The sequence below is a fragment of the Anarhichas minor genome, unplaced genomic scaffold (genome assembly GCF_050575085.1).
Source record: "Anarhichas minor isolate MPS153535 unplaced genomic scaffold, ASM5057508v1 ptg000049l, whole genome shotgun sequence".
Classification (NCBI taxonomy): Eukaryota; Metazoa; Chordata; class Actinopteri; order Perciformes; family Anarhichadidae; genus Anarhichas; species Anarhichas minor.
The window spans coordinates 832848-974056 of record NW_027466495.1 but is presented as its reverse complement, the minus strand read 5'-3'; the positions used below and the strand labels follow the sequence as shown (position 1 = coordinate 974056).

The 141209-nt window shown below is 43.6% G+C and overlaps 9 protein-coding genes and 2 non-coding genes across 14 annotated transcripts; 8 read left to right on the top strand and 3 right to left on the bottom strand.

Annotated features, from left to right (window-relative positions):
- Positions 1-37518: 37518 nt before the first annotated feature.
- On the top strand, positions 37519-40837 carry LOC142971745 (claudin domain-containing protein 1-like). Its single transcript, XM_076112394.1, has 4 exons — positions 37519-38290; positions 38601-38708; positions 38958-39095; positions 39673-40837. The coding sequence occupies exons 1-4, from the start codon at positions 37999-38001 to the stop codon at positions 39891-39893; spliced, it is 759 nt and encodes a 252-aa protein (XP_075968509.1). The 5' UTR covers positions 37519-37998; the 3' UTR covers positions 39894-40837.
- Positions 40838-41323: 486 nt separating this feature from the next.
- On the bottom strand, positions 41324-44080 carry LOC142971682 (N-acyl-aromatic-L-amino acid amidohydrolase (carboxylate-forming) B-like). The gene is made up of 6 exons (XM_076112301.1): positions 43812-44080; positions 43540-43735; positions 43292-43385; positions 43100-43207; positions 42874-42986; positions 41324-41569 (listed from the first exon to the last, which is right to left on the bottom strand). Exons 1-6 carry the CDS (start codon positions 44075-44077, stop codon positions 41324-41326), a joined length of 1023 nt encoding a protein of 340 aa, XP_075968416.1. The 5' UTR covers positions 44078-44080.
- A 1299-nt stretch (positions 44081-45379) lies between these two features.
- On the bottom strand, positions 45380-55662 carry LOC142971710 (oxysterol-binding protein 1-like). Of its 2 annotated transcripts, none has more exons than XM_076112337.1 (17): positions 55316-55662; positions 54237-54409; positions 53756-53964; positions 53475-53643; positions 52930-53041; positions 52615-52798; positions 52402-52519; positions 52038-52095; positions 51671-51835; positions 50230-50475; positions 49444-49564; positions 49077-49180; positions 48657-48752; positions 47883-48067; positions 47344-47579; positions 47197-47235; positions 45380-47081 (listed from the first exon to the last, which is right to left on the bottom strand). In XM_076112337.1, exons 2-17 carry the CDS (start codon positions 54371-54373, stop codon positions 46939-46941), a joined length of 2322 nt encoding a protein of 773 aa, XP_075968452.1. In that variant the 5' UTR covers positions 54374-54409; positions 55316-55662; the 3' UTR covers positions 45380-46938. The 2 variants fall into 2 exon arrangements, with proteins under 2 accessions (XP_075968452.1, XP_075968453.1); XM_076112338.1 differs by having other exon boundaries at positions 52038-52092.
- Positions 55663-56308: 646 nt separating this feature from the next.
- On the bottom strand, positions 56309-56396 carry trnar-ucu (transfer RNA arginine (anticodon UCU)). Its single transcript is given in 2 exon segments — positions 56309-56344; positions 56360-56396. It is a non-coding gene; the product is annotated as a tRNA-Arg (tRNA).
- Positions 56397-58301: 1905 nt separating this feature from the next.
- coro1b (coronin, actin binding protein, 1B) lies at positions 58302-65102 on the top strand. 2 transcript variants are annotated; one of them, XM_076112287.1, is made up of 12 exons: positions 58302-58579; positions 58698-58838; positions 59991-60196; positions 60423-60545; positions 60814-60943; positions 61568-61749; positions 61855-61974; positions 62143-62247; positions 62360-62505; positions 62934-62991; positions 63094-63432; positions 63516-65102. In XM_076112287.1, the coding sequence occupies exons 3-12, from the start codon at positions 59993-59995 to the stop codon at positions 63636-63638; spliced, it is 1530 nt and encodes a 509-aa protein (XP_075968402.1). In that variant the 5' UTR covers positions 58302-58579; positions 58698-58838; positions 59991-59992; the 3' UTR covers positions 63639-65102. The 2 variants fall into 2 exon arrangements, with proteins under 2 accessions (XP_075968402.1, XP_075968403.1); XM_076112288.1 differs by lacking the exons at positions 58302-58579; positions 58698-58838 and adding an exon at positions 58892-59511.
- Positions 65103-66891: 1789 nt separating this feature from the next.
- On the top strand, positions 66892-69462 carry LOC142971673 (uncharacterized). The gene is made up of 4 exons (XM_076112289.1): positions 66892-67049; positions 67475-67582; positions 67883-68023; positions 68334-69462. Exon 4 carries the CDS (start codon positions 68336-68338, stop codon positions 68951-68953), a length of 618 nt encoding a protein of 205 aa, XP_075968404.1. The 5' UTR covers positions 66892-67049; positions 67475-67582; positions 67883-68023; positions 68334-68335; the 3' UTR covers positions 68954-69462.
- Positions 69463-70141: 679 nt separating this feature from the next.
- On the top strand, positions 70142-70213 carry trnaa-cgc (transfer RNA alanine (anticodon CGC)). The gene has a single exon. It is a non-coding gene; the product is annotated as a tRNA-Ala (tRNA).
- Positions 70214-70511: 298 nt separating this feature from the next.
- On the top strand, positions 70512-82834 carry dtx4a (deltex 4, E3 ubiquitin ligase a). 2 transcript variants are annotated; one of them, XM_076112426.1, is made up of 9 exons: positions 70512-70738; positions 71347-71561; positions 73186-74365; positions 79594-79655; positions 79970-80131; positions 80243-80304; positions 80432-80752; positions 80863-80952; positions 81061-82834. In XM_076112426.1, the coding sequence occupies exons 2-9, from the start codon at positions 71354-71356 to the stop codon at positions 81289-81291; spliced, it is 2316 nt and encodes a 771-aa protein (XP_075968541.1). In that variant the 5' UTR covers positions 70512-70738; positions 71347-71353; the 3' UTR covers positions 81292-82834. The 2 variants fall into 2 exon arrangements, with proteins under 2 accessions (XP_075968541.1, XP_075968540.1); XM_076112425.1 differs by having other exon boundaries at positions 70512-71096.
- Positions 82835-85602: 2768 nt separating this feature from the next.
- Positions 85603-88800, top strand: msantd1 (Myb/SANT-like DNA-binding domain containing 1). The gene is made up of 3 exons (XM_076112449.1): positions 85603-86688; positions 86789-87085; positions 88509-88800. Exons 1-3 carry the CDS (start codon positions 86435-86437, stop codon positions 88798-88800), a joined length of 843 nt encoding a protein of 280 aa, XP_075968564.1. The 5' UTR covers positions 85603-86434.
- Positions 88801-90943: 2143 nt separating this feature from the next.
- Positions 90944-121713, top strand: rgs12a (regulator of G protein signaling 12a). The gene is made up of 17 exons (XM_076112469.1): positions 90944-93513; positions 95094-95186; positions 107146-107167; positions 108982-109151; positions 110190-110282; positions 110697-110840; positions 111481-111663; positions 111766-111916; positions 112737-112834; positions 113076-113261; positions 113496-113569; positions 113687-113813; positions 114284-114380; positions 114608-114666; positions 115124-115235; positions 115423-115986; positions 121433-121713. Exons 1-17 carry the CDS (start codon positions 91711-91713, stop codon positions 121711-121713), a joined length of 4257 nt encoding a protein of 1418 aa, XP_075968584.1. The 5' UTR covers positions 90944-91710.
- A 1882-nt stretch (positions 121714-123595) lies between these two features.
- Positions 123596-132997, top strand: hgfac (HGF activator). Its single transcript, XM_076112359.1, has 14 exons — positions 123596-123940; positions 124044-124107; positions 124629-124722; positions 125822-125895; positions 125975-126115; positions 126795-126926; positions 127582-127692; positions 128000-128174; positions 128699-128796; positions 129728-129992; positions 130959-131098; positions 131388-131528; positions 131779-131921; positions 132824-132997. Exons 1-14 carry the CDS (start codon positions 123875-123877, stop codon positions 132995-132997), a joined length of 1818 nt encoding a protein of 605 aa, XP_075968474.1. The 5' UTR covers positions 123596-123874.
- Positions 132998-141209: the final 8212 nt, after the last annotated feature.

The following is a 141209-nucleotide window of genomic DNA, read 5'->3' as shown; positions in this document are numbered from 1 at the left end:
GATAGATCCCCGCAAACCTACACACTGGTCGTTTAAATACAACTTTATTTCTGTTTCTGCAGCTTGATCGTGTGTACAAAAGAAGATTCCCTTCCTCCTTCCGCTCCTCAAGAGTGTTGAGATTCAGGTATTATGTTGAGAGATACAGTTTTACAATTGTTACAATTCAATAATAGTGGCTTAAATCTAACACATCAAACTACATTTTTTGTTTCTCCTTCTGCAGAAGTGGATCAGTCATCAACGAAGTGGAACTTACCTTTAACACGACACTTGCTCCTGATGCAACTGTGATTAGAGAAGCATTGATGGAAGCTTCAGACGTCCCCGACTTGAAACTTGACCCCAACTCAATCACTGTGAATGCCCCATGTAAGCAATAATGAGTGCTACTTGATCAAAAATGTCAAAAGTTGCACAAATGTTTGTCAAACTAATGGTTTGTTTCACTGCCGCACCTTCAACAGCAGCAACAACAACTGCAGCCCCAACAACAACTGCAGCCCCAACAACAACTGCAGCCCCAACAACAACTGCAGCCCCAACAACAACTGCGGCCCCAACAACAACTGCTGCCCCAACAACAGTGGCACCTACAACAGAAGCACCTACGACTGCAGCAACTACAACAGCCGCAGCTACGACTGTAGCAACTACAACAACAGTTGCACCTACAACAGCAGCACCAACAACAGCCGCAGTTACGACTGCAGCCCCGACTGCAGCCCCGACCACAGCAGCCTTGACTTTCAGATCTTTGAATATCACATTTACACCTGATTTGAACGATCCATCATCTGATGCTTTCAAAACTCGATCCAAAATGGTAACGACACAGGTAAGTCTCACACTTCGAATAAAACCTGCTGGTTCAACTACTGAATTATTTTATCATAGAGCTTAAGCACCCAATCAAAGGACTGAAAACTTCCTGGAGAGTATATATACTAGATATAAAAAATCACATATTCAAATTTCCAGAAGGAATTAATGAAGGAGACATTAAGGGGAACAACAAACTGAATGGCCCTCCGCTCACTCCTCCCGGAAAGCGTAAGCCGGCAATTGCAAAACCGCGGCTCATATTACTGCAGACTCACTAGCGTGTCGGAAAACTACATGACCTCAACCAAACATAAAAACGGTCTCTGTAGAGCCAGTATTTGATTTGTGAGCTACTGTATAAACACTGTGTTGCAACACGGCAAACTCCGTGGGGAGGATCTATTCCCTCTATAGGCATGAAGGGCTCATTCTAAGCCAACAAAAACAAATTCTTAGTTAGATTCTTAGTAACAGCTGATTTCAGACAAAACTCATTAAATATAGTTATGCATGTTTTATTTAATTTCTACTGATAGATCCCCGCAAACCTACACACTGGTCGTTTAAATACAACTTTATTTCTGTTTCTGCAGCTTGATCGTGTGTACAAAAGAAGATTCCCTTCCTCCTTCCGCTCCTCAAGAGTGTTGAGATTCAGGTATTGTGTTGAGAGATACAGTTTTACAATTGTTACAATTCAATAATAGTGGCTTAAATCTAACACATCAAACTACATTTTTTGTTTCTCCTTCTGCAGAAGTGGATCAGTCATCAACGAAGTGGAACTTACCTTTAACACGACACTTGCTCCTGATGCAACTGTGATTAGAGAAGTATTGATGGAAGCTTCAGACGTCCCCGACTTGAAACTTGACCCCAACTCAATCACTGTGAATGCCCCATGTAAGCAATAATGAGTGCTACTTGATCAAAAATGTCAAAAGTTGCACAAATGTTTGTCAAACTAATGGTTTGTTTCACTGCCGCACCTTCAACAGCAGCAACAACAACTGCAGCCCCAACAACTGCAGCCCCAACAACAACTGCAGCCCCAACAACAACTGCGGCCCCAACAACAACTGCGGCCCCAACAACAACTGCTGCCCCAACAACAGTGGCACCTACAACAGAAGCACCTACGACTGCAGCAACTACAACAGCCGCAGCTACGACTGTAGCAACTACAACAACAGTTGCACCTACAACAGCAGCACCAACAACAGCCGCAGTTACGACTGCAGCCCCGACTGCAGCCCCGACCACAGCAGCCTTGACTTTCAGATCTTTGAATATCACATTTACACCTGATTTGAACGATCCATCATCTGATGCTTTCAAAACTCGATCCAAAATGGTAACGACACAGGTAAGTCTCACACTTCGAATAAAACCTGCTGGTTCAACTACTGAATTATTTTATCATAGAGCTTAAGCACCCAATCAAAGGACTGAAAACTTCCTGGAGAGTATATATACTAGATATAAAAAATCACATATTCAAATTTCCAGAAGGAATTAATGAAGGAGACATTAAGGGGAACAACAAACTGAATGGCCCTCCGCTCACTCCTCCCGGAAAGCGTAAGCCGGCAATTGCAAAACCGCGGCTCATATTACTGCAGACTCACTAGCGTGTCGGAAAACTACATGACCTCAACCAAACATAAAAACGGTCTCTGTAGAGCCAGTATTTGATTTGTGAGCTACTGTATAAACACTGTGTTGCAACACGGCAAACTCCGTGGGGAGGATCTATTCCCTCTATAGGCATGAAGGGCTCATTCTAAGCCAACAAAAACAAATTCTTAGTTAGATTCTTAGTAACAGCTGATTTCAGACAAAACTCATTAAATATAGTTATGCATGTTTTATTTAATTTCTACTGATAGATCCCCGCAAACCTACACACTGGTCGTTTAAATACAACTTTATTTCTGTTTCTGCAGCTTGATCGTGTGTACAAAAGAAGATTCCCTTCCTCCTTCCGCTCCTCAAGAGTGTTGAGATTCAGGTATTATGTTGAGAGATACAGTTTTACAATTGTTACAATTCAATAATAGTGGCTTAAATCTAACACATCAAACTACATTTTTTGTTTCTCCTTCTGCAGAAGTGGATCAGTCATCAACGAAGTGGAACTTACCTTTAACACGACACTTGCTCCTGATGCAACTGTGATTAGAGAAGCATTGATGGAAGCTTCAGACGTCCCCGACTTGAAACTTGACCCCAACTCAATCACTGTGAATGCCCCATGTAAGCAATAATGAGTGCTACTTGATCAAAAATGTCAAAAGTTGCACAAATGTTTGTCAAACTAATGGTTTGTTTCACTGCCGCACCTTCAACAGCAGCAACTACAACAGCAGCAACTACAACAGCAGCACCTACAGCACCTACAACAGCAGCACCTACAACAGCAGCAACTACAACAGCAGCACCTACAGCACCTACAACAGCAGCACCTACAACAGCAGCACCTACGATTGCAACGACAGCTTCAAGTGGAAGTCATAAGATGAGTCTCATCACCGCATCCTGCCTTGTAGTATTGTCATGGCTACTGTCAAGCCAACAATAGCATTAGTGCTGATTTCCATTTGACTTTACATCAATACATGAATGCCATCACTGGTATGAAAAATGACTTTGTTGTCAGTAAAAATCTAAGATTCTTGTAGGAGAAGTCTTTTACATCTTCGGATAAACTTACTATCAAATTAATCATTTGCAATAAGTGGACACATTAATGAAAGAGGATTAGGTATGTCTGTCTAACTAAACATGTATCTGTGTGGGAATGTCCAGGATCATGGACCGGATGAAATGACATAGCCAACTTTAAGCACCAGGTCTATTTGAGACATCACTAGAATAATAAGACAAACAACATAATCGGAAACCCTGGGATGTCGTAAAATGATTGCACAATTAATAATAAAATTACTTTTGCTTCCGTGAGCACTGAGCTTTAGCAATATTTAACATAATGACAGTTACTAATGCTGTCTTGTTTAGGCTTGTTTGCCAAAAAAGTAAAACTAGCCACACTGGAAATCACTTTCACCCTTGTTTGAAGGAAGTTATATCAAAGGTAATGGTGTACATATATGTCAAAATAATGCACTGTCAATTTTCATATTTATAGAAAGTGTATTTATGTAATCATGCTGTATTCTGGGATATTTATTTTAGTTTGTACAATTTCTGTCAAAACATTTACAATGATCACAATACACAATCTTTGAGGAATTGAAATCGTCTCTTGTGTGATGTTTTGCAATTTTGGTGGGTAAATACAAAATATATCAAGCTATGTTTAATGTAAAAGAACATTGAAGGCAGGATTGGTAATCTTGAGCAACTAGCAAGAGTACGCTAGATTTAAAAAATCATCCAGCCGATAAACTCAGCACAATGTTGCCATCCCTTTTCCAATGAAAGTAGCAAGCAACACTAGCTCTAAAAGTTGCTACATCTCGCAAGATAGTTGCCACCACTGACAGCCTATCCCTTCAGGCCTTCCTCAAAAGTCACCACCAAAATTAACATTATGAACGCGAACATATAATGAACGTAAACAACAAACATGATGATTGTTAGTACTCTCAGCTGTCAAGCTAGCAGCTTGTGGAAGACTCGGTGACGAGCCATTTATGTAATGGCTCTCACCAAAAAGAAGCATTTTAAAATACAGTTATGTTGAAAAAGACGTAAGGCTACCACAGTAAGCATAATCTTTACCATAAATGTTCGAAACTTACCATTTACTCATTAAATGCAATATTCTCCTTTTTAAGTTTACAAAGAACGTGGTCGATAATAAGTAACAGACATATATATATTCATCCATATTATTTACATCCAGCAAAAACATCACTCAATATTCAATATTTAATTAGATGAAAATAAGTTTCTGAAAGTATAGTTTTAATAAGGTACTCTGAGAAAATTCACAAATAAATATATCAGAAACATAGGGAGACATTTTTGGGCATTGTGAAGGCCTAAATGAACTGGCATAATAAACTAACAGTGTGTTTTCTTTAAGAATTTTGCAACAAATACATATCAAGTAAACATGTGTTAGAGAGGTTTATACTGTATATCGAATAATCTTGTGACTTCCAAGGAATTACACAAAGGCATTTGTCATCTGTTCTTCTATTGCATTTATACAAAAGTATTTTGGATGGATACTAAAGATTTTAGAAGGAAAAAAACAATCCTACTACATGAATACATTTACTTAGCTTTAAATGCAACAGGATGGACAACGAGCTTGGTTTTATTGGTGGAGAAATCCCACAAACATAAAAATAAATCAACTCTAAACCTCAAGCTTTTGTAATATGGCACCATAATTACATATGCTTTTTGTCATACCCTCTGGTCATATCCCTGCTACACTGTTCTGATAATAAAGAGGGGAAGAAATTGTACCCTAGTGTAGCCATATTCATCAACAGAGGGAGTCATCACACCAAATGAGTTTCTCCATAATCTCAATCACCCATGTGTTTTAATGACTATCTTGTCAAGAATCAAAGTTGTCGTGGTTTTTGACATAATGTGAAATGGACTACTCCTTTTCATCGTTCATGTTAACCTTTTCAAATAAGTCTTCAAAAATATCTGTCACTAACATTTATTTTTGTCTGAGATCCTGTCTCTTTCGGCCCTTTAAATCTATTTGTTAGGAGGACTATTCGGTTAATATGCTCCTTGTATATAAATATTTTCTTGCATTTATTCCTATTGAAATGTCACTCGAAATCTTTATATTTGTTGTTTGTAATAACATATAGTGTCACACTTGTGGAACTTCAAGTAGATGAAATGCTTTTTCACACGACAAAAGAAGGGAGTGGGCCATGATACTGTAACTGGAGAGGCAGGTACCGAAGCACCTCCATTCATTACTCGAGCCATAGCTGGACCCTCTGCTGTTTGCATACCAGCGCCGTCTTGGAGAGGAAGACCCAATCATCTTTCTGCTACTCTGAGCTTATACTCATATGGAAGAGGCATGCAAAAGAAAGAAAGCAGCTGGTGGTGGATTTTAGGAGGCAAAGGACCTGTCCGAACCCCATCACCATCAGGGGAACAGAGGTGGACCTCGTCAAGGATTACAAGCCAACTGTATATTGACAGGAGACCATGCTCCTTTTGAAAGATAATACTGCATATGATGTTGCACATGATATGCATATTGTTGTCTAACTGTCTAAAGTTTCAACTGACCTTCCTGCAGAAGAGGAAGTATTCATACACTTTGATGGCTACTGGTAGAAAAGACCCCTACAGCATTCTGTGGTGCCCCTTGGTGGTCCCAGTCTACAGCTGAAGGTGCTCTGATATGACTCCAGCGTGGCGTGCATGGGATGAGAGGCATTGTCCATAATATTGAGTAGTTTCCTCAGCATCTTCCTCTCTGACACCTCCTTTAGAAAACCTCTCATTGTACTGCAGCAGGTCTGAAAGTCTGCCCGGGCTCACTCCTGGTTGTCCCGTGCTTCCCTTCCCTTCAGCGGGCCGAGAAATTCGGCTAAGGCCTCGAGTGGTGTTGTATAGGTTTTGGCTCCCAACGGGGACCGGCGGAGCAGCGAGGCGAAGCCCTGCTCCTGACTGCAGAAAGAGCCAGTGCTGCCAGGCAAGGAGCTCTCCACCTTCCGCAGGAGCTCCAACTGCAGGTCGAAGGTGGCAGCAGAGCTGACTGGTCACTGCCGGAGGCCCAGCAAGAGTCTGAGTTGAAGGAGTTTCTGGTGGACCTGCCAATCTTCTTGCTGAGTACTGGGCTAGGCTACTTTGATACTGTTTCAAAAACAGTTAAATGTTCCTCATAGTAATTTTAAGTCTTATGTTTTATGGGTCTGTGAGCCGAAAATAACTAAAGCATCCCGGTTTGCAGACCGCATTCAGTTGCAAAATGTCAAAAATATCACAACATCCTATACGTACTGCATTTGACATACTAATTATTGGGACATACTGAATCTTTTTCTGGCATACTGAATAGTATGGTAGAATGGGTACTGGAACGCACAGTGAGACATTGGAATTGCAATGTCTGTCATCAAAAGCAACATATTATATTTTTGTGTGTATGAAGACTGACATCTAAGACTACTGTCTAATTTATATATATATATATATATATATACATATATATATATATATATATATATGTATATTAAATAATCAATTAATCAACAAAAGCTAATAAGATAATAAATAATAATAATTCATAATAATTGGTAGATGCAGCCCTATCGATCAATATTCTGAATATGTAACATAACCATCTTTATGAACCTCAAAGAAATGTCAACATCTTATAAATGAGCCACTGTTAGATCTTACCTGAGACTCCACGGCTCCAACTGCTCTTCCTTCAGCCTGCTGTCCTGATAAACTCTTTGATGATGTTTCCTGCAGGTAATACAAAGATAGGTTGATGTATGATAGAGACACAGTAAACCTATTGACACTTTCATGGCATCTTAATAGCTGTACAAATTACAGTATACATTACTGCAGCTATTACTAACTTAACCATGAAAGTGCTCAGCAACATTATTTATTTTTCAACAAATTTCTGAAGTTTAAACATTTCACTGTGACATCAGAGCTCAGCTGAGACCCTTCAGCTTCACCTGGCTGTGTTGGCGTCAACAGCTGCTGCTGTGACCAGGAAATTGAGATTTTGTTACACTTTGGTTCCTCTTTAAAATGTCTACAATATCAACTAAAGATGGTAGATGTTAAAATGTCACGTTTGAGCAACGAAAACAAACTAGCTAGCACATTAGCCTACACCTGAAATTCAAACATAATATCAAATGAGTGATGCTAGTTATGTCCAGCAAACATATATTTGTAGGCTCATGAATTAAAAAATACCAACTGGTTCTTCTAATTTCATCTGACAGATGCTAAGGTTACCTTGATTTGGTGTTTCAGCTCATCGAAAATGTGTAGTATAGGCTACCAGCCACAGCTTGGGGTTGCCAGATCCTCGGGTCTGATATCCCCCACATGTCTCTCCTTCACTCTTTATCAAAATAGCCCACTTTTGCACGAAACACTCAAAGCTGGCAACTTGGCATAACGCTATTTTACTGCTTAATGAAAAAATTACAAGATATCAGAAGGTAAGAGAAAAAGTGAGAAAAAAAACAGTGATTTAACACATTATATTTAACAATAGGCCAAAGTATTATTTTAAAAAAATACAGTAGGTCTACATAGGGCTGCACGATTATGGCCAAAATCATAATCACGATTATTTTGATCAATATTGAGATCACGATTATTTATCACGATTATTCATTCATTTTAGGGACACTTTTTATTGCACGTTCACGTTTAACAGAACACTGCTTCCACTTCCATTGTTGTGCTACATTCTGGCTAATGTACAAATCTTTGCATCAGACTGGTCCTGATCACAGTGCATCTCGTAGAAGGAAAATATAAATAAAATAGTATCAACACTTTTTACCCAAAATTAAATCAACAGAGCACTGCTTTCACTTCCATGTTGTGCTACATTCCAGCTAATGTACACGTCTTTGCATCAAAATAAAACTTATACGGTTCTTATTCACCTGAAGCAAAATATAAATGACCGTCTGCTCTCTGTCTCTCTCCTCTTCTACTAATACCGGAGTCGACTGCAGACAAAACTTTTTTTGAGGCTGCCGCTGCAGGGTGCGCGCATGACACCTCCCATCTCGTTCGCCCCCTGGTGGTTGGTTGACTGTTAGTATAAGAAATTAATTTAACATTTACAGCATGTCAAGCTCAATATCACCAGACATCTTAAGCTAGTTTGGTTTTTCTAGATTTCTCTAACTGGCTCGGCTCCACTCTTAAAGCACTGGGACAAAATCTGTTTTCATGGCAACATATGTCAACTTAAAATGACGTTGCATTTAGGCAGATACAATGATCTCTAGTGATTGGTGAGCGAAAATTGAACCTGAACCCACAACCCAAATTAGTGTGGAGTGGAGGCAATATCAGACTGAAGATGGAAACAGAGAGCAACGAGTTGACAATTCTGTTTGATATCAGGCGAGGAAGAACGAGCAACATTTTATCGTTTCATGATGATTCTCAAGAGAATTAATAGTTGACAAAATACACTTTGTAGACTTAGTCGGAGCCAAGCAGTAGCCTCCGGTGCAGAGAAATGAAGCCAACAAGGAAGAGCCAAAAACTGCAGTTCCTCAAATGACCATTTGAGGATGGCCCCAAAAAAGGGAGTCAATCTCCATAGACCCCCATGTTAAAATGCCAAACTTTACGGCAGTGTTACGGCCTATATAGTGTGCCTAGGGACACAGGAAGTAACATAAAAGGTGATGGAAAACCTTGGCAAAAGTTTAACAAAAACCAGGAGGATAAGGCAGCAGCAATTAGACACATTTATTAACAGTATAGATGAACAGGAATAAATCAGCTAAATAAGGAAGCGTAGCCGTCAGGGTCTCTAAGTCCAACATAATAAACAAAACCCCCATGCTAACTGGAAAAGAAGAGGTCAGCTGAACTACGAACAAACAAAACACAATACTGAACTCCCTAACTAGTCACAAAAACAGGAGAAAACTTTACAAAATAAAAGGCAGAGAACCCCTACAAAGCTTCCATTAAGTTTGAACCCCAGGTATGGCAGCACAAATGCTCTTGGTAGCAACAACAGCAAACCCACAGCGCCACAGGCCCAGAGCGAACAAACGAGGGCCGGGAACACTGGATTCGAGGGTTGATATGCAGCTCCACTGACGAGATGAGGACTCTCAGGTGTGGGTGTTTCAATGATCGTCAAGGGGCGTGGCAGACCTGCAAAGACAAACAGAGCTCTCTTCTAGAAAAGAGGCATCGTTAAGTCAGGGGGCGTAACAGGCAGAAATAAACATGTTCACAGCCTGGTACAAAAAAACATTTTGTTTTCCAGAACTAATTTCCCTGTTCATGACAACTGTACATGATGTTAATTTATGTTAACTCACCTGTTTTAAATATATTAAAGCTTGAAGTTAGACATAATTGAGGCCATGGTTGCTTTGAGTGACAGGTGGGTACAGTCTCAGGTCGCTCACCACCAGCTGTCTGCTCTGCTGCGTCACCCGGGCCAAACACGACAATCCCCCTCTTTACCCATTTTTTACCAAGCCAATAGCCGTAGCCTCCCACTTTGGGCTATTAAAAAAACTATGGGTGATGTCACAAAGACTTTATTAATGTTCAGAATGTTAAATACAGCTCCTTTAAAAGAAAATAATACAGAAATTACTATGAAGAAAGAATAGACCCACACAATGTTACTATTTTCTATCCTTTATTTATGCAGGGGGACCTCATGATTTATGATTACCTCATTTAAAATGTGTGTCCTCCTATGTGTAAGATATTTAATTGTAATAAATATAATATATTAATATAATCAACTTCAGTTTACTTGTTTTTACCAAAAACATATGCTGCAATAGTTCATTTCTATTGCTATTTAAGGTGGAAAAAAGTACAAGTACATATTTATAATTCGTTAAAAATAGTGATTTAAGATTGGAATATATAAAAATGACACTGCAGCACCGACAACAGCCACACCTACGACTGCAGTAACTACAACAGCAGACTTGACTTTTACATCTTTGGATTTGGCATTTACACCTGATTTCAACGATCCATCATCTGAAGGTTACAAAACTCGATCCAAAATGGTAACGAAAGACGTAAGTCTCACACTTCGAATAAAACCTGCTGGTTCAACTACTGAATTATTTTATCACAGAGCATAAGCACCCAATCAAAGGACTGAAAACTTACTAGAGAGTATACATACTACATATAAAAAATCACATATTCAAATTTTCAGAAGGAACAACAAACTGAATGGCCCTCCGCTCACTCCTCCCTTCCATTAACCCTCTGCTGTTTGCATACCAGCCCCGTCTTGGAGAGGAAGACCCAATCATCTTTCTGCTACTCTGAGCTTATACTCACATGGAAGAGGCATGCAAAAGAACAAAAGCAGCTGGTGGTGGATTTTAGGAGGCAAAGGACCTGTCCGAACCCCATCACCATCAGGGGAACAGAGGTGGACCTCGTCAAGGATTACAAGCCAACTGTATATTGACAGGAGACCACGCTCCTTTTGAAATATAATACTGCATATGATGTTGCACATGATATGCATATTGTTGTTCTAACTGTCTAAAGTTTCAACTGACCTTCCTGCAGAAGAGGAAGTATTCACACACTTTGATGGCTACTGGTAGAAAAGACCCCTACAGCATTCTGTGGTGCCCCTTGGTGGTCCCAGTCTACAGCTGAAGGTGCTCTGATATGACTCCAGCGTGGCGTGCATGGGATGAGAGGCATTGTCCATAATATTGAGTAGTTTCCTCAGCATCTTCCTCTCTGACACCTCCTTTAGAAAACCTCTCATTGTACTGCAGCAGGTCTGAAAGTCTGCCCGGGCTCACTCCTGGTTGTCCCGTGCTTCCCTTCCCTTCAGCGGGCCGAGAAATTCGGCTAAGGCCTCGAGTGGTGTTGTATAGGTTTTGGCTCCCAACGGGGACCGGCGGAGCAGCGAGGCGAAGCCCTGCTCCTGACTGCAGAAAGAGCCAGTGCTGCCAGGCAAGGAGCTCTCCACCTTCCGCAGGAGCTCCAACTGCAGGTCGAAGGTGGCAGCAGAGCTGACTGGTCACTGCCGGAGGCCCAGCAAGAGTCTGAGTTGAAGGAGTTTCTGGTGGACCTGCCAATCTCCTTGCTGAGTACTGGGCTAGGCTACTTTGATACTGTTTCAAAAACAGTTAAATGTTCCTCACAGTAATTTTAAGTCTTATGTTTTATGGGTCTGTGAGCCGAAAATAACTAAAGCATCCCGGTTTGCAGACTGCATTCAGTTGCAAAATGTCAAAAATATCACAACATCCTATACGTACTGCATTTGACATACTAATTATTGGGACATACTGAATCTTTTTCTGGCATACTGAATAGTATGGTAGAATGGGTACTGGAACGCACAGTGAGACATTGGAATTGCAATGTCTGTCATCAAAAGCAACATATTATATTTTTGTGTGTATGAAGACTGACATCTAAGACTACTGTCTAATTTATATATATATATATATATATATATATATATATATATATATATATATATATATATATATACATATATATATATATATATATATACATATATATATATATATATATATATATATATATATATACATATATATATATATATATATATATATATATATATACATATATATATATATATATATATATATATATATATATATATATATATATATATATATATATATGTATATTAAATAATCAATTAATCAACAAAAGCTAATAAGATAATAAATAATAATTCATAATAATTGGTAGATGCAGCCCTATCGATCAATATTCTGAATATGTAACATAACCATCTTTATGAACCTCAAAGAAATGTCAACATCTTATAAATGAGCCACTGTTAGATCTTACCTGAGACTCCACGGCTCCAACTGCTCTTCCTTCAGCCTGCTGTCCTGATAAACTCTTTGATGATGTTTCCTGCAGGTAATACAAAGATAGGTTGATGTATGATAGAGACACAGTAAACCTATTGACACTTTCATGGCATCTTAATAGCTGTACAAATTACAGTATACATTACTGCAGCTATTACTAACTTAACCATGAAAGTGCTCAGCAACATTATTTATTTTTCAACAAATTTCTGAAGTTTAAACATTTCACTGTGACATCAGAGCTCAGCTGAGACCCTTCAGCTTCACCTGGCTGTGTTGGCGTCAACAGCTGCTGCTGTGACCAGGAAATTGAGATTTTGTTACACTTTGGTTCCTCTTTAAAATGTCTACAATATCAACTAAAGATGGTAGATGTTAAAATGTCACGTTTGAGCAACGAAAACAAACTAGCTAGCACATTAGCCTACACCTGAAATTCAAACATAATATCAAATGAGTGATGCTAGTTATGTCCAGCAAACATATATTTGTAGGCTCATGAATTAAAAAATACCAACTGGTTCTTCTAATTTCATCTGACAGATGCTAAGGTTACCTTGATTTGGTGTTTCAGCTCATCGAAAATGTGTAGTATAGGCTACCAGCCACAGCTTGGGGTTGCCAGATCCTCGGGTCTGATATCCCCCACATGTCTCTCCTTCACTCTTTATCAAAATAGCCCACTTTTGCACGAAACACTCAAAGCTGGCAACTTGGCATAACGCTATTTTACTGCTTAATGAAAAAATTACAAGATATCAGAAGGTAAGAGAAAAAGTGAGAAAAAAAACAGTGATTTAACACATTATATTTAACAATAGGCCAAAGTATTATTTTAAAAAAATACAGTAGGTCTACATAGGGCTGCACGATTATGGCCAAAATCATAATCACGATTATTTTGATCAATATTGAGATCACGATTATTTATCACGATTATTCATTCATTTTAGGGACACTTTTTATTGCACGTTCACGTTTAACAGAACACTGCTTCCACTTCCATTGTTGTGCTACATTCTGGCTAATGTACAAATCTTTGCATCAGACTGGTCCTGATCACAGTGCATCTCGTAGAAGGAAAATATAAATAAAATAGTATCAACACTTTTTACCCAAAATTAAATCAACAGAGCACTGCTTTCACTTCCATGTTGTGCTACATTCCAGCTAATGTACACGTCTTTGCATCAAAATAAAACTTATACGGTTCTTATTCACCTGAAGCAAAATATAAATGACCGTCTGCTCTCTGTCTCTCTCCTCTTCTACTAATACCGGAGTCGACTGCAGACAAAACTTTTTTTGAGGCTGCCGCTGCAGGGTGCGCGCATGACACCTCCCATCTCGTTCGCCCCCTGGTGGTTGGTTGACTGTTAGTATAAGAAATTAATTTAACATTTACAGCATGTCAAGCTCAATATCACCAGACATCTTAAGCTAGTTTGGTTTTTCTAGATTTCTCTAACTGGCTCGGCTCCACTCTTAAAGCACTGGGACAAAATCTGTTTTCATGGCAACATATGTCAACTTAAAATGACGTTGCATTTAGGCAGATACAATGATCTCTAGTGATTGGTGAGCGAAAATTGAACCTGAACCCACAACCCAAATTAGTGTGGAGTGGAGGCAATATCAGACTGAAGATGGAAACAGAGAGCAACGAGTTGACAATTCTGTTTGATATCAGGCGAGGAAGAACGAGCAACATTTTATCGTTTCATGATGATTCTCAAGAGAATTAATAGTTGACAAAATACACTTTGTAGACTTAGTCGGAGCCAAGCAGTAGCCTCCGGTGCAGAGAAATGAAGCCAACAAGGAAGAGCCAAAAACTGCAGTTCCTCAAATGACCATTTGAGGATGGCCCCAAAAAAGGGAGTCAATCTCCATAGACCCCCATGTTAAAATGCCAAACTTTACGGCAGTGTTACGGCCTATATAGTGTGCCTAGGGACACAGGAAGTAACATAAAAGGTGATGGAAAACCTTGGCAAAAGTTTAACAAAAACCAGGAGGATAAGGCAGCAGCAATTAGACACATTTATTAACAGTATAGATGAACAGGAATAAATCAGCTAAATAAGGAAGCGTAGCCGTCAGGGTCTCTAAGTCCAACATAATAAACAAAACCCCCATGCTAACTGGAAAAGAAGAGGTCAGCTGAACTACGAACAAACAAAACACAATACTGAACTCCCTAACTAGTCACAAAAACAGGAGAAAACTTTACAAAATAAAAGGCAGAGAACCCCTACAAAGCTTCCATTAAGTTTGAACCCCAGGTATGGCAGCACAAATGCTCTTGGTAGCAACAACAGCAAACCCACAGCGCCACAGGCCCAGAGCGAACAAACGAGGGCCGGGAACACTGGATTCGAGGGTTGATATGCAGCTCCACTGACGAGATGAGGACTCTCAGGTGTGGGTGTTTCAATGATCGTCAAGGGGCGTGGCAGACCTGCAAAGACAAACAGAGCTCTCTTCTAGAAAAGAGGCATCGTTAAGTCAGGGGGCGTAACAGGCAGAAATAAACATGTTCACAGCCTGGTACAAAAAAACATTTTGTTTTCCAGAACTAATTTCCCTGTTCATGACAACTGTACATGATGTTAATTTATGTTAACTCACCTGTTTTAAATATATTAAAGCTTGAAGTTAGACATAATTGAGGCCATGGTTGCTTTGAGTGACAGGTGGGTACAGTCTCAGGTCGCTCACCACCAGCTGTCTGCTCTGCTGCGTCACCCGGGCCAAACACGACAATCCCCCTCTTTACCCATTTTTTACCAAGCCAATAGCCGTAGCCTCCCACTTTGGGCTATTAAAAAAACTATGGGTGATGTCACAAAGACTTTATTAATGTTCAGAATGTTAAATACAGCTCCTTTAAAAGAAAATAATACAGAAATTACTATGAAGAAAGAATAGACCCACACAATGTTACTATTTTCTATCCTTTATTTATGCAGGGGGACCTCATGATTTATGATTACCTCATTTAAAATGTGTGTCCTCCTATGTGTAAGATATTTAATTGTAATAAATATAATATATTAATATAATCAACTTCAGTTTACTTGTTTTTACCAAAAACATATGCTGCAATAGTTCATTTCTATTGCTATTTAAGGTGGAAAAAAGTACAAGTACATATTTATAATTCGTTAAAAATAGTGATTTAAGATTGGAATATATAAAAATGACACTGCAGCACCGACAACAGCCACACCTACGACTGCAGTAACTACAACAGCAGACTTGACTTTTACATCTTTGGATTTGGCATTTACACCTGATTTCAACGATCCATCATCTGAAGGTTACAAAACTCGATCCAAAATGGTAACGAAAGACGTAAGTCTCACACTTCGAATAAAACCTGCTGGTTCAACTACTGAATTATTTTATCACAGAGCATAAGCACCCAATCAAAGGACTGAAAACTTACTAGAGAGTATACATACTACATATAAAAAATCACATATTCAAATTTTCAGAAGGAACAACAAACTGAATGGCCCTCCGCTCACTCCTCCCTTCCATTAACCCTCTGCTGTTTGCATACCAGCCCCGTCTTGGAGAGGAAGACCCAATCATCTTTCTGCTACTCTGAGCTTATACTCACATGGAAGAGGCATGCAAAAGAACAAAAGCAGCTGGTGGTGGATTTTAGGAGGCAAAGGACCTGTCCGAACCCCATCACCATCAGGGGAACAGAGGTGGACCTCGTCAAGGATTACAAGCCAACTGTATATTGACAGGAGACCACGCTCCTTTTGAAATATAATACTGCATATGATGTTGCACATGATATGCATATTGTTGTTCTAACTGTCTAAAGTTTCAACTGACCTTCCTGCAGAAGAGGAAGTATTCACACACTTTGATGGCTACTGGTAGAAAAGACCCCTACAGCATTCTGTGGTGCCCCTTGGTGGTCCCAGTCTACAGCTGAAGGTGCTCTGATATGACTCCAGCGTGGCGTGCATGGGATGAGAGGCATTGTCCATAATATTGAGTAGTTTCCTCAGCATCTTCCTCTCTGACACCTCCTTTAGAAAACCTCTCATTTTACTGCAGCAGGTCTGAAAGTCTGCCCGGGCTCAGTCCTGGTTGTCCCGTGCTTCCCTTCCCTTCAGCGGGCCGAGAAATTCGGCTAAGGCCTCGAGTGGTGTTGTATAGGTTTTGGCTCCCAACGGGGACCGGCGGAGCAGCGAGGCGAAGCCCTGCTCCTGACTGCAGAAAGAGCCAGTGCTGCCAGGCAAGGAGCTCTCCACCTTCCGCAGGAGCTCCAACTGCAGGTCGAAGGTGGCAGCAGAGCTGACTGGTCACTGCCGGAGGCCCAGCAAGAGTCTGAGTTGAAGGAGTTTCTGGTGGACCTGCCAATCTTCTTGCTGAGTACTGGGCTAGGCTACTTTGATACTGTTTCAAAAACAGTTAAATGTTCCTCACAGTCATTTTAAGTCTTATGTTTTATGGGTCTGTGAGCCGAAAATAACTAAAGCATCCCGGTTTGCAGACTGCATTCAGTTGCAAAATGTCAAAAATATCACAACATCCTATACGTACTGCATTTGACATACTAATTATTGGGACATACTGAATCTTTTTCTGGCATACTGAATAGTATGGTAGAATGGGTACTGGAACGCACAGTGAGACATTGGAATTGCAATGTCTGTCATCAAAAGCAACATATTATATTTTTGTGTGTATGAAGACTGACATCTAAGACTACTGTCTAATTTATATATATATACATATATAGATATATGTATATTAAATAATCAATTAATCAACAAAAGCTAATAAGATAATAAATAATAATAATTCATAATAATTGGTAGATGCAGCCCTATCGATCAATATTCTGAATATGTAACATAACCATCTTTATGAACCTCAAAGAAATGTCAACATCTTATAAATGAGCCACTGTTAGATCTTACCTCAGACTCCACGGCTCCAACTGCTCTTCCTTCAGCCTGCTGTCCTGATAAACTCTTTGATGATGTTTCCTGCAGGTAATACAAAGATAGGTTGATGTATGATAGAGACACAGTAAACCTATTGACACTTTCATGGCATCTTAATAGCTGTACAAATTACAGTATACATTACTGCAGCTATTACTAACTTAACTTAACCATGTTGCTCAGCAACATTGTTTATTTTTCAACTAATTTCTGAAGTTAAAACATTTCACTCTGACATCAGAGCTCAACTGAGACCCTTCAGCTTCACCTGGCTGTGTTGGCGTCAACAGCTGCTGCTGCGACCAGGAAATTCAGATTTTATTAATAATAATAATGCATTTTATTTGTAACGCACTTTTCATTAAAAAAATCTCAGAGTGCCACAGAGCCAGTACATAGTAAAAAAAACATAGTAAAAAACATAGTTAAAACATAGTTAAAACAAAACATAATAGAAGAACTAGTAGGCATTAAAAAAATTTAAAAACACTGAATGAACAGAAACACAAAATAAATAACTGACAGTGATTTAGGTCAGAAACGCCTTCCTAAATAGAAAGGTGTTTAGGCCAGTTTTAAAAGAGACCAGTGTCTGTGTTGCCCTTTGGTGGTCAGGGAGACTGTTCCATAGGCGTGGAGCTGCCGAGCCAAAGGCCCGGTCGCCCATGGTGCGGAGCTTGGTGTTGGGGACCCGGAGGAGCTAGTTGTTTGATGATCTGAGGGTGCGGGTGGAGTTTTGGGGAGTGATGAGTTCTTGTAGGTAGGGAGGTGCGTGTCCATTTATGCATTATGTGCTCATACTTCCGAACTCTCATCAGGATCCTGGCAGCGCTGTTTTGAATGTGTTGGAGCTTTTGGATGTTCTTGCCAGTGATCCCAGTGAAGAGTGAGTTACAGTAGTCCAGTCTTGAGGAGATAAAGGCGTGGACGAGCTTCTCTGCATCTGACAGGGTTAAAATGGGGCGGAGTTTGGAGATGTTTTTGACATGATAAAACGAGGTTTTGCACAGATGTTTTATATGGTCATTAAAGGTCAGGTGTGGGTCAAACCTAACTCCCAGATTAGTGACTGTGGAGGAGAGGGGGATGACCTGACCGTTGATGGTGAGATGAGTTATGGCGGATGACTGAACCTGGTGTGGAGTGCCAACAAGGAGGGCTTCGGTTTTGTTATTTTGTTACACTTTGGTTCCTCTTTAAAATGTTACAATATTAACTAAAGATGGTTGATGTTAAAATGTCACGTTTGAGGAACGAACACAAACTATCTAGCACATTAGCCTACACCTGAATTTTAAACATAATATCAAATGAGTGATGCTAGTTATGTCCAGCAAACATATATTTGTAGGCTCATGAATTAAAAAATACCAACTGGTTCTTCTAATTTCATCTGACAGATGCTAAGGTTACCTTGATTTGGTGTTTCAGCTCATCGAAAATGTGTAGTATAGGCTACCAGCCACAGCTTGGGGTTGCCAGATCCTCGGGTCTGATATCCCCCACATGTCTCTCCTTCACTCTTTATCAAAATAGCCTACTTTTGCACAAAACACTCAAAGCTGGCAACTTGGCATAACGCTATTTTACTGCTTAATGAAAAAATGCTAAGATGTTTAAAATATTGGTTAAATATTTAGTCTCACAATTGACTTAAGGGACCTTATGGCCTGTACCCAAATCTACAGCACTGTTTTGAAGAGTTTTTCTCTATTTAAAGGGTATTGATCAAAGTACTGATCTTTTAAACTTAATGTTATTAAGTAAAATTGTTGATAAAAAATGAATTGGACATTTTCAATGGTGTCCTCAATAATTTATTCAATTCAATTAAATTTAAATGTAACTGAGGGGTGATCTGTGAAATCATCACATAAACAGCTGACGTAAACTCAAAAGACATTTTAAAAATCCACAGAATGCAACACATTTTCTTTTTCCACTGTTTGACTCTGCTCTTAGTGCCCTCTCTAACAAACTAAGTATTTTCACATTACTGATAGATCTTACCTCAGATATCAGAAGGTAAGAAAAAAAGTGAGAAAGAAAACAGTGATTTAACGCATTATATTTAATAATAGGCCAAAGTATTATTTTAAAAAATACAGTAGGTCTACATCTTATTAGCAGATTGAACTCCCAACACAACATACCTAATGCATCAGGTGTAACTTGTCTTGTGACTTTAACAAGTGATGTTTGCTGCATCATTGCTGTTGTTGAATATCTGCCTATTAGGCGTATGATTATTGTCTTTAGTCTGAATTAAGAATAACTTGACTCACAGTAAACTCTATGTGACTGAGGAGCAAACCTACATTATATAACAGTTAGATTGTTTTCTGAATTCTTATTGTGCGGTTTCGGAAATACGAGACAGAGTTCTGCCATAAATCAACAGGTAAGTCACAGGATTGTCAACACTGTTTGATTTGATCACGAGGAAGTGCAATTCAAAAATAACACAGGGATGGAGTATGTAGCCAAAGACGTAAGCTCCCTTTGAAAGAAAAATATAAAATTGAACAGAAAAAATATAATTGATATGGTTGTAGACGCTTGATAATAAACATAAACCAGACAAACCTGGACTTTAACCTAACATCAATGTTCAGCTTTAACCTCCACTCCACAATGGATTTGCATTAAAAAACAAATCAACAGGCAATCGAGTGTCACAGGCTACACAAGCAGTAGCTCTCCCATCACGTGTGAGGCCACTTTGCAAGATGAGCTAAATACCCTTTATGCTCACTTTGACCTCAACAAAAAGTCGTCTGTCAAGCCTGCCCCGCCTCCAGACGGCCTGCTATTGTCAGTATCCACGGCAGTTGTGAGAGAAACCCTGATGAGAGTAATTATGAACATCCCAACCAGCTAACTGATGTATTGACACATCACCGTCACAGGAGAGTGTTCCCAAATGACTATTACCTGTGTCACTAAACCTCATTGTGATGAAGTGCTTTGAGAAACCGGTTCTACCGCATATGAAAAACAATATCCTTGCCAGCCTGAACTGAAAGCACTCAAAGCAGCAGACTCACTAGATCTGCTTCAAGAGGTGATTGTGTAATTCCACATAGGTCAAGCTCGTTTAGTAAATCTACATTCTCGTCGAAGACAGCTCACTCGTGGAATGCTCTGCCACCACACATACGCACACAAAACACGTACAAAACATTCAAGCATAACTTCAAGGAATGGCTAGTTGCTAATTAGGTGTGCAAGCATTGATGTGCTGTCTGTCCTGCCTGCTTGTTTCGCCTATATGTGCATTTGTCTTGTTCAGTGTTGCTATTTTCCATTTTTTTAATGTGTATGTTATGTGCTTCAGTGTAATATATGTGCTATATATGTAATAATATAATTATATATAATTATATATGTAATATATTGTCCCGTAGGTGGGTCTGTTCTGCGTGACGCATGCTGAAACCTGTTATATCTGCTCGGCTTTAATCTCGTACACTTTTCTTTTGCTGTGTTTTGGTTTTGTCTATACGTTGCTGTCTGTTTGTCTATGAATTTTAATTCCGTTTCAATTTGAGATTTTGTTATTTTAGGCTGCCTTGAAACATCTGGCCGGGGACAGCAGATGGAAATTAGCCTCTCTGGCTAACTTACAGTGCAACTGTTGATTGGTGTGCATTGTCCCTGAAAAAAAAAAAATAATAATAATAATAATAAATAAACCCTTCCAAGTAATCTGAAACATTTACACAAATCCTCCCAGAATAGACGCCTGGTTCGTTAGGGGAGAATTATCCCAACATCTTTGATTGTTAATGCCTGTGATTAACAAATTAATTCAACATTTATGGCATGTCAAGCTCAATATCACCAGACATCTTAGGCTAGTTTGGTTTTTCTAGATTTCTTTAAAATGACGTTGCATTTAGGCAGATACATTGATCTCTAGTGATTGGTGAGCGAAAATTGAACCTCAACCCACAACCCAAATTAGTGTGGAGTGGAGGCAATATCAGACTGAAGATGGAAACAGAGTGCAACGAGTTGACAATTCTGTTTGATATCAGGCGAGGAAGAACGAACAACATTTTATCGTTTTATGATGATTCTCAAGAAAATTAATAGTTGATGAAATACACTTTGTAGACTTAGTCAGAGCCAAGCAGTAGCCTCCGGTGCAGAGAAATGAAGCCAACAAGGAAGAGCCAAAAACTGCAGTTCCTCGAATGACCATTTGAGGATGGCTCCAAAAAAGGAAGTCAATCTCCATAGACCCCATGTTAAAATGCCAAACTTTACGGCAGAAATAAACATGTTCACAGCCTGGTACAAAAAAACATTTTGTTTTCTAGAACTAATTTCCCTGTTCATGACAACTGTACATGATGTTACTTAATATGAACTCACCTGTTTTAAATATATTAAAGCGTGAAGTTAGACATAATTGAGGCCATGGCTGCTTTGAGTGACAGGTGGGTACAGTCTCAGGTCGCTCACCACCAGCTGTCTGCTCTGCTGCGTCACACGGGCCAAACACGACAATCCCCCTCTTTACCCATTTTTTACCAAGCCAATAGCCGTAGCCTCCCATTTTGGGCTATTAAAAAAAACTATGGGCGATGTCACAAAGACTTGCCGCTTTATTAATGTTCAGAATGTTAAATACAGCTCCTTTAAAAAATATAATACAGAAATTACTATGAAGAAAGAATAGACCCACACAATGCTACTATTTTCTATCCTTTATTTATGCTGGGGGACCTCATGATTTACGATTACATTTAAAATGTGTGTCCTATGTGTAAGATATTTAATTATAATAAATATAATATATAAATATAATCAACTTCAGTTTACTTGTTTTTACCAAAAACATATGCTGCAATAGTTCATTTCTATTGATATTTAAGGTGGAAAAAAGTACAAATACATATTTATAATTCGTTAAAAATAGTGATTTAAGACTGGAACATATAAAAATGACACTTTCTTGGAAGAATATGAGGAAATAAAGATGAGATGCTTTCCTTATATATACTGTCAATATATACAGTATATATATATTATTGCTTTGTACTTTAACTGTATTGTATCATGTATTCACATCTTTACTCTGACAATTTCAAACATAATGTACAATATTCATTAAGTATGTTTTAATGTGCTTTTTGTCCCTTGTATTTCTTCCTGCTCCATTACCGTGTCACCAGTATCTATATTTATATTTTTGTTTCACTCTCATGCTGGAAAAACTTCTTTCAACATTGTCATAGGTGGAATGCACCAGTAATTAAAGGACAAAAGAAGGGAGTGTACCATGATACTGAGCCAAAACACTGACAGATTGACAGCTATAATTGAGAATACGGTTTGTTTTGTCTTCATGGCAGGGTTTAATAAAAGACATCTATGACTTACGTCATTAGCCGTCATTCAGTTTCAATATATAGGCCTTAATAGATGTGGAGCGTCACATAAGGAGAAAGGTTTGCAATAGCACAGATGTGAACTGGACTGAATTATAAGACACTGAAATAGTTTAAAACATTGAAAGCAGAAAGAGAGGGGGAATTTATAACTTTTCATCTTATTTCTCATCCTTTTGGGTAAGTACATTCTTAAATCTGTTGATAATACTGTCCGGACATTGGTCCATACAAACTAAAAGAGCGTTTGTTGCTAGATTGGATTGTGCGATTAGGAGGCAATTTAATCTTTTTTTGTCAGCACCATGAGACCTTGAGCAAACACTGTACTAGTGTTACCTAAAGTAGGTAGGAAGCTGTTTGACCCATATTGGGCAAGTGCCAATTTAAGCAAAAGCTTCAATAAACTTAAATAAATACATTTTACTTTGGTTCATCCACCAATCCATTTTATGCCGCTTATCCAGGTCGTGTTAATTTAATTAATTATATCGCTAAGAATCAATTTTCTATAGTTCTGAGAAGTACAGAAAAATGTGATATCATAAATTATTTTACGTTGCACTCTCCCAACTGGTTTTCAACCATACTTCCATACTTCGGGCAGTAAATCAAGAAACAGGTATTAACAACAATATGCCACAATTAGTCATTTCAAAAACTCCGTTTCATTTATTGACATTGAGGTTGGAAGAAATATATATATATATATATATATATTCACAATATATTTCATACTTCATATTTCCTACTGGAGCATAATGATGTCACCAAGTGACACTGTTAGTGTCTGAAGTAAATATTAGAAAATAAAAATGAGATGCTTTTCTTTTTATGTGTAATAATAATATCATTGTTTTGTACTTTGATTGTACTATCATCCATTTATATATTTACTCAGATAACATATACAATATTTATTCAACATGTTTGTTTGTGCAAACACATTTTCTTGCATTTCTTCCCGCTCCACATCACTAGAAATGTATATTCAAGTGTTTGTCCTCACGTAAATTCACACTGGTGAATTCCTTTCAATGTTTAGGTGGAATGCTCAGAAATGGAATGGAGGATGCCATTATACTGAAATGATTTATCCTTAAATTAGGTTTTGTACCTTGCTGTGCTGCAAGATCTACGATTTACATTATTAGTTTTATTTTGTTTCAAAATAAAGACCTTAGGGAATATAGACTGTCACATATCATTTAAGGTTTGCGATATCACAGATACCAATATGTTAATTCCAATTTTAAGAAATGTGGTTGCTACTGATACATTATATAGGAAGCTCATAATCACTTTTGTTTCAATCTGAATGATGCATCATTTCACATATTAAAAGTTACAACATGTGATATTTTTAAACTAACATCACATTTTTGTAGTACTTTGTGATATCTTGCTTCAACGGTTTGTCTTTGGCTGATATCCTAGTTTTTTCCTCAATTAAAAGTGTTATTTCAAAGATGTTTCCTCCATCTCCATTATCATGGTTGGTGTAACCTTTCTTTTGGCAGCGTGGTAAAAATACACTGTTTTAGGTACAAACACATGAGCATCCTGCACTGTAAATCCGAAGAGTTAACTAACTCATAAGACTTATTGATACAGCTGATAAAAAATAAGTATAGATCTTTATCAAAAATGTGATACAGTATTGGTTCGTGTAGCAATCTCTTTTAGTACTTCTCAATCATGGAATCAGAGGTCAGGTTCAGATAGTAGCACACCTGCTCGAATAGAGCTTCAGTGCTTTGCTCTAAGACATTTCAGCCTGGTTGATGCTTGTTAACAGAAGCACAGATTGTTGCACCTGCCTGTTCAAGTACTCTGCTTTTTGAGGTACTGTAAGTAGACATGCATATTCCATTAGCTCTAACCTAGATAATATCTTTTGAAAAATAGATACAAGAAATTGAATATGGAACTTGAGAAGCAATTTGTCAGTGACGTGTGAAGAAACAGGTGGAATTGTTCAGGCAGGGTTGAGTTTTAGCAATAAATTCTGAAAACCTGACATGGTTTATTTTTTTCTTTGTATTGCTTTGACTTTGGGGGACTGAAATTAGGTCTTGAGAAGGGAACTTGGCCATTTGCCAAAACAAATTGTAAGCCACTATTCTGAGTGACTTACATTTGTAAAATGTTTGGAAATCTTGTTAAATATCATCTGTTCAAATATAAACACAAGGGGGAGGATATATACAGACATATTTGTATTGCTGCTGATATTGCTTTATCTATTTAAAAAGTAATAATTGTAATGTGTAATATTGTGATGAGTCATAGAGCAAAACCTTTTGACGTGCTGTGTCTCTGAAAAAACTGTATTGTTTGATTTTATAGATTCAGAGGAAAACGAAATGGATGTCGGACGGATAGTATCGATTTTCCTGATTCTGATAGGTAAGTTGTTTGACGTTAAATCGATCGCTTTTAAAAGTTAATGATCAATTAAAGTTAAAAATTTGTAGTAAACAACAAAAAAATAATTTATGACTACGACTGCAGCAACGACAACAACTGCAGCAACGACAACAACTGCGGCCCCAACAACAACTGCGGCCCCAACAACAACTGCGGCCCCAACAACAACTGCGGCCCCAACAACAACTGCGGCCCCAACAACAACTGCGGCCCCAACAACAACTGCGGCCCCAACAACAACTGCTGCCCCAACAACAACTGCGGCCCCAACAACAACTGCGGCCCCAACAACAACTGCGGCCCCAACAACAACTGCGGCCCCAACAACAACTGCGGCCCCAACAACAACTGCGGCCCCAACAACAACTGCGGCCCCAACAACAACTGCGGCCCCAACAACAACTGCGGCCCCAACAACAACTGCTGCCCCAACAACAACTGCAGCCCCAACAACAACTGCAGCCCCAACAACAACTGCAGCCCCAACAACAACTGCAGCCCCAACAACAACTGCAGCCCCAACAACAACTGCGGCCCCAACAACAACTGCGGCCCCAACAACAACTGCGGCCCCAACAACAACTGCGGCCCCAACAACAACTGCGGCCCCAACAACAACTGCGGCCCCAACAACAACTGCGGCCCCAACAACAACTGCGGCCCCAACAACAACTGCGGCCCCAACAACAACTGCGGCCCCAACAACAACTGCGGCCCCAACAACAACTGCGGCCCCAACAACAACTGCGGCCCCAACAACAACTGCGGCCCCAACAACAACTGCGGCCCCAACAACAACTGCGGCCCCAACAACAACTGCTGCCCCAACAACAACTGCTGCCCCAACAACAACTGCTGCCCCAACAACAACTGCGGCCCCAACAACAACTGCGGCCCCAACAACAACTGCGGCCCCAACAACAACTGCTCCCCCAACAACAACTGCTGCCCCAACAACAACTGCGGCCCCAACAACAACTGCGGCCCCAACAACAACTGCTCCCCCAACAACAACTGCGGCCCCAACAACAACTGCGGCCCCAACAACAACTGCGGCCCCAACAACAACTGCGGCCCCAACAACAACTGCGGCCCCAACAACAACTGCGGCCCCAACAACAACTGCGGCCCCAACAACAACTGCGGCCCCAACAACAACTGCGGCCCCAACAACAACTGCGGCCCCAACAACAACTGCGGCCCCAACAACAACTGCGGCCCCAACAACAACTGCGGCCCCAACAACAACTGCTGCCCCAACAACAACTGCGGCCCCAACAACAACTGCGGCCCCAACAACAACTGCGGCCCCAACAACAACTGCGGCCCCAACAACAACTGCTGCCCCAACAACAACTGCGGCCCCAACAACAACTGCGGCCCCAACAACAACTGCGGCCCCAACAACAACTGCGGCCCCAACAACAACTGCGGCCCCAACAACAACTGCGGCCCCAACAACAACTGCGGCCCCAACAACAACTGCGGCCCCAACAACAACTGCTGCCCCAACAACAACTGCAGCCCCAACAACTGCAGCCCCAACAACAACTGCAGCCCCAACAACAACTGCTCCCCCAACAACAACTGCGGCCCCAACAACAACTGCGGCCCCAACAACAACTGCGGCCCCAACAACAACTGCGGCCCCAACAACAACGGCGGCCCCAACAACAACGGCGGCCCCAACAACAACTGCGGCCCCAACAACAACTGCGGCCCCAACAACAACTGCTGCCCCAACAACAACTGCAGCCCCAACAACAACTGCAGCCCCAACAACTGCAGCCCCAACAACAACTGCAGCCCCAACAACAACTGCAGCCCCAACAACAACTGCGGCCCCAACAACAACTGCGGCCCCAACAACAACTGCTGCCCCAACAACAGTGGCACCTACAACAGAAGCACCTACGACTGCAGCAACTACAACAGCCGCAGCTACGACTGTAGCAACTACAACAACAGTTGCACCTACAACAGCAGCACCAACAACAGCCGCAGTTACGACTGCAGCCCCGACTGCAGCCCCGACAACAGCAGCCTTGACTTTCAGATCTTTGAATATCACATTTACACCTGATTTGAACGATCCATCATCTGATGCTTTCAAAACTCTATCCAAAATGGTAACGACACAGGTAAGTCTCACACTTCGAATAAAACCTGCTGGTTCAACTACTGAATTATTTTATCATAGAGCTTAAGCACCCAATCAAAGGACTGAAAACTTCCTGGAGAGTATATATACTAGATATAAAAAATCACATATTCAAATTTCCAGAAGGAATTAATGAAGGAGACATTAAGGGGAACAACAAACTGAATGGCCCTCCGCTCACTCCTCCCGGAAAGCGTAAGCCGGCAATTGCAAAACCGCGGCTCATATTACTGCAGACTCACTAGCGTGTCGGAAAACTACATGACCTCAACCAAACATAAAAACGGTCTCTGTAGAGCCAGTATTTGATTTGTGAGCTACTGTATAAACACTGTGTTGCAACACGGCAAACTCCGTGGGGAGGATCTATTCCCTCTATAGGCATGAAGGGCTCATTCTAAGCCAACAAAAACAAATTCTTAGTTAGATTCTTAGTAACAGCTGATTTCAGACAAAACTCATTAAATATAGTTATGCATGTTTTATTTAATTTCTACTGATAGATCCCCGCAAACCTACACACTGGTCGTTTAAATACAACTTTATTTCTGTTTCTGCAGCTTGATCGTGTGTACAAAAGAAGATTCCCTTCCTCCTTCCGCTCCTCAAGAGTGTTGAGATTCAGGTATTATGTTGAGAGATACAGTTTTACAATTGTTACAATTCAATAATAGTGGCTTAAATCTAACACATCAAACTACATTTTTTGTTTCTCCTTCTGCAGAAGTGGATCAGTCATCAACGAAGTGGAACTTACCTTTAACATGACACTTGCTCCTGATGCAACTGTGATTAGAGAAGCATTGATGGAAGCTTCAGACGTCCCCGACTTGAAACTTGACCCCAACTCAATCACTGTGAATGCCCCATGTAAGCAATAATGAGTGCTACTTGATCAAAAATGTCAAAAGTTGCACAAATGTTTGTCAAACTAATGGTTTGTTTCACTGCCGCACCTTCAACAGCAGCAACTACAACAGCAGCACCTACAACAGCAGCACCTACAACAGCAGCAACTACAACAGCAGCACCTACAGCACCTACAACAGCAGCACCTACAACAGCAGCAACTACAACATCTGCAGCCCCAACAACAACTGCAGCCCCAACAACAACTGCATCCCCAACAACTGCAGCCCCAACAACAACTGCAGCCCCAACAACAACTGCTCCCCCAACAACAACTGCAGCCCCAACAACAACTGCAGCCCCAACAACAACTGCAGCCCCAACAACAACTGCGGCCCCAACAACAACTGCGGCCCCAACAACAACTGCGGCCCCAACAACAACTGCAGCCCCAACAACAACTGCAGCCCCAACAACAACTGCTGCCCCAACAACAACTGCTGCCCCAACAACAACTGCGGCCCCAACAACAACTGCGGCCCCAACAACAACTGCGGCCCCAACAACAACTGCGGCCCCAACAACAACTGCGGCCCCAACAACAACTGCGGCCCCAACAACAACTGCGGCCCCAACAACAACTGCAGCCCCAACAACAACTGCTGCCCCAACAACAACTGCAGCCCCAACAACAACTGCGGCCCCAACAACAACTGCGGCCCCAACAACAACTGCTGCCCCAACAACAACTGCAGCCCCAACAACAACTGCAGCCCCAACAACAACTGCTGCCCCAACAACAACTGCAGCCCCAACAACAACTGCAGCCCCAACAACAACTGCGGCCCCAACAACAACTGCGGCCCCAACAACAACTGCGGCCCCAACAACAACTGCGGCCCCAACAACAACTGCGGCCCCAACAACAACTGCTGCCCCAACAACAACTGCAGCCCCAACAACAACTGCAGCCCCAACAACTGCAGCCCCAACAACAACTGCAGCCCCAACAACAACTGCAGCCCCAACAACAACTGCGGCCCCAACAACAACTGCGGCCCCAACAACAACTGCTGCCCCAACAACAGTGGCACCTACAACAGAAGCACCTACGACTGCAGCAACTACAACAGCCGCAGCTACGACTGTAGCAACTACAACAACAGTTGCACCTACAACAGCAGCACCAACAACAGCCGCAGTTACGACTGCAGCCCCGACTGCAGCCCCGACCACAGCAGCCTTGACTTTCAGATCTTTGAATATCACATTTACACCTGATTTGAACGATCCATCATCTGATGCTTTCAAAACTCGATCCAAAATGGTAACGACACAGGTAAGTCTCACACTTCGAATAAAACCTGCTGGTTCAACTACTGAATTATTTTATCATAGAGCTTAAGCACCCAATCAAAGGACTGAAAACTTCCTGGAGAGTATATATACTAGATATAAAAAATCACATATTCAAATTTCCAGAAGGAATTAATGAAGGAGACATTAAGGGGAACAACAAACTGAATGGCCCTCCGCTCACTCCTCCCGGAAAGCGTAAGCCGGCAATTGCAAAACCGCGGCTCATATTACTGCAGACTCACTAGCGTGTCGGAAAACTACATGACCTCAACCAAACATAAAAACGGTCTCTGTAGAGCCAGTATTTGATTTGTGGGCTACTGTATAAACACTGTGTTGCAACACGGCAAACTCCGTGGGGAGGATCCATTCCCTATATAGGCATGAAGGGCTCATTCTAAGCCAACAAAAACAAATTCTTAGTTAGATTCTTAGTAACAGCTGATTTCAGACGAAACTCATTAAATATAGTTAATATAGTAGATCCCCCGCAAACCTACACACTGGTCGTTTAAATACAACTTTATTTCTGTTTCTGCAGCTTGATCGTGTGTACAAAAGAAGATTCCCTTCCTCCTTTCGCTTCTCAAGACTGCTGAGATTCAGGTATTATGTTGAGAGATACAGTTTTACAATTGTTACAATTCAATAATAGTGGCTTAAATCTAACACATCAAACTACATTTTTTGTTTCTCCTTCTGCAGAAGTGGATCAGTCATCAACGAAGTGGAACTTACCTTTAACACGACATCTGCTCCTAATACAACTGTGATTAAAGAAGCATTGATGGAAGCTTCAGACGTCCCCGACTTGAACCTTGACCCCAACTCAATCACTGTGAATGCCCCATGTAAGCAATAATGAGTGCTACTTGATCAAAAATGTCAAAAGTTGCACAAATGTTTGTCAAACTAATGGTTTGTTTCACTGACGCACCTTCAACAGCAGCAACTACAACATCAGCACCTACAGCACCTACAACAGCAGCACCTACAACAGCAGCAACTACAACAGCAGCACCTACAGCACCTACAACAGCAGCACCTACAACAGCAGCAACTACAACAGCAGCACCTACAGCACCTACAACAGCAGCACCTACAACAGCAGCACCTACAACAGCAGCAACTACAACAGCAGCACCTACAGCACCTACAACAGCAGCACCTACAACAGCAGCAACTACAACAGCAGCACCTACAGCACCTACAACAGCAGCACCTACAACAGCAGCACCTACAACAGCAGCAACTACAACAGCAGCACCTACAGCACCTTCAACAGCAGCACCTACAACAGCAGCAACTACAACAGCAGCACCTACAGCACCTACAACAGCAGCACCTACAACAGCAGCAACTACAACAGCAGCACCTACAGCACCTACAACAGCAGCACCTACAACAGCAGCAACTACAACAGCAGCACCTACAGCACCTACAACAGCAGCACCTACAACAGCAGCAACTACAACAGCAGCACCTACAGCACCTACAACAGCAGCACCTACAACAGCAGCAACTACAACAGCAGCACCTACAGCACCTACAACAGCAGCACCTACAACAGCAGCAACTACAACAGCAGCACCTACAGCACCTACAACAGCAGCACCTACAACAGCAGCACCTACAACAGCAGCAACTACAACAGCAGCACCTACAGCACCTACAACAGCAGCACCTACAACAGCAGCAACTACAACAGCAGCACCTACAGCACCTACAACAGCAGCACCTACAACAGCAGCACCTACAACAGCAGCAACTACAACAGCAGCACCTACAGCACCTACAACAGCAGCACCTACAACAGCAGCAACTACAACAGCAGCACCTACAGCACCTACAACAGCAGCACCTACAACAGCAGCAACTACAACAGCAGCACCTACAACAGCAGCACCTACAACAGCAGCAACTACAACAGCAGCACCTACAACAGCAGCACCTACAACAGCAGCACCTACAACAGCAGCAACTACAACAGCAGCACCTACAGCACCTACAACAGCAGCACCTACAACAGCAGCAACTACAACAGCAGCACCTACAGCACCTACAACAGCAGCACCTACAACAGCAGCAACTACAACAGCAGCACCTACAGCACCTACAACAGCAGCACCTACAACAGCAGCAACTACAACAGCAGCACCTACAGCACCTACAACAGCAGCACCTACAACAGCAGCACCTACAACAGCAGCAACTACAACAGCAGCACCTACAGCACCTACAACAGCAGCACCTACAACAGCAGCAACTACAACAGCAGCACCTACAGCACCTACAACAGCAGCACCTACAACAGCAGCAACTACAACAGCAGCACCTACAACAGCAGCACCTACAACAGCAGCAACTACAACAGCAGCACCTACAACAGCAGCACCTACAACAGCAGCACCTACAACAGCAGCAACTACAACAGCAGCACCTACAGCACCTACAACAGCAGCACCTACAACAGCAGCAACTACAACAGCAGCACCTACAGCACCTACAACAGCAGCACCTACAACAGCAGCAACTACAACAGCAGCACCTACAGCACCTACAACAGCAGCACCTACAACAGCAGCACCTACGATTGCAACGACAGCTTCAAGTGGAAGTCATAAGATGAGTCTCATCACCGCATCCTGCCTTGTAGTGTTGTCATGGCTACTGTCAAGCCAACAATAGCATTAGTGCTGATTTTCATTTGACTTTACATCAATACATGAATGCCATCACTGGTATGAAAAATGACTTTGTTGTCAGTAAAAATCTAGGATTCTTGTAGTAGAAGTCTTTTACATCTTCGGATAAACTTACTATCAAATTAATCATTTGCAATAAGTGGACACATTAATGAAAGAGGATTAGGTATGTCTGTCTAACTAAACATGTATCTGTGTGGGAATGTCCAAGATCATGGATCGGATGAAATGACATAGCTAACTTTAAGCACCAGGTCTATTTGAGACATCACTAGAATAATAAGATAAACAACATAATCGGAAACCCTGGGATGTCGTAAAATGATTGCACAATTAATAATAAAATTACTTTTGCTTCCGTGAGCACTGAGCTTTAGCAATATTTAACATAATGACAGTTACTAATGCTGTCTTGTTTGGGCTTGTTTGCCAAAAAACTAAAACTAGCCACACTGGAAATCACTTTCACCCTTGTTTGAAGGAAGTTATATCAAAGGTAATGGTGTACATATATGTCAAAATAATGCACTGTCAATTTTCATATTTATAGAAAGTGTATTTATGCAATCATGCTGTATTCTGGGATATTTATTTTAGTTTGTACAATTTCTGTCAAAACATTTACAATGATCACAATACACAATCTTTGAGGAATTGAAATCGTCTCTTGTGTGATGTTTTGCAATTTTGGTGGGTAAATACAAAATGTATCAAGGCCTGTTTAATGTAAAAGCACATTGAAGGCAGGATTGGTAATCTTGAGCAACTAGCAAGAGTACGCTAGATTTAAAAATCATCCAGCCGATAAACTCAGCACAATGTTGCCATCCCTTTTCCAATGAAAGTAGCAAGCAACACTAGCTCTAAAAGTTGCTACATCTCGCAAGAAAGTCGCCAAGTCACCACCAGTGACAGCCCATCCCTTCGGGCCTTCCTCAAAAGTCACTTCACCAAAATTAGCATTATGAACGCGAACATATAATGAACGTAAACAACAAACATGGTGATTGTTAGTACTCTCAGTTGTCAAGCTAGCAGCTTGTGGAAGACTCGGTGACGAGCCATTTATGTTATGGCTCTCACCAAAAAGAAGCATTTTAAAATACAGTTATGTTGAAAAAGACGTAAGGCTACCACAGTAAGCATAATCTTTACCATAAATGTTCGAAACTTACCATTTACTCATTAAATGCAACATTCTCCTTTTGTTTAAGTTGACAAAGAAAGTGGTCAATAATAAGTAATATAAATAAAAATAAATAATAATGTTGCTGAGCACTTTCATGGTTAAGTTAGTAATAGCTGCAGTAATTTATACTGTAATTTGTACAGCTATTAAGATACTGTCAGAGCTCTGCCCCTTCTTTCCTGTCACTCTCTCTCACTCTGCTGCCCTAACACTGCCAGATCATTCTCCGCATTATGCCAGACTTTCCCCGCGTTTACCCTCCAACTGTTTTCCCGTTGCCGACCCGGCCTGTTTGGACTTTTCTCCCTCGCCTCAGCCCCGGGAAACGACTCAGCCTTCTGTCCCCGACCAAGAGATTCTGCCTTTGCTTCCTCTGGTTTTTGTCTGCCGTCTCCCCTGATGGCTTGACGTTCTACTGAGTGGATTTCTACATGTGTGCAGATCCAATACTGTTTGCCTGTTGTATGTTCTGCCTGGAATAAAGTCTCGTTCCAACTATTCCGTGTGTCCGTCGTACTGCATTTGGTTCCTTACCACACCAGTTACAGATACCATAAAAGTGTCAATAGGTTTACTGTGCCTCTATTATACACCAACTTATCATAAATCAAGCAATCTCCACACAGAAGGGATCAAAGCCGGGCCCCTCTTTCTTTCTGTTAGGTAACAGTACAGGCCACTATAACACAGTGCAGACCACAATTACAAACATGACAAATAATAATAATATATAATATTTCATTCATATAAGTGATATTATCCATCATAAGTTAACATTTGCTGGTTTTCTCTGTTTAATGATACTTAACTGAATATCATTGAGTTTGGACTCCTTTGTCAAACAAAACAAGCAACTTGGGGACTTGTGGTGGACATTTTGCACTGTTTACTATTTTATATATTTTTAAAATAAATCAACAAAAGCAGTCAGATAATTCATAATAATTGGTAGATGCAGCCCTATCGATCAATATTCTGAATATGTAACATAACCATCTTTATGAACCTCAAAGAAATGTCAACATCTTATAAATGAGCCACTGTTAGATCTTACCTGAGACTCCACGGCTCCAACTGCTCTTCCTTCAGCCTGCTGTCCTGATAAACTCTTTGATGATGTTTCCTGCAGGTAATACAAAGATAGGTTGATGTATGATAGAGACACAGTAAACCTATTGACACTTTCATGGCATCTTAATAGCTGTACAAATTACAGTATACATTACTGCAGCTATTACTAACTTAACCATGAAAGTGCTCAGCAACATTATTTATTTTTCAACTACTTTCTGAAGTTAAACCATTTCACTCTGACATCAGAGCTCAGCTGAGACCCTTCAGCTTCACCTGGCTGTGTTGGCATCAACAGCTGCTGCTGCGACCAGGAAATTCAGATTTTGTTACACTTTGGTTCCTCTTTAAAATGTCTACAATATCAACTAAAGATGGTTGATGTTAAAATGTTACGTTTGAGCAACGAAAACAAACTATCTAGCACATTAGCCTACACCTGAAATTTCAACATAATATCAAATGAGTGATGTAGTTGTATCCAGCAAACATATTTGTAGACTAATTCAGTGATTTTTGAGATGCTAAGGTTACCTTGATTTGGTGTTTCGGACAGTTAAAAATGTGTAGTAGGCCACCAGACACAGCTTGGAGTTGCCAGATCCTCGGGTCTGATATCCCCCACATGTCTCTCCTTCACCCCTTATCAAAATAGCCTACTTTTGCACAAAACACTCCAAGCTGGCAAATTGCCGTGTGGTTAATGATACATGTATTAGATGGTTAAAACATTGGTTGGTAATATTCAGTTCCACAATTGACTGAGGAACATAATCGCCTGTAGCCAAATCTACACCACTGTTTTTGTCACGTCCGAGGGGCAGATCTGAGACTCAAGCGCAGACACGAGGTTAAGTTGAAAAAATAAGGTTCTGTACTTAAAAAGTCAAACAAAAACTCAAAGCGACTCCAACAGGGAGCGGGCAAAAATCCAAACAGAATACAAAAAGGCAAAGTCACAAAAAAAAGGCAAAGGTACAAACCAGGAGCAAATGCTGGAGCACGGAGCAAACACAAGGGAGACACAATACGGGAACGAACAAGGACGATCTGACAACCGGGAAAGCAGGGGAGTATGTGTGGGATGATGAGAACATTGAAGGCAGCTGGGTGGACTGGGCAGGTGAGTAGGATGAGTGCAATCAAGGGAAACAGGAGGTCGCTGCATCACGGAGGTGGCAGCGGCAGAAACTGGAGGTTGCTGGCGTCCGGCAGGGACTGGGAGCGGGAGCGGCTCAGAGACGGCGGCGGCAGGGACTGGGAGCGGCTGCGGCTCGGAGACGGCCGGGTCCGGGAGCGGCTGCGGCTCGGAGATGGAGGCGGCCGGGTCCGGAGAGCGGCTGCAGCTCGGAGACGGCTGCAGCTCGGAGACGGCTGCAGCTCGGAGACGGCGGCGGCCGGGTCCGGAGAGCGGCTGCGGCTCTGAGAAGACGGCGGCTGGAGTCGGCCAGACCGCCGACAGGACACGGGGAGCTGGAGTCGGCCGGACCGCCGACAGGACACGGGGAGCTGGAGTCGGCCGGACCGCCGACAGGACACGGGGAGCTGGAGTCGGCCGGACCGCCGACAGGACACGGGGAGCTGGAGTCGGCCGGAACCCAGCGGGAGCGGGGAGTCGCTCCTTCCTCCTCCTCTGCCTCCTACGAGGGTTGACAGGGCAGTCCATCTGGTCATGGTTTGCCTTCTGGACACTCCGAGGCCCTCCCGAGGCCAGGTAGGTTCCCGTAAACTGTTCATACAATTCAGCAGAAAAGCGCTCAAAACGCTGGTCCGCTGAGTCCAACAAGTCCCGGTTCGCTGTCTGGACAAGGCGATATCCCATAAACTGTTCATACCAATTTTGGTGTGTTTTGCAATTTTGGTGGGAAAAGTGAAAGTGTATCAGGGATTGTTTAATGACTTACAATGAGCCTCAGCTTTTGTTGTGTCAGTGAATCAGGTTTGCAAAGAAAGAGAACTGGGAGGGGTGCAAAGTTTACTTTGCCTATGAGATTCTTCTATCTATTCAAACACCACCAGACAGCCTAAGTTTTGCCTGGTTTTAATTGCCTGATTTAAGTTGTTTTAAAATGGAATATAATTCATTTGACATTTTTGAAACAGCATCTAGAGCTTTGTGTTGGGAAATGCTATTTATATAAACAAAATGCATTATTTGAATCAAAATACTGCGTTTTAGAGTTATTTCTTTTGGTGTTGTGGTCTGGGTTTTCTGAGGTTGGATGGGAAGTAATTGGAGCTTGGCCTTTTAAAATTCTGGCTATATCCCTGCATAGTGTATTGAACAAGGGGGTACTTTATTGCTTATTAATTCAGCTTTTTATTTGCAGGATGAAGAAATGAACGTTTCTTTACAAAATATTGTCTTGCTTTCTGTAGTCACCTTCAAGGTTAGATTGTTTGACCAAGACTCTTGAATGAATGATGAAATTATAGTAAATATATTGATATTCAAATGATTTTAATTGCCACAAATAGCTCACACGCTACAAATTGTTTTAAAAACCGCCAATACAGCTGAACAGAAGCCAATTAATTAGAGAGTTGGTCGATTTGGATCATCTTTAAGTGATTTTTTTCACGGAAAGAGGCCCAAAATGTTCAGGTTCTGGGCTTGAATCAGAAAACATACTTCTTTACTTTGTCTTATAGTGCCAGCTATTCGTTTACTTTGTTTAAAACTTTTGTCGGGATAAATAAAGCATCGTCACCATGGGCTCTGGGAGCTTGTGATGGTGATGGGCCTTTTTAACCAAAGGATTAAGCGACCGAAATATTCATTACATCTAGTTGTTGCAGCCCTATGAATATTGAATTCATAATAATTTCTTTGAAGACTTTTATTTTCTATTATGATAATGCCACTGTGTTGCTCATCTCGCTCCCAAAACTCCTCTCAGTAACGTTTACGAAAAAAAGAAAGAAAAAAGATTCTGCTCATCAGCGGAACCGGAAGAGGAAAACGCATGGATTAGTGTATTAGAACTCTTATCATCTCGGGTGCACCCGACTTTACGCTGCCGTCCAAAATAGACCCGTGCAATTTGCATTTCCATGCTGGAATAACGCAGCCCATCCTTTAATACAGGCCCGTTTTTGTGTCTTTGGTGAAGAACGGGGGCTGTTGTCCCGGACTAACGTTAGTGTTTTACTCGCAGCGTCAAGCCACCCACCATCTGTGGAAGTGGGACATGGGAACAGATGGCGCATCCAAGCCGGCCTGCAGGGCTGCTGACGCGGACTATTAGGACAGCACTGGAAACGAGTATCGGTGAATAAAAGGAAAGGTTGCCATTAGCTGTTACACAGGGTATTGCGCTGACTTGACCACGATCAGTGACTTGGCTAAGAGTGTGTGTGTGTGTGTGTGACCGACAGCAATTACAGAATTGACCAAATTGATGAGTGACGACTCGACCCGACCACTGGCGTCAACTTAATCCCTTTTGGACGTGTATCTGGCTCGGTGAACAATGGTTGACAACCGCTACGCTACAGCTCTGGTCATCGCCTGTGTGCTGAGCGTGCTGGCCACCGTGTATCTGTCGGTGGCCATCGGGACGCAGCACTGGTACCAGTACAGCAGCCCCGCCGTGCGCGGAGAGGCCAACGTGTCCGAGCTGCGCTCACTGTACGAGGAGTTCATGGACGGGGAGTTCGATGAGAAAACCTACAGCGACACCTTATTTCGCCTCAACGGGACCGTGGGACTCTGGTGGCGGTGTGTGCTCGTTTCTACCAACGCTCACTGGCACAAAGAGCGAGGTACGTTAGCCGCCCTAACCTGCTAAAGGACAATTTTCATTTCACAGATGAGTCACGAGCTTACATGTCTGTTAGGTCACAGCAGAGCTTGCTCTCTCAACTATGAGCCCCACCTTGTCTCAGGTAGATGCCACCAGGTGTGGCGCATTCCCCGAATTCATTAGTGCCACTTCGTGCATCTTATGTATTATCAGTACATGACAAGTATCATTATCACACATGTATTAATGTATTCATATGACTCGTAGTCAATTGTAAATGCTCAGCCACTGGCTCTTTGTGTATACTGTAAATAAATAACCTCTTTCAGATGCCACGATGATGCTGGAGTGTCGAAGCTTCACTCTCTCTCAGCAGTTCACTCCCAAGTATAAAGAACCAGGCAACCACAACAGTGGAGAGGACATGCTGCGCACCTGTAAGTTCAGTCACAAACACCCTTATTAAAACCTCAGAAAACTTTATTACAATCATAATATACGTACAGGTGCACACATGACATTTGACCTCTTCATTTCACCTATAATAAGCGTTTAGGAACAGTGGGCTGAATGTTATAAATTGCATTAAGCTGTAAAAACTAGATTCAGCCTCTTCACTGCATAGTGCAATTAAGACCTTGGTGACACAGACTCATACATATTTGTGTCTGTGCACGTCTGCATAGATTTGTGGAGGAGCCAGTTTCTGCTGCCACTGGCGTCCTTGGGTCTGGTGGTGTTGGCAGGCCTGACTGGATTCTGTGCCTGCCTCTGCCGAAGCCTCACCCCCACACTTGGCATTGGAATACTTCACCTCCTGGCTGGTAAGACCTGTTCAGCGTCATGAAAACCTAGTAACTGGCAGTTTGCTTCGTATGAATCACCCAAATGGTTAATTAAGCTCGGGGTGTCGGTTTGCCCTGACCTACCTGCCACAGAAAACTGAGAGTTTTTAATCCTCCCTGGTATTTGCGCTTGAACTGATGTTTAAGAAGGTATTGGTCTTTAAGTTAGAGTCATAGGGGCTCCTGTTTGGATCCAAGTCTCCTAAAAGTAACGTTGGCTACAAAAATTCCCGAATTGAACACATGGCCAAAGTAATACATTCAGGCATTAACATACAGCAAATCAAAATGTTGTTATGATGAAATGTCTATAATACATTTTGACGACATAATGAAGATGATACAATGTTAGCACTTTTTAAACCTTTTATTAATGAAGCTTCATTGTGAGGCTGTGCTTTGACTTAAATGCTAATGCCTCACGCTAACATGCTCAAAATAGCAACTCATCTGTGGCAGATGCTTTGATAATCAGCTTTAAAGAGTGTCTGTGTCTTTCAGATCACAATTTTGGTTTTATTGCAATTCTTTTTATTTTTTATTTTGTGCCCTGCAGGCCTCTGCACCTTAGCCACAGTGTGCTGCTACCTGGCTGGGATGGACTTGCTCCACAGGGTGTCGATGCTGCCTGATAAGGTGGATGGCTCTCTGGGCTGGTCCCTCTACTTGGCCCTCATTTCCTCGCCGCTCCACATGATGGCCGCTGCGCTGCTAGTGTGGGCGGCACGCAGTCACAGTCAGAACTACTACCGCATGAGCGCCTACCGGGTGGCATAGGCTGAGATTCGGCTCTGGATCTCTGCCCCTGTTTTAGATGTATACCCTCCTCTGTCACCAAGACGCATTTCATAATGATCTCGAAATCAAGTTGTGGACTCTTGACAAAGAGTTTCAAGACACGACGCTTCAATCGGTACAACAATAATTGTGTCAGTGTTTACCCTGCTATGACATGTCAAAATGGTTGCTGTGAAAAGGGACTATTATGTACAGTATTACATAATATGTACTAGAACAACATTGGGCATGGAATTGGCAGACAGCATTTGTTCCTCAGTCTATTGCTATTACTCTGTCTACACCCAAGATTCACATTGATTGGGTGTGGTGATATTTCCCCTTTGTTGCACTTGATCCATGTTGTCTGACGGCAAGACAAAAACCTTTTACACTATCCACCAGATAGTTTATTATGACTGGTTTGATATTGTGTCTAGCGACGACTAGAGACTGTTGTGTATATTGTTTTGTTATTACAAAAAGAGTTGCGTCCCTTTTGTTTCGTTTATTTATTCATGGCCATTATTAAGGTCAGATTGTGTTTGTTTAGTTTACTCAATAAATTGTTTTCTGTTTGCAAGCATTTGTTTTTTACATTCTGACTGATTTTGTAGGCTTTTGCAGGAAAGCTCAAAAGATTTTTCAACATTTCATGTTTGGTTGTTTTGTTACATGCTCTTATACATTGGTTTCCTTTTGTGAATTCTGTTGTTTGTTGTTATGTATTTGATTTATATTTGTTTGTTTAATTTTAAAAATGTGTTGCCACCATTTCAATTCAACAGGATTTAAGGGAAACAGTGTTTCCTTGTTAGGCATTATGAATGTAAATTAAAGGCCATATTGCGATAAACTACAGTATTACTTTGCACTTAAATTATTTTTAACATATCCTGAATATTGCTGTAGTGCTCAGTTGTGAATTTCTATTTTTTGAAAATACAAGTGTTCCAAAAATAAACTAATTTAAGAAAAAACTATGATGTTTGCAGATATGTATATACATAATTTTAAAAAAACAACTAAAGGATGTCTGTGAAAAGAAATGTGTGGTCTGATGGGTGTCATGATAAGTCGGATTGTATTTTGCATATTTAACCCTTTAATTCAAGAAATTGTTCCATCCCTGAATCCTCTGTAGCGTAACAATAACATCCAATGTCGATGTATGACTGTGCTTTTGTGAATCTACAGTGAATGTGTTGTTCACGCTCCAGTTGTGAGCTGAAACGGTTAATAATTGTACACTTAAGTATCGTTGTGTGTGTGTGTGTGTGTGTGTGTGTGTGTGTGTGTGTGTGTGTGTGTGTGTGTGTGTGTGTGTGTGTGTGTGTGTGTGTGTTCCAATCAACTATTTCAATAAAAGCTTTTTTGTAAAAAATGTATTTCACAGTCACATCATATCGGGTGTGTTTTAAAGTCCATCCTCACTCCTCTTCCTCTGATGCAAATTCCTGTGCGTGAGCTTGTCGTTCCTGCTCTGTCTGCACCCGGATTGCGGGAATCATCACGCGCCTTTTTCTCGCCAGCGACAGAGCGATGCCCTTCTCGTAATAAGCACATTCATTGATGAAGAAAGGATAAAGGGGTTCATTTCCTTTGTACCTCAGAGTTTCCCCCGAGAAAGTCTGGAACAGCGGGTCTTCAGGGTGAAGCAGGCAGAAATCTCGGTCCTGTGTGGAGGGGACAGTCAATTAGGTTGATTGCTAACAAGCAACACCTGTGAGATTTAGCAATCTCCACTTCTATATGCGAGGCATTAAAGCGGCTGGGCAGCAAACTATAGGTCCCTACAAGCTGTTTACTGTAGTTGTTGGAGCAGTGGTCACAAAAGCGGTCTGTTTTAAAAGGTCAACATTTTAGGAAAGTAGCTAGATGAGAAGTCAGATATATATGGGAAGCCACTCTCATAGTATATGGATGCTAAATGGGACGCTAGAAGCTCAGAGTTTCCTGTTTGGTGTACAAGTAACCAACCTGTTTAAATCCACAGCTGGTTGGTAATGGCCTGAAGGTCGTTTGTGGTTGTTTGTCGTGATTGAAAGTCATTAACCTGTCACTGACTCACAGGACACCACATACTGAACAGCCCTAAACATTTGTTCCGTTTTCACCACAAACCACGAGGTGGAGTTCACAAAGCCGGTTATTGACATCAGTCCCCGACAATAACAAAGTACTATTCTACTTTAAACTTAACCCACCTGTTCCTATTCCTGTTTTGTGCTGATATTTTTGTTTTGTGCAGCACCAGCTGCAGTGTGATCAACACATCACATCACTGTCACATTTTTCCTGTTTCTTAACCCTTTCCGTCAGCACTGTGTTCACCGTGCCTTTAGCCTGTGAGATCTTTTAAGGTTTATAACCTTAACAATAATCCAAACTTTTAAAAGAAGAATTTCATTTAGTTTTCAACGCAGAAATGAATGGATATAGGCCAACTGTATATTTTTACAGTAAGCGGTCTCACACCTCTTAAAATCGGGGAGGCCTCGCGAACCCCAGGTTGGGAGCCAGTTGGGAGGATTATTAAGGTTATTCAAATAAAGTACAGACATATGAGTCATTTCTGACTCATTTACTGGCATCTTCAACTCATCATCTGATAATTACAGTTGCTGGTATGAAAGCCATGTTGACATGCAGTTTTCTGTTAAAGGCCCTACCCTGTGTTATGATTAATGTTTACAACACTGATGAAAATGCCACCACGCACGCACCCACATGGTGGCATTTTCATTGTTAAATAATTATATCACCTGCGACGAAGCACACAATTGATTTTGTTTTTCTCAAGTCAAAAGGCTGTTTGTTTTGTTTAGCTGTTGCTTAGTGTTAGGTTGTGTATGTTCCTATTGTTAGTCTTGTTATTTATTCCACTCCCTGGTCTATTCAAACCCATATAATTAAGCTGACATTCAAATCTGCCGAAGGACAATAAAGCTTGAAGGCACAATTAGGTTTCCGGCTGTACCTGGAGCTGAGGATGAATGGCTGCTGTGATGTTGTGAGTCTCACTGTCTCTTGGGTAGTCGATGTGTTTAATCATGGTGAACACATCCACGCACTCTCCTTCAAAAATAGTACCTGAAAATAAAAGAAGGGTTTAAAACGAGACCAAAAAGGGCTTAAAAGACGCACACAAGTTTGCATGACTTGTGGCATTTTGGAGTTGCGAAGCAAAAATGCTCAAATTGTACCTGAGTTGAAGAAACAAACCCAATCGAGCATGTGCTGCACGCCATCTTTCATTGCCGTATAGATGTTTGACCTCACCACACTGTGGGGCTGGGGGCCGATCTCCATGGCTTTTAGATGACAAATATCACAGATTATCAAGCATAGCGGTTGCTTTTGATAAACTAGCGTTATTGTAAATATGAAAAACTCACCAAAGCCATGCTTCCCCACTGAATCAAGGGAGTATGATTCTTTATTGGAGACTTCAAAATGAATGTACCTCATTGGTATATCTGGCATCTTCCTCTAAAAATGACAAGTCACTCTTTAACTTTAGATTTCATCGGCATTACCGATCTCAGTTCTTTGTTCCATTTAAGTGTACCCAAATCTGTAAGGTTCCTCAGACATGCAGGGTGAACCGATTTGACTTGAGTGAGTAGGAACAGTTTGCGCTTACCTGCAGGTGTCTGAATATGTGCAGGCAGATCCAGTCGCAGTCGGAGTACGCGATGAGGCACAGGCCCATGTTGGCCGTGGTGTTGTGGAGGTCGCAAACAAGATCCACTGCCGCGGAACTTCCTTTGGGGCCCAGCGTGGCGTTCAGCTCCCGGGATCTGATCAGCTCGTAGGGGACAGCGCCTGATGTGGGACCACTGGGAGACAGAGAAACAATCTGATCATCGTCGCCACAACAGTAGCCGCGAGCAGCGTCACCTCTCCTCGCCTTACTTGAGGGTGGCGTGAGTGAAGCAGCGGTTGAGGTCGGTGTCGACGTATCTGCGGCACTGCTGCACGGCCCGGGGGTTCGACAGCACCATCAACACCGACAGAGGCTCTTCCTCTTCCTCCTCATCCTCCTCCTCCTTCTTCTTCTCCATCACTTCCTTCTTCACCTTCAGCAGCTCTCTCACCAAGTACACCCCAGACAGCTCATTGCCATGGGTGCCGCCGCACACGGCGACCCGGGACAACCTTGGCAAACACACCACCTCCATCTGAGCGAGAGCAGGCAGAGATACAGTGGAAAAAGTGCAAGGATTTTTGCAGCAAGACGTTTATCTTGTAATCCTCCTCTATTACTGAATATTCGGCATCTAGTTTTGAGCGGCACTCGCACAGATTGCTGTTGTATTTTCTCTGCATGTACTTTTATTCCGCATGCATCAATATCAAATGACGTAAAATTACACATGCATTTTTGATTTCCCTGGTTTCACTCAGTGGGAGGTATACCTTACTCCAGTGTTGATGTCACTGGGCACATTGTATACGACAACAACAACTGCAACACAAAGCGGAGACATTGATTTTTGAAACCTTACCTCGCTGTTCTGGCTCGCTGGAAACTGTTAAGGGGCAGTTCCGGCTTTACTGTACTCTAAAGCAGCACTGAGATTAAAAGTCTATTTAAAGTCTCTTGACTCGAGGTAAAACAGGGATAACGGCCAGCTCCACATTCACAAACAAGAGGTGAAATGAATGAAGAGGATTCGTACTGTACATCTTACCCAGTCTACCCTCTCTCTTCCCTCTCCCTCTGCCGTTTACCCTCTCATGCAGTTTCACTGATTCAGCATTCCCATCCCTCCCTCTGTACAGGCCGTATAGCTGCCTGTTATGCAAACTCTCACCGTCTCTCTACCACCTCTTGTCCACTGCACTGCACTGCACTGTACTATACTCTATGGTAGGCAGGGTGTGTCCTGAGTGTGATGTGGTGCACCCCCCCCACCTCCCAATTCTCTCTGCCCCATGTATAGGATGGTAGGTTCTAGTCTACCTTTCAGAGATATATTGGCTAAAAATAAATCTGCTGGCATGACACAGCAGGAGAGGCGCCTGTGATGTTTCCAGTGAAAGAAACCGCTCCTCTCACAGGGAAAATAAACACGGATTCAATCTTAAACTGTCAATACAAGGAGTTTGGATGCTGAAGAAAAACTATGATTAGTAGGTTTAATCTTGTTTTAATACCCATTTTTCAGAATGGAAATACATTTTTCTTTTGTCAAGTGGCGTTTTAAATAGATCAATTTCTAAAATCTAATTTTGATACCTGTGAAAATTCAGTATATATTGATTTAAAATGAACTAATGCACATAAATTCAACTGGAACACAGACCTGTTTTCATTGGGTTTTATTGACAAGATTTGTCATCCCATCTTGAGCTCCTACTGAACACGAGGACAGAAACTCCCAAAATAATTGATCTGGCAAGTCGTTCATTTTGCCACCCAATTAATAATGAATGGAGGTGTTGGAGCAAATGAAATCAAAGAACAGTATGAAAAGCTATTTCTTTTGACATCACAGCATTTGTTTATTACATCATCTTTTTCCGTGTTAATACAAAATACTGAACAATGTCATATCTCCCCCCTCAGTATAGAAACTCCCTTTTTTATGAAAATGAAGACAGTAATTTTCCAATAACATGACTGGAACCAAAAATACAAGAAAAAATAAAACTACCTTACAGTTTTCAATACTAAATGAATTTATATACATTTATAAAATCATAGTTATTTGCAATGCTTTTTAAATTCTTTGTTTCATTAAGTTTTAAGTACACTTACAAACAAAATTGTGAAATTCTCTCACACACACACACTCCCATGTTTTTGGTGTCAAAATGTACTTGCATATGTATGAACTTATTCAGCAGATACAAAGGTCAATTTTCACCACTAGCATTTATTTTGAATTTTTTCCTTTGCCTATTTGTATGTGTTCCTCTCAACACACACAAAAAGAAATATCACACTAGGTACAAAATGGAAAGAATAGTATTCCAATATTGTGAAAAAGGGTAATTTCCATAATTATTATGAAAGAAAACTGCATTTATGTGAGATTTTCTCAGCACTGGAACAAGCACGTTGCCATATTGCAGCAGCTGTGTAGTCTTTTTCCCTACTTCTTCAAAGATTGAATTTTTATCCAAGAAACCTTAAATCCACTTTAAATGTACTTTAAACACAAACGAGAGAAGGCAAAGAGAAAGGGCCCCGTTAGCCAAATCAAACTTTCCACCATCAACATTTTCATCATCAGGCCTTTTGTGAAAAAAAAAAATATATGGGTATGGAGGTTCAATCTGTCTTTCAGACAATCGCTTCTTTTTAAACACTGTGTACTGCACAGTGGCAGTGTTGTAAAGTGATCGAAGAGCAGATATGCAGTCATACACACAAGCACACTAGAACCGTCACTTCATTACATTTAAGACACTAAATCAGAGAGATAAACAAGAAATCCTCGCTAACGTCTTGAAGGCCACCAGTTGACTTTTTAAATGAAATTATTTGAATCATATCTATACACAATTGTATATATATTAACCAGGTCTAACCCCTTATTTTTTTTTAACCAAAGCACACAATGCTGTGGATGACAACAGGAACACTATATTATCTCACAGGGTGTTCAGCACAAAACCTGCTCTGCTGCTGATCTGACAGACTTCAGCAGAGAGACTAGAAACAATGATCAACCCATGATTTGGAAGCACTGCGCATTTCATTTCCTCCCCCCTCAGCCTGACCCCGAGTCAATGCAGCACAACATTTGTTTGTTTTGTTCCAGTCCTTTCCGATGTGTGACGGCAACAAGGTGTTTAGGTGCTAAGATTCTAGGAGACAGGAACCGAAATGGGATGAAAAGGGGGGGGGGGGGGGGGGGGGGGGCGGAGGAGAAACCCTGCTCCCCCGCTGGATCAGACAGCAGCGACAGTCCTGGAGATCTCTTAGAACAGAGAGCCACTGGAGGGAGTCAACTGTCCAGGTGGGAGGTGTGGGGGTGTGGGACTTCGATGCATCAGTCTCTTTGTGGGCACTGTGCCGTCAATGCCGAGGTCAAAATATGTCCAGACAGCCCTCCCAGCTGCCACGGTCCTTGGCTTCCCAATAGCCTCCCTTATAGATATGGATTTGGTCACCTGTGATCTGGTCCTCGCAGCGCTCGAACCAAAGTGCCTGGTAGCTGTCATGAGGCACGCCTGGAAGACAAGACAAATTGTGTTCGCAACAAAAAAAAAAAAAGACGAAACAATCTAGATAGAAGATTCAAACGGAAATGAAAGCGTGAGGAGGCGGCAATGTAGTAGTACTTGCTTTTTAAGGACGGATCAGTAAGAGAGTCCTCATCGACAGCTTTTGGAAGAGAAAAGGGGGAATCATAGAATTGTTTTTCCCCTTTATTCCAAGATTTTCCCCATGCATGGTAGAGAGGAATACAGATACCACACACTAGACACTCACCTTCTTCTGACTGGCTGGAGGTGCGTTGGCTGGCAGCTTCCCTCTCTCGCTCCCGCCGGACGCTGCGCTGCTTCTCCTCCAGCCGCTGCTTCTCCGAGTTGGCCTCGTCCCAGCGGCCTTCCTCCATCAGACGCTGGTCGGGCCGCCGCCGGCTGTCGGTGGGAGCCATGCCCTCCTCGAGCTCGTTTAGGGTCAGCGCCAAGGCAGTGAAGTAGTACATGGTCTCCGCTCCCTCACTGTGGTAGAGCAAAGAGGAAGACCAGCACTGAAAGTCAAAGGGCCGAGTAGACCTTTAATCCAAACGCACATGGACCATAGATCCAGCTCTACTTCTTCGTTCTCTGGACCGAGGGCAGACCGGCGCTACAGAGACTCACTATAGCTTCTTGAGGTACAAGTAGTTCTACAAGAAAGGCAGTACCTTAGCGGTATGATTACATTTTTGCTGGATCACTGACGTCTTTTTAGTGCTTTTCAGTCCGTCATAATATTTAGAGCACAACGTTACGCACACCTGACCATGCACTGATGGTACTTACGGTAGAGGGTTCCTCCTCCAAACCTCTCTGGCTTTGAGGGTTTGGTAGACGGTCTTCTGTTTGCCCTCCGTGCCATTCTCTCCTCTGCTGCTCTGCATTACCCGCGAAAACTCCATCTTCTCATCCCACGTGCCTGACAGCACGTAGTGGGCCTTGCCGTCCTTGTCCGTCACCACACCTGTCACCTGAAGAGAGAACAGAGAGAGAGAGAGAGAGAGAGAGAGAGAGAGAGAGAGAGAGAGAGAGAGAGTTAACAGGGGAGTGAAGCATCATGGGTCTTTTAAGCTAAAAAGACTGGTCACAGGGTGGAAGGCATGGAAGTCTTCCTGTAGTGTGGTTATACCCAATAAGTTGTATGTTGTATGTTGGGGTTATCAGCAACCTGTGTTGCCGGCGTCCCGTTGCTAAATCCAACTTGTATTGCATTAGAAACGGCAATAAGTCAACGTTTTTAATATTATGTTTGTTGAGAAATGAACTAACAGATCCACTTGAGTGTGACAGGCCGTGCCCAATTTACTGCGCAGCTGAAGCCAGCGACATGAAAGGAGATGAACCCTTAGAAGAGGCGGGAGGTGGAAAAGGCGCACGTTGTGTTTGTTTACTACACAGTTCGTGCGTGTTTAGGGTGACGAAACCAGAGCGGGTCACGCCAGTCAGTGTATTGCAAGCTCAGAATGAAGGTTGAAGTAGGGGGTTGGGAGGATGTGATGGGGCCACTTGCCAGCCACACATCACATGCTGTCGCGGCCTCCCCCCCCCCCCCCCCCTCACCTTCCTGGCAACATCTCTGGAGAAGTAACTGTAAGGTGCAAACTTCAAGTGGCAGCGGTCTCCGGTGGTGTGGTTCACCACGTCAATCTCCCCCGACTGGCAGAAAGGACGAAAAAGAAAGTTTTGAAGTCAATCGCTGACACTGTGGAGACATTTTCAAATGAGTAAAAGTTTAAACTTCCATTCAGGGTTGGCAGCATGACAATAAAGACACTGTGTACACATGTAAGTCTGGCACCGCTTTCAAAGGATTTGTGTGTCACCTACAAAAACATGTGTAGCACAATGCAAGGCGCATCGTCAACAATAAGAAGTAGAAAACAATGCTGTGCAATTTCTCCAGTGTATAAAAAAACATCAAATGCGTCACAATTGTATGTATAAATGTGTCATCTCACTTTTAACTCTCGTCAGTCTCACCTGATCGATCCATAGCTTTCCTACGATGATGTTGTGCACTGTGGTGGTAACTTTCTTCCATGTGTAGTGATTGTTGCCCCTTTCAAAGATTGCGTGTATTGTGCCTGTGAGGAAAAACAAAATGGAGACAGCGGAAACGTGAATAAGTTTCCACCGAACAAAACATAAGGTTGACCTTTCAACAGACAAAAGGTGTGCTCTCCGTCACGTTCCGCAGGCCTCGTGAACTTATCTCTCACAGGAACTCCGACTGACTTGTGCATTCCATACGAGTTTTGGAAAAGCCGCGAGGACATTAGTCACACCCTCAGCTGTGTTTGGACCGCAAAGGCGTGCATAGTATGTTCTGAACCACACCGTCTCTTACCTAAGGGCATAATGGAGATGTATTTTCCCCTGAACTTGCTGGCAACAGTGATTTCCTGCCTCAGGGTCCAGCCACGATCAGAAATCACATGATGCGCTGCTGCGGGGGGGTGGTGACTCACCTGAGAAAAAGGTTTAAGACGTGAAGGGTACAATTGGTTTTAAAAATAGAATAAAGCTGTACGCGTCACAAAGGCCGGTCTGTCAACAAGTAGAGCATTCGGAACAATTCAACAGCTTATCGGTTGAGATTCAACAATTCCCCTGCGTCACTTTGTCTGGAGATGTTTATGACGAAAGGCAAACCAAGTGATCAAACAATAGGATTCCAATCTGTGTCCTGCTGTCGCCCTCCACAAATCTTTTTACCCCCAAAAAAACGAAAATGGACGTAGCTTTTTTTTGTGTGCACCAAATGATCACAAAAATTACATTTTCATCAGATTCTTGCACCGTTATGTCAAAATGCCGCCATTACGATAATAATAATACGTTTAGAGTTTAAATTGCTACCACAAATAATTACAATCAAAGATGTAATCATGTCCGTTTAACCCACGACTCCTCTAACCTTCAATTATGATAAACATGCCCTTCAAGCCCTGATTTCCTTCGACACATAATACTTCCTTCTCTGTTTATCCCTCAAAGAATCCAAAAAGGAAGCAACATACTGTCAAAAACGCTGAGTCAGTGGGGTTATTGTTCATTCATTCATTCTTTGTTTCTTCAGTTTCACTTGCTTGGCTTTATCTCTACATCTTTCTGTGTCACTTGTTCCTCTCACCTGCTCGCAGAGGGAGCGGTAGCCGCTCTCTCTCCGGCGGTCCAGCTCATACGTCTCTCCCAGCAGAGGGTTGAAGGGTTTGCCCGTGCGGTAGACGGTGGTCGAGTAGGAGGACACGGAGAAGGCGGCCACGTGGCACATTTGCTCCAGCGGACTCTGGCACTTGGAGGCCTTGTCCAGGAGCTCGTGGTACTCGAGGTCCTCCGACAACCGCTGCAGCATGGATATGGGCTCGTTGAAGTTTACCTAGAGAGCGGAGCGATCCGGAGATGAATCGATGTTAGTGGTCCCTCTCATTCACAGCGCCCAGAACATTTAGTTTGAAATTATACTCACGCCCACTTACACATGTAAATATACGGCGTGCACTTATACTATATAACATATAGTTCATTATATATTATACTATAGCCCTACCAATACTGGATTCTTGAAGCCGATACCGATATTGAAAATTGATTTCAGTTTTGTTAACTGTGATAACGATATATCGGCTAATCTAAAAACATTACCACATACTATAAACAAAGTATCTTGATGAGGATCCCTCTTTTGTGACCTATATAGATACTGAGCGGGCTTAATATTGTGATGTACCGTTTGTATAATGAGCACATTGTATGATTGTATGATATATATTATCAGGTTGAGTTTGATGTAAGATTAGGTGAGGGTGTGTTTGTGACGAGGACGGCTTTTGGCTGATGCGTAACGACAAAGAAAAGAAGGAAAGTGACGAGGTAGTGAGACTACAAACAATGATAAGTAGTAATAATGACGAAAACAGAGGATGTGGCCGGTTTGTTTTTTATCTCGTGGAATATTTTCGTCTTGACATGTTGGCTTGAATCTGTGTATTTAGTTTTTCCTCATTTACTGTGTTAATGTTCAGACAAAGTGTGTTACGTGCAGTTTGTTGATGACCGCATTAAGCCAAACCAAACACATATCAGGTTTTGTGCCTCGAATGAAAACTGTTACTATGAATTATCGTTTGTATTTCTGCTGCGCTGACTGAAGAAGTGCTGTTGGAGGAGAGGAGCACGCGTAGTCAAGAAAGGTCACAGGTGTCAATCTCCGGTATGTCTCTGAAGGAACATACCAGTACTATTTCTGACTGGTCTGTCATTCAACCTGTCAACAGAGCTATGTTAACCACCGATGACTCTTACAGGGTGTTCTGCACGGTTTACGTCAAACCCACGTCACAGTAGAATGCTGCTGCCGGAAGTCTGATGTACTGATTGTGGACGTCTCACTTTGTTAGCTTCTCACGTTGAAAGCATTTTTTGGTGACAATACAAAGACAAAAGAGGGAGCAGCTGATAGGGGTTTTAGAAGAGGAGGTGGAACTGCCTGAGACCTTTCACTGGAAAGGCTGACGAACAAACTTCCTGGAAGTCGCATTTGATTCGGAGTAACCTCTAAAGACAATACTCACAGGCATCGGGATCTTGGACAGCTCTTTGCCAATACAGTTCTTCATGATACTCCACAGGTTGAGAGAGTAGTTGGGTTTGTCTGAGATGCGTGTCCGCCTCTTCTTCAGTGGTACCAACTCCTGTGAGGGAGATTCTGGGTTCATCGCTAAAGGCTCCTCATTAAGCTAAAAAGGCAGAAAACTCTGTCAATAAACAAGCGCAACAGCATATTTCTGGAAATAACAAAGCTTTCGAAACAGATTTACTGTATTTCTTTTGAAAACATGTTTGTAATTTATATTTATAGTAATAAATTATGGTTAGAATCATGTTAATGAGGTGAACCAGTCTTTTAACAGCTATCTTAGAGGCCAGAATGAAACCTACCGATTGATCATCAGGACACATTTCACTGTTGAAACCGCTGATATTACTGCTCGACCTTCTGTGAAGAGATTTAAAAACAAAGAGAATCTGTAAGTGTCTGAAAACGTCGTGGTTACATTAACTGCCAGTTTGTCATACTTGGAAATGGAGCATAAACTGGGTCAACTGGCTCTTATTTCTAACTAAAGGAGAGGTGAAGCAATCAACCCGTGTGAATTTTTCACATCTCATACTTGTTTGTCCTACCAACTGAGTTGAACAAAACAAATACTTGACAGTTTGAATGGCCTGAGGCAATCAAACAGTTAAAAAGCAACTCTTTGTGTGGCTGCATTTGCGGTGTGATGAATGAGTGTGCACTGACTTGTGGAACCGCGGATCTGCAGGCACAGTGATGAACTCAGGCGCTTCTTCCATGGCATCAAAGAACTCATTGTCGTCATCCTCGTCACTGGCCTCACCTTTTCCCGGCCCAGCAGCACCTTAACGACACACTGCTTTGTCAGTGTGTCCCCACACAGAGACTGAAAACCCATTTACAGTTATGAATTAACCCTCTGCAGTGGTCACGTCTTACTTTTATTGTCTGTAGTAGCATTAGCCTGTGCAGCCCCTCTGAACGCTCTCTCCAGGTGGTTGTGCTGCTTGGCCAGCTGCTCTAAAGTCTCCTCCAGCCTGACCCGCTGGTCCCGTTCCGCTTGAAGAGCTTTCTGCCAACGCTTGCTGTGACCCTGAGCGAGCGCAAGAAAGTCTCGGCACGCCTGAGGGGGGCAAAACATCCAACAGGGTCAAACTGGAGAACATTGGAACGCGACATTCAATGAATATGAGAATCTTGTACATTGAACACGGACAAGAAATAGATAAACTGAGCGAGGAGGGCGACACCTACATTAATCATGGCATTGGAGGTGATGCGAAACAGCGTGGCCCTCTCTGTCACCTGGCGGATCTTATCCCCAGCCTCCCCAGTCATACGCAAGCTGTCCAGTTCTGATAAAGCCCTGCAATGAATATGAAAAATGTACAACGTGAATAAGGAGTTGGGACCATATATCATCAAAACACAGTGTAAAAGGCCATCAGCCTCAGACTTAATAGGTTTATTATTATTATAACTCGTGCTTGTTTTGTCCGTCAACTGCAGTGTTTGTGCATTTACATGCTCTTTTACAAATCAAAGCAACAGTGATATGATATTCTGGACACAAGGCCATTACTTCAAAGAAGGTTTTCTTCATGTCATGTTTTATGCTTTATGTTTTAGATGTATGTGTTTTGGATCCTTCATTCCTATGTAGAGAGAGAAAGAGAAAGAGAGAGAGAGAGAAAGAGAGGGAGAGAAAGAGAGAGAGAGAGAGAGAGAGAGAGAGAGAGAGAGAGAGAGAGAGAGAGAGAGAGAGAGAGAGAGAGAGCAATAGAGTGGTAAAGCCTGACCTCTGGAGGGCAGAGCCATGCTTTGAAATTAGATCGTTGCAGGTGCTGAGGTCCTCCACCTTGCTGCCGAGTGTTCTGAGAGCAGACTGGACTTCTGAATTCTGTGATCCGCCACCTTGTCCGGGTGGTACCGGTGGGGAAGATGGGGAGAAGTCATCCCCCGAGTCATCTGTTTATGATCAAAGCAAAAAACACTTAAGAATAAAAAGGCTTTCACAAGACACTGAATACTTGTCTCCTCCCACCCCCCCCCCCCCCCCCCCCGTCTGCCTGTGTTGTACCTGACTCAGCCTGCATGCGTGCTGCCTTGGCTTTGGCCAGTTCCAGGGCAGTGATCCAGCGCTGACGTTCCACTTCACAGCTGGCCTTCAGGTGATAGGTCTGTGCTCCGCCATTGGAGATGACAAAGTTGCAGGCGTCATCCACAGCGATCGTTGCTGTGGCCAAGTTGATTGTGCCTCGACACGTGTGGCCCATCTCCGCTTGGGTCCTAATAATCAGAGGGGGTTTGATTCGACATTTTGAGGAAAATGTAACCAAGCATAAAAAAAAAAACAGCATGTGTACCGATTGTGTTTCGGTGAGTACAATATCAAAACTTGGGCTTCGATCCGACAACAAAATTCAACAGGAGGAAATAAAAGTGAATAAATTGAGGTTGATTGCCTTCCTGCTTAATCAACAGCTGATCAGTAGTTTGGTTTCTCTGGTGACATGATCATTGGTATCCTTCAATTTGGTGTGTTTTACAGGAAAGCCTACCTGTAGTAGGACAAAAGCCCATTGCTCAGGACAAACCACCTCCGCTGATAACCCTTGATGTAATTTGTCCACTTGAAAACCCATCCTTTGTATGTGTCGCCAGCAGGAGTGGGGGTGGGGGTCTTGGGCTCCGACATCACAGCCCCCAAAATCAAGAGACAGATTTTAGGAACCTTGAAGGGAAATTAAAAGTTAAAAATCTTATTTTAAATGACAGGGCTTGTGTTCTCATATTGGGCCTGAAAGTATTAAACAATAAAGCAGACTGCCTCCAAATTAACCAGCAAATATTTTGTTAATCGATTCATCGTTCAACTTATTCCAGGCAAACAAAACCACAAATTTGCTGCTCCAAGCTTCTCAAATGAGCATATTTTCACTGGTTTTCTTAGTGATAATAAAGTGAATATCTTGTGTGTGTCAGACAAGGCAAGATATGTTCATATGTCGACTTGGACTTTGTGAAATTGCAATCAGTTAGTCACAGTCTTACGTTATTAATACTAAATCATCTCAGCATTTCATTTTACAGTAACGGGACTAAAACACTGCTGATTGATATTGATCTTTCAGTGTGGTATGACAGGTAAAATATTAACCATGGAATCAATACAGATCCCCTGCTGACACGTTTTACTAAGAAAACTTGTTGAAGCCGGAATTAAAGATGTGCATAAAAGAGGGATTAAAACCCCTTAGTGTGATTCTGTCTTCTTAATTGCCTATGACCTGGATAGATATTATTAATTGACACAGTAGCCAATATTCAAAAAAAAAAACTGTGATTGTAATGATATAGTCAGGGAAATGTGACAGTTGTGCAATCAACGAAAGAACATAAAATTGATAAAACTCCCAATATATTGATGAGTATGACACCAGAGGCTAGCCGACGTTAGCTCCGGGTAGGCCAGTGGGAGTCATAGTAGTAACAGCTCATGAAGTACAGAAAACACCAACGTGTCGTGTTAACCAGCTGACGTGCACATTCACTACATGGTAAAAAGCAAAAGACACGCCGCCAAATGCTCGTTAACTCACTAGCTCGCTTTAAAGCTCGCCGACGGATGACTGTTTACCTTGACGTGTCCGAAAATGTGAGATCAGGCCACCAGACACCCGGGGAAGTCACAGCTAACTTTGACTCCCATACGCTACTGTACCTAGCTAGCTGAAGAGGCTAACTAGCTAACTGACCAGCACAGGATCGGCTAATGATGAAAACAATTAAACCGAAGACGTTGACGACACCCGCGTGGTGGTTGTAAAATAAAGTGACACCAACGAGTTTCATTAGTATCCCTCTATAATCGTGTGTTTAGTGTTCATCATACAGCTGCGTACGCGGGTAAGAATCTAAAGCTAGCTAGCTATATCTAACTAGCCTAACGTTAGCTCGTTGGTTACACCCGGTGCAACATAATTTGGTCTCGTCTGGAAACAGATGGGCGACATTGTTTTCCGGACGAAACCGTTTCTTTGCCTTCAAAGTAATAGCACATTGTGTCGGTATTATCTCCCGCATAAAACAAGTCATAATGTTCGTCTCAGTTAAAGGTGATCGAAATATACCATCTGTACTATATACATGCCCATAAATGCATTCGTTTATGCGTGCTTTTAATGACAGAATAGCAGTAAATTAACTGATAACTGTTCCTGTAGTGCACTCTATGATTTGTATAATGCGAATGTTTTATTTTGAAGGATACAATCGGAAACAACCTTGATTGAATCTCGCTCCTTACACATTCATTTGATTATTTTTACTACTAACTAGCTAGCTAAGCTAACATTTATGTCAACTATATAATGTCAAATAGATTCATATTATAATATATGCAAACTACTGTACAATGTTTAGAGCGCATTCACTACAGATAGGAACGCATATTAATGAGAGTAACCCTTCTCGTTTATGTAAACGTTTGAACAAGCTGGCTCTCTACCTTTCAAAGGACACTATTTGAGTTTACACAAAAAGAACTGTAAACTCTTGATATGTGCGTGTTTTCGTTAATATGTAACTAACATATCGCTATAGGGTTTCAGGGCTACACGAATCAAAAAGTCGACTCCGGTGGGACTCGAACCCACAACCTTTGAATCCCTTCGGATCAACCTAGAAGTCCAATGCGCTATCCATTGCGCCACGGAGCCACTTGTTGCATATAAAAAGCTACGTTGTATTTAGAGGCACTCTTGATCTACTGTGGTATTAAAGGGACCGGATAAGTATGGATTATGGACTGTTAGTAAGTTATGGACGTTGGTGTTGTGTTAACTCGAGCGAAAACCGACATTTGCTCCACAAAACAACACATTTGGGAACAAATAATGAACCTGCCTTGTGAGATGTTAAACAGCAGGTAGCGCTGAAGCTCCATTCACAACACGCTAGAACAGTTTATTCTACTTATGATGACAATAATTCTAGCTAAATGAGAATAATGAAAATGTAATAGTTATTAAAAACGTGTCTTCAAAGGGTGAATATGTAACAAGTGATGTGATTACAGTTCGCTTTTCGGAGTACACAGTGAACTGGTAGAGGTGGATAAACACTCAGGACTTCGGACCTGCGGGGTCTTGAACTGGTGGCTTTGCGGTTCCCTACCGAGTCACCACGTAGTTTGCTACTGCCGCCTATTTTATACAAACAAATATAATTTAATTGAGGTAATGTCTAGCAATTGCCTTTTCAAATCAATATGAAACACTGAAACGCATTCAACACACTTTTGTCTTAACCAAAAGCTGTTTATTCTGCACCAACCTCAAAAGGGTCCAACACTTGAGTCACGGTCCTTGCCACTCGTGAGTCGACCTAATTCTTGGTTGTGACAGCCAATTACATTTCCACCTGTAACCACAAATCAACCAGGAATTGTCCGCGGTGGCCAATCAGCGCCCGTATCGCAACCAAGAATTAACCAAGAATTAACCAAGAATTAACCAAGAATTAACCAAGAATGAATCAATCGACGTCTTCGAGCTCACGGAGATGTGCAGTGGATGAAAAGAATAAATAAAATAATAATGTAATGTAATAATGGACAGGACAAAATATATAAAATCAATATTACATCGTGATCATGACTGAATACAACTGATAGTAGTATAATATACACAAGCTGCCTTGAGTTATGTGTTACCAAATTATTTGCCCATTTAATCTTTAGAATTTCATTTTTTTAATCTAGATGTAACCTCGCTTCAGGAGACGTGCTGATGGAAGTCTCAACACTTGAGTCGCGCTCCCTGCCACCCGTGAGTCGAGCTAATTCTTGGTTGTGACAGCCAATCACCTTTCCACCTGTAACCACAAATCAACCAGGAATTGTCCGCGGTGGCCAATCAGCGCCCGTATCGCAACCAAGAATTAACCAAGAATTAACCAATCGACGTCTTCGAGTCCTGTATGTAATAGTATTAGCTTGAAAATGTACTTTTCATGTACAAGTAAAAGTGCTCATTCTGCACAACGGCCCATTTCAGTATAATATTGCATAATGCATCGATGTGTAAGTATCACTTTAATGTTGCAGCTGGTAAAGGTAGAGCTTCTTTCTTTTTTTTACTATACTGCCAGGAAGCTGGTGAATTTCACCACCAGTTTTATTTTAACCGTATAATAATACATGATAAAATAATTGTTGATTATATGTTGTATTATTGTTAAGAATCTTTAAAGTAACTAAAGATATCAAATAAATTAAGTGGGGTAAAAAGTACAATATTTGCCTCTGAGATGCAGTGGACTAGAAGTATAAAGTAGCATAAAATGGAAAAAACCCAGGTAAAGTACAAGTACCTCAAAATTGTACTTATTTAAGAGCTCTATAGAAAGCAGTGTTTCAGTGTATGTGTCTGGGGCTTTTATTGTGAAGGATACAACGGAAGGAGGGGAAGAGGAAAAAGGTTATTGTGGAGTGTGTGAAAAGAGAATAAAGTGGTTGCCATCTTGGTGCAGACTACGGAGCCCCGTGTTATTATTTTATTACTATTATAAAGTATAGGCGCAACATAACCCTCGGCTACATTGGTATGTAGTGTTTTCTGCATATGCGTACACATCCGGTCTGGCAGACAGGAGCCCGGATGTAGACGGACGGTCTCCCTCTTGACTCCCCTGCGTAGTCTTTGATATATCCTGCCATTAGCGGAAGTGTCTGGGATTCTGCTCCGCTCTTCAATTTGGTCGTTTGCAAAAGGGGGAGACGGGGCGAACACGGACGCCGTGTGCATTTAGCCAGTCTGCGCTACTTCTTCCGACTCCATTCGGCGTCGCCGTGCGTCGTTTAATGTTTAGATCTACATCAGCACGGGGCATGCGCTGTCAGGTCAGGCTCGTACTACATCCGACTTGCGTAATTACTGACAAACTAACATGAGAATAGCTGCATTTTTGGTGATAGCACGGATGCGCATTTATTTCTAATGGACGTGTTTTGTTTATAGGTCTGCGCAATCAACGTGAACGCCTGCCCGGAAACAGTAGAGGATTAAGTTACTGCTGCTGGCGGAGGATTATTTTTATTGGCCTCGTCACGCCCGAGTCTTTAGTGATCCGTTGTCCAATTAGGAGAAGTCGAAAGCCAGGTATGCTATTGTGCTCGATCATAACAACCTTGTCGTTTCCTTAAAATTCCTCAGTCTGGTACTAACTATGCGTTGCTGCGCACGCATACCGTTACGCGCCGCAAAAGCCATATTTGCTCGCATTGTGTGCAGGCAACAATAGAAACCAATATAAATGGTGTAAAATACTATGTGGATATCTTGTAACTATATAGAAGGGAATTAAAACCACCGTTATACAATAGGAGAATAGTATTTAATGGCCGTACACGGATGGAGGTGTACTACTATACACAGCTGCATGGCTGTGGCGCTGTTTTATCCTCACAAGCAACTGGGGGGGATGGAAACGACAATCTGCATACATGCTAAAATACAATTTGCTTTGACAACTGTGAAGCGTTGGGTAGATTGCATAGAGTTGCTAGCTCTGACTGTCCCCCCGCCCCCCTCCCTCACTGTGCCACGGCATGTTTTGGTTTCAGGCGGATCATGCCCTTTTGTCCACTGAAGCTTTTCAGGACAGACTCTGTCTGAAAGAATTTGGCCTGCTGTTTTGATAACGTAAAGGTGTTGGGGATGTGTTGAATGAGCTGTGAAATAACTGAATGTACAATGGTTTTTAATTAGCTGTCAGAAAGCCACATCGGAGGTCATTTGTGCCGCTTTCTAGGAATGGAAAAAGACTAAAGAAGTAATTTATCGTGTGTGTGTGTGTGTGTGTGCGTGTGTGTGTTGGTGTGTTTTATTTCCATGTCAGACATTTTGCCCACCTCACATGGAAAACACAGCTAATTATTAAACTCCAAAAGTATAACGAGACATCGTCCAGTTACACATTAACAAAAAAGAAAAACATCAGTTTTGATATTATGAGCACTGCAGTATACTTTGAACAAATTCAGAATAGCAGAAGTCAGAAAAGAAATGCTTCAAGCCATAAGTTTATAATTTGTTTGTTTGTTGTTTTCTTGTTTCTTTATGTGAACAGTCAACTCAGTCTTTCAAGCATGATCCATGTTTTTTTAACAAAAATGTTTTGTTTTTTTATCTTTAAACGGTATTGTTTAGTTCCCAGTGAAACAGATTCAGAATATATAGCCGTCCATACCATTAAGGTGGAACATTGAAGCAATGTGCAGCAGTGCCTGTAACTGTAAATCGTCTCCACAGACATGTCTTTCCGGCGCGGTGTGGTCCGGCAGAGCAAGTTCCGCCACGTCTTCGCCCAGGCGTGGAAAGCTGAGCACTGCATCGACGACGTCCGAGTGTCCCGCGTGACGTGGGACACCGGCCTCTGCGCGGTCAACCCCAAATTCATCGCCGTCATCATCGAAGCCGGCGGAGGAGGCTCCTTCCTCGTTGTGCCGATCAGCAAGGTGCACGCCCCCTCTCTGTTTCATATCGGCATCAAATAGACAAGAGGATCAATATCTTATTTTTAAAGCTTCTATCATGTTTCCTATCTTCCACTCTGCTACTAAAAGCAATGTGTCAGCAAGTCTTTCGACGCTTCGCTCCATGTCCGGCTAATGCACACGCAGCACTTTTACAGTTCCCAGACCAATAGGGAACAACTTAACTTTTTTTTGTTTTCTCCCACAGAGCGGCAGAGTCGACCAGGCGTGTCCCACGGTGTGCGGCCATGCAGCACCGGTGCTGGACATCCAGTGGTCTCCTCATGACGACAACATCATTGCAAGTGCCTCAGAGGACTGCACAGTAAAGGTAGGTTAACGCTTGTATTCCCTCTTTCTTGCCAATAGTTATATAAGAAGATTGATATATGTTAGCTACGATACGGTAAGAGAGCAGAAATTAGGAATAAAGAGTTTCAACCTAACATTCCTCATTGCTTTTGCCTGAAGAGCGTTTCCGTCAAAGTCACCAAGAAGCTATTGTATGTCAATGCGTTGCTTAAAAATCACAGTAGCTGTCGTGCACCTGAATGGATCACATTCACATACAAATGTCTGCTGTGCCCGGCGGTTTGAAGGTGTGGCAGATCCCAGACGGGGGCCTGACGAGCCCAATGACTGAGGCCATTGTGAACCTGGAGGGACACAGTAAAAGAGTGGGAATCCTGGCTTGGCACCCAACCGCTTTCAATATCCTCTTGACTGCAGGTAACCTCACTCATCACAGTCTTTCCTTCTCACTTCCCTTGTCAACAAATACTGACAATAACTGTGACAAACGTGGCTGTTATGTGCTAACACGTCATGTGTTACGCTTAGTGGGAACACGACAGAAAATTGCAGGTGAACATTTCATATCCAGGAATTCACATTCACTATTGCTGTAACAATTTGGTCACAATTTAGCACATTGACCATATATAGGCCAGTCGTATATTCTGATTGGTGCTCAGAAGTACATGATATCATCCTTCTCCAACTGAGCTCTGTCAAACCAGTGACCAAGACATCTTCACAATAACCAAAACCGGTCACACGTCGGCAGAATTTGTGGCGAAAATATGTTTTCACGACCTTTTTTTTAAAAATAACTAACTCATCCTTCCAGTGAAATAATCATTTTTTGTGTGTCCCACTCCGTCTGTAAAGGTTTAGCCTTCTGTCTCCTCTGACATCAATCACACCGCATTACAAACCTACATTAGCTTCCTGTTGTTTTGAGCACGGTACTAACTTGCATTTCGATTCCCTGTCCTACTCTTGGTATACAAAGCTCTTCATGGCATTGCTCCTTACGTTCACGTTCCTGCATTTGTGTCTTCCTCTCTCCAGGCTGCGATAATGTGATTTGTGTGTGGAACGTGGGCACGGGGGAGCTTGTGTACCAGCTGAACGACACCCACCCAGACCTCATTTACAGCGTCTGCTGGAACAAGGACGGCAGTGCCGTCTGTACCGTCTGCAAGGACAAGGCTCTGCGTGTCATCGACCCGCGACGGGGCACCGTCCTCAAGGTGATGCCACATTTCTTGCCATACAAAAGAGGTTATGCCACACTGTGCCGTGCATGTGGATGCTGCGGCTTTCCTATTTGCAATGTCCTGTTCTTGTTCTCCCAGGTGAAGGAGAAGGTCCATGACGGCACCAGGCCAATGAGAGCCGTGTTCCTCTCCGACGGGAAGATCCTCACCACAGGCTTTAGCCGCATGAGTGAGAGACAGCTGGCGTTGTGGGATACGGTCAGTCTTGCGTCCATATTGAATGATTCTTCAGGGCACAATTTGTTCAATGCCAACTTTCAGAGTCAGTGTGGGAAGTAGTGCACAATTTATTTAGTGAGATTGTATGCATGCAATCACAAGTTGTGTTATAAAATAAATGTTTTGTGCTTTCTTTTTTTATTACAGAAGGATCTCTCTGAGCCAATGGCAGTACAGGAGATGGACACAAGTAACGGGGTCCTTCTACCCTTTTATGACCCTGACACAAACATGGTGTACCTGTGTGGAAAGGTAGGAAGCTAAGGATTGTGTTGAGCGCACACAGAGTTACACAAATGTTAAAAATTCGTATCGATTCATTTTTGTCTCAGTGGTCTTAATTAGATTCTCTGCTGGCTTTCAGGGGGACTGCACCATCCGGTACTTTGAGGTGACAGACGAATCCCCGTATGTGCACTTCCTCAGCTTGTACAGCAGCAAGGAGCCGCAGAGAGGAGCAGGCTTCCTGAGTAAAAGAGGCGTCGATGTCAACAAGTGTGAAATTGCCAGGTAAATATGTTTGGTCATGTTTTCCTTGATATTCTTTTAATCACTTTAAAAATATTTTTAAATGGCTGGCGATGAATTATATATTTTTCCTGAGACAACAATACAAAACAAGAATAAATTGACCCATAAAGTATTGCCTGTGTAGCCAAAACCTCATGTAGTTTAGTCCTCTATTATTATTATTACAACTAATACAAATAAATAAATAAGCCACATTTATCCTTTATAGGACGTTACTGAGCCTTTATTTAAAGTGAAACTATGCGTTGCATTTCCTGTATATGTATAAGATTGAGGCTTAGTGCCACAGTTAGCATCAATAAGTAATGAAGCATTTAGATGCATGTGTTTTTTTTTTCATGGGCTTTGTAAACCATAAAGAAAGCCTTATGCTTTAATGAGATTACTCATTTCCTGGTCTTCTGTAGGTTCTACAAACTGCATGAAAGGAAAGTGGAACCCATTTCTATGACTGTACCACGAAAGGTAAGCCATGCGTGTTTTTATTTTAAAAAAAAGGAAGTGAAAGCATTTGGTTATCCATAAATGTATAATAAACACTTTTCTGTCTCCGTCTCTCCTCCCCAGTCAGATCTGTTTCAGGTAGACCTTTACCCGGACACAGCCGGCTCAGAGCCGGCTCTCCTGGCCGACGAATGGATCGCCGGACAGGATGCACCGCCCCTGTTGGTCTCTCTGGGCGGCGGCTACTCGGCTCCTCCGTCCAAGCACAGAGACACCCTCAGAAGCAAACCCAAGCTGGTCTCGCAGGACTCTGGGACCGGGACCGCCCCGCCTTCAACAGGCAACGCAGCAGCCCCCACATCCACACCTTGCTCTGCCGCCAAGGAGGCGGAGGAAGAGGTGCCACAGCCGCGAGTAGCCACAAGGGAGACGGATGGAAATACCGAAAGGCCGAAGAGAGAGGCGAGTTGAGACGTATTGACCGTACCGACAATTTAAGTGCTCCAAGTTTGTTGTCTGACTTGTTCCTTCTCTCCTTCTTGCAGGACGAATTGTTGAACGAGTTGTTGGCAGAAATGAAGGCCCTGCGAGCCGTCGTCCTCGCCCAGAGCCAGAGAATAGAGCTACTGGAGAGGCAGCTGGCTCGAATCGAGGACGGGGATGTGTGAGCGAGGCGGAGGACCACTACATTCGGAGGGCACACTCACTAAATCCACAGACCGTAGCCTTACTAGAATCAACAGTACCTTAAGCTGTGCGAGTGGAAGAATGTAGTGCAGGGGTAGCGACTAACTCTGGATCACGGTGGCTCACAAACAGGTCAAATATTGCGACGAAAAGGAGACCGCTGATCATTTCTGTGATTGTTTTGCAGACTGTGGTTGAGAACCGGGGTTATCATCTACGTAGAGTGAATTCTGACAGTGAGATAATATTTAGTTTTGTTTTTTTCATATGAAGGAGTATTGTAGCAGCTATTCGGTGGTACATATAGTGCAGCTTTGAGCTTTGCAAAATCCCCACACTAATATTGAAGGGCTTTGAAGGTGTTACAGTTCCACAAATGCCTCACGTTAATGCACGAAGTAGTGATTCAAAGCGTTGTTTTTGAAGTTAATGAAGGTCGACATACTATAGCAAGGCAAATGAGTACCTCCAACATGATTTTCTTCCCCTAAAGCACTCACAAATATAACCATTAGGGCTATTTAATCAAGTAGTTAAAGCTGCTAAACTGTGATGTCATATCAGGCCACTCCCCCAACTGTTACTCGTTGTGTGACTTATGCTTTGTTTTACTGCTTCATTGTAGGACGCCATGTGTAAGGTGAACCGTAGGAAACTATGATGGTACACACATCCTGACCGTGAGAGTTATGTGACTGATAGCTGATGAGAGTGTAGCTGAATATGTGTGTATTTTAATTCTGTGTTGTCTTTGCGGTCAATGAAAAGGTAGCGCTTGTGATTTCTTTTTTTTCTTCTTCTTTTTTTTGTACCTCATGTTATCAGGAGCGACCTGCGGCTTTACGAAGGTTTCTGTAATGTCAAAAGGCATCGTATTTGTCCACTTAATCATTAAAAATACGCAGAAATACTTGCCTCTTTGCGCCCCCTAAAGAACCAGGATTTCGAGTTTAGTCGTCGGTTGTCCTCGAGCTGTAATAAGCTAAAATGAGAGGTTCAGTGGACTCGGCCCAAGTTGTGCTGTATACAAATGTAACCTGATGCATATGACAGTGCAGTCTCACACTAGCTTTATTCAGAACAGCAGATCATAGAAGAGGAAGTTACTGTGAAATGGGAAGCATTTTTTACAGTTTGCAATTGCATTTGTATTGGTTTTAAAGGATGGAAAGATCTTTTTTAATTTAATTATTATTTTTGTGTTTTTGCCATTTACATTTAGAGGCATTCTTCTGTTACATCCCCGTCAGTCAATGGTCGTGTAACAATGGTACATTCCACATGGAGCTTATCCCTTTATTACTTACTTTATATTTCTTTATGCACTGACCTCACAACACTAACTGTAAAACTAGTAGCAGATTAAATGAGACTACATTGTGAAAACTTAACAAACATGCATTCCTCCTTTGTATTAAAAGAAATGTTGTGATCATGATCACATATTTGTGGTGTTTGTGATAATTATTGGTCGACTTATGTTTGGATAGTCTGCATGTTGAGTGTGTTAGCTGTGTGTTAAATAGACATATGGACACACACGCAAAACACATTGCCTCCATACAGGATGTAACACCCTGAAGATTTCTCACATTTTATATTGGCTTTTTTTCGCCATTGTCTGAATTCAGCATATTTAAGTATTCTTAAAGGGACTGTTTAACATTCTGAACATTAATATACAGCAGACAACTATCTGCTATCTGAAGATATCGAGGAGTAATGCCCGCCTGCGCAGAGCAGGAAGTCTCCCCCTCTGTGTGTTATCCGAGCTTATCCGAGCTTTGTTGACATAGCCAGGTGGGCAGCACGTGCTTTTAGCGCGTGTGAGCATGCGCCACCGCTCAAGCTCTTATATGGGGGTTACAGCAGAAAACTATGTCCAAACACTTGATGCCACTCATGTCTGTACAGTACATATGTAGCTACGGCTAGCTAGCGTAGGTTAGCATAAAGCAGGGGGGAAACGGCTAGCTCGGCTCTGTAAAAATGACAATTTCCTGTTTTATTGTGGTTATGTGTTGGACTATATCAGGCAAGCTGTTTCTCTCTAATTCCAGTCCGTCATCTAAAGTAAACGGAGTATCTAGCCAAGAAGGACAAAAGAAGGCCACGTGCGCAATACATTATATAACTAACAATCATTTTATTAAAATAGTTCGAGAGAAATCCAAAAACCTGTCGAGTGTGACCTGAAGATTTCAGCTGCTAAAGGTTCAATCAACTGGAGCACATTTTTATTTCAGATTAACATGGATTTTGTTGTAGCCTATTAACTGTATGAACTCCAATAAACATTTTGTGAACACATGAATTAGAATCAGATTACATTTTCCTTGTAGAAGTATAGAACTCTATAACCATGTTTGGCATCAAAAGACACAAGAACGGAAATATACCCACACCGCCATTAAATAAAGCAGAGAAATAAGACTGTCGTGATTTTTTTCATCTCATAATTCAAAACAAATAAATAAAACATTTGATAACACTTTAATACTGTTATTTTTAACACCGATCTCTCACTGAGTATATGGTGTAAAATGACTGTACTGATTTGATGTGACTGCCTTTGTTGGGTGTCGGTGTTGTGGCTGCCTGGCCTCCAGAGAGAAAACAGGATGTGGTCTTCTTGTTTCACTTTACGAAGCTGTGCTCTTCGTGTTCTTAGTTTAAATCGGTAGTGTAGATTAAAAACCTTTATATTTTTTTGTGTAAATCAAAAAGACTTATCTGGATCATGGTTTAGTTTTTGGGTTGTCTTGGGCTCACATAACACGTTTAGACTCCAGTTTTCCAGTGTAAGATCAAAAATACTTAAATTCTACTTTAAAAAGTAAGTCAAATTTGAATGGTACGATTTTTTAACAAAGCATGGCATCATGTTGACCTCAGCTGCCCTTTGTGTAGTTGGGCTGTAATCGACAACCCACCAATAGTTGAAATGTGTAACAGGAAATAAACCTACTGTATCATGTATTTCCTGTGACTTCTAGTCAGTGAAGAGGAAATGTTTTAAAATGCACTTGATATTTGCTGCATAATGTAATCTGCAGCTGTGCTGCAAACCGAAAGTCAACTTTGCAGGGAGAAAATAACAAAAGTCTTCCTCTTTTCATAAATAATTGCACATTTTCTTATGCTCTCTGTGCTTGATTTTTTCTTTAATCTGTGTCCTCACCCCCTCCAGCCTCCTCCTACCTTAAAGGGCTGCAGCAAACTTTCTTCACCACATTTCATGCATCAGCCCCTCTCTCGTTTTTATTATCTCCTCCACACACACACACACGCTGTCGCACAGTTCAAAATTAGAAAGGAAGACACCAGTCAGTCTCTTAGCAGCGTTCCCGTTCGTCAAACACCTCAAACTTTATCTTCTCATCACAACTTGGGTAAGTTCTTTACAGTTTATTTATAACCTTTAAAAAAATATTTTGAACATTATCTGAACTCATTTTTGCTGCACACATTTTGTATATTCTTAATTAATCATGATGTGATCTCTTCTCTATTTAATTACAGCTTTATATATTAATATTTGTTGAGTTCAGATTAAATATTTAACTGAATGTGCTTTATCTTTTAAATGGTTACAGTATTTCAGGCAGTAATTTACCACAAATTATCCTCGTGCATTTCAGCTGTAAATCCATGTTAAGTAGCCTACATTTACTTATTTCACATTCGTATTTAAATGTTTTCTTTCAACATGATGTTGCAACTCTGCCTGATCTCTAGGAGTCGAATTAACCGAGACTAAAAAAAAGTTTCCACCCATGACAGGCTGACTGATGCTGTTCAAATATCCTTTTGACAGGAAACCAGCAACGCTGCGAGCGGTCTGCTCGCTTCCTGCCACCCCAGCACAGCCAGTTCACAGTCACATAAGATAAAGGCAATACAGACTTCCTGTCACATCTCCAATGTACGTTTCTATATTGCAATTATGAGCCTTTGGTGACGTGTTAGCCAGCCCAAATGATAACTCCGTGGTTGTAATTGTGTCTGGATTAGATGTCAGTATTGAAAAAAAAAAATGTTACGTTCACATTGAACAGCTTCTGCAGCTTTTTAAAGTAGTATTATTGGCATTTCTTTGGTCAGTTAAACCACAAATGCCACAACAATTGAAGTGAATGGGTAATGTTGTATGTGAAGCCATCTGATGGTTTAGCTGGAAGCACCATGCACCACTATTAAGTCTTCTAATTTTCTTTTTTTCTAGATCCTTAATATAAATCAACCAATGGATCTCCTTCTGATGAGAACTTCACAATTGCTTTAAAGTACAAGGAGTTTGACTTCTAAATTCTGCCTGTAGCTGTGACTCCAAGCCAGAGGGATTTTTCTACTCCACTCTAAGGAGGTAAAGTACATTTCTAAATCTAATCTGTGTCAGTTTTGTCTACAGCTTGAATGAGATGACTTCTGGTGCTCTTGGAAAGGATTTAGCCGTGGATTGAGACCGAGTTGAAACAGTCCACATAATGTTCAGCATCCGTGTCAACCTGTTTCATATTTCCTCCGGTGACATTTTGTTAGCTTCATGGAAAAATGTGAAATTCTGACTATTTGTTCAAGAGACAGGGCCACTGAGTACAAACATATTCAAAGAAATGAATAAATCCCAATGTGTGGCCATTGTAACACCCTCTCTCTCTCTCTCTTCACTTCAGGCATGACTAACTCTGAGGACATCACATATGTATCGTCCACTCCGACCGTGCTGATCCTCTTATTCTGTCTACTAGGTCTGATTGTGTTGCTGTTCTTCTTGTACATGCGGTTGAACAGGGAGGCCAATGGAGAATACACCGTGCGGCGCATGGTGTATAAGGAAGGAGGGGTCAGGGACCGGGTGAGAGGTGCAGCGTTAGCTCTGGAGACACGTCTCGGAGTCCAGCTGTGGCCTCAAAGTGATGCTGATGAGGATGGAGAGGAGATGCAGGAAGTCCAAGATGAGGAGGGACAGGTGGAGGAGGGTGGTAGCCAGGGGAGTGATAGCGAGGGAGACGACCAGGAGGAGGAGGAGGAGGAGGAGCAGTCTGTTGGGGCAAAGGGAGGAGGAGGTGACAACTCAAGTGTGGAGTGCTCGGAGGCAGATGAGCAAGACAGACTAATGGATCAGGCGGAGGATGAGGGAGAGGTGGGGGAGAAGGTGGGAGATGGGGAAGGTACAGGTCAAGTAAGAGGGGGTGCTGGATTGTCGATAGATCTAAAGCAGTTCTCTGGAAGTGCCATCTGGTCTGGGGAACAGGGAGGTATGGCCTTAGACAGTGATGTGACTGCACTGTGAGAACAGAATAAATACAAAAAAGTTAAATTACAAGGGAGGCTTCAGAAGTAATATCATACTGAGGCCAAGTCTCCCTAATTAGATGTTGAAATATATTCTCTGTAAATTTGATTTCCTAACATGAAGGTGTAAATGCTGTTGCACACTTCCAAAACAAAAAATGAACTCTTTGTGTCATTAAGCAGTCTAAAATACTGGAATCACCCTATAAACCGCTCACCGCTGAAGACATTGTCCTCACTGGTAGCTACCGGGCTTGTCTTTATTTCACTTCCTGTTGAGGCATCAGGATAAAAATGTGATGGGTGGATGAAGCTGTTATAAATATGCAGGAGAACAAATGGATTGCATTTTGAATGTGTGTGTGAAATTTGACCTATAAAACGGTTCAAATCAAACTTTGTATCATTTCTATTGCATGCTGTTTATTGTGGACTCGTGTGTTTTTATAACTTTGAATGTTTATTTCTAATTTACATGCAAATTAAAAACAGAAAAACAAAAATGGATTTGACTGTGTTTGTATTGTTGTTGATATCATTTGTAGAGCTGAAACATTAGTAAATTGATTGATTGATTGAGCGATCCACAGAAGATTTTAATCATTTTTTAGGCAAAAAATGTACTAAATTTAGATGGTCCCAGCTTCTCAAATGTGGATTGATGGTATAGTGATAAACTAAGAAGGCAGAATATCAACAGTAAATTCTTTGGTTGCGGCGGGACTCATATTAATGTAGGTGGGAGTCAAACTTTCCATCAAGTGACATTTCATATTGCATGAGAGTTACATTGTGGCCTAATGTGAAGTAAACATAGATCAGAATGTTGAATGTACTGCAAAACTATAAGATTAAGCTCTGTATATCTCTTCTTTGTTGAAGGATAGAATGATGATACCATGAAATGAAAATGCAATAATGTTACTTTAAACTCAAAACCATTGTCATACATGTACATTATTTGACTTACTTCCCTGTACAAACGTATTTTAACGCACTTCATGGTCGTTTTTGTTAGCAAAATATTCTACTTTTCATTTTGAGTCGTTGTACACCAACAAAATCCATAAATTGGTCTTTTCTTTACCTATGTACTATCCTGTTACTACTATTTTACCGATTATACGACTGCATTGAATACGTTAATAGATCAAAACAGCAATTGTCTTCAATGAAAGCGATCAATGGGGATGTAGCTCAGTGGTAGAGCGCGTGCTTCGCATGTATGAGGTCCCGGGTTCAATCCCCGGCATCTCCATACTTTTACGACTTTCTCCAGGTTAACTATACTTTACAACATATCATAAGACAATATACATGTCTTAAAGCTGTTATATTAATTATAACAAATACAACAACATTTCAACAGTTTATACTGTGAAGTGTACAATGTGCGCGTGAGATGGGACATGTTCGTGATTGGCCAGACGGAGCGCTGGCTTAAATCGGATTGGACGTTGGAGATCTTCCAGGAGCGTGTGTGTGTGTGTGTGTGTGTGTGTGGGAGTGTTTACGCAAGTGCATGCGAGTGTCAAACATTTATTTTTCACCGGCCAAATTATCTCCAGTGGTGGGTGAGAGCCACATCATGGAAGTATGCCAGAGTCAAAGTAAACACAACTGTGTGCAGTGACACCTTTCTCAAAGCAATTATGTAAACAGAAATCCGGGATTTTTACCTCAAGACTGAAGACATTCTCACAGTGACAGATGGACCATTAGGCTACTAAAGCACCCAAACTGTTCTGTGATCTGACCGGAGACACGGAGCCCATCTAACCCGGTAAATATGTCAATCATTTGCTTGCAGGAATCTGATCCTCCCTCACCGACAGGCACAGATCTAGTATAAAAAAAAACAAGTGCAAAAACCTAGCACTGCACGATCAGAGCCATTCTGCCACAGTAACCTACTTCAGGAGTGCTGCACCACCGTGAGCATCCAAGTTGCATTTTCTCCTCTCACCCTAACTTGATTGTGCCGGAGAAATGATTTCAGTAGACGTCACTCATCTGCATAGGGAGTAAAAATGCAACCATCCTGCATCAAGCTTCTCGGCGCGTCTGAAACTCACTGTACCCTCGCCGTGTGATTAAAGGACCTACTAATTGCTGCATAACCGAAACTACAAACATGGAAGGTACAGTTTGCATGTCGTGTCATGGGCACAAAACAGATATATATATATATATTTATATTCACAGAGAAACACATCTGGCTTGCAAACTGTCCAAGATGGATGCAGCGCCGCTGTGCGCAGGGATGCACGGTGGAGCGGCAGCAGGTTGCCTTTAAACGCCCAATCATCCTCGCGTTTTTTTGCCTATACGTATTTGTCAGTTTTATTATTATTTTTTTCTCCCTCCCCTCCCCTCCCCTCCCCTCTGCAGGAGTAGGATGTTACTAGCATCCGCCGTGGTGGTATGGGAATGGCTGAACGAGCACGGACGCTGGCGGCCCTACAGCCCGGCTGTCTGTCATCACATCGAGGCAGTCATCCGGAGCGACCCGCGGTGTGGTAGTGTCGTCCTCGGCCAGGTGGACTCTCGCCTCTCGCCCTACATCATCGACTTGCATTCCATGCACCAGTTCCGACAAGACACAGGTGAGACGGCAGAGAGGCGCGCGGGGCGTTAGGTTGTAACGGCGCGGCCGGGCCTGAGGTGGAGGCCTTTTTAAAAAAAAATTATTTTACATTTTTTATTTTGCTCATGTGTGTCTACTTTATATCTTTGCAAGCCCTGGTGTTGATTCTGCTCCAGAAGTTGATGCCCTGGTTGGTTTTGTTGCCAAGTGGCTTCTCATTTTTCCTGCAGCAATGACTATGCCATTCTTTTTTTTTGATCAATTTAGATTCCCAATTCGAGCCTCCTTATAGGTTACACCTTTTCTGTATTATGTGACATTTCATTTAAAGGTGAGGCAGAGATGCTGTCTGCGATTCTGAAAGGTGTGGGGTTTGGTTGAAGTGAGTCATACTGGTTGGGAATGTGTGTGTTTTGCAACCGGCACATAGGCCACAGTAGCAGCTGAAGTGTCCAGTCACAGCCACCACATTTTTTTTTTACTGTCATCAGCACCACTGTCTTTAATAGCAGAATACGGGCATAATAAACCATCTTTCACAAGTCAAAGCTTCACAAGAGAGAGAGGCAGTAAGACAAAGCAGGGAGTTGTCAGTTGTCAGGCGTCTTACTTTGGCAGAGAAGCCAACATTTCCCTCTCTCTCTCTAAACATTGGCTGACAAAAGCCTTTGTGAAGTTTGTTTTCCAAAACCCAGCAGAAGCTGAATTGGGGGGAGGCAGACAGGGTGCCCCAGTCTAAATAGGAGACGACGAGGAGGAGGAGGAGGAGGAGGAGGAGGAGGAGAGGGGGGAGAGACGGGGGAGAGAGAAGGGTGGGGAAGAATTTCAGGAGTCTGAGGTCATTGGTGAAATGGGTTCGATGGAAGCAGGTCTCATGAATGAACCCCCTTGTTGCCTTGTTAAATGTCTGAGCAGACTGTGCCACACAAACTGTATGTTCCAAATACGTTTTTTTAGGAATTGTTTTTACATGATTTGTTTTTTGTGATATGAGATTATTTTTGTTGTTTTTTCAGGGGGCATCAGAGATGTTTTGCTTCCACGTCATATGTTTGATCCTACATGTATTTAAAATGCTTGGTTGTAACAATACTACGGGACATTTCTGACAACATTGCCTTGTGATCCCCAAAAAGATTTAATCTCACACTTGTGGATTCAAGCTCACTCTCATCCTCCAGAAAATTCTTTGCGCCCCCTTCTTGCGTTTCAGACACAGGATTTGATGTGTGGAGGCTTTACGGCGCACGGAGGCTCTGTAGAGTTTCTCTGGACACCCTGGGAAAGCAAACACAGCCAGCTTTTAGGTCGGATCGAGGCTGCCAGCCAATCAGAATTCAGAACACCGTGTGCTGTTACCAGGGGCAACCTGTTTGCCCAAATTCTTAGCGAGCAAACACAAACATGTTGAATTTGTTAGGGTTGCAATCTACTTGTCTGCGGTAAATAGTACCACAGCCAGTCTCTTACCTCCTATTGCAGCCACCTCTCGTCACTCCTCAGTGAATCTGTCCAAAGTGCTTTTCACAGATTTAGTCCAAATGCAATATGACTGTATTGCTAACAGCTGTTGCGCCTTGTCAAAATCCAAACACTGTGCATTAGTCTTTTGCATTGTTCTGACCTCCTAATCCCTGCCTCAGGTACCCTTCGACCGGTACGACGTAGCTTCTACGACCCCACCTCAGCGCCGGGCCAGGGCTGGTTGTGGGAGTGGGAGAACGACGCTGGCAGTTGGACGGCGTACGACACGGCGGTGGGCATCGCCATCCAGGCAGCGCGCGATCGCCAGCAGCCCTGGCTGGACCTGGCGCCGCTGGGTTTCTGCTACCTCATTGACTTTGAGAGCATGACCCAAATCAACGGGCAGACGCAGCGCTGCCGGCGCATCCAGCGCCGCTCCGACCTGGCCTACCCGCTGGTGTCCGGGCCCCTGCCCAAATCCCACCACGCCTGGGGGCCCATGTCCATGCCCAGCCACGGAGGACTGCTCGGCGTGGACGTATCCGGAGTGGGCATGGGGATACGGATGAGCAGCGGCGGGACTGGAAACGGGAGCGCGTACCCCAGCGGGGCGCTCCCGGCCTCAGCCATCACGTCCCTGGGACAGCCGTGCGCTTGTCAGCAGTGCATGTTGGTGCTGAGCGTCAAAGCGGGCGCCATGTCCGCTCACACTCTGGGTCGGAGACCGCCACAGACCAAACCACCTAGTCCCAAAATCAGTAGTTACCCGGTCCCAGGAGGGTCGTACTCACTAACCCTCCCTCGACCTCCTTCCCTGTCTCGGTCTTACTCCCCCCACAGGACGTCCATAGTCGGGGCGACAGGTGGCTTCAGTGTGGGTGGTATGGGTGGTGCAGGAGGTGTAGGTTTCATGGGCGGCGGTGGTTTTGGCGGCGCCAGCCTCGGTTACGGAGGAGGCTTCCCCCACTCTCTTTCCCTCCTCAGCTCGGCCACCGGTGCCCTCTCCATCTCCTCCACCCGACCCCCTCCTCCAGCTCTCCCCCCTCCTCCACCGCCTCCCACTCCGTCCTCCACCGCCCTCTCGTCTGCGGTCACCTCTCCCCCTCACCCCTCCACCTCGTCCTCCCTCTCCGCCCCCTGTTCCGCCCCTGCAGCGCCCGCTCCGGGCCTGCCTCTAATCTCCACGACTGCCTCCACCTGCACGCCGTCGCCTTCGGCCCGCGTCCTGGGTCCAGTGTCTTTGTCCGGTGCCGCTGCCTGCGCAGCCCCTCTGCCGCCCCGGTCCAGCCTAGCGGGGCTGAGCCGACCTGCGCTGCAGCGTATAGCCATGGCTCAGTCGCGTGCCCTCATTGCCTCTGGGTGAGTACACAACCACTGCAGTGGTACATCAGTTTGGTCAAAATATTCTTTTACAGTCAATGAGGTTCTATTGTCCAAGAAAAGGAAAGGAAACTTCTGGAAATAAAGTTAATTCATTGACAGTAAGGCAATGTCATTAGACACATGATTAGATTAAAGCTGCTATCATCAATATTATTATACTGACACTTATTGTTTAATGTTTGATGGGACATTCCAACGACATCCTCTCAAGCACCACATCCCTCATCAATATACTGTATATGAAGCCAAACGAGACCAACTGAACAAGAAATGTAAGACAATTCAGACAGTTGCTCTCTAATTTGTTCGAAGCCCTCATTACACAGTGTCTGACATCAGCGCTCAGTAGCATTCGTGAGCCTTTCATCTTTGTGACAAAAGTCCATCGGGTATTCGGACGTGCATTCACGCGGAACGAGCTCCCAGCAAGTGTTTCGCATTCCAGACATTCGCCACGCAACCGCTTAATGACAGATTTACTTTGCACACTCGTACACACGGACGTACAGTACGTAGTTTGTATATCCTTTTTCATGCAAACAATTTGTCGCTCAGGGCCTCAAGAAATCTGAAAAGCCTGGAAATGCTTTGTGTGTGTGTGTGTGTGTGTGTGTCTGTCACTTTTGAAACTTGGGCTGATTGTAAAAAAAAAAAGACAGTTTTGCTTCGCAAACCACATCTCGAACTGGTGTGTAACATCTGGGATGTCCCCATCGATATGGAACGCTTGATTTTCCCATCAGTGGCGTTCCTGTACGGGAGACTTCTCCTTGAGTTTGAGCGCAATGTCGACAAAAATATTGAGGTTTTTCTGAGCCCGCCCACCTTTTAGCGGTCGAATCAAATGCGAAGGATTTTATTTAAATAAATGCGATGGGTTTTTTTTTTGTAGAAAATCCACATCAGACACAAATAAATATTCAGAGCAGAATATTCTTATATGTCTAAAAACACAACAGTCGTTGGCATCAGTGTTAATGAATGAAATCCATCACAGTGTCCAGGTGTCATAGCCAGAGGCCGCTGATTAGCAAGATGTCTGGGGTCGAGGTTGGAAAGAGGTTACGGGAAGACTCGAGGACCAAGAGCACTGCTGTTCCTTCATCATTTTATCATTCCTGTCAGTTGTGCAGCTGGTTCTCCTTTGACGCCTCGCTGTGAGCGTCCTACGAATTTTAGCAACAGAATCCAATTATAGCCTTTCTTTTTATAACATTTCTGACAGCGACGTTTCTGGGGTGCTCTAGATTTCACTTGTTTTGCAGTTGTGAGAAGTGAATCAAACGCATGCAGTCACGTTGGCATGATCTGCACGGAGCTGCTTGTACTGTGAATAACAAATCAATTTAAAAAAGACCACATTTCCGTGTGAGCAAACCCAACATTGCCCCAGTAGAGAATCCCAACTCTCTGAATCCTCGCATTAGCTATCCAGCTAAGCCTCGGATTAATACCAAACACCACAGGCTTAATATTCCTGCGCCAGTAATCTGTTTTTTGTGTTGGGTGAGCTGTGTGACCGACCCATTCTTTCAACCTATCGGGTGAGAGCACCTGCTGCTGCTGCTGCTGCTAAAACAGCCAACGTCACAGATCAAGAAGAGTCTCTCTCTGGTCCCATCGGCCGGGGATTCTCTGCTCACCCCTCCGACGTTCGCTCTTCTTCTCTCCCTCTATTTGCTCTTAGCGCCACTCAGTGCCCCTGCTGTCATCGCCTTATTGCTTTATCCCCAAATTCTAACTGGCACCACACGGGTACCGGAGCAGAGGAGGGAAGGGGCTCCTTAAGCTGGTGGACCCAGTGGTAGAGCTCAGTACGTGAAGCTAATTAGGCTCACATTTATGTATTGAGTAATTTAATGAAGAAAACAATTGACCCTTTGAAGCATTGCCTTCATCAGTTGATATAATGTTTTAGCAGTTTGCCTATTCTGCAGGTTCTCCACTTCTCATTTGGTGTAACTGATGTTTAACTTACAGTTTTTCGAGGGCAAAACTCAGCGGACACACCTGCTGTAGCAGGAGCTACCACAGAAGAGTTTTTAGGACTTTGCCAGCTGTTTATAATTCTGTCCTTCAGGACAGATTTTGTCCCCGTGGTAGCGTCCCAACCGAGCAAAACAGGTGTGTAAAGATCAAAATGAAGGCAGAGTTTGAAGATGGGTGTGGTCCGAGCAAGGGCACCGGACGTAACAGGGTAGGAAGTGGGGAAGGCAAAAAAACAAAACAAAAAAATCATTATATTCCTCAGAATCAATAGCTCAGTGTTATATTAAGGCTTTAATATACAGATAAACCAAAGTGTCACAGCAGCGAAAAGGATGTACAGGATACAGAATGCAGATAAGAAACCTTAAAGAGCTAGAATATATACACGACATCCAAAATGACGCATTGAAAAACAAACTACAAATCGCCGTGAGACGCATGTCAACACAAACAAGCAACTAAATGAGGAAGTGAGATACATAAAAAATGTATACTAACGATAATATCAAAAGTTTAGACTTTATTATGATTCCAAGTTGGAATATATATATTTTTAAAAGTACAACATTTGTTGTTGCTATATCATTGCAAGAGCTTGCCTGAAGTGGAGCAGATGGTTTCCAAGTGAAGTGTTCCGAGGGGTCGCTAACGTCACAGATGGTCTCAGTGATGAGAGTGGCCTTTGGTCCACACACCTGTTGTGATGCTTTCTCCTCTCACTGCACTGGGTTTGATTTCTGCAAGCGTGTCAATGTCACAAAACCTACACTGCAAAGTGTGTGTGTGTGTGTGTGTTGCCACATGCTGGCGGCTTGTGTTCCCGTCATCCAGCGGTCCAGATGGAGGTTGCTCTAATGCCACTAGATTAGCCGGGATTAAAGAAACGTGACCAATCGACACTTGTTTCCCATCCTTTCTCTGCTTTTCCTTCGCCGTCCTTTGATCTGTTTTATCATATGACACACCAATGTCAGTCAGCTTATTATGCTCAGGTTTGACCCAGTCAGCCAGCGCGTCTCTGTGACTGTGTGTCACAGTAAGCAGATTGTCCGGTACTGTACAATTCAGTAACTCTTGACTGTAAGTTTCACTGTGTCACGGTTGCATCATTTATAGGATCTTCCAGCTCATGAAAACACTGTGCTAAAATATGTTGTTGCTGCCAGAACACAAGCTTCAACTGTCAAATAATACACCACAGTATGAATTTTGTAGAAATACAAAAACAAACATCAGTGAAAACAAAGTTAAATGAACTGTAATTAAATACAAATTACATATGTGGTGAAAGACACAGTAAAAGATTTCTAGGGAGAGTTTTTAAAAATATGTATTTATGCATATCTTTCCCATTGCACAAATCAAGAGGAGAGACTAAATGGCAAAAATAGAGGAACAGCAGGACAGACTGAAAAAAGGAACAACCCACACACATAAAATAAAATGAATGACAACAAATGAATAAATAAAGGGTGGGCTGTCTTTGTGAGAAAAAATAGAATGAATAAAATACATAAAAGATAAATAGATTGATGCAAATATCTCCACTCGGTAGTCGAGGAGCAACGGCCCCCAAACACCAAAAACACATAAATGTAGCTCTTCTATTTGATTGGCCTTCTTTATTTGTTCGCATTAATCAATAGGGTCTGTGGGTTGTAAACATTACCGCTACAGTAAAAGAGAGCGCAGTGAGTTCAGAGGGCAACTTCAATGGATAGCTTTCATTAATGTGTTCAAATCATCCCGCCCAAATCTTAGGTTAGGATTTTGTGACAGCAGGTGTGCTATCCATCCAGTGGCAGTTTGTTCGTACTTCAATTAGTCGTATGTGCTCGTGTCTGGCGGCCTTATGGCGGCCTGGCAGTGTGACATGGTAACCGAAAAAAGGTAATCCCCGCTTGTGACGGATCTCTGGCCCAGAGTTTGGTCAACAGATGGAAACAGGTGGATAATCCCTATAAAAGGAGACCTGACAGCCGCACACAAACAGAGAAAGAGAGAGACAGGGACAGACGAGTGCCGGAGGAAGTCAAATACTGCGACGAGTAGAAAGTATTGCTGGAAAATCTTGAGTTAAAAAAAAAAAAAAGACTATTATCAGAATTGGCACACCGTAAGTACACGCCTCTGGATAGTAGTAGTGACGGTTATCGTGCGGTTTACATGTGTGTTTTGCCTATTGATGAGCAGAGATGCAGTACAGCAGTGGTGAAGGATGGTTTGACATCTGATTAAAACTAGTACCCTTCAAAACATGCCTGTTCAGAACCGGCAGAATGCTCGGCCTGCGGTGCTGCCCTCTGCTTTCTGGAGAATCGCACTTTATTAAGTTTTAATGTTTTCATTCGATATAGTAACTGTTTAGATTCCCAGTGCGTGGTCAGTTTATCCAAATAACGCCTGTCTGGAAATGTGCTGCCACCTACGGGGTGCCTTGAAATCGCCCATCGCTTTGCATATTTCAGTGAACCCACAGTGTTAACCTAACAGTCTGCTGCCCGCAGACCCCTGAGGCTCCGCCCCCTGCTTCCACACAGAGCTGCAAGCTTGTTTATTCAAAGTTTATTCATATTGAACGTGTTGCGTGTCCAAATTCTACCAAATTGAATAAAGCACCCCATTGGATCCCCAGCAATACACCCGCCAAGTGTGAAGTAGATCGGATGAGCGGCTCTTGAGATACGCGAAGAACACACAGACAGACAGACAGACAGTTGCTTTACAGTTAGATAAAGGTTTCTTTACTGCTGTCAGAAATATTTTTGTTAAGCAGATATAAGGAGTGCATCCTTGTGCTCTTTAATTAGTTTGACCTCCTGATTTTAAGTGGAAAGTGACTTCCTTTCATCTTGAAAAATAGCGAATAGAAAAAAATAAGACATTTGCCACGTGCCCGTTGTCGATAATGCTGCCGTACACACGATGCTAATCTTAAGCCTTACAGAGCAGGAGGTACCTGGTAATTATAGGACAGTAAGTCAAGTCGTGATGAGCAGCATCTGTTTGTTTCTCGACATGACTCGGCAAAAGCTCTTTAGCCTGCTGACGTTGAGTGAACTAGAAGCTGGAATATTCTCTGTGCCATTCCACCTGTTTACATGTGACTCGTCTGATGCATTGAATTTAGCCCGAGGTGGCTAGGCCGGTTGCACGTCTGCTTTTTAGTGTGTCGGCAATCTGTAGATTAATATGTTGGTTCTCCTGTTTTTCAGAGTACCAACTGTTCCAGTGAAGAACCTGAATGGATCAAGTCCTGTACACCCTGCGCTGGCAGGTAAATACATTGATACAACCATTTTTTTCCCCCTCATTATATTTAAATCGATGAAAAGGGCTTAATTAAAAATAGGTCCGCTTTCAAAACTTTGAAGATGCATCTTACTTCATCCAGCTCTTTAAATAAACTTTTACTTTTCACTGATTTACTATCCTACAGACGCCACATTTAATGACATTTAACCCCAAATTGAACTAGTAAATCCCCTGACCAGACCTCACATAGATGATTCCCTGGATAAAGAGCTCCTCGCTCACTGAGTAAACCCCAAATACAGTGTCTAACATTCCCTCTCTGCTGGCTGTATCCAGGCATTACAGGCATCCTGATGAGCGCGGCAGGACTTCCCGTCTGCCTGACCCGCCCTCCCAAGCTGGTGCTCCATCCTCCACCCGTCAGCAAGAGTGACATCAAGCCCATCCCCGGTCTGGGCCACTGCTGTCGCAAAACCACGAAGAAACAGGCTCGTAAAGGTGGGTTTGACCATGAAGACGGCTTGCGCTTTTTCACCCTCATGCAGTCGCACCTATCGTGTGCATTCTGGTCATAAACAGATCGTTTTATTCTGTGTTTCCGTCTCATAGGAAAGACCCCTGAGGAGGTGGTGAAGAGGTACCTTCAGAAAGTCCGCAATCCCCCAGAGGAGGTGAGCTCTCCTTTTTGGATGTTTTTTTAATTTTGTTAATTTGAAAAGACCCGTTTTAATTGACTAAACCTAAAACGCCTGTATCAGACTGGGCAAGTCATAAGTCGTACTTGTCTTCCCGTCTCAGGACTGCACCATCTGCATGGAGGCCCTGGCCGGGCCATCAGGCTACAAAGGCCCCGGTGTGGGCGGCATCTCCCGGGCCGAGTCGGTGGGCCGCCTCGCACAGTGCGGCCACCAGTACCACCTCCAATGCCTCGTCGCAATGTACAACAACGGCAACAAGGACGGCAGCCTGCAGTGTCCCACCTGCAAGACCATCTACGGAGTCAAGACCGGCAACCAGCCCCCGGGCAAGATGGAGTACCACGTCATCCCCCACTCGCTACCGGGCCACCCGGACTGCAAAACCGTCCGTATCATTTATAACATCCCTCCTGGCATCCAGGTAAAGTCTTACCCATGCTTGCATGAACACTAGCTTCTAAATGATGACTACAGGGAAGCGTTATTGGATTTTGCTTGGATGATGTGATAAACTTTGCTCTTGCTGTTTAGGGCCCAGAGCACCCGAATCCAGGCAAACCCTTCACTGCCCGCGGGTTCCCCAGACACTGCTACCTCCCTGACAGCGAGAAGGGACGCAAGGTAAATGAGAACTCTTCCCTACAGTCGAACTTCCTGTATGTTTTCAAGTTAATGTGACTGGAATCTGTGATGAAGCGTCATCTTTCCTTTCTTCATCCCTTCGTCCAGGTTCTGAGGCTTCTTCTGGTAGCATGGGACCGCCGGCTCATTTTCTCTGTGGGTACATCCAGCACCACGGGCGAGTCGGATACAGTCATCTGGAACGAGGTGCACCACAAGACGGAGTTCGGCTCCAACCTGACGGGCCACGGCTACCCCGACCCCGGCCACTTGGACAACGTCCTGGAGGAGCTCAAGGCTCAGGGCATCACCGAGGAGGAGTGCCTGCCCAGAGACTGAACGGACACATTCAAAACGCTGCAGACGCGGGAATAAACACACGCGATCTTGGAACGGGATCCGCAGCCGGACAGACGAATTATTAAGTCTGCTAAAAAAAAAAAAAAATGAACAAAGGGAACTTTGACCAACAGAGGTGGACAGCAACTTCAAAAAACGAAACTCTTTACGGGAGCGTTAGAGAAAGTGTTTCACCAGAATTTGCTGGGAATAAGATGTCTCTCATGACTGCATGAGTCAGTTTCGATACATGGGAAAACTTTTTTTTTTCTCCCAATGCAGTAACGGTGTCAAGATCGAAGATGTTATTCAGTGAGACATTTGAGACCACTGTGCACATACAAGTCAGTGTTAGATAAAAAAAAAAAAAAAAAAACAACAACAACAACAACTGTCATTTATACTGTGAGACTTCATTTCAAGAATGTAACTAAGTGAATTTTGCTGAATTGATAAAGTGTTTAGCGCTGCTGCTGCTGCTGCTATGTGGAGCTGACAGGAGGTTAAACTGAAAAGGAGTGAAGGTCTGTAAGTTGTTTCAAGTGTTAAGTCCACAAGCAGAAGAAACTTGTCATTGCAGATAAATATTTCAAATGTATAACTGGATATCTGAGCATGAATATTTGCTGACCTCTAGTGGTACTTTTCCAGAACTACATTCCTGTTTAGGTTTGATTTATATTTTATTGTATTGTTGTATATTATGACTACTTGATATATGATATTGTTTCCATTCGATCATGTTTTTTATATTTTAATTAGACATTTTGTTTTATATGGTGTGTTTTCTTTGCATTGTTTTCAGGTGTGGGGTGAAGTTAAGATGAGCTGCTGGTGTACCAGAGTTTGCCTGACACTTTATATGCCATATACCAGCCCCCCTTTCTTTAACAAAAATCTTCTTTTTTTTTTTTCGGTATTTTGTATTAGATTAGCTCACAAACTGACATTCCTTAATTGTTCTGCCCTCAGAGCATGGGTGCATTTAATAGCTTTCTATGTCTTCTTGTATCTGCATTAATGTTAAGAACTGATAGAGGAAAGGCTACTATGGATTACACCCCCCCCCCCCCCCCCCAGGAGGAGTAAATTCCCAAAAAGCTAAGATTGGACCGCCTGCCTGAGCTCAGACTTGCACAGAGCTTTCTACTTAGTATCAAAATGAACCGGACAGCTTGTATCTCCTGTATTATTGTGTAGGACACACACACACACACACACACACACACCAGCCTCAAATGCTCTAATCACACTACAAAATGTGCTCCATCAGTTGTTTTCGTCATATGTAGTTTTTGCCATGAGCGGGTGCAGAAGACTATCTCTTGTTGTGGATCCAGCTTTGGCCAAAGTGGTCCAGTTAGTTTGCATTCGGTCCATTGTGGACCGGTTTATTATGAGGTACAATAGATGAGATGTACAACATTAAAAGCATTTATACTTTATGATACTTACTGTATGCACTGTACTGTATGTATGTGTTTTATGTGCACAAATTTGCATTAAACGTTTTTCTAAGGTTCAAAGAGATAACAGAACTTTACTCTGGTTTACTCCTTCATTTTATATGTAAGGTCTTTTGTGTTTATTGAAGTCCATATAAGTGCCAGCTTTCATTACTTTAAATGTTTGCTGTACAACATTCAGAGAGTTTATATAGCATCAAACAACAGCTTGTAATATAAAGATATAACGAAGTAATGTCTACCTGAGCAGAGAATTAAGTCACTTGTCCTTTGTTTGTGTTGTAATCTGAGTTTCTCTCTGCTTTGTTGACATAGCTGACCGGCCGGCCTGCCTTTTAGTTCGTGCACCCCCCTTCCCCCCCCCCCCCCCCCAGGTAAGACTCTGTTAGCACTGTCGCCATTGTTTGCAGACGCTGTGGCAAACTGTAAATGCAAATTGATGCTAAATGCTAAAGCTTTGTGTAACGGTAGAGAAGAAGTGGAGAAGAATCCGTTTGCTAACATAAGCTAACATTAGCAACATATGCTACTGGTCATAACAGACCAGGGGTGTCCAAACTTTTTTCAAAGAGGGCCAGATTTGATAATGTGAAAATGCCCAAGGGCCAACAGTCCCTGCGGACATTATTTTAAACAATACAAGTAGCCTTGTAGATAAAACGGGGATGAATTTATATCATTGTATAAAGAGAGTGACATGAGAAGATCAATCTCATGTCTGTAAGTTAAATCAGCTATAATCACTATTTTAAAGTGATTAGTGACTCGTCTAAAACATTTAAAAAAGGAATAACTTCAATAGAATCATTCTATACACTGTAGCTTCTTTACATTCTAATAGAATGTAAAGAAGCTACATTCTGATACAATGTAGCTTCTTTACATTCTATTGGAATGTAAAGAAGTTACATTGTTGCCTTTTCTTTTCTTTTCTTCCCACAAGAACGTAATTTTGTCAGGTTGATAAAAAAATGTCACTTTACTTCCTGACATTGTTATTTTACCACAGGGGTGTCCAAACTTTTTTCAAAGAGGGCCAGATTTGATAATGTGAAAGTTGCTTCACTTTTCTAGCACGGTCGCTCTGATAGCTTGTTGTAGCATTAGCATGTTTGGTCTCGTAGTGTCTCTTTACATTATATTCCTTAAACGAGGCAACAGTCTCATGACTAATTAGGCAGACACAGTTGTTTCGGTTTTCGGTGAAAAAAATATTGCGATCTCCAGCTCTCCTGGAAGCGGCGGCCCTCATTATCGACTTTCCTTTTTTTACCTGCCGTAGCCAGGACAGGTCAAGGGTCAGAGCCAATTTCAAACAGCCAGACAGTTACAGAGTGGTGCTGCCACCATGAGGTAAAAAGAGGAATTGCATGTTGAATTTGTATGATTTATTCATTCCGTTTTGACTGTGCTGGCGGGCCATAAATAATGCATTTTAAGACAGAAGGTGCGGGCCATATAAAATCTGACCTCGGGCCGTGATTGGCCCGCGGGCCGGACTTTGGACATGCCTGTAACAGACCAAAAAAGACTCAAGCAGCAAAAGAGGGGAAAGATTAACCTTTTGCCTACTGCAGAAACTAGTACGCAGTACAAAATACATGCAACTTGCATATACTACAGTATAGTGAAGTGGGACTATCAAATGGAAAACTCAAGAAATCAGCTTTTCCTTATGTTTGTGTTTTATGTTACATTGGATTTATTTGAATGAATCATCCAGCAGCACCACACAGATACAATCTATTTAAACTGATACAATCTATTTAAACTGCTGTTTTGGGCCTTTTTAAAACTGTACAGTGGTCACATTTACTTGCAAACGTTACTGTGTTATAGATAGATATTAGCAGTTATAGAGACATTTTCTGCCATTATGAGCAAGATGAAATTAGAAATCTGTAAAAGTCTCCTGGAAATTAGATCCTGTAGTTACATTTTACAATGTAGTGGGATTTTTATACCGTAGATGTGGGTACATTACTTCAAGACAAGAGCGGCGCATGAGCAGTTTATCTGTAGATTAGTCTGGCTCCTGGATTAGTAGTCTGGATTACTTCCACTTTAATGAATGAAAAAATGTATGGAGATAATTAAACACAATTATAGTGGACCCCAGCAAGAGGATTTCATGATCTTGAAACGAACAAGGGTTAATGACTATTTACATTGTCCCGTGAGAGAAACACACCTACCCTGTTTAATTCTGAACAAAAACTGTCAAGGCAACAATCACGACCTTGCAAAAGGGAGTCAGAAAGCAATGAATATAAACCCATACCCAAAAGACTGATTCACTTTTTTAGAAGCATCCATTTTAACTGCACACTGGAGGCATCGGTGGAAAAACAAACCTTTCACAGCGACTTTCATTTGCCCTTCCATTTCTGTAACCGCAGAGATGATTAACGTCGGTCTTCAGTGACAGATGTGATGGATCGGGCAAAGATGCAAATTTGTAGCTTGAAAATGCACCGGCCGCCTGTCAGGTTACTGAGGAGCAGATGGGTCAAATGTCTAATCAGGCCAGAACTGAGTTAAGCCGCACTGACAGCAACTAGTGGCACTAATAAAGATGAAGTGAGGGGGGGGGGGGGCTTGTGTGTTAGTGCCTCACCGTTTCTGCACTTTTTAGGTGGCAAAAGGCAATATGGAGAGACAAAGAAAATGTCAAAATGCTGCAGGGGAGGGAGCAGTTTGAGTTCTGTGCAGTGTGGCTTTGATGCATAAATATTCTTGAAAGAAAGATTGGGAACAAAGAGGGCGGAAGAGAGAAGGGGAGCAAGAGAATAAATGCACATAATATGGTATAGATTAGGGCGCTTGAGATGGGGGTGGACGGAGATCTGCCCCCTTGCTGAGATGTAAATGGGGGAGGGGGTCTCCAACTGGTCAGAGAAACCCCTCCTGCAGGGCTCCATTGTCTTCAACCCAGGGCTATGAATAGAGAGCTGATTACAGATTACAGAGCAGTCAGCATTTTGTATTGCGTTGCAATGGTGCCTAAGTGTTTCACAGTTTTTCAGTGAGCTGTTTTTTTCCTGCCTTTCAGGGCTAATCTGCAGCCTGGAAGTGTCTTCCTCTCTTCTCCAGCAAAACCTCCGCCGTCCGTCTCAAAATGACTCTATTATTAAAAGCTTTTAAACGGAGCAGTGTGTTGGCTGACGACCAAATCCGGTGCCTCGTTGCCAGGGAAACACATACCCTCAGCACTCCTTTTTTTTTTTTTTTTTTTCTCCCTCATTCCCCAGAGGCTCATATTTCAAAACTGTCAGCGATCTCATGCAGCTCACACTGCTGCCTTTCAGCTAAAAGCTTTTTGTGCTGCCAGTGGAGCAGAGTGGAGAGGAAAAGGAGAGCGGATGGGAGTGGTTAGAGGAGAGGGAGGGAAAATGAAGTCCTCCCCTTGCCGTTGCCAAGGCAACTTGATGTCACGGTGACATCACGCACCACTAAAAGCTTTTAACCGGATTCCTCTCCCGCCTTAGGCCCCATTTTGAGTCCTCTTTCAGCTAGGCTAGGGGGAAGGGCACAGGCAGGACGGTGTGTGTGCCTGCATGCATGTATTACTCCCTCACTGCAGATCCAACACGGCTCTTAGCACAGTAAAAGGCTTTCAAATACAACCACTAAAGATCCTGTTTCTGCAAGCAGGCCAAGAGACACCATTTTGAAAAATGGCAGCAGAGGACGGTTTCAGCTACCTAATGGCGGGTCACAGTGACAAACACCGGCGGGCCCCGAACTGGACCGACGGGGAAATGAAAGCCCTCCTGTACGTGTGGGAGGAACACCACCCCGAACTGAAAATGAGCAAGAGGAACGCCAAGGTTTACGAGAAGATGGCCCAGAGGTTTTACCAGCTGACCGGAGAGCAGCGCTTCAAAGAGGAGATCAAGATGAAAATCACCAACATGTCATTTCAATACAGGCAAGTTCCCGGATCCAAATGGCCAATCAGAGGTATGACAACAAACTCCAGCTGTTGCATGACTTTAAACATCTGTTTTTTTTGTTTTTTTATCCAACAGGCGACTGAAAGCCGTAGTTTGTGAAAGTGGGGAGACGCCGGACTGGCCGTATTTCAAGGCAATTGAGAAGATCCTCTCCAAGCCGCTAGAGAACGGGCGTGTGACTTCTTTGGAGTTTCAGGCCTCCGGTGCAGGTCCCTCCACTTCCTCCCAGTCTACAGACAACCTGCTGCCCAAGTGCGAGGAGGCGGTGCTGGGATTCCTGCCAGAGTACACAGGCTCCTCAGATGAGATGGAGATAAAACAAGAGCTGGACTCTTTGAGCTCTGACAGCGAGACACACACGCAGGACTCCAGGTAACAGGAACTAGTGATGTATATTTTTGAAGAAGAGAAAAACAAAAAGCAACAGTAAAACAAAATGGCAAAAGCTCAAGGTTAGCTTTCAGCCATATCTTGTCGTCTTTCTGAGCCGATAAGAGAGAAAGAGATTTATATGATATTGTCATATGAGATAATATCATATAATATAACGCCTTGATATGATACTTTCACATGACAACAACGTGATTCACCATATAACCACCTGTTATCACATCGCTGCGTTAACAAAGTAGCTAAAACCATCTCCATGACATCTTAATCACTCCGTCTGCTGAGGAAAATCAAATGATGTGGCTGAAATAAGCAAAACGTGTGCGGGTAATTGTTTTTGCAAAACTGCTGATTTCAAAACTGAATGTCAAGACTGAACTTGCAAACTCACAAGTAAGCGTGTCATTAGGAACAACTTGTGGAGCTGCACCGTAGAGAGCGGAGCAACGTAACTACAGCAAGAAGTGAAGTTGAGAAAAAGGGGATTGAAGTTTTCTCTTTAGTATTTTACGACAAACAAACAACAATAACCATTGGAAGACAAACTTCAGGGAACATGAGCGGAGAACACATGATTTAGAAAACATTCAATACAAATTAAACATGATGTATTCCCTCTTCTTTGCCCTGAACTGAATATAATTATTTACAAGTTCATGAATATGTGATTTAAAAACAGCTTAACCACAGCAAGTCATGAGTTCTCCAAGTGTAGAAAGCTAATCTGCTAAGCTAGGCTAGTTACCTTTTTAGCAGGAGTAGTTTAGCTGTTTTTTTATCCTTAATGATGGGATTTTGCTGCTGCCTTATTTACGTGGGATAACAAACTAAATTACTATGATGTTAGTTTTTCCAAATTGATATGTTTCAATTACAGGAAACAGCTGGGGGAGTAAATGTAGCTTCAACAGAGGCTAGCTGTGTTTATCATCAGATTTGGCTCTCTTGTAGCAATTTCAAATTTTACACATGGTTTTCTTTGAACTTACACATATATGGCGTAACAAGGTGGGAACAGTCGGTACATTTGTCTTTAACCAAGTCTGACTTAGAAGGATTATCTTCAGCTAGCTTGAGCTTTGCGGTCTCTAGTGGTAGTTGACTGTTTGGTTTGGTGTTTAGCAATGTTTTAGCAGCTGATGTGGTAAAACATTTACTTTGGGTCTGGTCTTAACTACATTTTGACTTAGTTCCTGTTTACATCGATGCTAATTTAATTAGTTTATTCTGTATTTTTCAAGTACTTTTGGTTCTCAGGTTCAACGATTTCTTGGTTTTGGAGAGAGTTGCTGATGTTAACAAACTGTTCTAGATCGAAGGACTAACAATGAGCTCTTTGCACCTAGAGGTGATCTCTTACCACGAGACCCTGTCTGCTCTAAAAGGCCCATTCTCTGTTCTCCAGCTCCCACCCTACTTCAGCCAGGAAAAGACATGCCAACAAGCAGCTGTCCATGAAGAGGAAGAAACTGCGGGTGATGCAGGCCATGTTACAGCAACAGAGGAAGTCGAGCCGGGCCATAGAGGAGACGTGCCGGGAGGTCCGTCGAGCCATGCAACAACAGAACCTCCTGCAGGTGCAGTGTCTGCAGCTGCAGGAACGTATGATGAACCTTCTCGAGAAGATGATCCAACCTCCCTCCGCCACGTCAGCATCATGGGGTCAGAGTGGGATCAAAGAACCAGTGAAACCATGAAGCGTTAGGGTGGTCAGGGTGAGATCATGGTCTTGCCTCACTTATAGCCTCGTTGAAGCAAGAAAAATAATAATATTTATTTTGGGTTTCAGTTCAACACAGAACATTTTTAAAGGTTTATCATGTTGCGTATGTCAAAGTGTAGCTCTTATCAGTGCAGAGTTACAAAAAATGTACTGTCATCATTTCTGAAAGTGTCCTCAGCCTGCATATCATAAGTGGAATGGTCCATGTTAATAACCATAATGACATATGCTGGCATTTAAACATTTAATGTATGTTAAGCCCCTATGTGGGCTTTTATTGTAGGGATAGCTGTATCAGATCTCCTGTCGTGATAATTTGTCAAGTGTCCTATTAAAATAACTGTGGGAACAACAGCGTTGCAAAAAAAAAAAAAAACTTATCTTGTTACTTTTTCACTGTGCCAGGATAATTACAAGTTGAATAACGTTAATGCCAAAACAGGACAATTTGTAGCATTAAGAACCAGAAGTTGAGGCAATAATGAAGGGATTGGAAATGTTGTCAGCAAATGCCAACATGACCCACATACATGTCTATTTTGTGAATCTTATTTAGCTGCAATAAATAAAAAATCGGACAATTTTTGAGTCCACTGGCTCATTTTTATATTTCATATCCAGCAAATTCAGATTATGCGTCACTGTGATCACAGTGACGCATAATTGGACTGCCACTAGTGTCACTAATTGGACTGACTTAGGACAAACAAATGACATGCAGTTTAATCACGGACGGCATTGTGCTTTTAGGATTAGATAAAGGCCTGTAGGCCAAATGGAGACGGAAACAGAAACGCTTTTTTTCTGAGATTTCAATGCTAGAATATGCAAAGATGTCCTGTTCGTATGTGTATTTCTGCTGAATAAAACAACACACCGTCTACCATTATTTATTGTCTTTCATTTTTACTGCAGAGTAGTTATTGACATGCAAATATACACAGAAGGCATGGCCTGATAGAGCCGAAATGTTAAAGTCTCTGCCTTTCAGCCTATTTTAAGAGGATTTGGAGAAACTGGGGATTAAGTTAGTTTCCTCGCACACTACACCAACTCCATGGAAGTCTCTGCTTCATGTAAAAGGAAAATGCAATACTGTTTGTTCAAGATGTGAAGCAAATATTGCTACCTGTGATATTGCTGTTTCAAAAAACATAGGAAATAAACAATTCCTTCATGACAAATAGCATCAGGCCATTTATCAGTAATCACAATGCGACATCTTTTATCAAACCCTCTCTCTTGCAAATGTGTGGGCTGCTGCACATGTGTAATAAAGCCATGTCACAGTGCAACCGTTGCTGCCCTTTGACCACAGAGGTATTGTTTACAGACAAACCACAATCAATGCTGCTCCTGTGTGGAAGAGGCAGCAGGGCGGGAGAACCACATGCACAGTGATTGGGAGATACTGCAGTAACAGCAAAATCATATAGGTAAGACTAATAATCTGAGTGTTATTAATTTATATTGAGAATTTATCAACATTGAATGTTTGTGTGCATTTTAAAATGTGACATATTTCCGGGATGATAACAGAGCTTACACTTTGGCTAAATCACACTATTTCCATATTTAAGTGGCGTTATTTAGTAAAAAAAACAACCTAAATGCTTGTTAAATGAGATTTATTTGCAAAATGAAGACTGTCAGCAGTCATCACCATCAGCCAATAGCGTCACTCCAAAGGTTTGAATATTGAACGTGACACACGTGGTGATTGGCCAGAGAGGGAGGTCACGTGTTCCAGAGACGTTACGCTGTCATGGTTACAATGAAAGACGCTTTGTGTTCTCGAATGGAGGGCGGCGGTGCTCGCGCGCGTTGTCATATGGAATACTGAATCACGGCAGGGAAAAACAAAAAAAAAATGGACGTTTAAAGTGAAAATGTCAACTTTTAAGGCGTTAAGCAGCGTTAAACCGGAGGCAGCGTTTGTGGATCTTTTCACTCCCGCAAAAAGGTAATTAAAAAGTTAGTCCTCACGCAGCCTCATTGTGTCGATAGTTTCGGATTTGGCGTTAAATGCGAGCGTAACGTCATGTTTTTTTTATTATAATTGATACAAAATAAAAACAAAAACACAAGGCTCCATGTTTAACTTGTCCGGTCAGCAGAGTAGTGGAACATTTATAAACAGTGGTTGACCGAAACCAAAGAGGCTGGCTCTCATTAAATGTTGCTGTGAGTAGAGAGCCAGCTGGCACTCTGTTTTAGGGGAGTGGGTGGAGGGGGCTAGGCAAGCTGTGTGTGCTTTATCTCTGACAGATAATTGCTTAAAAAAGATTGATATCAGTGTTTTATTCGGTTTATATTTTACTTTAGTATATTTGTATGTATGATTTTTAACCAAATTGTCTCAACAAGAATTATTATTTAAGTGTATATTTTAAATTTCAACTGCACATAGTTATTATATGTGTATTCTAGAGAAAGGATTAGCTACAATTTAGATGATTTTTTTTGATAGTTTAAGTTAGTTTTTGCACAAATTGTGTCTTTAGCTCGTTACAGCCTCTCAAAAGTAAAGATTGTCTTTATGTTGTGTCAAATGGCTGTAGACTAAATATCTTTGTTGTTTGGACATGATATTGGGAAACTGTGATGGGTGTTATTGTTACAATTTGACAAGACTCAATTCAATGCCATGGAATTTGACACATGTCTCTGTTGAGAGCAACTGAATTATTGCCTGACCCTGTGTCAGACAATACTTATGTTCTTTTTTTCTTTTTCTTTTTTTGTGGGTATAATTTCATGTACGGCAAACAAACTGCTTTTAAAGTGTCATCCTGTTTTTTCCCCACTTTGTTTTGTAGGATGACAACAACACAATAGTGCTTCAGTTCCAACTCGCCAGATCTCACAGCACCCTACAACAAAGATGAGGATACAGGGACAGCCCGAGGGCGCGAGGAGGCGTCTGGATTTAAGCGCGGCCGGTGAGCTGAGGGGCGTGGAGGTCACCCGCGGTCGGGCCGGGTATGGCTTCACTATTTCGGGACAGAGGCCGTGCCTGTTGAGCGGCATCCTGGAGGGAAGCCCCGCGGACCTGGTGGGACTCAAACAGGGGGATCACATAATGGCCATCAATGGGAACGACGTGTCCACCGCTCTGCATGAGACCGTGGTGCAGCTGATTGGCAGCTGCACGGGGCCCTTGCAGTTGGTGGTGCTTGCTGCGAGCCGAATCATGGGGAACCCCATTCTCAATGACGCAAAGTTTGGGATCGGCCCGAAAAGTGGTGTTTTCCAAAAGGCAGGTGTTCTCCGCACCATCTCGCACGATTCAAGTAACTCCTCCTTTCACTGGAGTCGTGCCAGCGGGGCCAAACTGAGGCCAGTGTCCGAGCCCGATATGTCGCAATGGTCGCAGTGGGGTGGGCAACAGTGGAACTCTCTAGCTGAGCAGCGAGAGGAGGGAACTCCCAGAGCGGGGGACACGGACTCCGTGTTTACGGACACAGATGAAGCTAACCGAGACTGGAGTATGTTAAACATGACCTTGGTGGTGGGCTACCTGAGCTCCACAGAGCTGATTTTAAACACCACCGAATCGGAGGAGGACTGTTTGAAAGCCATCCGGGAGCGAATACGGTTGCTGGGAACAGAGCAGAACACCCATAGTCTGGTGATGATGAAGATCATGTTCGACTGCATCCGACTCTGTGATGACGCCGGAGCTGTTTTGGCGGCGTTGCCCGCCGAGAACCTGGTTTTAGGGGCCGTGTGTGCTGAAGACCCCCGTTTTTTATGCCTGGTCACTACAGCGCATATAATCAACGGCCGCGTGCCCGAGGACGGGCCTCTGCGGGCCTCCTGCCACGTGTTCTTCATCGACCCAGAGCTAGGAAATCATGACGACCACATAGGCATTGCCGGACGCTTTGGCTTCGACTGCACTCCCGATCCAGATGCCTTGGGCTGCCTGGAATTCCCTCACACTCCGCCAGATGTTCTTCACTTCGTCACAGTGCTGTACAGTGACATGGGGGAGGCCGTGGAGAGGCTTCGAGTCAAACTGGACATGGAGACTCAGCAGCAAGCCAAGGAGATCGGCAGCGCTGGCAAACAAGGCAGCGCCAGCAGCAATGGGGACAGTGGGATTGGGAATGCGTCGCCCCCCGAGGAGAGAGCGGACAGGGATTTCCCCTCTGCCATCCGAAACCACCCTGGAGCCCACCTCCCCAGCTGTCCATGGGATTATCCCCGGGCTGAAGACCTCACCCCAATAAACCTCTCCAAGAACGGGCAAAAACTGAATCCCGAGAACAGTGCCGGCACACATTCCCTTTCAGAGTCCCTACCCGGCCCCGATTCTCTTCATAGCTTTTATGGAGGTCCTCCACCCAGGCTCGAGTTCCAGTTCAAGCCCCCACCACCTCCTCTGCCTCTGAGCAAAAAAGCAAACTTCTTTGGAGACCCTCTCAGAGGGAGCCAAAGGTGGTTCTCAAAGCCAAAGTGGTCTAAAGCCCTGAGCGGTAACCCTGAGCCTCCGGTGACCAGCAGCTGGTCCTCCAGTCCCGGCCTGAGCACCGGCACAAGTAACCTGCCGCCCCCCATGAACCAGATCCCCTCAGACAGGTACTGCTCAGCAGAGGTCATGATGCTCCCTCCCAGACAGGAATGGACCAGAAGGTTTCTTGAGCAGAGAGAGAAACAACGGAAAGATGACGGTACCAAAAATGTAAGTAAGACAAAAAAAAAAAATACGTTTTAAAGCTGAAGTCTGCAATTTTTGGGTGCTTTATTTTACTTTTTAGAAGCCTGAAGAGTTTCAAATTCATTCACATTTTGATTATAAAGAAGGTAAAAACATTTTACCCGTGGCTATTTACCTTAAATCAAAACTTGATTTGTGTGTACTTTTTCTAGATATCACAGGATTTGGAGCGCTTGTTTCTGCTCTCATATCTTTGCATATTTTGTTTTTTCTAGCCATGTGTTAATGAGAAATCCTTACACGGTGACATTTTAGAGCTCCACTGGCAGCTCGGTCACACCAAGACATCTGTTTCTGTACTTCATTCATGTTCAACACGGCGACACAGGAAGTATTAAATGGTCAGACAGAGTTGGCTTTCCAGACACTGAGGGGGTGTTAGTTAGCGAGCCTGTTTTTTGGCGGCACCTATACAACGAAATACAACACACCTTTTTCAGCAGTCAATTGGTGCTGAGCGTGAATTGAACTCAAGAAAGCACCTGTTTTAAGTCAATGATGTCATTGTTATAAACACTCAGAGAGAGAGGGATTTTTAATGTAACTGTCCTTTCTGCCCACAAGATGGCCCTGTGCATCCATAGAGTCCCGGAAATGAGGCTCCCCGAGGAAATCCATGATGTGTACGCAGTATCTCAGAGTTTATTTAACTCTCTCAGCCAAGGGGATAAATGCAATTAGTCATTAGACATGTATGCAACCATGCTAAACAGCTACAAATCTAAATTCAGGTCATTTTTTGCCCAGTTAACAGTGACGTATTTACTCCAGTTTCCTTTAAATTCCTCTTCTGTGTTACTCAACTTGCAGGTGATAGTTTCCTTTTCTTTAACCTCTTCAGCTGTTAGTTTCCAGATGTTGACAGATGTTGGTTTAACGTCCAGCCAATTCCTTGGCATTTGTTTTGATGTGGCCGTGCGTGTTATTGTATACAGATGTTTATCTCCTTCCCGATCTATTTTCTTCTTCTCATTTATGCCATTTATTGGCGTTTTTATGCCTTATTCAAGCAAAGCCTTTTAGCTGTGTTTATGAAGCAGATTGTGTCCTGCATTAGTTCTGAAAGGAGACGATCTTCCACAGGAAGCCAGGCAAATTACAGGGTAGAGCCCGCATGTCATGCAGCGGTAATTATCTGCCATTCTTAAACTCTCCTTCAAACATTCGAGTCCGCCTCTCCAATCATAAGAATAGGGGCGATGGGCGAAACTGCTTTATCTTCTCTTAAGTGACAATAGGCAGAAAACTATGTTCTGTCTGATCTCTATTATGGTAGACTGTGAAGTCAGTGCTGTGTCGTTACTTTTGAAACAGGGTTGTAGTAGTTCAGGTAATAAATAACATGACATGTAAATGCAGAAGCTCTGTAGGAAATCTGAGGTTTCTAGCTTTGGTAATTCATCCAGACCAGTACTGACGATACAATTTAATTTAATGAAATTGATTTTAATTGAATTTCCTTTTATTCATAATGAAGTACAAGGATAAGTGTGAATATGCTGTGTATGGTCTTTGCTCATCTGTTACTCCTTTTATTGTCACAGGGCTCCAGGTTTTGGGGTCTGGGTGTTGCTCGGGCCTCCAAACGCCGCTCCTCCAAACGCATGAGCTTGGCACGATCACTGGACGACCTAGAGGTAGGCAACACGTTTTTATTTATTTTTATTTTATTTTCCTCAGAGGTTTATCTTCTGTATTTCATTTATTTAAATTTATTTTTTAATTCAAGTGGTCTGCTCCATTAATGTGGACGTTCAGTTGACCCCCCCCCCCCCTTTCTCATGCTGCTCCACTTTCAGCTCTTTTTCAACCTTTCATTTCCGCCGCCTTGAACTCTGCGTTCGCTGCTAAACTTGTGGCACGGGGCGGCTCACAAAGTGGTCTTTGTGTGCGTACCAGAGGCGCGGCCCTGTTTGTTTGGCCTTCGCTAATGAGCACTGCTGCGCGACCCAATATGTCGTTCTCTCGTGTTAATGTCGCTGAGGAACTCTCTCTCTCTCTTGCTCGCATGCGGGCATTACTCATCATGCACACTGATTCATACTCGCAGACAAAAAACAAACACGCGCACACCGGAGCCATCCTACATGTCATAGCTGCTCTAAAAAGCACATGAACAACAAACCAAATGCCAAACGCTCACGGACCACACATTGCACTCGGAGAGTACACTTCTCTACCTTACACTTGTTATGTGGAACTATTTTTCACTGAACAAAATAGCAGCGGCTGGACCGAAAGCAGGTTGCTTTCACACTTGGTAGTAATTGTGTTGAGTTCTTCGTTACGCAATGTGTGTACAAACCTTAGACTTCACACCTACTCTATCAGGAGCTGCTATGACACCAACGGGGAGAAACAGAGTCTATTGTGTTCGTCTCGTATCAGTCATGTCAAAAAACCACTGGCCTCTCGCATGCAAGCATCATGGGTAACGTGACGTTATCAAGCGCCGACATGTTGGCTGCTGAATGAAGACAGCTGAGTTTGGCTAGTGCTCCTTGGTGTGGGACATATCCCCATGTTTTGTTTGATGACAAACAGAAGAATGTTAATGTTTAATTGTCTGAAAAAGCCACTTTAAAAAAAACCTGAATAGGAAATCCATTTCCATTGTAACAGTGGAACACAGTCACTGCTGTGCAAACAGAGTTGTCTGCTGTTTGCTTTGCACAGAGCCGTATCGACATGGAGTTGTTGGAGGGAAGAGAGGTAGACGTTCAATTTCCCCACAAGACAAACAGCTTGGATAAGGGTCCCTGCAGTTTGATTCTCAAAGAGTCATAACCAACATATGTCCTCATCTGGACATGTTTCTGTTGGAAGTGTGTACTGGTGGGCACCGTGTAACGATATAATGGCAACAGTATTTCTAAATTTGATCGGCTTCAGTTCTGTGCTGCAATGTCGGCAGACAAACGCGCAGATTGTCGCACTAATCTGATTAGCTGATATCTGGAGATGATATCACTCTACTTCCTGTGAGATAGCATCCAAGAAATCAGAGAATCTGTTCTCGTGGTTCATCCGGCTCAATAGGAGTTCAGACTGCATCTAATCATCAAGAACAGTCATTTTTACCCCGTGCAGTTTTCCGTCATGGTAGGCACCATAGGGGATGTTTTTTTACGGTCACCAAAGATCCGGTTAGATCCTCACACTTGCCCCCCGGGGCTCTTGTTTCAAAGGCTGAGCTTCACCCTGGGTTCATGGTCAAGAGATCCGATGGTGGCAAACCAAAAGCACTCCAATGACATTACCAAGTGTGTCGTTACAAAGACTTACACATGTAGTTGGTGGTTTTACTTGGGCAACAGATCTTGTAAACTTCTCTCTGAAGAGCCTTTGCATCAGACAGGAGACGGCTGAGCTGCTGACCTCAAGTGACTCCTTGCTTCTACATATTCAGCGTGCGAGTACGACCTCGAGGGGTTGAAGTGGTCTCTTTATGGTCTCCCTAACTTGTGTATTGTTGGGAAGGATTATCTGAGGGACTGTCCTCATGGCACAGAGGGTTTATTGACGTGTGTGATGCACGCTGGGCTTTCGTAGTCTGATCCCCTTATGTTGGGGCATGTTTAAGCATGTGCTGCTTTGTACCTGCTGGTCTTACATCCACTCGCAGTGGAGCTCTGCTGCAAATCGGCCCCCCACATCCCAACACAGCCACTACAAGCCAACTTCTTCCTCCTGCACGTGAGCACATCTTTCGTCAAAGCACGTTGTTTCTATTCAGGCATAGGTGCCTGCTGGGAAAGAAATTTGGGGCACCTCTTCCTGCTCCGTGAGTGTGAAGTTTCTCCTCTCCTCTTATGTGTGGAGACATTAGCGGCTCTTGTTTGCACGCCTGCGGGTAATGGATCTATCTTGTGGGCGTAGCAGGAACCGAGGGAAGGCATGAAGACAGAGAGGGAAAGAGGAGGGAGGGATAGAGAGAGAGAGGGAGGGAGCCGGCAGCAGAGGAAGAGAGAGAGAGAGAGAGGGAGCTTTTGAACTCCCAGTAGCTGTCAGGATTTTTTCGGCTCTCCTGCGCGCGCTCTCTCCTCCCCCGTTTAGCAATCTGTCTCCCTCTCTGCACCCGCAAACACCGTCCTCTCGCACTCACACACACACACACGCGCCGCCGGAGCACCAGCGGATGGACGGGTTTACGCGCAGCAGGCGTGCGGAGCAGCGCTGAGGGGACAAGCCAGCGGAACGCGCGCGCCCAGCGGCATACATGGAGCAAACTTTGACCCTCGGCTCTGTAAGTCTTTGCCAGGAAATCCCGGAGTCTTTATTATTATTTCATTTTTTTGTCTGTCTCCGCTTCTTCTCCTCTTGTTGTCTTTACCGGTGCCATCCCCATCCACCCCCTGCGTCTCCGTCTTTGGGCTCTTTGTAGCCCCCTTTTTTTTTTTTTTGGAGCGGCGTACAGTGGTTAGCTTGTGCGGTCTGTCAGAGGAATGTTTTCACCAGAGCCAGCTGAACTCTCATGTGCTGCATGACACACGCACACACACTGCGTGGCTCTATACAGCAAAAAAGCGTCTATATCAGGACGCGCGCTGACTTTAAATTAGACCGCCGCACTAAAAAGGTTTTTTTGTCAAGTGACCCGAGATTGTACTCGCAAACTGCACACCAAGGGTGGCTTACTGGATGAAGTGTGCTCTGTTGCGCTCGCCCTGAGGAGTGACTCGTTTTGCCATCACTCGGTGGCATTAAGGAGAAGTTAGATCCAGTGCGCGAGGGAGATCAGAGGTCATGTGGAACTAAATTCCCCTGCGTTGTGTTTTGTTTAGGTGATCGCGTAATAGCCGCAGTTTAGTTTGAACTTGAAATGGTTGCCTGTGGTGTTCGCCTTGCCTCTCTCTCTGCCCCTGTGCAGGCATGTCCCCGCTCTGATTCACTCATCTCAAACAGATCGTCTTCTGGTGCTGCATGACTACTGCATGATCCTCGGGTTGCTCATATATGTTTCAACCGAACAGCCGTGCAGTGTGTCCACGCCAACCCACCCCTATATGTTCCTCCAATAAGTTGAATCATCATTATTATTATTAATATTCTAGTAGGCCTACGCTGCTAAATTTAGATGCCGTACTCCGTCGTGTGAGTTTTTCGTTTTTCGTTGATGTGGGTGTAATGATTTGAGAAGATGAGCAGGAATATGTGCGTTCCGGCAGGATTAGCTGTAGAGAGGCACGGAGAACACGACACACTTTTATCTGGCTGCCGGCTCTGGAGTGTGGGTGGACAGTTGTGCTCAGCAAAAGTGTCCTCAGGCTACCAGTATAGAATGCAAAGACCAAGCAGCCCGGCTCTTTCCTCTAAATGTCTCCGGTATGATTCCTTCTCTTCCTCTCTTCTCCCACAAGAGTTTTTTTTTAATTGCAATTAAGTGTCTCTCCAAACCCACCAACTGGTAAAAAGAACAGTATATTAACGCAACAAAACTTAGAATAGAAGTTATTTAACAGTCCAGCTGCTCGGTGTATGAATATGCAAACAGCCAATGACCAGATGTGGCTGTGGTTGCTGAGTTTGCCGTTTGACCCCAAAAACCGTGACCACGGAAAAATACCCGGCCGCCTCGCCATCTCTGGACGGAGACGCTATGACATCATCTGTCGACATTCAGAATTACGATGTATACACAGCATTTCGTCATCCCGTGCTGATTGGCTATAGGGGGGAAAAAAAGAGTGTGATACGCAACCAATGGGGGTGATTCACTGTTTACCTTCCTCAATCGTACTATTATTATGTCTCTGCTCCACTGAAGGGGAATCTGCTGCCAAGGGTGTGGAGGTTGCTCAACAAGGAACGGCTTCAGAAGTGCCAAAGTCTTGTATCACCTCCCTGGAAACAGTTTGGACATGTCTGGGAAGCGGCGGGCCACTCACTCGTCGTGCTCAACTCTTTGCCCTCACACCTGTAGCTCAGGCGACGCTTCAAGTCTTTGTAGACGTTGAGCAAGACGGCTCGTCTTGTTTGAACAGGAGAGGATTGCACCGAGGCTCGGAAAGTGAAGGCGCAGGTCGCCGCAGAATTAGGCCAAAGCGGCCATGTTGCTCTCCCCGTGATACCGTGAGGGATCGGCTTGGCGCTCTAATTCGAAAGTCTAAACACCAACATTTCCCTCGTGATTTATTCCTATAGCATATTCATCAACATCAAGAAACATGATCTGTCTGTTTATGTAGCTTGGTTATTGCATGACCTCACTGCTTTGCGCGGAGTAGACTGATACACATTGTTCATGTGTTGACCTTCCCCATGTGTCCTGGTATTTCTAAAGGCAGTAGATAAAGAAAAAAAAAAAAACGGTTGCCTTGAAATGCAAATCATGCAGCGCTATGCGAGTGTCATATTATGAAATATTTGTTTCAGCAAAAGGTGACCAGCACATGTAGCACATATGATAAGAGTTTTTAAAGGAAAGATGCAGATGCCGTATACATTGTGTGACGAGAAAGTGTCACAAGTGTCACTTTTTTTAACATGCACTTGTCGCCGTGCCAAATACCCACAGAGACAAAATGGCATCATATAGCGCTCAGCCTAGAGGGATAAACTCTTTTCCTGTCTCCCTCAATAAGCTCAGGTTCCCTGCATGACCAAAAGGATTAACAGTGGGGTGTAAGGTCAGCGGGACTTACACAGGAAGCGAACAATCATGGCAGTCCTTTGTCATCGGCAACATTACAGCCTCGTGCACTTCCAGGAGGCTGATATTCATTTATATCTCGGCCTTGTCGGCACACAACGAATGTACCCGAGCGCCCAGACTTTGTTCAAAACACCGTGTACCACGCTTTCGTGTAAAAAACCTCACAGGACTAATTACAAGTGTCGGGTTTCAGGATGGAAAGTCCGTTTCTGGTGTTTTTTATGGAGGAGAAAGAGAGCAGCAATAGGGTGTGGTGGTATCTCATGTGGTTTAGCCACCCCGAGCCCTCCAGGCTCATGTGAGCGCAGCCCTTTCTCTATGGTGGTAAACTGAGATGGGAGGGGTCGTGGTCACTGGTTCCACTGGTTTCCCTCTCTGACGTTATTCTATTTTTGTTTAGCTGTGCCTTGTAAATTTAAATTGTATTGTATTTGTTAGCAGCATTCCCTCCGACCTAGCATTCCTTTTTTTTTTTTTGCTACTCCAACGATAACGCCATGTTTTCCACGCATGCTTTCAGGCTTCTTGAAGCCACGGGCAGCGGGGCCGGTGATGCGAGCTGTACAGGTTCAGGCAGAGTTTACAGAATTTACATTGTCGTCACGAGTTGGGAAAGACACATTCTGATAGCGGTTTGCACTTTGCGAGAAGTAGAGCAGCCGCGGGGGGAAAAAGGTAAACATCTCCATCCAGAGGAATGCTGCTACTCCCTGTCAGCAACAAGTGGTGAACACACACACACACACCGGCACCGCTGAACAAATCATAGTAATGCCACTTTAATCCGGACAGGAGCAGAGCCGTGCCCATCTGCCGTGGCTAACCGGTTAAAGTTGGGGAAGATTTAGCGCTGATGAGGGGGATTAAGAGATGAAACTCATTGTGGCGATGGCCTCTGTTTGCATGCAAATCACTCGTGTCTTTTAACGGCATTGAGAACAACCCATTTGTTGGCTGGGGGGGATTACACTTAAAAGTCTGGAGTGTTTATGGCCCGGGGGCCGAGGGCCAGACATGTATCCACCCAGCATCATTGTCAGGTTTGAGTCAAGATCTTAGAAACCTCTCTTTCACTAGATTTGTGTTTTTTAAATTAAACTCAGAAACAACTTAAGTGTTTGCTTCCCACTCGCGTCAGCTCCTGGAATATGGTCACATCTGTTCGCATGGATAGCATGACAAGATTTTACATCTGAATTTGTACACTGTGGGGGGAAACAAATGTTAACGTTTGAATGTAAATCTGAGCCTTACATTTTTTTAAGTTTGGCAATAACGCCGCCTTCTACTGTCCCCTTGTTTTCAGTAAAAATCACGTGAAGTTATTTCCCAGTATATGTGACACTAAATTCGATCATAATTTAAGTGAAGTTAAATTACACCGCTGGCATAATTTCAGAGGCTCTCGTGTCAAAAATAGGATTTCCCTACGGAGTGTGACCGTGAGTCACATGCTGTTGTCTGAAGGGACTCAAAATCACTGCCCTTGATCTGTGGACATAACACACATAGGAAATCTAAAGGGATGCTAATTATGCTCGTGTTGTTTACCATTCCTGACCGCCTTGTATCGCACAAGCATGCTGACCTCATTGGATCCTTGCTAATGTGATTGTGTGACAGATTTGCTGCGACAAACAAGATTTCCCCCACAGTAAGAACACCGGATCCTCCTTAACCTCCGAAAATCAAACACCCGGTTGTCTGACCGCGCTATCTCCGCTCAGATACTGTCGGGGGGGTGTTTCATAATTCTCTAAATCGGTCTCTCTCTCTCTCTCTCTCTCTCTCTCTCTCTCTCTCTCTCTCTCTGTCTCTCTCTCTCTCTCCCTCTCTCTCACACACTCCTTGCTTGGTTGGAAATGAAATGTCTCCTCCGTCTTATCAGTCACCGCACCCTCGCCCCCTTTCTGCCTCAAAAAGGAAGTTGCCGCCATGCGAGGCGCTCTCTTGATGTTATTGTCAGGGAATAGTTTGTCGTCTGCCGCAGATAGCAGGCCGAGATTATTTTCCCGTCTGCGCTACAGATTGCCTGGCGGAGAACTTGACATTCAATTAGTTAGCTCTTGTGACGAGCGGTGCTGTCGCTGTCGCTGTAGAGCCTGTCCAGAAAGGCTTTTAACGAATTGATTAAAAGTCAAGTGGAGGCTCGGAGCTCGCGTGGAACCTCTTTACTTTGCGGCAGCCGACTCTTCAGTGAGCGACCCTTTGGTTTGAAGAGTTCCAGCGTGCTTTGCTCTTCGTCATGTGCGCGTAGATGTGCTCGCCTGGCTGCAGTGGACGCTCTGCCTCAGGGAGGTCAAAGGGCAAATGTGCAGGGCTTGAAGTAGACAGTTGGATCCAGTGTGTTTGAAGCATACGGAGGCCTTTTCCCATTAATCCTTCTCTTTAAGGTTAAGATGTCATTTGTGATCATCAACACAACCGTGCACATATGACAAACATCCAATTTCCAAAGTGATAGACCACGTGAAAATCCAATGAAACAGGACACGAAAACCTCGCCGTTAATAAACACCGCATCTCCTCCATTATTCACGGCAAAATTGGGACGAAGGAATGCTGGCTCATGTGCCTCGGGAAGACCTCCGAATGAGCCACCATTGCTTCAAGAATAAGAGTTCGTCCAACAAAACAGTCGGCGTGCTGATTGTAGAGATTTGCCAGAAATGTGGAGGCGCAGTGCTGCAGCGGAGGCAATGAGTGGAGCCAGAATTGGTTGTTTTTGCCGGCACATCAGATAAATTGCTCGATGAATAAACACCAATAGACATTGTTAAAGTTGGGGGAGCGGGAGCGGCGCTCCGTGACAGCGGCTAACGAAGCTCCGAGTTCAACTCGTGGGCGAGCAAACTTTTTATTTTGATTCGGCAAAATTCATCTGGTTTCCATTTTATACTGACTAAAGAGAGAGAGTGCCCCCGACTGGAAACAGAAGAGGGGGGGGCCCACTGTGGTTTGGACATGGCCAGTGTGTGTGTGTGTGTGTGTGTGTGTGTGTGTGTGTGTGTGCGTGTGTGTGTGAGGGGAACAAAAGGGGGGAGGTTAATTCATGTGATTCCTTCATGCCACTGTGGCAGAGGAGGCTGTATGTATTGTCGGGCGCGTTGCCATGGCAACAGCTGCGGCGTAAGGAAATCGTTCTTTCCTCCTTCTCACCCCCCGCCCCCCCCCCTCTTCCGCCTCCTCTTCTTCTTCTTCTCTCTGTCTGTCCAGTACCATGTCAGAGTTCTTTCCCTCCCTCCCTCCCTCTCTTCCTCTCTCTCGCTCTCTGACTTGTACAGACATGGTTTGCGGAGTTTTGGGTGGGGAATGTTCAGGTATGCGTTCACACACACACTCACACACACACACACATACACACACACACATACGCACACACACGATCTGTCTGTGTGCTGCTGGTGTAGCAGACTGTGGAACAATGAGTCTCAAGAAGAGACTTTCCTTCAAGAGGACTTGGAACTTCAACACTGTAAGTAAACTGTGGTTTGCCCAGCGAGCCTCCTCTTCCTCCTCCGTACGAAGAGACTCCTTTTGTTCAGTCAGCTGCTTTTCTCATTAATCTCCCTCGTTGTTGCTCGCCTCTCTACCACTCAGAACAGCTGTCTGAAGCGGTGGGGACTCGCGGTTGTTTGTTTGCGGGATGCTAGAATCAGCCTTGACTTGTGTAAAAGTTTAGAAGAGGCTTTTTCTTTTTTTATCTGACTGTGGAGTGTGGAGCAAGGTACATCTCAACCCAGTTTGTGAGGGAAGGAACATGCTGAAACAAGCCCAAAAGGTAATAGAAATCCCTTTTTAAAAGATCAGAAATAGTGTTAATGGGGGACATTTGTGTAAATGTGGCCTATCCTTGATTTAACACCGGTGAAAGTGTGCTTGTGTCGCGGGTGGCTCACTTCAGAGATCACACATGAATCTGTCTTGGAGGGATCATCTACGTTCCTTCAGCATGTGGTGTCCCGGGATGCCAGACTGTGTGGCGTGGGGGCCGTACCTCACTAAAGCTGGGAGAGTATTTTCCAACCGGAGAGTCAGACTTGAATTGTTTTGTCCATTTGGTTGACAACAACCTAACGTGGACCGCTTCCAGAGGGGACTCCAGCGGTGAAATGGGATCTCTGCGGGTCTGTCGCACCGCAGAGCCACCCATGGTGGACCAGCTCGTCACCAGAGGCGTCAACAGAGGAAGGTGGACGAGAGGTGACGGTGTGCCTCATTGCAGGGGACTCGTGGGCAAAGGAAGTAACAACGAGTGGTGTGTGTGTGTGTGTGGTCTCACCGCTGCAGCCTCCTACACACAAACACCAGCCACGGTGTATTTGACAGCCCGACCTGGTCGACTTTTAAAAGTGTGATGCTTCACCATTATGTCCTTGATTAAGTAATTGATTAGTTGATCTAACAGCAATGTGTTTATCATTTAGGTTGTTTATCAAGCAAAACAGCCAAATATTTCCAGATTTTCAGTTTTCTATTTTTGGAAACTGAATGTTTTTTGGGGGTTTTTGACCATTGGGAACATGCATTCTGTCATTTTATTGTTTATCTATTATTTAAAAAAAAAAAAAAAAAAAAAATCATGAGCAAATTAATCAACAATTGAAATAATCATTTTTGAACTAAATCTAAAACAATGATGTGTAATCTAACAAACTGTGTGGCGTTATTGCCAAAAGCTTCTATCGAGGTATTTCTATATCACAGTAACTGTCAATTCAATAACATGCCACACATGTTAAAAACAATAGATTCAAAACAATCAAACTAAAATCCAGTCAAAATGGAGTACGGCTTTAAGAGAACAATAACTTCATAACAATAACTTCAAGTGTTGCAATAGAAAAACAACTTTTCCTGCATTATGTGACTGACAGACATTTGAACCGTTCTTCCTCATCTGGAAACCGCCTCCTTCACTTTCTCCATGTCTGCCCCAATCGTGTTACCGTTTTAAGGCATTTGGATTCGCAACATCACACGAAAAAAATCCCCTGATCACGCGGGAATCGCCACAGCGGTGGAACTGGTGTTGCCCAATCTTTACCAGTGGACTCATTTTTAGCGGTATGACAACCCTATGTCACAGACTGGTTACAGGATTCTGCAACATTTCCATTGATTTAGACGCCTCTCAGCCTGCACACCAAACCTATATATTCATATTTGTCATCGACATATTTCTCCTCTGACACGAAGCATGCTTTAAACGATGAGATATTGCATAAACCCAGAGGCCATTCATGATGATTAAACTCTCCCACTCATATTACATGTCTGTGAATAAGAGGAAGTGGATATCTATCATATTCGTCACCATAGAAGTCAAATTTTTTCCAAAGAATGGAGAGCAGGAAATACACCAAATCACAATATTCCACCTGGAGACCTTTTTGTTCAAAACCAAAGTTTACGTCACGTCGTGTGATGTCTGTCTGGTTCTTTTCAAATGAACCGCGGCTCAATCTATGTATTTAAGGTTTGAGGTCTCGCTGTTTTTAGACCCAAAAGGGACGGACAGATGGAGTGGGTGTTCTGTTCTGTTTGGGCTTCATGTTGGTCCTCCATGATTACTGTACACATGCTAGCCACCACAGAAGGGATGGGGGGGGGTGGCTTTTGGTTGTTGACTATAGCGAGGTTGGACTCAGCAGCAGCAGAGTTGTAAAGAGGCTGTGACAGACAATTAGTGGTCTGTGTCTGATAGAGCTTTTACATGTGGTCGCTCCCAAAAATGGAACGGAACGTCACGTCGGGGCGCATGACCGCGGTTGGGTTCCCCCGGCCTTCAGACGACCAGTAGCATCAACGAATATGTCCGAGCTTGTTCTTCTGGCGGATTGATCGAGCTGAAAGCGAGCCAATCACATTCACAGCCAACTCACTTTAGTTCATTTCCATTGTCCTGTTTTATTGCAGCTTTTTACAGTCCAGTATTATGCAACTCCACTAAAGTACAAACTGTATGTACTGCTCGCACCGAGGCACCAGCCTGGCAATGGGAGCCTTGTTTAGACGTATTATCAGCCTCGGATATATTCACACTTTGAAGTGGCAGCTCGGAAGACACTCTTCTGGAAATAGTCTCCCCTTTTCAGATGAATCCTCCAACGCGCCGTTTATTTTTTTTTGTTTGTTTTGTTCTCGTGTTCTTGGACCAAACCTGAAGATGCGCCTCTCATATCCTCCCCTGCATTTAAATATATTTGCGACAGCAGCTACACAGTTTGGGCTTTTAAATCTCTCTTCATCAGCCTAACCGAAATGGGTTTTTTAGAGAAGCCCCGATGCCGAGGCAGTGATTTCAAACTGAAACGTTGCCACGTGAATATTTGTTGATCCGTCGCAAGATCAGACCAGAGCGGTGTTTTGATTCAGCGTTATTTCTTGGCTATAATCACACCCAATTATGGAAAGTTGTCACCGTTAAATTGTCATGCCCACAAGGGAGGGACTTGTGCTGTTTGGCTTTTATTCATGGCAGTCGACACATGCACGACCTCCTCACTGCTGGGATTAGCAAGTGAAAGAAGGGCCATTATGGCCAGCGACGGCCTCTCAAGGAGCTCTGCCTTGATGAGCTCTGGTCTTTGTGACTGCAGTTAGCAGGAATGCACACATTCAGGGGCCGTGTGGGTGTGTGTGTGTGTGTGGGGATAGTATAAAATGAAGGGTGGGTCCTGGTGTGGAGGTGTGAACAGCTGTGTGTGGTAGAGGCCTGGGGTCCACCCACTTACAAATTAATGGTCTTGTGTAAGGATCCAACCCTTTCCCAGTAGAGCACACACACACTCACACACTCTCACTTAGAAACCACAAGGACACACACCTCAGAGCGACTGGTGGGATGCCTGCTATCACGGCTATCTTCAGCTTCTTGTCTCAGCACAGGAGGTCATGAGGGCAGCCTCTCACTCATGTCTCTCTTTCTTCTCTTTCAGTCGGCTGCTTCCTCAGATGGCGGTGAGTACAATTTACCTTTTGTTACTACTACTTTAAAACACTCTTATGGAAGAATCTAAACAGGATTATTTGATGTGAGGCGTGGAAAATAACGCCAGCCGTCGAAGTGAAACTCTTAAAACTGAATTAAATCACAAGAGCGACGAGATTTGAAGGCTTTTTCTTAATCATTGTTTTTCTTTAACACTAAAACTGTGGAGCTGTTTGATCTTTTCCAGCTTGCGGTGCATTTTTCTTTTCTTCTCGACTCAGAACTCCGTAGTTGCTCAATACAACTGGTGTAATAAAAATAAGTCAGTGAGGATGATGTACTGTAGGCAGCAGCGTGCCTCATTAACAAAGGCTGTTTGCTGAGCGTGTTTGGGGTTACAGTCGGGGCCAGCGCGCACGCTGTCTGGTCCTTTCTCACTTTCATTGCCGTTTTTTAATAACATTTGCTAACAGGCTGACCGAGGAAGGGCACCGCGGATGCGCATCAGACTGTTTGCTTTCCAAAGCCATCTCATTAACCGAGCGCCACACAATGTGGTAAACACGTCTCCCAAAGCCTCGACACTAATACATTAACAACAAGTCCAAACAAATGGCTTGTCAGCAAACTTTAGACAGGGACTTCCAGAGGCCCCAGGGGAAACCAGCCATTTGGCCTGATTGTAAGAAAGCAAATCTCACACACACTAAAGACAGATGGACTACTTGCTGAGATATACTGTGTTTTTAAAAAGGTCATGTCGAGGCCACCGTAGTAATATTCTGAAAGACTGTTGGTGACGTCATGTACTATTTACAGTGCTTTTATTTGGCCGCAGTTGAACTGCACCTATTTGTAAATCCTCCCTGCTTCTTGTGCAGGCGTATCGACAAGATGAGGATGTGCAAGCACTGCGTTTCACTCCAGTTAGCTTACACTCTTCTCCCCAACAGCAGAGATGCGCTCTGTTAGTACCCGTTCACCGTGCCAACCGGTTGACTCTCAGCAGAATGTATCTGTAATATATCGCACTGTGGCCCTTTGGTGCTTTTTTTTTTTACTGCGCCTGCTCGGCCCACAGCTCTAAAGTGGCCATCTGCTGCCATGATAGCAGGTACTGTGCGGGGCCAAAGCCCCCCCCCCCCCCCCCCTCTTTGCTCCTCTCCTACCAACCCGAGTGGCATCTGCTGTTTGTCGGCTGCAATCAGAACTGTTAGCCTTGTTCTCCACACGTCCCTCGTAACATATTTTGAACTTTGACTTTCCCTTATTGTGTGACATTTACCGGTGGGAGTGAAGAGCCATTAGCTTTCCTTTCGAATCCCTTGACCTTTACCGTATAGTCTTATTCACTTTCTGTTTGTAATTATGTTTGGAGCAGATACAGGGCACCTCTTGGCTCCCCATTATGTCCAGATCATTTTATGGCAAGTTCTTCCCTCTCTTAACTCCAACAGGATCACGGCTTTCATCAGATTGCTGACAACTCGTATGTCGTTCCCTGCACTCTGAAGCAAAGTGTTGAGAAGGCCGTAGTGAGAGTTTTAGGTGTAGTAGTGGCCAGTAGTTAAATATGCACCTCAACCCGAATCTGATGAACAAATGTGCTGTTTTATTGAGCTTTCTCGCTTACACGATCACCAAAACTCAGACGTGTCTGCTTTTGAAGATATAAAAAATCCTTATAAAAGATCTCTATGAAAGCTGTGTTTTCCTCCTCGGATTAAATTAACAAAAAACACAAAAATGCTGCAGGGCACACAGCAGAATTGCTCCAACGTTCCCTCTGGCTCGGATTACCCTTTAACGTTGGAGCCCACTAACCTTTTTCTCCATCTTGCAGACTATAGTGGAGTCCAGTTGCAGGGATGCTGCAGCCAGAGCAGCCTGAACAGCAATGGCAGTCTTCCAGGAGCAGGCAGCCTCCGAGGGGTTCCGGAGCAGCGCGTGGCCAGCTGGGCCGCCTGCTTCGAACGCCTCCTCCAGGATTCAGTGGGTGTGCGCTACTTCTCGGTAAGGAAACAAAAAAGTGTCCCAGATTGATTGAATCCCGTCATACTTAACCGAAAAGTGCTGTCAAAACCAGCAGCGTGAAGCGTCTTGGTGCTTCAGGTTTAAGAGTAAAAGTAAGTGGGCGAGCAGGAAGTGTCGTGTTGTTTGGATTTTTATTGATTTTTGCTTTTTAATTCTGTTTCTTACTGAAGCCTGAAGAAAAACCTCCTCTTTAGTGTTACACTTGTTTTACTTGTGCGTAGTGCTCTTCCGTTAGCTGACGATCGACCGTTATGGCTTAAAAATGTCTTTTTGAAGGTCTCAGTCTCGGAACTGACCGCATTTTTACTCGGTCCGTTATTTGTTAACATCATTACTGTGAAGTTCCACACATAAAATACACATCTGCAATGCACATTTTATCTGAAGTGGGACTCACACTGGTCCGGTCTTTGGTCAAGCCTTGCTTTGGTCTTTGTCTTTACTTGGTCTTGGTTCAGGTAGTGTTGACTAGACCATCTTCCTTCGTGCATTGAATTATTTAAACGCTTCATTACATTTTGTTGTACGTTTTTCTCAATCATTGCCAGACTTTGGAGAGTTGACAGCAGTTGGAAAGCACTTTTTATTTTTTTTATTTTGACAAATCCTAGGTTTATATAGATTTGGAACAGGTTCAAGTTCAGAACCAGTTCTCAATGTCCAACCTTTCCGAGCACAGGCACCTCATTTATGTTACCTCCCACATAAAAGATGTGTCTTTGAATTTTAGCCCACAACACTTTCAGGAGGCTCAACGCTAAGTTGTGGCGTCCCAGAACCACCTCGCTCCTCACCTCCCCTCAGCGCTGATCAGAGCTGCGCGCCTACACTATCCCTCGCCTACGCTTTACACCAATCCTGTTCGCAACATCTCACCCGATCGTTTCTCTTGCCTCACTACTGCTTTCGACAACACTTGCGCTGGAACGATGAGAGAGAGAGAGAGAGAGAGAGAGAGAGAGAGAGAGAATGAGTTTGAGATCGTATAGAAACTCTTGCGCCGTGTGACTTCCACAGGAATTTCTCAAGAAAGAATTCAGCGAGGAGAACATCTTGTTCTGGCAGGCCTGCGAATACTTCAGTCATGTCCCTGCAGCTGATAAAAAGCAGGTAAGTCCACACAGTATGAGGCAAATCCCATTGCTACAAACATACACACGGATTGGAATGGTTCCCAACCTATTTGTTGCATAAATAAAACCGTCAAACTAAATAAAGTCTGTGTGTGGCTTCTCCTCTCAGATTTGATATCAAGTGAGTTTTCCTTCCCTCAAGTTGTAGAATTTGAATAATCTTAGAGGCTTGGATGGGGTAGATAAAATATATAATTAGTCAACATAGTTTTGTGGATGTGTATACCTACGTATTTAATTCTCTGTTAGAACCACAGTGATGTAGCCACTATTTACAAAGGGCACATTAAATTACATCTGGATGCTTATGTGATTTGCGTGTAAAATATATCCATAAAAAGACTACATTTGTTCTTTAAATTCTCCATCGTCCAACCTCTCTGTCCTGCAGCTGGGCCAGAGAGCCGGCGAGATCTACAACAGCTTCCTGTCCAGCAAGGCCACGATGCCGGTCAACATCGACAGCCAAGCCCAGCTGGCCGATGACGTGCTCACCTCCCCGCGGCCCGACATGTTCAAGACGCAGCAGCTACAGGTACCAACAAGACAGTCCTAGTAGTTAGCTCGTCTCCTAACGCAGACATTTTTTTTAAATATTTGCGTGTCTTTGGTTCATTTCGACTTTCAAGTGTATTTACAATGTTCAAGTTCAATATCACAAATGCCTCAGGGGGCTTTACACCTGCGTTGAGTTGTTCCGTGTTCACACTGAAGATGGAGACACTTCTCTTGACAGTAGGGGGTTTGGTTCTCATCTAGCCTTTAGTCGCTTTGCCCGAGCATATTGGGTTTTCTTCGGTGGCCATCTGGGTTTGTTTACGAAAGGGCCCCGAGCCTTTACAAGAGTGATAAACACAAACTGGCGTACGCCCACGGAGAATCTAGGGCATACTGTACACACTGACACATAGACACGCAGTCAGAGTTCTGTATATTTTCTGGCTGTGCACGAGCATGATAAAACGCTCACTGTTGAGATCTGTCATAACATCAGCTGTAACCATATGTTAACACTAGTCGTTTCTTCTCTCTTGTTTCTGTCTGTGTGTCATTTTTCTCTTCCTCACTCCCTTATTTTTGACCCTCGCGTGCCTCTTTGTGTCTCTCACCTCTCACCTCTCCATCGCTTTCATTGTTTTGTTTTACTCACAAACACTTCCTCTTTACGTCTACAGATCTTCAACCTGATGAAGTTTGACAGTTATTCGCGATTCCTCAAGTCCTCCCTTTACCGGGAGTGCATGCGTGCCGAGGTGGACGGCCGACCCCTGCCGGACCCTTACCAGATTCCCTGCAGTCCTGCGCCCTCGAAGCACAGCGCCACCTCTGACCGCTCGGCCCTCTCAACTCCCAAAAAGGTGCCGCTATTGCTTTTCGACTGTCTCAAAGCCACTGGTCCTTCGCTCGCCATACCGGTACGAGAGTTCAAATCTTTTGTTTTTTCGTTTTGCAACCGACAGGAGGTCAGAAAGCAGAGGTCAGGGAGGTCCCCGAATGAAGAAAGCCGGGATGAGAGCGCCGACAAGAAACGCGGCATCTTCTTCTCGTGGTCACGCAACAGGAGCTTTGGGAAGGGCCCGAAGAAGAAGGACATAGGAGACATTAACCTCGGTAAGAATCTGATCAACAAGCCGGTTGCCTTCTGGTTACAGTTTTTAAAGTTTTTTTTGCCACACACAAACTTCCAAAGTGCTGATGTGTCCTTGAACTAGACACCAAAATCGCTGTCAGCTCCAGGGTTGCCATGAACTCTATGCGGGGGAGGCACGTAGAAACACAGCTGCTCCGCAGTCCTCAAAGTATTGCATACACAGTCCTGGTACATGAGCAGAAACATACTTCGCATTTTGACCCACCAGAGAGAGTGTTGTCCGCAAAGGGCCAAAGTTTTTAAGATGGCAAAATACCAAAATTAAGTTGATATATTGATTCTGAAACCATCGTTTTGGGATTTTGATTATTATAATATCAAATTATAGCTTAAAGTTTGTCTTGTTTTAAAGGCTTCAATTGACTTGAATGTCATTCGCAGATTTTGTTTTTACACTTTCAAGCTTTGCGGAAATTATAACAATTCCTCATTTTTTTTGTTTGTAAATATTCTCTGAAAGTAGTCATTCTGGTGTACAAAACATTGCAGACAGCACAGTTTTGATCCCATCTTAATTATCTCCATTTCAATCAAGTGATTTCTTGCTAAATTGAACCAAATATCACACCGGTGCTTCAACGTAAATGTAGCCGCACCATAATTTAACGAAACACTTTATGTTTAATCACAAATGGTGTCATATACGATCATAAGTCGTAAGTCGTGCTACAGCTTGACGCTCGCTTGGTGTTACATATCGTACGTGTCCTTTTAATGCACGTAGAGCGCTGGTGTCTCTTATCTGCACGAGTTCATCCTCCTCTGTGCGGTTTTGTGCAGACTACTCGGGCAGTAATGGGCGGAGGGAGTCCCAGGGCTCCTTGTCGTCCGGTACCAGTCTGGAGATGGCCACTTCCTGCTCTGCCGGCAAGATTGAGGTAAGATTCCTCTGGACAGATCACCATGGCAACACAGAGCGCTGTGTCTGGTGAAGTCATCATAACAGGTTGCAGGTTGAACAGCCCACTCATTGTTTGTTTATGGACTGCATAAATCAGAGAGTAGAGAACAACGAGCTACAATTTCAACTGAATCCGTGTATTGTTAACACTTTAAAAGCCATAATCCAGATCTTTACTCTTTTTTTTTTTTTTTTTTTTTCAAATCTTGCTTCCATAGTCTGATAATCGCCATTCGGCGTGGGAGCGTTCCCCCAAACATTGCAGCGTGGTGCTGCCCAACGGTTCCTGCTCTTCAATCAGCCTTCGGCCCGGTGCCTCCATAAGGGAAGTCCTCCAAGGTCTCTGTCAGAGCATCAGCATCAACATGGCTGCTGTTGACCTCTTCCTGGTGGGAGGGGAGAAGGTGAGGGAGGCAAACGCCGCCAACAAACTACCGATGAATGCAGCTGCTGCGAGCTCCTCTTCACTCGCCATTTACACATGCGTTATTGTTAGAACTTGGGTGAAAAAAAGCTGAATTCAATTGAAAAGATTTCTAAGGATAAAAGTGGGCAATATGTACAGTACGTAGTGTTTTGGTTGTTTTACTGGAGCTTAATGTGTTGCTAATGTGTGGTTTTATTGTTTTTCCTCACAGCCTTTGGTGTTGGACCAAGACTGCATGACCCTCAGCTCTCGAGAGTTGCGAGTGGAGAAGCGGACTTTGTTCAGGTATGAATAATTCATCAAAGTTTGCCGGATCTGTCAATTTCTTTTGAAAGCCACCTATTCTGTCCATGCTTTCATGTCTGCGCTGACATTTACTTGTGCTCTTTTCTCTGCTCCTAGATTGGACCTGGTACCCATTAACCGCTCCGTGGGGCTTAAAGCCAAACCCACCAAACCAGTCACCGAGGTCCTGCGTCCCGTGGTGGCCAAATACGGCCTCCACCTCAGCGATCTTGTGGCCAAAGTAGTAAGTCGTCCCCGGTGGCTACGATGCCTTAATCTATTTTTTTAAGCTTCCGTGTGTGTTCGGGGAGCAGCCTGTGTAGTGTGTGACAGTGCCACAGGGTGGAGCATCATGGTCAGGGGAGGGAAGCGACCGCATCCTTTTCCATCTCTACACAGTGGTTAGCACTGTGACTCAGCCTCTGAAGATGGAGCACTGGGGCTATAATTAAGAATGACGACACTCCTTAAACATGCCAACTCCTCCCCTAGACCCCTGCCAGAAGGTTTTATTTTAGTCCTGTGGGGTTTTCAGGCATTATAACAGTATTATACAGTAGTCCAGAGCTGAGGAATAGTTCATAAATTAAACAAAGGCTCGTGAACTCGGATATCAGCCATCAGGCATACTAAGAGGAATTATTCCATATTTACACTTCTGCACAACAGGTGAAGATTGTAACGTGTTGACCATCGATTTGTGTTTCGTTTCAGAGCGGAGAAACGGAGCCTTTGGACCTGGGCGCCCCCATATCGAGCTTGGATGGCCTACGAGTTGTTTTGGATCGAATCGACCCAGCTTCAGTGAAAGGTAAGACCATCAAACACACTGCAGCACAATATCTATACTAAATATTACAAACTGACAAAAAAAACAAGAACTTATTTCAATTTTAAATATGAAAAGTTGTTTTTCCGACTGGAACTTGTAAACAACGGTTTCTAAAATGTCCTCTCCTCTCTTTTTTTGTCTCATTAATTTCTCAGCCTGATGATTAATTTTCTTGTACATCTCTCTCCGTCTCTCTTTTCAAATAGACAAATCTAAGTCGTCCTCCCTAAAAAACCACCCTCCAAGTAGAAGTTTTTCTGCCACAGTAAGTACTCCCGACATCTTTATTCTCATATATATGTTGCTTAAAAATGTCCCGCTGTGGTGTTTTGTCCCTTTCCGCTGCTGCGCCGCTTATGCTTATTCATCCTTATTAACATCTACAATCTTTTGACAAGCTTTGAGTTGGTGGGTTCCCGATTTGTTTGTATCCCTTGGCCTAACACTGCCTGTGGCTGACTTCACTTGCTCCCTTTCCATGCTTGAGTTATTGCACCGTATGTAGGCAGACAGCACTCGGTCTGGACGCTAGCAAGGTCGGTAAAGACGCGGAGAGCCAGCAGATGGACGAGGCTCATCTTTTACATGAGGGTGTCAGTAAATCCGGACACTCTGCTCAGTAGGGTGCTCTGCAGCTCATGCTTAGCCTCCCCTTTATGCCCCCCCCCCCTCCCCATCCCCCCATCCCCTAACAGATTGCATTGTTATTGTTGCATCTGCAGGGAGATGAGAGGTCAACACCAAAGGACTTTTCTCTGAGAGCAAGTGGACCAGACTCAGCACTCCCAGGGGAAAAGAGAAAACAGAAAAAGATTAATATAGATGAAGCTGAAGGTAAATGTCCTTCTTTCTCTCTTTCTTTGACTTATTGGTGGATTTCTTAGCTTTGCTTTGCTTTGCTTTCCCCGTCAGGTGTGAGGATGCTACGCTGAATGTTAACCCCCTCAACTAATCATTTCCTTCCAGGAGCTCACCTATTTGGAAAGTCTAAGTGAGGGAACCTGTTTGATCTGTGTTGCAGAATTCTTTGAGCTGCTGAGCCGGGCGCAGAGCTCCCGAGCCAACGACCAGCGCGGACTCCTGAACAAAGAAGATCTGGTGCTTCCCGACTTCCTGCGTCTAGTCCCACCCACCTTCTCCTGCTCCGCCTCCTCTGACCTGGCCTGCTCCACCCCGGACTCCCTGAAACAAAGTCGGGAGAACGGCGTCTCCTTGCGGGGGGCCCTCACCGCCAGCCTTCGCTCAGAGAGCCTGGACTCCTCCCTCAGCTCCAGCGCCAACGGACACTCCGGGACCAGGCGGTGCCTGATGCCCCCTCCTCGCCACTCGACTTTTGGCACCCACCTCTCCCCCATCCCCCGGCCCTTGGACACCCGGCCGATCCTCCGCACCGTAGAGGAGGACGCCCACAGCGACCTGACTCTCGTGGGGGAGGGCGACATCAGCAGCCCCAACAGCACCCTGCTGCCTCCATCGCCGTTCCCCATGCAGTCCTTCAACAGCAGCCTGCCCGAAGCCAACTTCACCCCGCCGCCAATCTGCCCCCAGTCTCAAGACGCGGGTGGAGAGGGAAAGTCCAGTTCAGGTACTTCTACAGTGTAATAAACCAGTGCTCCGTGTGTTTGCGTGTGTGGTATGTGCATGCGTGCGCTCCCCCTCCCCCCCCAACCGGTGGTCTCAACCCGACCACCTTCACCATTAAACTCCCTCTACACTGACTCTGATGCACTTTAATGACAAATTGATACTGACTCTTTCTCAGTTTGCCATTCATTTAAACTGATTTGTTTTATTAAACTTAGCAAAGCATGTGTGTGATTGATCCTCGTTACACTCAGATCTCGCCTTGTAAATACGGATGTGTATATTTTGTTCAGTGAGCAACGTTTACTTGGATGTCACTTCCCACGCCACAAATTGTTGGGTTCGCCACATGACTGGGATGACTTCACTCCAGTTAGATATTCAGTTTATTTTGTAGTTTTGGGTGCCTGAGAATGCTGATGTAACTGATTTGCAGAGCTTGTGGATATTAATAATATGTATGTAGTGCATACAGATTAATGAACAATATTCGACAGCGCTGCAGTCGGTGAATTGAGAACAACTGAAAGTGATGCGATTAGCAGCTGTGTTTCCTGGCATACGGGTTCATTATGTGCAATTAGAAAAACATCGCAGCAAACCAGACCCATGAAATTGTTTTACAGTGTTGGACCTGTGGCTGCTGACAGTCAGTACAATATAAATACTGTGTTCCTCTCCATCCCACCATCTCAAGTTAAGAGCAATTCAACAATGTCAAAAAGCGTCTTTTTTTTTTTTTTTTTTGTATCTCTCAAACCGGTGAGTCATTAAATGGTGTCAGCAAATTGAGCAATGGCGAAAATAATTAGTCACCGGAGGACAAGTGCTCCTTAGCGCTGGTGACATTGTTGAATTGCCCGTCATTCTCTATCCGGGTCATTCACTCCCTCTCGCTAGATGCCTGTTGTAGATAATCACTGCCAATAAACTCTGTACCTGTGATTGAGTAGATCTAATAAATGTTAGAATTGTAAATCACTCTCGTCTGTCTTTTTACACGTTTGTGAGCTCAGTTTTCTCCCCCGCCTTCCTCCTCCTCCTCCTCCTCCGCATGCCTCCTCCCCTTTCTCCCTCAGCTCTGTCTCACTCTTATCCTGTGGCTTTCTCCTCTCATCAGCTCCCACTCCTTTGTGTACTTTTCTGTGTGTCGCCGCTCGCTGTGTGTGTGTGTGTGTGTGTGTGTGTGTGTGTGTGTGTGTGTGTGTGTGTGTGTTCTGCTCAGATTGCTCAGTGTGTCGGTGTTTGTGAGGCCTCGTTAAAACGCCGCTTGGTCCACCTGCTCGGTGTATTGTTATTTGATGGGGTCACCGCTCTGTTGTGTGTTGCCTTAAGCGTGGCATTTCGGGGTCTTTTTGAGTCGGTCTTCTTTCAAACTTGTGTTTTCAAAGCTTGCCGTTGTGTGTCGACTCTTTGTGTATGGAGTGCTTGATCATCATCATCATCTCCCGCAGATGGATCTCATTTTCTATTTCTCCATCCATGTCACCCCCCCCCCCCCCCCACCCCCACTGTGTTTGTTTCTGACATAAGGTACACAATGAAGTGGTGAATTGATTAGTAATGGTGATGGGTTTTTTCTACAGTAGACATTTTCAGAGTTGCCGGGTATACATCAACTAAGGCCAAAAGCTTTCTGTCTTCAGATATCCAATTAGAGGCAACACGTTGGGTTTTTTAATTGTTGGCTTTCACAAAAAATCCCAGGAAAGCTTCTTTTGAAACCCTGTGAACTCTACAGGAAGAGAAAATAATCACGCTCTACATGTTCGCCCAACAACAAAGCTGACGGGTCCCTCGCACTTCAAAGCACGTCATCGAAGGTGCACGAGCATGTTCGCTCTGAGCTTAGTGCCTTGTATTGAAAGGCTTTAATGTAAGGTATGTACACACGACGGCGAGGAAGGATCGGAGCTCCTCTTCTCTGGTTGCTAAGTGCATCAGCCTGATTCTTCCCACCACTGTGCGCCATGGTAACCTTATCCACGAGTTGACTTGAGCTCCAGATAGAAACTGTCACTGTTTGCTATCTCCCACCCTATTTCTCTCCATCTCTCCATCTCTCCCTTTCTCCCACCAGCTAAAATAGAACCAGAGCCATGATTCAGGCCTGTATATCTCTCTCTAACTCTGAGTCTGTGAGGGATCCGAGTTAACACGCCTCCACTCTTTTTAGAGACTTTATGAAGTTGTTACTTTTTAAAATTCCGGTGGAAAGTCATGCTCACGGGCTTAATAATGTGTTTACGAGACAAACCACCCACTGAATAAGTGAGAGGCCGTCAAATTAACAGGGGTTCAGCAGCAGTTGTGCTCTTTTTTTACTGCGTCAATCTGCTTGATTTCAGCCGCTGCAGACGTCCATTTACAGATTGTATCGCTGTTAAACGGACGCCCTCTGCTGTTACGAGGGAATAAATAATTGCTGATGAGGCGGATCGACATCTTCCTCAGACATCACTGCCACTGTGCCATAAATAATAAAGTACTACAGAAAGGCAGAGGATAAAGTCCGGATAAATGTTCTTCATATGAGAAATAAGCTACTTTAAAAAAATACTATGAATCTATTGTTTCCTCTAATTGTACTGCAAAGTCATCAAACACGAATGCATTTAAGGAGCACAATAAAATGTGTTTATAGACCTCACAGATTTCTTTTAGGGGATGCAATTTCTTTTGTACTAAAAACCAATATACCCTGACATCAGTTTAAGCATTTGCATCTAAAGCAGTGGCTCTAAGGCATAGTCCACAGTACCCAGAGTGCTTCTAGCCCTAAAGGTAGTTTAATTTACTTGGCATATTATCAAGTGTGAATTATCCCCTAGTTAGACTGCTGAAATCAAAACCAGAAGGCCTCTGGTCTGTATCCAGAGGACCAGAACTGAGAACTGCTGCCCGTTGTTACCACAATCATGTCCTAATCATGGCTGTAATCACCTCTCCCTGTCTGGCAAGCGTTGGGTCAGCAGGCCCGGTTGGTGGGGATAAGGCCGCCCACTAGAGGGCGACATCACACAGTGTAACTCCATTCATAGGACTGATTTGAACTCACGGCCATGAGCTTTTAGTTGCATGCTAAATAATATTTAGAAATTAAGTTTCCTTTCCCCCTCTACACAGTCGGGGTCAGAAGTTAGTTGCTGAAGGTTTTAATTCAGAGGAAAGGTTTGGCCCAATACGAGAAGATTCAAGTACTCCTGGGAGTAAATGGGACATTCATTTTAAGGCCAGGCTACCCACACACTGTGCTCTGTAATGACTCAGCACACCTGACCTGAGGGACCATAAGGCTCAGTGTCTCTGTGTCAGCTCTCTAAGCTGGCGGCCTCTGACCCTGGGCCAGCCTTGTCGTCCATCTGGCGGTCCAGAGGAGGGCTCGACGCGGATCTTTTGGCAGTCAGCCTCAGTGAGGACTGTAGCTGGGTCCGTTCCAGTCTGGCTGGTCCGTCTCAGCACCCGGCTGCTGATGTGCCTGTGGGCGAGACTCTCCACGGGAGACGCGGTGACATGGTGTGTTTAACATCATGTTTACGCGTCATAGCAGAGAGAGCAGGCTTGAACATTGAACACGTTTGAATTTAAAATAAATACATCGCATTGGAGTTTCCCTTCTTCCAGAGACGGGAGTATGCAAAACCAGGCATGTTTGAACTATCTCAACGTGATCCTGAGCCATTTATTGTAAATAAAGCTATTGGTATGGTTGCTCAAGGGTTACAGTAGGATCGTCCACTATTGTAATAATTAATCCAATTAAGCAAAAAGAAGTTGCAGTCCTACTTGGGACCCTTTATAAAGAAGGGAAGTTAACTGACAAAGGTTAACTATTTTTATGAGCAATTAAGACCTGAGTCAAGAAGGGATTTTTTCTTTTAAATTTTGCTGAACTAAAAAAAATAAATACATTTTGTAAGCCTGAAGAGGTCAAATCTAGTATTTCACAGGAAAGTTGCAATTATAAACAAATTGTAGGTGATAAAGGATTTTTCGTATTGCCTAAAATCATCTCATTGCCCTTTAAAATCTATCTTGCGACTCCTTGAGGGGTCCTGATACCCAGGTTGGGAACCGCGGGTGCAGAGAGTGGATGAGTTTAGGGGTCAAGAATGGATTGCTTAATACATTTATGATGTCGAAAGTACAATTCGTTTTTAGTTCGACAAAGCCCAATTTATCGGCATGCGTCACCTTGCCACTCTGCATACCAGCGTCAATAAATCACATCCTGCGGAAAAACCCTGTGATAGAGATTCATGTTGATGTGTCAACTATATTAAATATTTAATATTAAATTCTAATGAACTGGCAAACACACGTCAGGACCATGTCCTTGAACTTCAGACAAGACCGTGACAGTTGCTGAAAAGTCCCTGAATATGTTTGGCGATCCCCTCGGTGGTTGACGTCGCTGTGTGGCTGAGGGTCCGTGTAAGGTCAGCTGTTGGAGCTCACAGGCTGTGTTTACATCTGCACTGAACAGCAGTGAATCACAGTCAGCAGAGCTAGGAGAGTCTATGTGTTGAAGTTCCGTGTTTGAGTCACTCGGGCCTCTGTGTTTAGAGTCTGAGGGGCCACAGGGTTCACATGAGAAGTGGAGAGTTTATCCGTCATCATAACCTGTAATGCCTGCGTCCCGGAAACTTGGGTTCGTAGCCACCTGAGTGCACTGGCATGAGAAGACGGGGACAAATGGGGTCCACATGCATAACACACCCTCCTTAAATGTGATGTTAAGGTTGCATTAACTTGTGTCTGATGAGGTCATGCAGCCCCAAATAGTTTGAAATGAAGCACAAGTGGTAATGTTGAAACACAGCACATGTGACGACAAGTCTATGAATGAATACATTTAATCCTGTTACAATTTCCTTCAGTTCTTTCCCATGATTTGGCAAGCGAGTTCAGCAAGTTTGAGCTGAAGCAGTTATGTCATTTTTTTTCTTTCTTGACAACAGCTGTCCAGATTACACAGCTCTACAGTTGTCAGATTACGCACGCGTATTAAACTGATGTGTTCATTTGAGCGGCGTAGAGCTAAAATGCATGTGCACCCACGCCATGGGTGACAGCGTTTCCATTTCTTAGATCCTCTGAAGTCTCATACATTCATGCTAAGCATCCGGTCATCATGCAGTCTAATGAGGAGGCGAAGCTCAAGTCGCCTGCAGGTCCATGTGAGTCAAAGCTGCACAGAGATGGGATCATTTTTTGTACCTATATTTAGTCACCATTATATAAAAATGTATTTTTGACAGCAAGATTGTTTGCCTGTTTCAATTTGCTTATTTAAAGCTGAAGTCAACATTTCTATATAAACAAAGGATTAAGTTACGATGTGAAAGGAATAACTCATAATGACCATGCTCATAAATATTCAACCATGGCCGTCCATAATGCAACAACTCCTCTTAAATCTTCCATGTCTGTCTGTATCTGTGAAGGAACGAACCCAAACGCGGACACCAAATCACCCACCGACGGAGCCGACGCTGCACAGACGGTTCAGGAGGTGATGGATGTGGAGGGGGTTCACCTGGAGGAGGGGACGCTCGAAACATCCCAGGGAGAGGACTCTGAGCTCAGCCTGAGCTTCCAGGGCTACGTCGCTGAGCTGCGGCAGTGCCAGAGCAAGCTGAGGAGTACCCAGATGCCCCAGAACGGCCGCAACGCACCGGAGGGCAAGGACTGCAAGACGGACCTCTACAAGGCCACAATTGTCTAAAGGGAACCCCCCCCCCCCCCCCGACTGCTGCACTTTTTCAGCCTGAGGCACTGTCTTTTCGAAAGGGAATTAGTTAAACGATGGACTGCATGTACACTCCAAACAAAATGAAGAAAAAAAATCTATATTACAGTGATAGATATTGTATATTTGTTACGAATTCTGGCGTGTTCTTGTTGATTTTTAGTACTGGTTGTGATTTTTGGACAGTGACATGTTTTTGTTATGGTTTAGTTTAATAATGACGTGCAAAGCGATTGTATTAAGAGCCATGTTAGACCAAGGACAACCATGGAAGAAGCCGGGAATGAACTTTTGGGTACTACTTTCTAAGTAAAGCATATATTGCAAATGGTTTATAAGTTGTGATTAGTGGGTTTATTTATCGTTTTATTAAGTCTTTACTTTCTAATAAACCTTCAAAATGATTTAAATAGCTATATAACGAAAAAGTAAGTTATGTTAGCGAACAATACGTACAAACCAAGGGATTAACCATTAATTAAGCTATTAATTACAACTAATTGTATTTATAAAGTTTGATTTAAAAATCTTGACTTAATGTCCACCTACTAGCTTTTCCAGCTCGTCTTGTGCCGAGGAAGGCTGTGAGATGCAGTTGAAAGCTAAAAAAAGAAGCTAGTAAGTGAACCTTGAGTTCTCTTGCCCTATTAGAAAGCGGGACCCACTTTTGTTGGACCATAAGCTAGACGGGACTCTGTTTTAAGGATCAAAAGGGAGGCAAATCACACTTTTAATGCATATTTAAATATGTCCTCTATATCATTCCTATGTTTTGCAGATACTGACGGTACCTTTGTTGCCTGTACTTCCTGCTTCTGTGGTTTTGAGGTTGTCCACATGTTAAATGATTAAAAAGCTTTCATGGCTGTAAATTCCAACAAAACTGGCACGCTTCTCTTTTGTTACATGTATATGATTAATTCTGGTATATCCCAGCCTAACCTCTAGCCCCTCCCCCCTTGTCTAAAAAGCTCTGCATTCTCCTACTTGTCATATTTGGCCAGCTAAATGTGTTTGCCAAGTTAGTCAGAAATGTCAATAATTAACGGAAATGGTTGTCTTAGTTGAACAATTTCCTCTTTGGTAACACACTACCTCCACCTGGGGATTTGTTGTCCAATGTGGACGTGCTGTTCAGTCGTCCAGCCTCCTCTTTGTATTTTTAGCTCAGCATCTGGGGAGATTATTACAGGTGGTGGAAATTAGAGGTTAGACTATGGGACTATGGGGTTAGTCTTGACACAGCATGTTACTGCTGGAATGCTGATAACACATGGGGCATGTGAGAGGGTTGGGCCCTTCACTTTCCTACTTCCCTTTTTCAAAGGCACTGTCATTATTGAATTCTTCATTAACTTAGAACAGTAGCTTTTTCCTTCCAACTCCTTGATACACCCCCAAAATGGATTTATTTTATCTTTAGCCTAATGACCCACCTGTGGATGTTTTCATGTCTAGACTGCTTCTCTGCCAGGTCCCATAGCCGCTTAGGCACTGTGTGTAGTGGGACATAGAGAGTGACTTCAACCTGTTTGAGGACTTAAACAAAATCCCAAGTAACACCTCTTGTTGTAACGTTAGTTACTTCTGCCTGGGTCACATGCTCTGACGGGTCGTCACGGTTGTTAACAACAGTTAAATTGCAGGGTAACGTTTTATTAACAAAAACTGTTTTAAAAAAAACAACAACCAGAAGATGCATCTTAAACTAATTTAAAAGTTTTTATTATGTGACCCTGGGAAAAAAGTAACGTGAATAGTCACCGGAGTAACGCGTTAACGTTACACGGACCTCGACGCTGGAGAGGAGGGATCCTGCAGCACCATCAGCCGCCTCTGCCTCTGGAAACTTTGGGTTTGTCCTCTTTTGATAACTCACAATGATGAACCGTGGGCGTCAGGGAACACCAGCCGGGATATAGGATGCCTCACAGATAGACAAGCCCAATGACGCAACGGGTTTACTCAATACAGCTTGAAATTGTGAGGAACAGGATAATACTTGCAGGGTTTCCCACGTTCCCTATGACCAAAACCAGGCTGAGGACTCGGAAACTTACTGATATAACGTGACAGGCACACAGACACCTCTTCCGACTCCTGGAAGCAAGTTTCTCCGGACACCAGGGACCAGCAGATGCAAACTTCCATGATGGCATACTTTATTTTACTTTTCCTACCTTGTGTTTTCACTACACAGGCGGTAAGTTGTACCCTTCTTACGCACGCCCTGTGCGTCTTTTTCATCCATTTTGCGTGCGCTAAAACCAAGAAAAAGTGCAATAACGTATCTTCCCTGATTTCAGCGCATATTTGTCCCTTCGTATGAAAGAGTCCTCTCCAAAGAGCCGGTCAGGGAGAGCCGGAAAGGTAGGTTTTTACCTGAGTCGTATGTTTGATTTAGAGGAGAAAGGAGGGAGTGGGATGCACGTTGAACTGGCAGTGAATGGGATGCATTTGCAGCTGAAGTAACAGAGAAAGTTAGTGGTGCAACATAAAGCTAAAACATGTGGGAGCATGACTTGATGATCTATTTAATAACAAAACATATTTCTTTGTTTTTTTCATATTCTGTTGTGAATTGTCGTGTTTTTATTTTTAGATTTCATGCTACTTTGTCACCAAGTCAAATTGCTCGTATGTGCAAACACACTTGGCAATACACCTTTTCTGATTCTGATGATTTTAGCTAATCAAGAAGAGGATCATGGATTTATTGTCCTCGGATCAGAGCTATGTACAAAGTCAAAGAAGTCTTTGTGCATGAGGTGCAGGGGGGGGGGGGGGAAACAGTTTGTGATTTCCATCTTTTGTGTGTTTGCCCATCTGTGTTCATTTGAAAATAACAAGCTGTGTTTTTTTTTTTTTTTTTTTTTTTTCTCTGCTGCCAGTTCTCACTACAACGGACAAAGAATGTAAATTCCCATTTCGTCAGGGTGGAAGAATTCATCATCACTGCCTCACCATCCTATCCTCAAAACCATGGTGAGTCCACATATTAGCCGGCCCATCTGGCTCCGCTGTTTTGGCTACACGAACAAACCGCTAACGCGCGTGTAACCACACGAAGTTACCACACACTTCGACTTACACGAAGAGACGTCGCAACACTTGACAGGTAGAAGTGCTGCGTCGTCATATTTGGTTTTCATTCAGACGCCCGCTCATAAGCTATACACACCTTGTCTACGTCTCTGTCACACAGACCGCAGGTGTTGCGTCACAGGTGTTTGTATGACTCGCCCCAAAAAGTTAGATTTAATGAGTTTAAGGAGCTCATTCGCTTCAGTAAATTGCTCATTGATGAAGCGTTATAATGCTTATAATGATTTGCGTGCCCCAACTAGAATATCGTATGATGTTGTTATAACCAGATGATTTTAAAGGTGACATGAGATAGAATGTAGAACATTCCATCTTAAACTGCGACGGTGGCGGTAGTTTATAACACTTTTACTACTTCCTGCAGTTTATCCTGAGGGTAGATAAACAGCTGTCACAGTTAAACCATCACGGTGCATTTTTACTTGCTTCAGTTTGTGAAATAGTTACAAAATCATCCTTTTATTCGATTTTTTATTTTGGAGAGACTTGCTGAAGGGCTTTCCAGGCATCATTCCTTTGAAGTGAGAGGAGAAGGGTGGCTGCCAGCAGCAAGTTGGAGCAACATCAATGCAATTATATATGGCCCAACATCTCCGGTCCACCTACACATGAAGTTAAACACAATGTGACTCTGCGTGTTCTTGTGATGTGCTCACGAGCTCAGCGTCATGATAGGTTTGTGATTATGTACCGCAGATGCAGTGAGCGGTCCAGAAGTCTGCTGACGTTACTTTGGTTAAAGTAGTGGATGATTGACGGAGTTAGGGAGGTTGTGTTTTATGTCACAATATAAACATATTAAATATTCAGACAAATCAATGTGTTATCACTGAATATTCCTCAGGATGGCGTTAAATGGAGAGATCTCTGACAGTTTATAATACGGTCCTATTGGCCAACACTGCCAATGTTTCTTCCATTTGTAATCCAGGCGACGAACTGGTGACTGTGATATATTTCTCTGTCTCTTCTGCTGCAGGTGCTCCCTCACGAGTAACTTTGACCGTGACCTGCAGTGGGGCTTCTGTGCACCGGAGAAAACTCAGCCAGAGGGTTAGTTCACCATCAACACCATCAATCCTGATACTGCGTTGTTCATCCTGTAACTGTCTTCTCTGTCGGTCTGTTTCAGTTTTTGTCCACACGTCACGCAGGATCACAGATCCATGTCAGGTGAGCCCGTGTCAGAATGGAGGCGTCTGCACGCTGATCCCACACGGACGCTTTGAATGCTCCTGTCCTGAGAGCTTCACTGGCACACTCTGTGAGCAGAGTAGGTACAATTTAGGATTGTTATTATTATTTTATATAATACCACTGTTATTGTTGTCATTGTTGTCATGTGTATCCTTAGAACATGTGTTTTTGTTTGTTTTTTGTTTTGTCAGATTCTCTCTGCAATCATGTTTCCATTATGCCCGAGTTCAGTGTTTTCATATCATTGTGCACATTTGGCTGCCAATCACCTGACAGCTGCCGAAGGAAAGAAAAGTCTCTGCCAGCAAATAACAAACCCCATCATCAGCTTCATGATGTTTATTTTAAAAAGTCCTAAATGTGACATGCTTTGCAATATAATGAAGTTACACGGGCAATATTCAAATGACGTCTTCTCCTGAATTTGATTCTTTTTTTTTTTTTTTGCCAAATATGATTTCCAAGATCAAGAATGAAATTTCACGCTCGACTTCTGCCCTTTCTCAACTCCCTCGCTCGTTTCGGAGACGTCGTTTGCAAAGAGGTTTCACTCTACGTTCAAAGTCATTTAAATTCCTCACAATCAAACAAAATCAAAACACAAAAAAAAAGACACCCAAACACGTTTCCACTGAGAAAAGAATCTTGCACAGCTCAGCCCATCAAACTCTGCTCGGCACGCTCCATTGAGCTCTTCAATCTCCTCTCGCATCTCCACCCTAATGCCTTTTTATGCGTCTGTGTCGGCTTTTCAGAGAGGTGCTATGAAACCGCACACCTGCGCTATTATGACACCGGAGAGTCTTGGGGACGAATTCACCTCCGGAATGTGGAACAGTGCACATGTGTGGCGGGGGAAATCAAGTGCGAAAGAGTTCGCTACACAAGTAAGATGTGCTTTCAGCTGCTGTTCTGCTTCAGTTGTGTCTTGCTTTTTCTCTGTGGTCTGCTTTTTGTTGAGGTGAGAGTGAAACCCAATAAGGGGATGTGTGTGTAAAATACTGACTGATGAATGTAGATTAGCGCTCTCTAAGGAATGATGTCTTTATGTTTTTTTTTTTTGATTTGACAAGCTTTTTCATACGTGTCAGGTCTCCTTCCAGCCCGGAGACGTGCTTATTCTCTTTGATCGCAGCTCCATAGTTACACGACTAACACAGCCAGCGAAGAAAAGACTAAGATTATATGACTCACTGTGACTCAGGAATGGTGTTTTAGGACACACCCCAACAACCCATGGGTCCGTAAGGTGCTTTCATCTCGATGTGGGGGGGGGGGGGGGATCTTCATAGGCATTTATAAAAGAGAACGGCAGTGAGGTGGTTTCATCCTCACTGAGCCGAAACCTGTTTTTTGTCATGATGGTCGGGGCTGTTCTTATTCTCTACAGTGGGAAAAAAAAAAATCCTTAAAGCTAAACGCACCTGAATGCCCTTTGACTTGACTCTACAATGACATTTTACAATGACATATTCGGATATAAAGCTTTTTGTGGAAATATGGAGTATGTATGTGTGACCTGGTTTCCCTCTGTGTCCCCAGCGTGCCGTTCAAACCCTTGTCAGAATGACGGAACGTGTCGACTGATCACAGCCACCGGCAAGGAAGTGTGCAACTGCCGACGCGGCCACAGCGGCCCGTACTGCAGCTTCGGTGCGTAAAAAGCAGGACTGTGGTGTTATTCGTCACGTGTGTTTGTCACGTATGCGTGTTCATGCGTGCACGTGTGTGTGCGTGACAATGGGTTTGATTAATGATGGCAGGAGAAGACATGGGCAAGCTGCACTCGGTTGGTGTGCAGAGAGTTTCTTTTAGGGCGGATTTTAGTATGGAAGCAAGATATCTGTCATCTGGAAGTTGTCTGATTGCATTCATATTGTTTACATATTTGTGTTGTCCTGCGAAATCGAGACATGCTTGAGACATTTTTGTGTGTGTGTGTGTGTGTGTGTGTGTGCAGAGCCGGAGACAGAGTGCTATAACAGCAGGGGCACAGATTACAGAGGGCTGGTGGGCACCACGGTGTCCGGCGCCAGGTGCGTGGCGTGGAACTCGGACCTGCTGTACAACGAGCTCCACGTGGGCACGGTGGTCGCCTCGTCCCTCAAGGGCCTCGGGGAGCACGCCTACTGCAGGTGTGTGTTGGGACGTCCCGCTAATTCTGGTAGCCAGCAACATGACAGGCGAAGGCCGCTTCTGGTTTGAGGAGACGTTGTGTTGATCTTGCGGTAGGGACGGGCTCAGCGTGAGGTAGCAGAGCTGCCCGCTAGGGCAACTCGGAGGCAACCACACAACCACCATGAGCATTAAAGAAGCACATGAATCCAGCCTGTGTATCGTAAAAAAAACCCAACTAATCTACTCCACATTCGCTCCTCTTCCATTTCTTCCAGCTTTCCTCATTCGTTGTTGCTATGACTACCCAGCAGCCATATGGCATGGCCACCAAAAATGTCCCAAACATCAAAGAAAAGCAAACACACTAGCACACAAGTTTTATTGCCGGGAAAGTTTCATATTGCAGCTCAGTGAAACTTCATTCCTAATCATTCAAACTGAATCATTTTCAGCCTCCACATCAAACAGCGATGGAGCCCCTTTAAGCCTTTTAAGCCAAGTGTGTGTGTGTGTGTGTGTGTGTTTGTGTGTGTGTGTGTAGAAACCCAGATAAGGACAAGAGGCCGTGGTGCTACACACTAAATGACGGCGCCATCTCCTGGGAGTACTGCGACGTCCCCACCTGTGTGATGCCTGTGTGTGAGTAAACGGGGCGCAGCAAAGGAGTTTCCTTTTTGTCATGTAGTTGGCTCCATCACTGAACTGCTGCATTGATATACAGCGATGCTCTTCCCTATTGGTAAAGCATGACACATCTGTTAGATTGGCCAGATATAACAGCTCGATGTTGCTTTAATCGTTTGTTAAAGAAGTCGTGCAGTCACTCCGTTCTTTCCATTGATTATCGGCCTTGGTTATTGTTTAGCCTCATTGTTGAGGTAAGTGGAAGCGAAAACATCTTTGTCATTATAAGGAATGAAAAGCTAAGACTATTCACGAAGGCCACTCGCTGCATCATTCAATATCTTTATTCTCTGCCTCAGTCATATGACGCATTCAGGGATAAAAATTAAGAAACCTCTCGACGCCTCAATAAACGCCTCGACTTTTAATCAGAAATCCAGCGTTTGTGATGCAGACAGGAGGGCGGAGACTACAGCTACTGTGTGGAGTCACGCTGCTCCCAAAAACGTGGAATTCAGCCAAGCTGACTGGTTTTTGGCAGAGCTTGTTTTTAATAACGTGGGCTCGATGAGATGAAGGGGAATAAGGCATGACTCACCCTGAATCAACATGTCACGTCAGGTGCTGCCAATTGTTTATGTAGCGAGTGGGATCTGGCGCAGTTGACCGTCTCATGATGCCAGGGGTATGCACAGAATCCACAACATGTGATTGAAAGCACGGGGTTGCTCTGCTACCCTTTTGTTTGTGCTTTCTTGCAGGGGAGAATGAGCCAGCGACAAACACCAAAGTATTCAGAAGAGGTATTCTAGGGAGTGTGGTAGCAAAATATAGTTGTAGTAGTTAGTTGTAGTTCTAATTCCTGTTTAGAACTTGTAGTTTGTAGTTGCATTAATGCCACTAAGTCTGAGATAATCACGCATTTTAATGTTTTTTCTTCACGCAGCTTCTTCTCGAAGGATTATGCCGTTTAATGTCCTGCCCGTCATTAAAAGACCAAACCCCTCCATAACCACCAAAAAGCATGTGTGCGGCAAAAGGCACAAGAAGAGGTTATCGGTAGCCAGGGGCCGGATAATGGGCGGAAACTCGGCTCTGCCGGGTACTCACCCCTGGATGGCAGCCATTTATATCGGAAAATTGGACTTCTGCGCCGGCACCCTGGTCTCTTCTTGCTGGATCGTCTCTGCAGCTCACTGCTTCTTCCGCAAGTATGTCCTGGATGCACTTCAGCTGCAACGGAGGCTTGTATTTGCATTGATGTCGCTTGCAGAAAAGGCAACGGTTTTGTAGTAGCCAAGTGCGCTCTGAAACTTTGGGACAGAAAAAAAAAAAGACATGTTTACGTCCTTGGGAGCTCTTTTCAGCCTGTGTGTAAAAGACTGAAAGTGCTCAGTTTGAGTCAGCAATAAACCTAATCGTTGAGGAAGCGTTCATAGATCAGAGGGGAGCATTTTCTGACCTTTGCAGCTGAACAAGGCACGTAATTCAAAGACTTTGACTCCTCAGCATCACAGCTTTACGATCGCCCTATATTTAGACATCCAGTTCGAGGAAAACCTAAAATCGTCTCACGCGCAGATGCTGTTTACATGCAAGTGCACACATTTCCCCTTTGATGTCAGCAAACAGGCATCTGTTGTCATTGCTCAAGTTCAAAGAGCTAAATCATGACATCATTGAATTGGACACCAATAGCAGTGATTGAAAGTAGTTTTTTCAGGGTTTTTAAAAAAAGGATACTTGACTTGATTGAACTAATGAAAGCAGAACAAGAGTCCACAGTGTTCCTTACACACCTCAGTACAAACACGCAGAACATAACGAACAACGTGCTCGAGATGTAGCTATTATTAGAGTCTTGGGTCTCAAGGTGTTAATATTTGTCCCGAGGGAAAGAGATCATTAAATCAGGTCTGACATGGGGAGGGTTCATCCTCTGGGGAGCATCCATGTACTAGATATATTTAATGGGAATCTGCTCTTTAGATTTCCATATTTCTTGTGCATTTTACGGCCAATCAATGTTGGTGATAAAAGAGAGGCGCCATCCCCGCGGTTCACCCTCTGGGGATCAAAGTTTAAGGAAATTCAGCGGGTAGTTTTCACAGACATGAGTATTAGTAGTACATACTTTGGAGCGCCGTGGACTGACAGCAGTGTGTCTTCCCTTATAGCCCCCTGAAGTCTCAGCTTCGAGTGGTGCTCGGCCAGCAGAATGTCAACGTCACTGGTCCCAACACCAGGACATTTGGAGTGCAGGACTACATCTTTCCAAAACAGTTCTCAGTGTTTAATCCAACGCTACATGATATTGGTAAGCATTAAGTGGACACACACACACACACACACACACACTAGTGACTCACGTAAACTAGAAGACCTCCTGTCCCCATTCAGAAAAACACAAACTCACTAAAGACCCCAGTCTGCGTGCACAGCTGTGTGTGCGTCACTGAGCAGCTGTGTCCCTGTGCTCCCCCGCACAAACACACACACTGGCTGCTGGGTGTGGTGTTTTCATTGGGCAACGGAGTCTCCGAGTCTACCACTCGTTTCATCCTTTTAACTGCTCTTTTTCGTCGTCTGTCGTCTGTGTTTGGCAGTCCTGATCAAACTGGCGAAGCAGGACGGGCGCTGTGTGAGGAGAACCCCGTTCATCAGACCCATCTGTCTCCCAGACAAAAGCATGACGTTCCCTGATGACTACTGCTGTGCTATTAGCGGCTGGGGACACATGCATGAGAGTGAGTGATGAGGGCATCATGGCCGTGTCATCATGATAACACCTATCTACATTCATACGATACATGACTTTCTTGTTTTTAACTGTCCGAGCAGAGCCAGTGTCGGTTTGCTCTTTAGCTTCACTTTGACAGAAGTTTTTTTTTTTCCCCAACTACCTGAAAACTCCAAATAATGGTAAACATTTAGTTTGTTGTTGAGGCCCTGTTCATACTAACATGTGATGCGTTATTCCTGCTTTTATTTTGACAGAGGCCGAGGGTTACTCTAGTCTGCAGGAGGCCGGAGTGAGGCTGATTCCTCACGAAGCTTGTAGGAAGCCAGATGTTTACGGCAACCATGTCACCGCTGACATGATTTGTGCGGGGCTCAGCGGCTGTGCCGACGCCTGCCAGGTAGGAAAACCATTCTGAGACGCCGATTATTAAATCCAAGGCCGCCAAGTTGATGGTTACGTCCTCACAATTCCTCATCGTCAATGTATGACTAACTACAAAGTGCTACCACTGGCACTGTCAGGAACATTTTTCTTTACGTTTTTGCTTTAGCCGGTCTGTTTATTGTATCTAACCCAAGTTTCGCTCCGAGAAATGTCACGTTGCTTGTAATTCATCCGTCCACCCTGAAAGACATCGTTCCCTCCATCTATACTGAATGTGTCCAGACTGCTATTATGTTGTCCAACAGTGGAAGTCAGCTCATGCACCATGAATCACAGACTGGCATAATATGCTTGCCAGGGGCGCAACATGATGGGGTATCCTTCTATCTGCTGGGCAGGATAGAAACGTATCATTTGAAATAGGAGAGATCTCTACACTCCATTAATGGCCCTTAAAGACAAAGCCATGGCTTAGCTCCCTTCTAATGGGATGAAATGATACCCCCCCTTATTGCTCTGAACATTACAACTGATCATAAAGTGTTGTGGGCAACATAGACTCCCAGAGCCCACATAGTTGTTGACCTCCTCCCTTGGCTCTGTAAGGGTCGGTATCAGTAAGTTGACTCAAGGCATCGGAGTAATGGAACAACACTTCAGATTTCAGCAGGGATTCCCCTGAGTGAAGAGCCAGAGGGAAGTTAGCGAGGGTCTGTCTGCAGCTACTCAACCTGCCGTGTGTAATAACATTGAAGTTCCTTTCCTCTTCAACTAAATGTCTCCGTTATCTGTTTACCTCTCGGGTAGAGGGAAGTTTTTAGGGTTGAAAGTGTGTGACTCAGCTGTTTAGTGTGACTCCGCTTTGATCCGAGCATGTATGTATATGAACTGTATATACTTTATGTGTTCCCCCAGGGCGACTCCGGGGGTCCGTTGGCTTGCGCGAGGGATGACGTGAGCTTCCTGTATGGCATCATCAGCTGGGGAGAGGGCTGCGGCCGCTCTGGAAAACCTGGTGTTTACACTAAAGTGGTGAACTATATCGATTGGATCAATTCTGTGATCGCACGCAAACCCAAGGCTTCATGAATGAACATCAGCCGGACATTAGCTTTAATATATGAGACGTTGCACTATATTGTATTCTAACAGTTTTTTATTTGTCATGCTTGTGGAAGTTTATAGGTTGTCCTTTTTTTAACTGTGAAACATTTTGTGACTGAATAAACCTTTAATGACTTGATAAAGCTTTGAGTGTCAACTACTTCAGATCAAAGATGCAGATATGTGTAACCTTGATTTTATGGTTTAAATATATTAAATGTTTTGGCAGTGAGGTCATTATCATTTTCAACAGAGGATGTGGCCTTTTATAGGTATGGATATAAACTTCTGTGTACTACGTGCTTACACATTTGAAGGGCCACTTCTACTATTTTGCGACCTGATTCCCTTTCTGAAATAACATGTACACTCACCGGCCACTTTATTAGGTACACCTTGCTAGTACCGGGTTGGACCCCCTTTTGCCTTCAGAACTGCCTTAATTCTTTCGTAGCATAGATTCAACAAGGTGTTGGAAACATTCCTCACCGATTTTGGTCCATATTGACATGATGGCATCACGCAGCTGCTGCAGATTTGTCGGCTGCACATCCATGATGCGAATCTCCCGTTCCACCACATCCCAAAGGTGCTCTATTGGATTGAGCTGTGGTGACATTGGAGTACAGTGAACTCATTGTCACGTTTGAGATGATTTGAGCTTTGTGACACGGTGCATTATCCTGCTGGAAGTAGCCATCAGAAGATGGGTACACGATGCTCAATTGGTACTAAGGGGCCCAAAGTGTGCCAAGAAAATATCTCCCAGACCATTACACCACCACCACCAGCCTGAGCTGTTGATACAAGGCCGGATGGATCCATGCTTTCATGTTGTTTACGCCAAATTCTGACCCGACCATCTGAATGTCGCAGCTGAAATCGAGACTCATCAGCCCGTCTGGCACCAACAACCATGCCACGTCCAAAGTCACTTAAATCCCCTTTCTTCCCCTTTCTGATGCTCGGTTTGAACTTCAGTAAGTCGTCTCCACCACGTCTAGATGCCTAAATGCATTGAGTTGCTGCCATGTGATTGGCTGATTAGCTATTTGTGCAATTGAACTGGTGTGCCTAATAAAGTGGTCGGTATGAAAGGTGGTATTTGTGGCACGAGAACCATGTGATCGTTTCCTCCAGTAGCAGCAGCAGCAGCAGGTGGTGTAAACCAGCCCAGGTGGCAGCAGCACTGGTCGGCTGGCTGGTGCACAGACAGACAGGCACTGGTCATGCCCCCTTTTTTCCACGTGCCCTGCTGGGGGCGAGTTTGCGGCCCACAAGCACACACAGAGAGAGAGAGAGAGAGAGCAGCTATTTTGAAAGTGACCCTCTCATTCAGGCAGCGACTGTGCAGCTGTCAGGAACCATGACTGAAGATGACGGATTCTGTTGTCGTGGAGGGATATGCCAGACTCCGAGATGGAAAAAAGGTGTTTAGCGTGTCAATATTTCTGCTGAAGTAATGCAACGCACTTTCGTTAAAAAAAACAAAAACAAAAAGTTTGTCTTGACTTTTGCTTTCCTCCACAGTGGAAAACTAGGTGGCTCGTTCTTCGCAAGCCGTCGCCTGTAGCAGGTAAAAATAAAAATAAAACGTATTTATTACCGGTTACTTTTGCACAATTCCTCTTTGTTTTGTTACAAGTTTTGCGCAGTAGGGTAAACGCATGAATGCGCATGTTTGCTGCGCCACATTGGAGGAAGCTACACGTTTAAGTGATCAGCTGTTATCGTGCACGTGTTGTCCAGTTGCATGGCCCCTCTCTGTGTTGACGAGGCCTGGTTTGTGTTCGCACAGTGTATCCACACGTCTGCTCTCTGGGCTCATATGAGGGTAAATAGATTTCAACCCTCTGCAAACGTGACGAAACTACACGAGAGAGTCGAGCTGTGGTGAACGTTTTTGTGTTGAGAAAAGCAAGTTAAATGTGTTGACAAACTCCCAAGTTTACTGAAATCTCTCAGGAAAAACAACAGTTATTGTGAAGATCTTAGTTCAGATTCAAAGCAGAAGCTACAAGTTAATTATTTTTAAACAAGTCCATTTAAAGTGTAAATGTTTGCCCTGATTTTGACAGTAAAGGCCGGGTTAAACGTCCTTCACGTCATTTGAAATATGCATCAGTGTATTTATTAGTAAATTAGATTAAGTAATTCAACTTTTTCCTGCTTTGTGCCTGTACTTCAATTTTTGTGTGTAACCTCACTGTTTGTGATTTGCGCACAGATTTGTTGACATTCTGAATGTTTATTGTACTTTTGTTTTTGTCGACACAGGCCTCAATTTGGCATGAAGCTTTTTTTCCCCCTCAGGTTTACAAACGACCACATATTTACAAATGTATCTGAACATGATTCCTTACACTCAAAATCTTACTGACCCTCATTTGAGCTCATTCTCAACGTTGATCTGCTAAAGACTGAGCCCCCGCTGTATTTTTAGACGCACCATGAATGTGCTCTAAGTGAATTTGTACTCGTTGTTTTCTCACATTTACTGAGGAGAGTTTCAGCTTGCCTGAAGTTGAGTACGAGGTTGTCTTAAGCCAACCTTACCTCCGGCCTTTTTTGTATGTTACGCATAAGAAACGAGGCTTGAAAGTGGTGAAGTTGGCTGTGTTGCATTACTCAGAAAGGTTTCTTTGGGTATCTGGCGCTGGACAGCTTAACATGCTCCACAGATTAGACTGAGGTGGAGCGCTGCTCCTCTTCAGATCTTTGATGTCACTGTTGTCACAGCTGTTTGCGCTCATGCCTCAGTTGTGTGGGTTGAGAGCTGTGCGTGTGTGTGTGTGTGTGTGAGATGCACACACACACACACACAGTCTTGTTTTGTCAGTTGACACTGGTTGTTTGAAGGTGCCAAAAGACTACAGGACACTACAACCGCTACTGTGTGTCAGAATATGTCGTATTAGTATTTGACGATGTAAATAATTATGGATTTTTATGGATGGTGTTTCCAGGTATATTCCAGAAACTGTTACATCTGAAATAATACAAACATATAATGCTAACTGCAGATTAAGTTCAGCCCCTTTCTTACACACGGGAGGTATTATTTTTGTGTTTGTTGTGTCTCATACTTGCCCTCTGTCTCCTCCAGACTGCCTCGTGCTGCTGGTTTTTAAAGACAAGTCCGACAAAGCGCAGGGCAACAAGGAGAGGGCCAGCGTCACCTTGGAGGAGATCTGCGGCGTGGAAGCGGGACAGTGGTATGAAGGTGTGGCTTTTACTCTGGCCATCCTTTGCCTGAACCAGGCTGCTCTACTGGGCTTCGACAGCAAGGAGGCCCTGCAGGCGTGGGACGCCCGCCTACGGTACAGCCTCGGCGAAGGTGGGGGAGATCGGCCTGTGCTTTGGTTTCAGTGTTTAGTCCTTTTTCACTTCTGGTGAAAGGTGATTCATTTGGGTTTTTATAGAAATATACAACATTTGACCGCACTATACTGGAATCAAAGCAATTCTCAGCAAGCCGATTAGTTCATCCATCATGCTGGCAGGTTTCAGAGACATTTACCGAGAAATTTACTGCAGAACAAGAAAAGTACTCCGCAGCAAAGAAAAGAGCATTTTTCATCACAATTTAGTATATTTGCCTCATCAATAGAGCCCAAGATCAACAAACAAACTGTTCTCAGCTGTAGCATTTAAGACATTTAAGCAAGGCAACAGCACGGTGCAAATTCATATTCTAAAGTAATGCCTAGCTGTCGTGACGACAGAAAGATGCATCGGCAAGCAATTATTAATCTATGTTTATGCTTCTTTTGACTTTGCAAGAAGCAATTGGTTGCCGACGTATTTGGGGTGTTTTTATTGAGGTTATGGATGATTTTCTAAATTGCTGTTGGCCTTTTGAGAATTCTCTGATGGAAACAAAATGTAAAAAAAAAAAACACATTCTCATCTGTAGTTCAAATATCATAAGCTGTACTGTGAGAGATGAAAACACTTTTAATGAAGATGCAGGCTGGACAGAGTCCCACCACTAGGAGTAGTTGTGTTTTTCTACTTCTTTATAATTTAATGGATGAACTAAGATTTAAACTACAGGTAAACATTAACACATAAAAGGTCACAGACCATCCCCGAATAACACTATGACTATATAGTCTTCTTGTCACAAGCTTCTGCTTCGTCTTCCCTTCCTGAAACAACTCAGTTTGCATCCTGATGAGTGCTAATGGTAATGCTCGTTTAGTAGATCACATGATGCAAACTTTTTATTGTCGTGGATGGACAAGTTGATCAAGAAGTAATTTAAAGGATGTCACTGATGCTGCAAGCCTCAGGCTTGTGTGGATCTATTGTATAAGTGATAAACAAATAGGCGCTAATTATAGCATTGGACTGTTCGGTGGCTGGAGTCCAGCTGAATTTGAAAGTAGTCACTAATGACAGTGTTATGGGACCTGACTGTGGCAGAGGACGAGGTGCTAAAGACGAATTGCATCGCAGTTGTTCCTTCCAGTCTGAAGCGCGCGCATGTAATAAAATATATGCTGGCTTTTACGGATGCACCTGCGTCTGTGTGTTCTGAGAGAGCCGGATAAAAGTGTGTGTTGTCCTTGAATGTGTGTGTGTGTGGAGTGAGTCCAGGCCTGCAGAAACAAATGTCACTTGCCAGGCTGTGGCGACGTGGCGCAGCTTGCTGACATTTCCTCATCATCGCCTCCATCAATCTCAACTGGCGAAGTTCCTTCAGCGCAGTAAAAGCCTCAGCTCCGCGTATGCGTTGGCTGAAGTCCCGTAAAGTCACAGGCAGACACACAAATGCAACGCTCATCGTTTTCATTTTACATCCAGTTTTTTTTCATTCGTTTCTTATTAGCCACAGTACACAGACTCCGTCACACAGATGTTGATGATTGGCTGCATTGGGCTTTCGATCTGAGAGCAGTGTGTTTTCAGAGCTCAGCTGGCTGATCTCATTCTCCGTTTGCAGCTGTTTCTCCTTTTACTGTGAAATAAAATCCGTGCTGAAGTCATCGTTTTCTAAGGACACTGTGTTTCTATCCCCTGTGAAGCCGAAATTCAACTATTTTCAACCTGCTGCCATTTTGAGAAATACACTTGGGCATATATTAGTATGCATGCATGGATATGTACATATGTGTCAAATTTATCAAAGCTCAAAGCTTCTCTTGCAATTTGTATGGTACAATGACCTCTGTTTCCTTAGTTCATAGATTCAGTGTTGGAGTCTTACCAGGGACCAAGTTGGAGAGTGGACCCGCAACTCTTCATCTGTGCAACAACTTATTGGTTCTCGCCAGGGACGTCCCTCCTGTTATTATTGGCCACTGGAACCTTCCAGACCTGCGCCGATATGGGCCTGTACCCAATGGATTTGTGTTCGAGGGAGGATCAAGATGCGGTTATTGTGAGTTTTTGCTCTTAATGTTGTTGCTTTTATGCTACATTTGGATGTGTAAAAGGGTAAATTGGCCATTTAGCTATTATGTTGCTCCGTAAACTGGTATTTAGCTTTTTTTGCAGATGGTTCTACAAGAAATCAAGATTATTGGCTCATGGGGCTAAAAGAGCACACTTGTGTTTGGGAAGCATGAGGGGAACTGAAGGAACTATAAACAGTTTTAATGATTGACAAAATGGGAGGCTTAGAAAACAGAACATCAACAGCAAAACGGACAGGAAAACAAATGAAAAGCAAGGTTAAAATATCAAAATAAGGGAAAAAGAGCACAAAAAAATACTTCAGACCATCACGGTCTTCATCATGTCATGACAATAATGTCTAGAGTAACATTGGGTCACATCATCAGAGGCTAATGGCTCTAATGTACCCGAGCCCTGTCTTTCTCAGACAGACTTTATGAGATGAGTTCACTTCTCAGCTTGCTTGCTAAATAGTTTTCATGCACTCTTAATCTGGGCACATTGTGAAGGTGTTACACCTGACTTGGGTCATTGGGAAACTGAGGCGTGGTCTCTGCTGTCGGCCAATCATAGCTGGTAGTTTGTTGGTTATTGTGACATTAGATATACTTCAAAGTCACACCCATTTGTAATCCAGTTTGCATAATTCCCCGCTATAAACAATTGTGTGCCAATTGGTATTTTATTGCTCCACAATATCTTCAGCTTGCCAACATGTGGTTAACGACCACATGTGGGTGTAATGTTGATGCTCGATGCCAGAAAATGGGCTGTTAATGGTAATTTGATTTTCTTTGATGAGTAATAACGAGCATATGATGTAAATAGCAGTAAAAGATGTGTCACTTGCTCTCATTAGTGTTTTGTCCTCTCTGACTCTGTGGATTGTGCGTTAGAAAAACAGCTGCTTCATGACAAGAAACTTGCGGGAGGAAATGATTCAGTATTAGTCTGTGCAGAATCACCCCTGCTGTGCCTAAAATTAGACATTGTGCATCACACCAGAGAAGCTGTTTTTGAGAATCAGGAGTTGCCCCCCCCCCCCCCCCCAAGCTCAGTTATAACGGTCCGAGCTGTGTGTGTCCCGGGGTAAAAGTAAACTACAGTTTGCATCTTGGAACGGACATGAAGCCATTAAAGCCGAGATGAGTGTATGTCAACACCTGGAGGGGACAGAGAGACACGAGGGGGACGCCAGAGACATCAGAGCATTACAGAAACACGATGACCCCGCCGGAAACGTGACACTTCAGTATGCGATGTTTGATTTATTTAGCTCCATTAAATCTTCAGCAGTGGTTAACAGGAAGACGGTCAGAAGAAACATACACAGAAAGACAGTTAAAAAAACAAAGACAAAAGGTAATGTGTGTAAACGTGAAGGTGCGTTTGAGTGTTGAAGGAGTGCGCATTCCTGTGACATGTAATCTCTCAGCACAGTTTATCCACAGCAGAGGGAGGAGCGGCGCAACGACGTTGAACCTCTCGCTTGTGGTTGAAGCTGTATTTATCCAACCTTTTGTCCTGTTGAGTTTATCTTCAACTTTTTCAGTAGGAAATGCGAGCCAAGTAGCCAAAGTGTGCTGTAAAACACGCATCACACTTGATGTGAGGGCTCAAATGAGTAGTAGAGACTAATTAAAACAAACAACCTGCTGTAAGGACAATCAAAAAGGTGGGTCATTATCACCCAGCGCTTAAGTTTAGCTTCATGGTGACTTTTAACGCCTTTTTAAAGGTGCAGTGTGTCGGATTTGGCGTCATCTAGCAATGAGGTTGCAGATTGAAACCGTGTTAAAACTTCTGTTGCGTGTCGGAGAACTATGACGTGAAAACGCGAATAGCCCTATCTGGAGCATGTTGTTGTAAGTCATTGTGAGAATAGTAGAGCCAGTGTGTGTAGTGGGAAGTGAGTGGTTAAGCGGTGTGTGTGTGTGTACAAGTTAGCAGCGGTGAAGAAGAGTTAGTTTAGCGGTGAGATGAACATAGTGGAGCATTAAGCAGCTAGAGAGTCGGATATCTTTCTTGGTGGGTGGTGGAGACCAACAATAGAGCTAAAAGGAGAATGCTTATTGTACGTGGACACAAACACAACTCCAAATGATTGCTTATGTTGCTGGATGTCATATGTGTTGTGTTTCTAGCTTGTTGTGCCGTTTTTTTAAAACATTTAAAATTGTTGCGTAGAAGATAAATCTGTTTTATTTATTTTGCGGGGAACAACTAGACAGTTAAATGTGTACATATATATGAAGTTAATTTAATGAACTCTGTTACTCTGTAATGACTCTGTGTTTTATCACTTTTTAGAGAAGAGACCAGAAGGGTCCACTTCTGTTGTTGTTTTTGTTACTGTGCAGAATCTTTGTCGTAAACTAAATGAGTCCTGCCACCTGTCCTTTTTGTTTTGCTATGTTGTTTTTTTTTGTGTTCTAGCTTTTGGCACCTGCTGTTCAGTCACCTGCTATCAAAAGCATGACACAGTAGATGTGGTTCCTCAAAAAAGAAACGATGTCATCTTAAATCCAACCGAAGTAGTTTCTGTGCCAGACGAGAGTACAATATAAGATGAAATTAATTACTTAAACTTGAATTAGATCCCTATCATCCACATCGGCAGGCAATGCATCTTCAGTTTTGACTGGTGCAGACTTTACTGCTGACCTTTGACCCTGCTCACTGCAAGGGGAGTGTTGGGAATGTGATTGAGGGCTGGCTTGAGATGGGTGGTCTCGGGGACAGGGCGCCACAACGACCCTTTTAATGGCGACACCTTGTAATGAACAGCCAGGTG

What these genes read in the sequence shown, in the direction of transcription:
- LOC142971745 (XM_076112394.1), top strand. Translation starts at nt 37,999, where the DNA reads ATGGTTGACAACCGCTACGCTACAGCTCTGGTCATCGCCTGTGTGCTG. An exon ending in TCACTGGCACAAAGAGCGAG is followed by an intron (nt 38,291 to 38,600) that starts GTACGTTAGCCG and finishes AACCTCTTTCAG; the next exon opens with ATGCCACGATGATGCTGGAG. An exon ending in AATACTTCACCTCCTGGCTG is followed by an intron (nt 39,096 to 39,672) that starts GTAAGACCTGTT and finishes TGTGCCCTGCAG; the next exon opens with GCCTCTGCACCTTAGCCACA.
- LOC142971682 (XM_076112301.1), bottom strand. Translation starts at nt 44,077, where the DNA reads ATGGAGGTGGTGTGTTTGCCAAGGTTGTCCCGGGTCGCCGTGTGCGGC. An exon ending in TTCACTCACGCCACCCTCAA is followed by an intron (nt 43,736 to 43,811) that starts GTAAGGCGAGGA and finishes TCTGTCTCCCAG; the next exon opens with TGGTCCCACATCAGGCGCTG. An exon ending in AGTGGGGAAGCATGGCTTTG is followed by an intron (nt 43,208 to 43,291) that starts GTGAGTTTTTCA and finishes GTCATCTAAAAG; the next exon opens with CCATGGAGATCGGCCCCCAG.
- LOC142971710 (XM_076112337.1), bottom strand. Translation starts at nt 54,373, where the DNA reads ATGTCGGAGCCCAAGACCCCCACCCCCACTCCTGCTGGCGACACATAC. An exon ending in ACCGCTCCCTCTGCGAGCAG is followed by an intron (nt 49,565 to 50,229) that starts GTGAGAGGAACA and finishes CCTTTTTCTCAG; the next exon opens with GTGAGTCACCACCCCCCCGC. An exon ending in CTCCAGCCAGTCAGAAGAAG is followed by an intron (nt 47,236 to 47,343) that starts GTGAGTGTCTAG and finishes CTCTTCCAAAAG; the next exon opens with CTGTCGATGAGGACTCTCTT.
- coro1b (XM_076112287.1), top strand. Translation starts at nt 59,993, where the DNA reads ATGTCTTTCCGGCGCGGTGTGGTCCGGCAGAGCAAGTTCCGCCACGTC. An exon ending in CAATATCCTCTTGACTGCAG is followed by an intron (nt 60,944 to 61,567) that starts GTAACCTCACTC and finishes TCCTCTCTCCAG; the next exon opens with GCTGCGATAATGTGATTTGT. An exon ending in GACGGGGCACCGTCCTCAAG is followed by an intron (nt 61,750 to 61,854) that starts GTGATGCCACAT and finishes TTGTTCTCCCAG; the next exon opens with GTGAAGGAGAAGGTCCATGA.
- LOC142971673 (XM_076112289.1), top strand. Translation starts at nt 68,336, where the DNA reads ATGACTAACTCTGAGGACATCACATATGTATCGTCCACTCCGACCGTG.
- dtx4a (XM_076112426.1), top strand. Translation starts at nt 71,354, where the DNA reads ATGTTACTAGCATCCGCCGTGGTGGTATGGGAATGGCTGAACGAGCAC. An exon ending in CCAGTTCCGACAAGACACAG is followed by an intron (nt 71,562 to 73,185) that starts GTGAGACGGCAG and finishes TCCCTGCCTCAG; the next exon opens with GTACCCTTCGACCGGTACGA. An exon ending in ACAGCGAGAAGGGACGCAAG is followed by an intron (nt 80,953 to 81,060) that starts GTAAATGAGAAC and finishes CCCTTCGTCCAG; the next exon opens with GTTCTGAGGCTTCTTCTGGT.
- msantd1 (XM_076112449.1), top strand. Translation starts at nt 86,435, where the DNA reads ATGGCAGCAGAGGACGGTTTCAGCTACCTAATGGCGGGTCACAGTGAC. An exon ending in AACATGTCATTTCAATACAG is followed by an intron (nt 86,689 to 86,788) that starts GCAAGTTCCCGG and finishes TTTATCCAACAG; the next exon opens with GCGACTGAAAGCCGTAGTTT. An exon ending in ACACACACGCAGGACTCCAG is followed by an intron (nt 87,086 to 88,508) that starts GTAACAGGAACT and finishes TCTGTTCTCCAG; the next exon opens with CTCCCACCCTACTTCAGCCA.
- rgs12a (XM_076112469.1), top strand. Translation starts at nt 91,711, where the DNA reads ATGAGGATACAGGGACAGCCCGAGGGCGCGAGGAGGCGTCTGGATTTA. An exon ending in TCAAGACGCAGCAGCTACAG is followed by an intron (nt 110,841 to 111,480) that starts GTACCAACAAGA and finishes TTACGTCTACAG; the next exon opens with ATCTTCAACCTGATGAAGTT. An exon ending in GTAGAAGTTTTTCTGCCACA is followed by an intron (nt 114,667 to 115,123) that starts GTAAGTACTCCC and finishes TTGCATCTGCAG; the next exon opens with GGAGATGAGAGGTCAACACC.
- hgfac (XM_076112359.1), top strand. Translation starts at nt 123,875, where the DNA reads ATGCAAACTTCCATGATGGCATACTTTATTTTACTTTTCCTACCTTGT. An exon ending in GGTCAGGGAGAGCCGGAAAG is followed by an intron (nt 124,108 to 124,628) that starts GTAGGTTTTTAC and finishes CTCTGCTGCCAG; the next exon opens with TTCTCACTACAACGGACAAA. An exon ending in TGGCACACTCTGTGAGCAGA is followed by an intron (nt 126,116 to 126,794) that starts GTAGGTACAATT and finishes TCGGCTTTTCAG; the next exon opens with AGAGGTGCTATGAAACCGCA.